The following is a 134,857-nucleotide window of genomic DNA, read 5'->3' as shown; positions in this document are numbered from 1 at the left end:
GTCCTGGAACAGAGAGCAAACAGCGTGCAGGCAGTAGATGGAGAAATTAAGAGCAAATAATTTTGATGTTTGCAACAGCTGCCCCTAAAGAATCTTCATCACGGAAAACTATCAGTAATTTCTTCAAAGACTGTTCACTGCTTTCATTCTGATAAAAACAATTTGTAAGTCTATGTGCAAGAGTGGCCAAATCTATACTACAGCTGATAGGGTGGGTTAAGGTATACAACTCCAGCTATATAAAATACGTAGCTGCAGTTGATGTACCTTAAGGCGAACCTGGCGCCTTCTTCACAGAGGGAGGCTGATGGGAGCAAACACTCCTGCCAGCTTCCCTTACTTTTTGCAACTATGAGGAGTACTGGTGCTGACTGGAGCCACCCTCAGCATTCGATTTAGCGGGTCTTAACTAGACCCACTAAATTGAACACCAGAAGATTGATCTCCAGCATGACAAGTGAAGACATGGCTAGTGCTATCACAGTCCTGGCTGAGACTTCCTAATGTCTCCTCCAAACTGTTAACTAGAGATAACCTACCTTTAGATCCCATGTGCATCCAATTCAGGTGGGTCTCATCAGAGCTCACTCACTGCTTCCAGTTGTGGTGCTCCCATGGCTTCCTCCCAGGCTCAGAAATCTTGTCTGGCACACTTCCTGGAAGAAGGGACTGGAAACTGAACCCTATGTTAGAACTAATGCTGGTAATGAGAGATTCATTTGAACTCAAGGCGAAAAGGCAATGCTTTGCAACCAGATTCTGCAGCCCTTATTCAATTTGCTGACTTCACTGGGACTAATAGTTGAATAAAGACTACATAATCAGTCACATGGTCCAACTTTTGTAGGTTGTAGATTCCTGGCACAAGAAATAGATTGTCAGAGCCACTTCTGTCGTCTGTTTTGCATGCAATTAAAGTGCAATTCTGATGTGTTTTCCCCTGCAAATTTATGCTTAAATACTCTTTAGAAAATATTAATGCTAGCATTAAAAAATCATAGGTACATATTAATTTAGCAATTTATCTTAGTATCTGACTAGTGAGCCTACTCTGATAGTCTAAAATAAACCAGAAGTTTGATCACTGGAAAAATCCTAGGATAATTCTGCATATTTTAAGAATGGTTAGTCAACCTCTGTTCTCTTGGTAACAAATGCTAGAGTCCTCAGAAAATCTCTAGCATCAAAGGGCCTCTGAAGATGTTTGGTACGTTTTTATGAAAAAGGAGTTTTATTTTAATCAGTCCTTTATTGGACCTCTGTCAGCAAACAATATTTAATTTACTGGGGTTTTTTTTGGTTTATTTTCTCACTGAAGTGATTCATGTTGTATAGAACTATATAATGAGCCCAATTCTGCAATTTTACTCCTACAGATTTCCCAAAGAGTATTATGCCCTAATATGAACTGCAACAGCTAGACCCCCCCCCCCCATAACATATACTATAAACGTTATTATACAGTCAGGACTATGAAGTTAAAATATAACTGACAGTGGGATATAGTATAGAATAGGGATGTGAAAGGTTAATCAGATAACTGGTAAGCATGACCCTTAATAGGCGATGCTTACTGGTTCCAGTTAACCAGTGAAGGCTGGAGCAACTCCCTGCCTGCTGTGGGCAGGGGGCTACTGCAACTCCCCGGGGTCCACCTGTGACTGACCGGGCCGTGTCTGGGCACCGCTGAGGGCGTCCGCTCAGGGCGAATTGCTCAACTTCGGGGCTCCTTACAGTCCCCAGACTGGTGACCTCTCCAAACAGGCCACAAACCAGTCCCACAGAAGCCTCACAAGCAAAACCCCTCCGACATCCCAGCGATGTCCGTGCCCCAGATGGCCCCAGGCCTCATACACAGGTGGGGGATCTTAGCACCCAATCCCACCTACCCCGAACAAGTTCTGTCTGGTTCCAAGAAACCAGCCACAGATCCCTGGTCAATTTGCCCTCTGGACCTTACCCACAAATCACGCTGAGCCAATCCTTTAGAATCTATCATCTAAAGGTTTATTACCACAAGAAAGAAAAGCATGAAAGTGAGGTTGCTAAAGTATCATACATTACATGCATCGAATCTCCCAGTTCTCGGTGCAGGCTCTAGCAGAGATGTTATAGCTGCTGGCTTAAAAGTCCTTGTTGCACTTCCTAGATCAGGAGGGGTCCACAGTTCTTTCCGGCTCTTCGATCCCTGCACTGCTGCCTCTGGGATGAAGTGCTGAGCTGAGTACCAAGATGGAGTCCGCCACATGGCCTCTTTATACATCCTTCCTGGTCTTCTTGGCTGCAGCAGGTCACCTGGCCAGTAGCCTATCCCTGTGTTCCTTGCTGGCAGCCCTTAGGTGTCACCCCTCATTCTTTAGGTGTGTCCTTGTCCCATTGAGTGCCATTGTCCCACAGGGCCTCGCTAATTAACATGTCTATAGGCTGGGCTCTGCCCAATGCTCAACCACATGCAGAGAAATATTCAGTATCCATACAGATTACAGATTCCTAACTACACACACAGACATCATACAATCACGTGACTAGTGTACATAGGATTAGTAGACAGTAAGCTTCTATTCAACACCCCACAAGGCCCCCTTTTATACCATTTTTGGGGCCAACACCCCCACCTATGGGTGCAGCAGTGATCTGGCTGCTTCCCTCAAATTCAGTAACGTGACACCACCACAGACAAAGGCTGCTCCAGGTGTCCAGAGCAGCCCCTTTTCACAGTAGGCCTGGCATGTCGCAGGCAGGGGCAGCTCTGGGATGGACCACCGCTTCTCGCAGATCTCCTTGGCTTGAAACAGCAAACCGCAGCCAATGGCTGAAATCCCGGTGAAATTCTTCAAGGGTCTCTTTCCCGTGGGTCCATATGATGAAGATGTCATCAATGTAGCATAAGTAGAGTTAGGGTGCTTGAGGGTGAGAGCTGAGGAAATTCTGTTCAAGGTCAGTCATAAAAATGTTGGCATATTGTGGGCCATGCAGGTGTCCATGACTGGGCCGCTGATTTGAAGATACAAATTGTCTCCAAATTGGAAGTAGTTGTGGGTGAGGACAAAGTCGCAGAGTTCTGTAATCAGGTGTGCAGTGATGTCATCAGGGATGGTGTTCCTGACAACCTGTAATCCATCTGGAATCCATGTGGAATGTTGGTGTAAAGAGCTTCTGTGTTCATAGTGGCCAGGATGGTGTTTTCAGGAAGATTCCTGATGTTCTGTAGTTTTTCCATGAAGTCGGTGGTATCTTGAAGATAGCAAGGTGTGCTGGAAGCATAGGGTTTGAGGAGAGAGTTAATATAGCCAGATAATCCTGTTGTAAGTGTGCCAGTGCTTGAGATGATGTGTCATCCAGGATTCCCAGGTTTGTGTATCTTGGGTAACAGATAGAAAACTCCTGGTTAGGGATTAGAAAGGGTGTTTGTAATCATCATGAACAGAACAGATTATGAACAGGAGGCAACCAGACAACTCACCAACACCAGATTCTACAAGTTTCTCTCCTCTGATCCCACTAGAATACAAAAAATAACACCAACATCAAAAACACAACACTGTTCATGAAGCTCCCTGATACTGCTCAGGACCAAATTTACACAAACACCCTCTCTAATCCCATCTACATGTTTTGTTAGTCTTTATGGTGCTGCTAGACTATTCATTGTTTTTTAAGTTTTTCTCTCTCAATCAGTTTTGCAGGAAAATTTATCCAGCCAAATAAAGATGTTTGAGTACTTGTGGTTCATTCAAGAACATAAAAAGGGTTACAAAAAAGAGGGAGAAAAATTATTCTCCTTAACCTCTAGGGATAGAAAGAGGCCTTGTCTACACTGGGAATTTAGGTCAAACGTAACCATTTTAGGTTGAATTCTAAACAAAATATCAGCTCCTCCTCCCCCCCAATGGGTACCTTGAGGGTGGGAGGTTCAGAGCTGGGGTAGTCCTGGATTGGAGGGCATGCCCCCAGCCAGTCCCTTTCACCTGCCTAATGATTCTGTCTCTTTTCTGTATGATTTTTTGAGAAGCAACCCTATTCCAGGCATATCACATTTTCCTGGCACAACCAAACCTTTACCTTGCTTTAAATTAAGGGGAAGCTGGTATTCTGAATTTGGTGGTTTTAGCTCCGACCATTTAGGAGGAGTTATTGAACAGAAAGACTCTCTCAAATAATGATAGATAACATATTAATATATTTTTTTAAATAGAGGAAAAAAAATCACTTCAGTCTAATTTGGCATCGTTAAAGTCTGGTACTCTAGGGATGCGTCAACACAGCACGGCTTAACTCGAAATAAGCTACGCAAATTGAGCTACATCAATTGGGTAGCTTATTTTGAAACAGCTTATTTTGAAATTGGGAGCATCTACACAGCACTTATTTTGAAACAGAATACTCTTCCTCTGACTTCCCTTCCTCCTTGTAAAATGAGGGTTATAGGAGTCAGAGTAAGAAGTCCTCCAGCTTAACAGTATTTCAACATTATTTCGAAATAACTGCCTGCTGTGTAGACGTGGATTAAGTTATTTTGAAATAACGCTGGTTATTCCAAAATAACGGTGCTGTGTAGACGTACCCTAGGTGACCACCTAGTTTGCCTATATGATTGGGCCTTCTTTACAGTGGTTTTCTAAGGATTCTTTTTTAGGCACCTAAATGTGAAGTACTGTGATGCTCAGTGCTGCAACACATACTGTATTTTCCAGCATATAAGGTGACTGGGCGTATAAGACGACCCCCTAATTTTTTAGTTAAAAGATAGGGTTTCGTCTTATACCCCAGCGCCTCTCTGCCTCCTTTGCTTCGGCTTTGCTCCCGGTGCCTCTGGTCTGCTGGACCAGGGACACCGGGAGCAAAGCCTCTGAGGACGTCCCGGCAGCGGGACAGCCCCGGCTTTGCAAAGCCTCGGGGGAAGCCAGCTGCAGGGCATCTCAGGCGCGCCTGAGCTGCCCCGCCGCCGGAGCCCCTCCGCGGCTTTGCAAAGCTTCGGGGGAAGCCGGCGGCGGGGCATCCCAGGCGCGCCTGAGCTGCCCCGCCGCCGGAGCCCCTCGGGGGTCGTCTTATATGCCGGTATGCGGCTTTGCAAAGCCGCGGAGGGACTCCAGCAGCGGGGCAGCTCAGGCGCGCCTGGGATGTCCCGCCGCCGGCTTCCCCCGAGGCTTTGCAAAGCCGCATACCGGCGTATAAGACGACCCCCGATTTTGGGGGGATGTTTTTTAACATCAAAAGTCGTCTTATACGCCGGAAAATACGGTAGCTTCCTTTGTGCATCCCACCCCAATTTTTTTTCTTGTATTGTAGTTAATATGGCTTATTTGGCTGATTGAATACTATTTTCTGCAATTATTATTGCAGGATTTTTTACTCACTGATGGTTTTTGTTATTTTCAGCCTGAAAGGCTTCTCACATAGAAAAAGCATCTCTTCATTGTAATGAAATGTACAGCTTTTTGTGTTTTGAAAGAAAAGATACAAAAAATGTGTGGCCAGGCATAAATCAAAAGTTATCCTTCTGTCTCCTGATTCAATAGAAAGTAAAGCTGGTGGCTTCAGGAAAAGCTGTTTCCTACAAAGCTACTATAAATAACACAATTTTAACAATGGAAAATTTTAATCCTAAAAATTCTGCTGTATTTTGTTGAAAGGGACATATCTTTAAACTGGCCTCTCATTTTGCAGCCATAATTAATGGCAAGTGTAAGTGCCAACATTTAGGTCTGTTTAACTACCTGGTCTGTAGAAATTTAGAGCTAACATCTAAAGGATCTGAGAGGCTTGGAGCACCAGCTGGTGGGAAGACAATGGAAATAAGGTTCCACAGGGAGCAATGTTGCCAAAGTGATGGAGATAAATAAATAAACAAACTCTCTGTACCAGTGCCTCTGTGATTTACAGATGCCAAGATACCCAGGGAAGTTCTCTGCCATTCAATATTTGGTGGATTATTTATGGGTATTCATGGGTGTGGAGGGTCTTGCTCTATTCCTGCTTCAGGGTGACTAGTTGCTGAAGGACAAATCCACACACCCCTGGATTGAATTAACTGCAGGGAATCATAGATACTGAAATTTGGAGTTTCCTAGTTTTCCTGATACTGATTATATACTCTTTTACTCAGGGGAAACTTCCACTGTATATCTTCTTACTATATATTTTAGAAATGTGTGTCTATCTGTCCATCTGCCAATGAATCTGTTTGTTCAAGAAATCTTCCTAAACAGTAAAAGCTAGGACTACCAACTTGGGTTTGCAGTTTCCTTTTATAACTTAAAGCAAGGTAAAGGTTTGATTTTGCCAGGACAATGGGTTCCATAAAATGGAAAGGGAGGGGTCTGGCAGGAAGGAAAGTTATACTGCAGAATGACCACAGCAAGGGGCCAGAGATAGCTGCAAACCCATTGGGCTAGTAGAGGACAGGGGTAGAGAAAGGGACAGCCATCCATTATATACTTCAGAGAGTTTGGGTATCTATTTTCTGAGTGACTGTCTGTCCAACACCCAGGGGACATACACCCCCTCCCTGGCTGAACCCCCTGGAGCTGCAGTTACCATGGAGAGGTGCTTCTCATCTGGCCCCAAGTTGCTGCAGTGCTCAAGGTCTGGGGTAGTCCTCTCTCTCCCAGGGCAGCCTGCATGCTAAAGCCCTCATCCTTGGCCCTACCCCAGAGCAATGATTTACATGAAGGAAAACAAAACTTATTTGAGTTGAGGATCTGAGAAACACTGGGTAAATCTTTTAGTATATCCATATAGACAGAATGACAGACATTCATTATGGTCTCAATTCAGCAAGGTACTTAATTAGGCCCCTGCAGAATTAAGCACAAGTAGTCGCAAAGAAGTCAGTGGAATTGTCAACATGTTTGAAAACAGGCATGTGCTTAATTGAATATTTTGCTACGTGGTGATTGACTTCAACAGTATTTTGCCTTAGAAAATAGCCCGGGAGTGAGTTTTATGAGGGCTTTCCCATATTTTATATACCTCATCTACTTTCATCCCACACAACCCTGCTCTGGTAATCTTTTGTATTACTCTATGTTATTTACAAAAGAAATGCTGATATTAGAGAACATTATTTACCTTAAAGAATTTTTTTATGTATTTTTTATTTTCCTTTCCTTTTCCTTCTGGTTTTTGGACATGGCAGTTAGGAAATAAAAAGGTATATGCAGAAGAGGGGAAAAAACCAGAAAAAAGAAGACTGGAGATAAGCTGAAAAGTAGTGAGAGGAAAGGAAATGAATGAAAAAGGAAAGGAAAAACAGCAGGGAAGAAAGAGAAACAGACTTGAAGTGAAAAATAGCACTCGGATAAGTGCTTCTTGTCCCTATATCAGTGATCACAGTTATTTCAGAAAGACAGCTTTGTTTATTAAAATAAGTGCAAAGAAATATGCCATATAGTTTGCAAAAAAAAAAAAAATCCATCAAAAAAATGGTAACAGTGAATGAAAAAGAAATGCATGAGTTATCTGCCTACATGGAATGTGGAATTTGTGGCAGCCCAAGGCCCAATAGTCTGGAATTTACTCTAGCAACCTACAAAAACTACCAGGACTAAATATGAATTACAGGCTCTTTCCCAGCAGAGCTAGGAAACCTTGCGGCAGGCCAAAACAGGGGGGGGGGAAAAAAAAAGGCACAGCCATCCTTGTAATATGTAAACTAAAAAATTCCTCTACCTGTGTTATTTATGCCTTTCCACAGACAAACAGAGTTAAATACAAAAATAGGCTTGCTTGCATATACCTTTCCACGCTTCAAAAAAGTATATGAACACAACTGGCTGTTTTCCTTGTAATTATGTATCTACCCCAGAAGCAGGGCCAGACTGAGGGGTGGGCAAGCCGGGCAGCTTCCCGGAGCGCCAACCGATGGGGGGCGCCTGATGGCAGCTGTAAAGGGGTGTGTGGCGTCCCTTATAGCTGCCATCAGGCGCCGCACGCCCAGCTCCCACAGCGCCGGCCCTGCGGCGCCAGCCAGCAGCACCCTTCCCCCCACGGCCATGGGGCCCTGCAGAGCCCGGCGCACGTGCCAGCAGCGGTGGCTGGGCCGGGCCGTGCATGCGCCGTGCGCCCCAGGGGCGGGCCCACACATGTGCCGATCGCCTTGGGGGCAGGTCCATGCACCCAGAAAGGGTGGGCCCGCGTATGCGCCGTGTGTCCGGGGTCGGCACCGCGCGCCCAGGCCTGGGGGCGGTGCCACGCACCCAAGCCTGGGGCACCAAAATGGCTCAGGCCAGCCTGCCCAGAAGATATTACAGTAAAACTCCAATAGTCTGGCATCCAATTGTACGGAACTCCCGATAGTCTGGCATCAAAATGGCAAGAGCCTAGTGAGTGAGCTTCAGCAAAAAATGAGTCACAAGGCAGCAACAGCAGCAGCTGAACCGAGCAAAACCGGATGGGACAGAGTCAGTCTGCCACTGGCATTGTGACATGCTGGACAGTGCTTGTGCTACAATAAAAAGGGTTAAATACACTTTATATAGAGTGTATGTGTGTGTGTGTATATATATATAAAAAACCATTGTATAGTACCTCCTGATAGTCCGTCATATCCAATAATCTGGCACTACCTAGGTCCCAAAGGTTCCAGATTATCGGAAGTCTACTGTACTAGGACTACAAACATCGCTGCTAGGAGGGACTATATTTCCCAGGAACCCTGTTGCCCTAAATCTCATGGGAAGACTGGAAGGGAAATACTATTTGTCAGGCCATGACTGCATTGCCACTTTACTGCACTGCAACTTTCTTGCTCAAGAGTGTGAAAAAACATTCCCCTGATTACAAGAAGTTACAACACTGTAGACTGCCATTGTAAACAATTTCCCAGCTCTGTTAGCTAGTGTTCTCATGTAGGTGGTTTACGCGAAGCGCTGGGAAAGCTCTCTCCCAGCACTGGTGCCATGGCCATACTTTCACTTCACAGGACTTTAGTGTTTTAGCCTCTTTTTTCTCTCACTGCATCAGAGGAAATATAAGTTACAGTCCTCCCTGCCCATGGAACTTCAGCCTAGGACCCTAAAATTTGAGTCAGCAGTAGGGATGTTAGATATCAGTTATTTTAGTAATTGTGTAGCTGCAACAACTTTCAGCGGTTACACGTTTACTAAAATGCTCCCCAGGGGTGGGAACAGCAGCAAGGGTACTCCCAGCTCCACTCCCAGGGAGCCTCCTGCCACCCTGCACTACCATCTTTGTATCAGGTTTAAATATCAGCTCCCCACACAGACCAGCTCCTGCCTGTGACCCTGCTTTGCAGCCTCTGATACAGAGGCAGCAGCACAGAGAGGGGGGGGACAAATGGCTCCATGGAACTTGTTTCTCATGGAGATCCGGGTTTTAAGCTGCCCCCCGTCCCCTCTGTGGGAGGCAGCAAGGGAATGGAGGCATATGGCTCTGTGGGAACCAATATGCGCAGGGAGCTGGCTTCCCACATGTACTGGCTCCCGCCTGCCCCCCTCACTCTTTGTGCTGCTGCTTCTCTATCCGAGGCAGCAGCACGGGGGTGGGGAGGCAGGTGGCTCCACAGGATTCAGTGCTCATGGGGAAGCAACTTTTAAGCTGGCTCCTCCTGAGCACCGGCTCCCACCTGCCCCTCCATGCTGCTGCCTCTGCTCTGCTGGAACAGTCACATGTGGCTTAAAAGCCAGCTCCCCACAGACACTGCCTCTTGCCCCCCTTCCCTACTTGCTGCCTCTGATACAGAGGTAGCAAGGGGGGTATATATAGTTATTTGGATTAACCAATTAGCCCAGGCTTATCAGTTAATCGTTTAAATGACCATATGCTAACATCCGTAGTCAGCAGTGTGGTTTCTTTACAAATACCAGGATGCTTCTGAGTCCTCTTTCTCCTCAGCAACCAAAACCTACAGGAAGTTAAAGGACTAATATACATTTAAATTCCTTTATAGGAAATAAATGAATCCCAGATAATATGGCCAAGTAGCAAGTGCTATGATGATAAGCCCCTAAAATACATTAAGTACTATATAATTGTTTTAGAAGAAACAATTTAGAAGAAACAATAAAGAATAGCTAGATACCATTTATGCTACAGCCAGTTCTGAAATAAAACAGACATCACTGATGCTGTGATAATAAACATGAAGTCCAGTCTTGCATCTTAAAACACAACACAGGATCAGACTGTTTTGATTGAATAGAAGCTTTTTGTTGTAAGGAAACATTTGCTATCAATATCCATAAATTACCCTAAACACAAAGAAAAAACTTTTCCATAAAATATTTATTCATATTCACAACTGACAGTTTAAAAACCTAACCTGTGCAAATACTTGGTTTTGCTGCATAATCTTGGCAACTAATGGTCTGGTAGCACTTTATAGACTAACAAAACATGTAAATAGTCTACATATTTTGTTAGTCCCAAAGTGCTACCAAACCATTTGTTGGGTTTTTTTCTGTAACAGACTAACTCGGCTACCCCCTGAATCTTGGCAATGGTTTGTTTCAAATATCTGTGCATGAAACCAATTATAGCTTTTGTTCTTGGTTTTGAAAATTTGGCTCTTAAACTCCACATGAAACAGACAGCATCTTTGTTATTAAGAGCTTGTTTGACTCATCTACACAAGAATAAAGTGCATCCTCTAAGCTATGAAGGTTGAGCAGACTAACAAGATTTAAACCTATGGTTCTAATGAATAGAAAACCATTCACTATTCAAATCATGATGCTTAGATTGCTCAACTTCTCTCTCCAGAAGGCAGATTTTCATACAATGGCTAAATTTACAGAATTTCTCTTGCAACATCAAATTCAGTCAAAGAGCACAACTGGGGAACCTGAAATGGACAGCAAAATTCTATTGAGTCCGAAGCAGCGGTTAGTTGGGGAATATTATTTAGGTCAATCTTTGTTGCAAGGGAGATAAAAACAAAGGGACAAATACAGAAGAGATCTAAATTACACATTGATTGGTAGGTGTAACTTACAAGCCAATTAAGCATTACCAGTGAGAAAAGGAGTCATCCCTAGCATAGCAATTAGCAGGAGGCTGTAGGGTAAATTTCTTAATCCTATTTTATTTTAATTTGCCTTTCCTGCTGTCATGGGTGTGTATATTATAGCCTCTCTCTGAATTTGCCTCAAAATATTTATAATATATAATCACAGCTGATAGCATACCTTATACCTAGCATTCATTCTAAATGTTTGTTGTTTATATCGAGCATTCATTCTAAATGTTTGTTAATTTATTCCAGTGGTTTTCAAACTACAGAGACAGTGTCCAGAGACAGTGTCTAAGTGATCTACAAAGGTTGCTGTTACCATACAACATTAATTTTCCAAGTGTGGTCCATACATCATCGGGGGTCTGCAACCTTTGTATAAGATTTCCATAGAGGTTCACACATCCATTTGAAGATTTTAAGGGGCAAAGGAAAACAAAAGGTGCTATATTCCAAGGGTACCACCTGTCTTGTAATTATCATAGAATCATAGAATAATAGGACTGGAAGGGACCTCGAGAGGTCATCGAGTCCAGCCCCCCGCCCTCAAGGCAGGATCAAGCTCCGTCTACACCATCCCTGACAGATGTCTATCTAACCTGTTCTTAAATATCTCCAGAGAGGGAGATTCCACCACCTCCCTTGGCAATTTATTCCAATATTTGACCACCCTGACAGTTAGGAATTTTTTCCTAATGTCCAATCTAAACCTCCCCTGCTGCACTTTAAGCCCATTACTCCTTGTCCTGTCCTCAGAAACCAAGAGGAACAAATTTTCGCCTTCCTCCTTGTGACACCCTTTTAGATATTTGAAAACCGCTATCATGTCCCCCCTTAATCTTCTTTTTTCCAAACTAAACAAGCCCAGTTCATGAAGCCTGGCTTCATAGGTCATGTTCTCTAGACCTTTAATCATTCTTGTCACTCTTCTCTGTACCCTTTCCAATTTCTCCACATCTTTCTTGAAATGTGGCGCCCAGAACTGGACACAGTACTCCAGCTGAGGCCTAACTAGTGCAGAGTAGAGTGGCAGAATGACTTCACGAGTTTTGCTTACAACACACCTGTTGATACAACCTAGAATCATATTTGCTTTTTTTGCAACAGCATCACACTGTTGACTCATATTCAACTTGTGGTCCACTATGACCCCTAGATCCCTTTCCGCCATGCTCCTTCCTAGACAGTCGCTTCCCATCTTGTATGTATGGAACTGATTGTTCCTTCCTAAGTGGAGCACTTTGCATTTCTCTTTATTAAACCTCATCCTGTTTACCTCTGACCATTTCTCTAACTTGCTAAGGTCATTTTGAATTATGTCCCTATCCTCCAAAGAAGTCGCAACCCCACCCAGTTTGGTATCATCTGCAAACTTAATAAGAGTACTCTCTATCCCAATATCTACATCATTGATGAAGATATTGAATAGTACAGGTCCCAAAACAGGCCCTTGAGGAACTCCACTTGTTATCCCTTTCCAGCAGGATTTAGAACCGTTTACAACAACTCTCTGACTATGGTTATCCAGCCAATTATGCACCCACCTTATCGTGGCCCTATCTAAGTTATATTTGCCTAGTTTATCAATAAGAATATCATGCGAGACCGTATCAAATGCCTTACTAAAGTCTAGGTATATGACATCCACTGCTTCTCCCTTATCCACAAGGCTCGTTATCTTATCAAAGAAAGCTATCTTAGGCTGATTATATATTACTGGCCTCTAATACAATTTTTCTCCCTCAGTGGAAATGTGTCTTTTTGGTAAAACTCTTGTGCGGCACAACTTGGAGAACACTATAACAACCTAGAGCTGGCAGCATCTTAGTTATTGGTAGGGCTATATAAGGATAGCACCATTGGAGGAAAAAGAAAAACAATCCCACACCAAAACTGACTACAGCCTACCCTGGCAACTCTTCCAACTGTTGCCCTTTTAAGGGTCATGTTCACCATTGGGAGGTGAAACCATTGTCCTCCCAGCCACACTGCCCATGCTGTGGTATAGCAGTACTAGCAAGGGCCCTGCTTTCTGAGGCCTTGTCTACAGTGGCATGTTTTGTCACCAAAACCTGCCCTTTAGTGTTTACAGTATAATGTGACTTTTGTTGAGGAAAAAAATACCCAGTTTTGGTGACAAAATAAGCCTTCCACCCTGGAAGGGACTTTTCCCTTCCCTTTATTGTCAACAAAGATCTAGCGTGAACTCTGCTGTTTGGTTGAGAGAACTGGGTTCCACTAGTATTCCACAATGCTGACCTAATAGCTCTGTGCAGTGTTTTGTGATCTCTTCTAAGGATGTAAGAGACTAGTTGACTATCCCAGTACCATCTCTGAGGAGGGCAGGAGAGGTCGAGGCACAGTGGGAAACAGCGTATGCGGGAACTGAAGTAGTCTGTTTGTTCTGCTTCTGCTGCAATTTTGCTTTTGGAATGTACAGATGCTTGCATGCAGGGAGTACGAGGCCAGCAGAGGAATCCCTGTTAGCCCCACCACCCTGCAGGGCTCTTGCTACAGTTCAAAGGCCAGATACCCTTATAGACTAATCAAATGGTTGATAAAAAGCCTATCAACTATTCAATTAGTTAATCTAAATTTAACATCCCTAATCTCTGCTGCCTGGCAAGCATGCCCTTTTCAAAATTTCAGGAAGTATCTGACAGCTGAGTGAGTTGCTCCATTTGGGGACCAAAGAACCAATCCTTGGAATGCTTCTGTTCTACCTGCTGCTGGAGGAGGAGGGCAGGTGAAACCACTGTGCTGCTTTGACATGCCTCACACACACACAAAGCAGCTCTGGCTTCCCACAACACTGCACTGTGGGATGCTTATGTCAACAGGCTGCTAGTAATGTGGCCCTGGACTGCCCACAACAGGAAGCAGAAAACCTGGGTTGAAGGCCTGGTTTTCACTTTCGGCGATTTTTGCACGGCCACACGTCTCTTGACAAACCTTCCCAGCGTGGAGACAGCCCGAGCTGTGCGCCTCGCGTTCCAGGCATTGCCACGGGCCGCCCACACACCAGGCTGGCCAAGGCCGACAGGGAACAGCCCAGGCAGCCACTGCTGTCAGGACACGGGAACAACGGCCGCCCCACATCCCTGCTGGGGGGGGAGGGGGGAGCTGTTGAGCCTCTCAACTCATCCCGCCAGACATCTCCCTCCGCCTCCCCGCAGCCGGGACTCCCTGCGCAGCACCTGGCCGGCAGCAATCCTCAGCCTCCTCCGCCAGCGACTGCTCCGAGTCCCAGAACCCGCTCGGCGCCTCTCGTCTCCGCCCCCGCCGCGCCCACCAGTTCCGCCCCAGCCAGCATCACGTGTCGTTGGCCTACGTGCGGCCCTACTGGGGATCCGCCGGTGAGTGACGTCAAACGAGCAAATCGCTGCGCCCGCGCCGGCCGCCTCAGCCTATGACGGGGCCCGGGGCGGGACTTCTGCCGCGCTCCGGCTGCGCGTCTGTCGGCTGACGGGACAAACCCATTTGTCATGGAGTCGCTGTAGATTGGTCCCTGCGCTCGGCCCGCAGGTAAGAGCTGCCTTTGCCGCGGTCGGTGATGTGGGGAAAGGGGCGGGCGGCGCTTGGGCCTCCCGGCCTGCGCAGCCGCCTCGCTGGCCCCTGCCTGGGCTTGTGGGCGCTGATGGACCCGTTGCGGGTCCGGGGCTGCGCGCTGGTGTTGCGCATCGAAGCCGAGCTCCGAGCGGTCTCCCCCCAGGCAGGGATGCTGGCAGCCCACCCGCTGGAGCGGTTGCTCACTTTTACTTCAGCTTCCCTTCCCTCCCCCAGCCTGGAGCGAGCGCAGGGGAAGCAGAAGAGAAGAACGAGCGAGAAGAATCAAATGATGCCAAAGCGCCCCTGATTACACCTACAGCCCGGGTGGGGGTCCGCGTCTGTGGGTCTTGCGTGTGGTTTTCTTCAGAGCTGCCTGGCTCGGGATGCCGCCCCTACTTATGATGTAGTGATCATCTGTGCTCTTCCTGGGGGCATTTCTCAGCTGTGAAAGGGGAAGCAGGTCCTGGCTGTATAGTCTCACTTAGTGCCACCAAAACTATTAATAAAGCGATCCAGACAAACTGGTTGGGATGTACAGACTCTTTTCTGTCTAGCCCAATCCATGCTTTGGTCAACAAAATTCTGACAGTGAGAACTGAGTGTTTACCATTCTTCACAGCTATTCCCTTGTTAGGCCCCTGGTGCTTTTTTAAGTTTTCACACCCTACAAAGTGGGGAGTCAGGCTTCATTCTGGGGCTGATCTGGCTATAATGCAGATTCAGATCTGATGCAGTGTGATAAAAATCGATGCACTGAAATGCTGGAGGGAGACTCTAAGAATATTATTAACATTAAGTAGCTAAGATCAGTTGTCCTCTATTCATGAAATTGTAAAACCAAGAAGCCACCGGGAGCTTTTTAAGAGCAATTAGAATATAAATGAAATAAGTGTTCTAGATACTTACTGTTTCTAAATATTTTCTTTACTAACCATGAATAGCAGCAGAATTTACCAAAATGCACACTGAATTACAAAGCTATAGACAATGGGACAAATTCCTGGTGTAAGGTTGCTTAAGTTGAATTATGTCAGTGATGAATTTGTTCAAATATTAGCCAGTTCACTTAATGATTTTTCATGATGTGTGTACATGTAAGTATTTTTATCCTTCCCTCTGTGGTAAACTGAGGTAATAGGAGAAGGACTTATTTTAACGGGGAGGTCTTAGTCTGTGGCCCATGCTTTTAATAGCTAGTCCCTTGGACCAACCGCTCCTCTTTACAGACCTTCTCCACTCCCATTAGCACATTTATAGGGGGGAGGGATAGCTCAGTGGTTTGAGCATTGGCCTGCTAAACCCAAGGTTGTGAGTTTAATCTTTGCGGAGGTGATTTGGGGCAAAAATTTGTCAGGGATGGTACTTGGTCCTGCTGTGAAGGTAGGGGACTGGACTCAATGACCTTTCAAGGTCCCTTCCAGTTCTAGGAGATAGGCAATCTCCATTTATTTATTTAAAATTTACAGAGTTCCCTTCCTGTTTATAGCTTCCCTGTTGCAACTACAGCAATTGCTTACATGAAAATTAATATTATGAAGATATTTGTTTCATAATTATCCATAACGTAACCTAGTAGGTTTGAATAAGAAAAGCAGATAGTTCTCTGCCACCCACAGTACGCACCATGGGGAGCACCAGTGGCTTCTGAATGCTGATTTATATGAATATTAGAAGACTTACTTGGCATTGCCTGGGCCCTTCAGAGTAGGGGATTGGCGGTGTGGGGGATGTGGAGGGCAGGGCAGGAGGCTGGGGGGTGTGCAAGAGTGAGGGTTTGGGGAAGAGAAGGGGCTCAGGGTGGGGGGGGTTCAATTTGGGGGACTGTCTTCCTTCCCCTCAGTACAGCAACCAAGGGCCAGGGAAGAGGGGTTTGGGGCAGGGGTGCTATTTACTCCTTGAACAGCAGTCCCTTCCCTTTCCGTGTTTTGGAAAATAGTCCCATTCCTGGCCCTTCCTGTTTTCCTGACACAAGTGCTGTCTTGCTTTAAGTTAGGGTAAGAGGAAGCTGAATACCGAATTTGGTGGCCCTAGCTCTTATTGTTTAGGAGGAGTTCTTGAACAAACAGATTCACAGACAGACTCATTCCCTAATAGAGAACAGCTCATCTACAATTATGCCTTCTGTAAATGCTGCAGTATTCTATGTTTGGTAAAGGGAGATTATGCAGAGGTTCCATTCACGATAAGGATAAACTGTTTGCTTGAGGCTACGTCTATACTACCGCAGAAAGTTGAACTAAGGTATGCAACTCCAGCTGTGTGAATAGCATCTTTTGAAGCTTCTGCAGGCAAATCTCCCAGTGATTTGGGATGCAGGACTGCAGATTCTGTAATGTAAAAACATACATTTGTGCAGTTCTACAGCTAGAAAGCTGGAATAAAGGAGGAACGCAGCCCCGTGGCTACAAGGCTTAGTGCACTCCTGTGGAACTGTGCTTCTGGCCCCTGGCCTTTGGGGGCACTCCACAATTAAGGATGTTAAGTAGTGAGTAAATGACTAATTGTGTAGTAAATACAAATTGTATTGAGTATATGATTAGTTGATAAAGGGCATGCAGGCAGCCCAGCTCCTATTACATTTAAACTGCAAAGCTGCAGCTGGGGTAAGTCTGGGATCTGACGTGAGCCAGGACTATAGCAGTCTGGACTGCTGTGCCTCTGCCTCTCCTGCCGCCCCCCAGCTTTTAAGCCAGCACCCCCCAGCACTGATATAGAGGGAGCAAGGGCAGGGGAGGGAATACAGGTAGTTGACCTAACTACCCAATAAGTCTAGGCTTATCAGGTAGTCAACTAATCGACTACTCTTTTACATCTCTATCCATAATACATCCCGAGTTCCTCTTCAGTCAATACTGGCCTCTCTGCTGCTGTAGAAGCAGAGCCCAACAGAGAGACTAACGTTGACCTCCCCTGGTCTGGCAAATTCCCCTGGTTCAGGATCAGCAAGAGTGCTGGTTGAGGAAGATCCAGCCTGAATAACATTTAGAGGATAGAACTGCAAGTCCAGAATCTTGTACTCTGTTCAGGTGACTACACAACAGCTTATGTGCCCAAAATTTGGTACCCAGTATTGAAAATTGCAGCCGCGATGACTTTACCAAAAGTCACATACAAGATTACTGTGGACTCAGTGCTAGATCCAGGAGCAACGTTACTTATTTAGACGAGCTGAGTACTCATATCCCACTGAAGTGCCTCTTTAACTGAATTTTTAACTGGTAACACTTTACTGTTTCACAGACATGAGTTTTAACACATTTTTGCTAAGCTTTTTTAGATCTTTTGAAAGTGATAAAGTGCAAAATATCACTAAGGGTGCATCTACACTGCATTTTAGGTTGAAATAAGATACACAATTTGAGCTACAGAAATTGCGTATCTTATTTCAATGTTATTTCAAAATAAAATAAATTGCTGTTCTGAAATGTCCCTTACTTCTTGTGGAATGAGGTTTACAGGGACATTGGAATAGTGAGCCCGTTATATTTGAAATAGTGCTGCAATGTAGACATAGCCTAAGAGAAAAATATGAGGCACTGTTAACTAAAAAACAAATAACGGTTTTCTCATTTTGACCAATTATTATTATAACACAAAATTACTGTAACTGAAAGAGTTTAAGGGAATATTACACCGTATTATAGCATTTTATCTATAGGTAGTTTTATTGCTTCCATATATAGTCAGTAAGTTTTTTCTCTGCTGTTTGTGCAAGAGCTATTGCTAGATAGAGTGTCAAAGGCAGATAAGGTACCTGCAACTCCCTTTATGTCAAAATGAAATGGATTAGGTTTCATGTTGGTTGTATCCCGTTAATTACCCCACAGCAGGCTGTAAAGTTCTATGAACCATAAACTGAACACTTGAAGATCCTTTTCTACTGTGTTTCTATAACACCTTCTATATCATAAACAGTAATATGTAAGTCTAACATACAACTAGAAAAAACAGTAACTACATGTTCAGTGTGACTTAGCTATGATGCTGTTGGAATATTAACTTTTGCAGCAGCAGCACATTTATATTGTGACGGATGAGCTTTCAGTGAAAAAGATCCAAAGATGGCTTTAAATTGTGAGCTGAGCTAGATCATTGGTACAAATTAGATTAGTGTAAGGGCTGCTATAGTTTATGGTGGCTTTCAACACCTTTGTTCTGTGGCTATTCCTGGAGTCCGATCATCTGGGGATGACATTCTGGTCACACCTCCTCCTGGCCATGTCCTTATTGGGAAAGGCTTGCTAGGGGAACAGTAGCATCCATCTTCATGTCAGCTTCATGCTGGAGGAATGTCAGAATTTGCCCAGTGTTGTTATGTGATCATATTTGCCATCCCAACCTTCAAAGGATTTTTGTTTTTCATGTTCAAGTATTATCTTGTGTTTGATCACATGGACTTCTCTAATGAAAAACAAGTAAACCCTTGTATTAAAATGTATTTTCACACTCATTCAGTAATTTAAACTGAGATAAAAGTTTCTCCACAAAGGATTAATTCTTTACTCTTGTTATAGACTTAGCCTCATATAAAACCAAGTCACTTCTCTTGATCTATTAACTGCTGACTTTTTTTTTAAAAAAAGTCTATGGTCCAGTTGAGTGTAAGTATACCATAAAGGGGAACCTTGTGTGGCCCATTCATGTTCTCTTTCACATGCTGAGTGCAGGAGCAAGCTAGTAAACTGATCAGTAAATCCAATGTTAGCGGTATGGCATAGTTTGTCTTTTGAAAGTTTTATGGAGTAAAAGAAGGAGAAAAACTTTAGTGACATCAAAGGGGAATAGTGAGGGTATAAATATTGTTATAATGTAAGTATACAAAAATAGTCCTCAGTTAATGATGTTGATAGGAAATTAAAACATTAGATGTTATTTTTGTGGAACATATAAATTGTTAATATGGGGCTATATTAAATCAGCCTTTATGAAACAGAGCTCCCTCTGATTTCAGAGAGAGTCATTCTGTTTAAAAAATATCATTAATACAATGAGTCATGGAAAGCAAAGCCAAATTTTAAAAAAGTTTTCTTTCAAGTTCATCATGAATAATTCAGAAGGGAAGGGGATTTTGGATTTATGTAAGAACAACAGACTGTGGACACTTCCCATTTTACTTAGGTCCTCCAGAAGACATCGTTCCATAATTACTGCCTCCATTTCCAACTCTACTTCCCTACCACCTCTGTTCCCATTTTTGTATTTTCCACAGTCTTTACTTTTCACGTAATTTCTTTTTAGTTTTTCATTTAACTCATTCAGTGGGGCTAACAAAGCATATATTCAGTGTTTAAATGAGTCACCAATAAGGAACAGAGTAGGGATGTAAACGAGTAGTCGACTACCCAATAGGCAAAAGTTTATTGGGTAGTAAACTGAAGTATCAACTCCTCTCTCTTTTCCTCCCTCACAGTTTCTGAGAAGCAGCAAGGTGGGGGGGGGGGGGGGAGGGAAGACAACTTAAATGCCTCTATCAGAGGCATCCGAGGATGATAGGGGAGGCTGCTCGGGTAGCAGCCCCTGTCCGCGGGGGTCCGAGCGGCTCCCCCATTGCAGACAGGGACTGCTGCTACCAAGCAGACCCTGTTTGTGGCAACTCGAGCTGGCCTTGCGCAGGGGCTGCTCTGGTAGCAGCTCCTGTTTGCAGCAAACAGAGGCTGCTGGACTCAGCGCAAGCTAGGACCGAGCAATCCCAGCTTGTGCTGGTCCGGGATGCTGCACCTCTGCATTTTAAATGAAGCAAGAGTCCAGCGGCTCAAACTGGCTCCTGGAGCTAGCCCCACTGCAGTTTTTCATAGCAGTTCTTGTCGACTACTCATGTAGTCAATACAAATTGTATTGACTACATGATTATTTAGATAACTGCAAGTTAACATCCTTAGAACAGACTCCATAAACCATAGCGTATTATTATGTTATGTATACCATAGCTCATGCCTTTTCAACAATGGTGGGCATACTGCAGCCCATTGGGGTTCTGTTTGTGGCCCATGACACATTTTATTTACTATTGCTGACATGCAGAACTCCCATATTCCACTGGTTTCTGTCCACGTAGGTTTTTTTCCTACCAGTATTGCTAAAGTGACACACAAAGGAAAGCATGTGAAGTGAGGTACATGCTGATTGCAGACAACGTTGATTGGGAGAGATGTGCCTTTCTTTGCATCCAGTCAAAGCAATGTGTGGTTCAGTTGGTATGTCCCACAAATTCTAAGTATGCAAGTACAGTTAGGAAAACTACCCTATCTTGCAGCCTACTCATGGCCCACTCGCTTGCCTAGAGAGGTGGTAGGGAAGAAGGCTGGCCACCACCGCTTTACAACCTAAATATTTTTTTTTAGTATGCAATTATTCATTAAGGGTATGTCTACCTTGCATTCCTCTATCGAGAGAGGAATGCAAATGCAGACAAACAAAATTGCAAATGAAGCGGGGATTTGAATTTCCCACACTTCATTTGCATAATTGTGTCTGGCTGCTTTTTCGAAATAACCCCGTCTACACAGCGGTTTTTTTTCGAAATCGGGTATTTTGAAAAAGCGGCCGGCTGCGATTAAGCAAATGAAGCACAGGAAATTCAAGTCCCCACTTCATTTGCAATTTCGTTCGGCTGCATTTACATTCCTCTCTCGAAAGAGGAATGCAGTGTAGACATACTTTTATACAATTAGGGTATCAACTCAGATTCGTACCACATTGTATTAGGCACTATACCAGCATTTAGTGTAAATTATGTTTGCCCTGAAGTGTTTACAGACTAAATAGTTATGTCAGACAGAGGTTGAGAGAAAGGAAAATAACACACAGAGGCTATGTCTACACTGCTGGGTTCTTGCACAAGAACGGCCATTCTTCCGCAAAGCATCCACACTGCCCGCCCGCTCTTGCGCAAGAAGTTTTTCAGTAAAGCGTGGGAAGAGAGGGCTTCTTGCACAAGAGCAATGCTCTTTTCTAACAAGTGTAAGCCCTCTTGCGCAAGAGCTCTTGCGCAAGAGGGGAGTGTGGACACGCAGCAAGGGTTTCATGTGCAAGAAAGCCCTATGGCTAAAATGCCCATCAGAGCTTTCTTGTGCAAGAGAGCATCCACAGTGCTATGGATGCTCTTGTGCAAAAGCACATATCAGTGTAGACATGTTCTTGCGCAAGCATTCTTGCACAAGAATCCACCAGTGTAGACATAGCCAGAGTGACCAGAGAGATGTTTGACAAATATAAAGCTTGTTCTACTTAAAAAAAAAAATCTTATCAGAACTGATTATACATACTATGCAAGTACATGAACTTTTCCATTCCAGTTATTTACGGTCATTAAAGATATATTACATGAGTTTAGGAAAGCCATAAATCTCATAACAGGCCTGAAACAGGTGGGTTAGTTATTCTTTTCACAGCCCCATTGGATTTACGGGAGGTGGGGAAAAGCATTTGCAAATGACATAATGACATTTAAGGCCAAATCCTACCCTTAATATATGATCAGTTCCATCAGTGTCAATGGAATGACTTGTTTGAAGGGTCAAATTCTACTTGCTTAAAATGTTATCAAGAATTATTTAGAGTCAACTGCAAGTAATATGGTAGACTGTGAAGCTGAAAGGCACTTTAGGAAAGTACAAGCTTTTGTATTGTTGATAAAGAAGTTGATAATATGCAAATACAGCAGCTCTATGGGGACTAAACCCCCATTTCATGTTAAATTCAGGTTGTGAGGTACTGGACCACGAAAGGGGCTTTTTGGCTGAGGACTGACTACAGCCGCTCCCTGAGTTAAGACCGTTCGCACTTATGACCAAAGCTCCCATGGAGCGGTCGTAAAGGCGGTCCCCGAGTTACGAACGCAACCTGCGCTTACGAACAGCACAGTCGTGTGTAACTCAGTGAGGTCCGAGTTATGAAAGGATCGAGTTATGGCCAAGTGTTTGTTCCGTAACTCGTTTGTAACTCTGAGGCTGTACAAACATTCAAGGACACAGCATTTGTGTTGTGTGATCAGCTTGATCATGAAATCACAAGAAGCTTAGTACTGTCAGAATTAAAGGACTGCAACTACTGTGCATAAATGATTTAGGACCTACTCCTGTTGCTCTTTAAATCAGGGTAGATTAATTTAAATTAAGGCAATTTAAATAATTTATTTAAATTACCAAGAAAAATTGGTTTAAATCAGGTTTCCTACTGACACTTCATATATTTCTTAAACAACGGTGCAAAACTGATCTTTAAAGCATGCTAATTTACAATTCAGTTGAGCATTTTACAACATCCAAGAGGGTATTCTTTTTGTGACTCTTTTTTTTAGATAACTTGATTTTTATTCATTTCGGAAACACAACATAACACTCATCTGTGTCAAGCTGCAGATGCAGCAGCAGTTCATTAGGAATGGTAAAAACTAAATCACACACAAAACACAAGAGCACTTATATTTTATTAAACTAAATCTTAAATGTTACGTAAATGCAGTAGTCTCCTGAGTTGCTGGCTGATGGATGTCCTTAATCTCTTTTTTTTTTTAAATTTTCAAATTGTATTAAATAATGGACAAGTACTTTAGAATACGAAATACACAGGTCCTTAAAACTTCTACAACTAGCTCTCATCTTCCCCACTCCCATTGTCCTTTTGAGTTAAACTGAAAGAGAAATACGAGTTTTCTTGCTTTTTTCCAACTCCCAGTCAATTCCTTAGATTTGTCTGAATAATACCAAACAATGAAAATATTCTCTCTGTGCCTGCAGAAGAAGCTACTGCTGTAAAAAGTTGGCTTCAACTGAAGGAACTCTGTTTCAAGGTGGCTGGCTGGCTAATGATTCCCACAAATTCAGGGGAGTGAATTTATTCAAAATATCGTCTGTACAAATGTATTGATTATATGGTTTTGTTCTAGTCCTGACATTTATTATGACTGGCATAATTGAGGAGTGATTTTGAGATGCCCATGCCATGGCAGCAGCATCATCTACTAGTTAGGCATCTACTCTTATATCAAGGTGTGACGGAGCTGCCGGGCTCTGCACTCCAGCGGCAAGCACTGCACCGGGGAAGGCAGGGGTGCCGCCGGCAGATCATAAAGCCGCTGCCGGGCTGAGGGTGCGCAGTGAAGAAGCCACCCTGCTCCTTAACCGCGTGGCTGGTACTGGACTGGGAGAGCACTGGGCGGCACTGCAGCAGCAGGGCGGATGTACAGACGCAGTCAGGCAGGGGGACAACAACCTGGCAGTACCCGCTCTGTGCTGCCAGCGTGTTGACGCATGGCACACGGGCGTGGGCGGAAGGCGACCAACGTGGTGCTGTGGCGCCATCTTTAAAAGCAGCCTGCCACAACCCAGAAGGGAGAGAGGAGGGCTGGAACGCAGTAGAGGAAGGAGCAGGGAGGTTCCGGAGAGGGAAGGCGAACGTGCTGTGACGGGCTAGGGTGCGGAGGCACAAACTGACAGGAGGTACTGGAGGGGAAGGACTAGGTGGGTAGGAAGTGGCCTGGGGCATTAAAAGACACTAAACCCATTTCTAAGCGACTGAGAGACTAAAAGTGCGGGGGATAGTGCAGTTGGTCAGGGGCACCAAGACTCGGGTGGTGATTGTGGGCAACCCGCCGCCTAGGGCACGGGGCACGTGCCCTTACACAAGGGTTAAAGAACATTCACGAGAAAATGAGATGGAGTCAGTGTTTGACCCATTTGCTGCTTTATTGTTTGTAATTTAACTGTCTGGTGAGGTATTTCTTTCATCAAAGTCCCTTGAAGTGCCCAGAGAGACATTTTCACAGCATTGGCAATGCAGAAGAAATTTTTCTGAAGTACAAGGTTCTGGTTAATAGGTTTCAGTATACTGATCATATCCTATACACTCCTCTTTAATTCAATGTTAGATACTTTGGATGAGATACTTCCACTTCCATCTATTTAACCATGATTTTCTTCACAAATTTTTATGAGAATAAGCCTATTCTTAATAAATTGTTCAAAAATCAACCACAGAATTCCATAGAACATTTTGAGGGAGAATTAGTTTGGATCCTCCTGCTCTCTTCAGTGAAGCTGAACCAAAATGGTTATTAGGAAGTATTTTGAGATTTTCACAACATTTTCTTTTATTCCTGGATAAGACATATTTTAAGTCTTTGGCTAAAATGTGCATTAAATGGGCATTGCAGCTCTATGTTATTAAAGTGCATACATCGTTTTCTTCTAAGTATCTTCTCATCTTTGCCATGTTTGCAGCATTGACTGAGACAAAACTTCATACATGACACTTCAATATTTGTTCACAGTTTTAGTTTTCAATTTCACATCTTTTAAATATTCTGTTGTGTAGACATTTCAGGTACGTCTACATAGCAGCATTATTTTGAAATAATGTCAAAATACTGTCAAGTTTTAGGACTTCTTATACCGACTCCTGGAACCCTAATTGTATGAGGAGTAAGGGAAGTCGGAGGAAGAGTGCTCTATTTTGAAATAAGTGCTATGTAGACACTCCCAATTTCAAAATAAGCTACCTAATTACGTAGCTCAGTTTGTGTAGCTTATTTCAACTTAAGCCCTGCTGTGTAGACACACCCTTCCTGATTTATCTATTTTACTGAAAGATATGCAATCCATATGCAAGTGCCTGGCATATCCCTGCAGCCCCTGAGAAAGTCAGAGCTGGGGGTCTCCACGTGCTGTCCTTGCCTGCAGACACCACTCCTGCATCTCCTGTTGTCTATTGTCGCACAGACACATATTACTGGCTCATTGTGTGCATTACTTCACCCATCAAGGCTTAAACTGGCAAATTGCCCCTCAGAACTTGAACAGTACGGAAGAAATACTCTCTTATACTCTGCATCTAGCAACCTTCCACAACTGTCTGCTCTCCCAGGTGGAGAGTAGCTTGGTCATAAGGTCTCAGCTATGTCAATAAATGTGTTTGTTTACAATGTGAAAAAGATAGCTTGTGGTATAAATGCACCATGAAACTTTTTTATGTATCATGGTGTCTTGTTGGTATTTGCTGGTCCTTATTACAACCTACTCTTGGTGGTGGTTTTACCGGATGAATGAAATCTTTTGTTCCTACTGACACTCTGTTGTCTGAAATATGTTTGGTTGCAGCACTTAGGGATGTTAAGAGGCGTGTAATTCATTAATCAACTACTTAATTTTGTCGACTACACAATGAATCGATAAGGGTTAGCGCTGCAAGCATTCAGTCCTGGCTTGTGCTGGGTCCAGCAACTACCCCCGCTCTGGCTCAGTATTTTAGGAGCCAGTGGGCAAGCAGCCCGCCTCAGTTCTGACTCGTGCCAGGTCCTGGGAGCTACCCCCCACTGTGGCTCTGCAAAGAAAGAGAGAGAAACTGAGGAACTTGCCTTCATATGCAAATTTGACACATTTAAGGAAGCATTGAACAAAGAAATGAACTGGATGGGCCGTTCTATTCAACACCCAAATGACATCAAAAACTAAGTTCGGGCACATACAACCCAACCTATTAGCCTCATTTAGCGTGGACACTTTAAATTGAAAAGGTTTTTTTTTCCCTTTTCCTACCCTTCTTTCTTTTTCTGCTATTTTTTGTACCTCTGGACCCCTTGCTCCATTCATTTGAAGAAAGGGAGTGTGCCCAAGAAAGCTCATGATGCTATCTACATTTTTGTCTCAGAGGGTACGGCTAGATTGCGGGGGGTGGGGGGGAGTTAACTTCACTGCATCCAGGGAACGCGTTTACTCTTCTGCTTTTTTTTTTTTCCTACAAGGAAGAAGGGGGCTTCCAAAAGAGATTTCCCCCCCCCGACATTTGGCCCCGTCTAGACTTGCCATATGTCGGAAAAGCTTCTTCCGACAAAAGAATCGGAAAAAGGTACCTTTTTCCAACAAAAACTTGTAGTCTAGCTGTATCCTAAGAAACTGCAGGACTATTCGTTGTTTTGTAAAATTCAAGAATAGTAATTATTCTGAATTCTTCTCACTATTATTTGGTTAATCATTTACATTCTGTTCAGCAAGGATGCATTTAAGGTTTAGCTTAATAAAATATAAGTGCTATTGTGCTTGTGTACGTGATTTTTTTCCATTCCTAATGTATTTCTGCTGCTTCTGCAGCTTGACACAGGTAATGAGTATTATGTACTATTAACTTGATTTTTATTAATTTAGGAATCTAAAATATTACACAAAATATACCCTCTTAGATGTTGTAAAGTGTTTTACTGAGTTGTAACATGTTTTAGTGATCAGATTTGCACCATTGCTTAAGAAACTAGGAAACTGGATTTAAATCAATTATTTTTTCTTGGTGATTTAGATCAATTATTTTAATTGCTTTGATGTAAATCAGTCCTCCTTGAGTTATACTGAAGTAAATGGGAATAGATTTATGGCAGCACCTTTAAGGTCTGTGGCCATGATGTTGCAAAATAAGGGGCATCTATTATCGCTCTCTATATAAAAAAGTTTTTTTTCCTGCCAGGCAACGATGACTAAAGTGGCCAGAGACAGGGGGGCTGGCAAGTGTACCGAGCACACAGCGCAGCCTGCTAGTGTAATATAAAATAAGGAAATGATACTTGTGATTGGCAATTCTAGATTTCTTACTACATACTTGGGTGAAATTTCTTCAATATATTCCCAGATAAGATCTCTCATAGCTTCTAGGTGCAAGACAGTTTTTATGACACAAAAGTGTAGGGAAATATAGGAAGCTGTATGTGTGCTGAATAATGTCTTCAGCAATTTTCTTTCCAGTTCACTCTAATGTTCCTTTCTATGCTGCCTCCATCCCTTTCCTGTATATTTCTTCTCCTGACAACGTCTTAACGAATTCCACTGGCATGCTTGGCCCAGGACTACCACTGCATAAGCACAGAACAAAAATAATCCTATCCAGCCTGTGCCTGTCTTTGCAAATGTTAATTTAGCCTGCTGAGAAACAGAATTAAAAGCCCAGAACTTTCAAGAAGCAAGAATCATAGAATCATAGGACTGGAAGGGACCTCGAGAGGTCATCGAGTCCAGCCCCCCGCCCTCAAGGCAGGACCAAGCTCCGTCTACACCATCCCTGACAGATGTCTATCTAACCTGTTCTTAAATATCTCCAGAGAGGGAGATTCCACCACCTCCCTTGGCAATTTATTCCAATATTTGACCACCCTGACAGTTAGGAATTTTTTCCTAATGTCCAATCTAAACCTCCCCTGCTGCACTTTAAGCCCATTACTCCTTGTCCTGTCCTCAGAAACCAAGAGGAACAAATTTTCGCCTTCCTCCTTGTGACACCCTTTTAGATATTTGAAAACCGCTATCATGTCCCCCCTTAATCTTCTTTTTTCCAAACTAAACAAGCCCAGTTCATGAAGCCTGGCTTCATAGGTCATGTTCTCTAGGCCTTTAATCATTCTTGTCGCTCTTCTCTGTACCCTTTCCAATTTCTGCACATCTTTCTTGAAATGTGGCGCCCAGAACTGGACACAGTACTCCAACTGAGGCCTAACTAGTGCAGAGTAGAGCGGCAGAATGACTTCACGAGTTTTGCTTACAACACACCTGTTGATACAACATAGAATCATATTTGCTTTTTTTGCAACCACATCACACTGTTGACTCATATTCAACTTGTGGTCCACTATGACCCCTAGATCCCTTTCCGCCATGCTCCTTACTAGACAGTCGCTTCCCATCTTGAATGTATGGAACTGATTGTTCCTTCCTAAGTGGAGCACTTTGCATTTCTCTTTATTAAACCTCATCCTGTTTACCTCTGACCATTTCTCTAACTTGCTAAGGTCATTTTGAATTATGTTCCTATCCTCCAAAGAAGTTGCAACCCCACCCAGTTTGGTGTCATCTGCAAACTTAATAAGAGTACTCTCTATCCCAATATCTACATCATTGATGAAGATATTGAATAGTACGGGTCCCAAAACAGACCCTTGAGGAACTCCACTTGTTATCCCTTTCCAGCAGGATTTAGAACCGTTAACAACAACTCTCTGACTACGGTTATCCAGCCAATTATGCACCCACCTTATCGTGGCCCTATCTAAGTTATATTTGCCTAGTTTATCAATAAGAATATCATGCGAGACCGTATCAAATGCCTTACTAAAGTCTAGGTATATGACATCCACCGCTTCTCCCTTATCCACAAGGCTCGTTATCCTATCAAAGAAAGCTATCAGATTAGTTTGGCATGACTTGTTCTTCACAAACCCATGCTGGCTATTCCCTATCACTTTATGCACATGATTTCCTTAATTACCTGCTCCATTATCTTCCCTGGGACAGACGTTAAACTGACCGGTCTGTAGTTTCCTGGGTTGTTCTTATTCCCCTTTTTATAGATAGGCACAATATTTGCCCTTTTCCAGTCTTCTGGAATCTCCCCTGTCTGCCATGATTTTTCAAAAATCATAGCTAAAGGCTCAGATACCTCCTCTATCAGCTCCTTGAGTATCCTGGGATGCATTTCATCAGGACCTGGTGACTTGCTGACATCTAACTTTCCTAAGTGATTTTTAACTTGTTCTTTGTGTATCCTATCTTCTAAACTTACCCTCTCTCTGTTTGTATTCACTACGTTAGGCACACCTCCAGACTTCTCGGTGAAGACCGAAACAAAGAAGTCATTGAGCATCTCCGCCATTTCCAAGTTTCCTGTTACTGCTTCTCCCTCCTCACTAAGCAGTGGGCCTACCCTGTCGTTGGTCTTCCTCTTGCTTCTAATGTATTTATAAAAGGTCTTCTTGTTTCCCTTTATGCCTGTAGCTAGTTTGATCTCATTTTGTGCCTTTGCCTTTCTAATCTTGCCCCTGCATTCCCGTGTTGCTTGCCTATATTCATCCTTTGTTGTTTGTCCTAGTTTCCATTTTTTATATGACTCCTTTTTTATTTTGAGATCATGCAAGATCTTCTTGTTAAGCCAAGCTGGTCTTTTGCCATATTTTCTATCTTTCCTACACAGCGGAATTGTTTGCTTTTGGGCCCTTAACAACGTCCCTTTGTAATACTTCCAACTTTCCTCAGTTGTTTTTCCCTTCAGTCTTGCTTCCCATGGGACCTTACCTACAAGTTCTCTGAGCGTATCAAAATCTGCCTTCCTGAAATCCATTACCTCAATTGTGCTGGTCTCCCTTCTACCTTTCCTTAAGATCATGAACTCTATTCTTTCATGATCACTGTCCCCTATACTGTCTTCCACTTTCAAGTTCTCAACTAGTTCCTCCCTATTTGTTAAAACCAAATCCAGAACAGCTTCTCCTCTGGTAGCTTTTTCAACCTTCTGAAACAGAAAGTTGTCTCCAATGTAGTCCAGAAACTTATTGGATAGCCTGTGCCCCGCTGTGTTAGTTTCCCAACATATGTCTGGATAGTTGAAGTCCCCCCATCACCACCAAATTTTGGGCTTTGGATAGTTTTGTTAATTGTTTAAGAGCTGGTAGTCAGGCTGGATAGTCTAGACCAATTAATTCATTTGTATGAGACTGTAAGTGTAGGTGTAGTATGTTTGTGATAGAGTAAAATCCCATTTAAAATGTTAACCAGTTAAACTATATGTTTAACTGGTTAACCGGTTCACTGCTTGTGAGGCTGCTGTGGCTGAGCTATGCGCCAGTTAACTGGTTACCCTGGTAAGCATGCTGGTAAGGCAGTGTTTACTAGCCTTTAATTTGTGATAAGATTTAATTGTAACTGTTGTTTTTAAATTAGCAATTTAGTATTTTATTAATTTAAAAATAAATAAATAAAAACATCATTTTTTTTATTTAAAAAAATCATTTATTCACCTTGATTTCAAATGGTTTACAGTTTTACCATCGAGGGCTCAAGTCATGCCAAACCTTACTTGTGAGAAAGAGTCCTGTTGACCTGAGTGTGACCACTTATGAAATAATTATTATTCGTGCAAATGAGGCTTCTGGATCCCTACCTTGTATTCTGAACATTTTTTAGAAGGAATTCCTAAAGACAATTGCCTAGCAAAACAAAACAGCCCCCCAAAAACAATGAATCAGCAATTTTAAAGGGCAATTCCTCTCTGCAAAGTTATTCAATAGAGCAAACTTGTTCCCTCTGATGACTCAAAGATAAAATTGTTGATTTTAATGGTTTAAGTATAGTTTAACTGGTTAGCATTGTAGAATCAAACAAGTACAGAAAAGGAAGCTGAGATCAATCCCTTTTTGCACATCAACAGAATTGTATAATAAGGGCCAGATTCACAGTTTACATAAACTGGCATAGCTCCATTTAAAAACGACAAATTATGCATTTTTATGCTAGCTGAGGATCTAACTCAGTGTTACAAGTTATAGTTCCAAACAGTTGGAGCTCCCCAGGTATAGCATAGCAATATGAACAATTATACTCTATTACTTTGTATTATAGTGACGCCCAGGGTCCCAATCATGGATCAAGGCACCATTGTACGAACATGTAACAAAGACAATCCCTGCTCCAAAGAACTTACAAAGTGTGAGGGCAAATACTTTCAAAAGTTACTAGAGGTTTTGAGTGCAAAACTTGACACCTTAAGGAGACAAGATTTTTATAGACACATGCTGAGCACATTCTGAAAATCAAGTTCTTATAAGGTGTCTCAAGCTAGGAACCCCCCAAAAATCACTAGTTGCTTTAGAAAATCCTCACCATGGACTTTAAAGTCATAACTTGTTGCCTAAGGCATGCTTTGTGCTAAAATGTTGATGCTGAGCAAAAGCATAACAGTGCCTTTTATCTCTAGCTCTTGGAAGTGCTTTACAAAGGCGGATAACATTATTCCTGTTTCACAGATGTCAGTCATATTTTTGGTCAGTCAGTGTTTAAGTTGGGAAGAGATGCAAGATTCCATGACTTTCAGTCATGTATGTTAGCTGCTGGACTGTGTGCCCTAGTGACTAGAGAACTGGACAGCAATTTAGGAGACATGAGTTCTAGTCCTGGCTTTGACAGATCTCAGGCAAGTCACTTTACCTTCTGGTGTTTCAGTTTCCATGTTTTTAAACTAGGAATAATATTGAAGCAGTTTGAAATCTACTGATGAAAAATGCTATATAGAAATGTAAGATTGGAAAAAACAGAAAAGGTCATCTAATCCACAGGTTCCCCAAGCTGGGCAGCGCGCCCCCATAGGGGTGTGTGAAGAAATTCCAAGGGGTGTGTGTGAGGCAACCCAGCCCCCTGCATCACTCCCCCTCTCCCAAGAAAGAGCCCAGTCTATCTGGCAAAAAAAAATCAGAAAATACCATGTGAAATGTCCGATATTTTCTGCTTTTCCTGGCTCAGGCATCCACCAGAACACGCGCAGCTTGGGCTGGCTGGGGCAGGGGGAGGATGGAGCGTCCCGGACAGACTACAAAATAGCCGCCTTAAAAGGGCAATGCCTGCTCTGCTCTTATAAGGGCAACCTTTTGGGGGGGGAGCCAACAAACTTTTCCCCTGGAGTACTGGTACCTTTTTTTAAACACTGGTCCCAGGAATTAAAGGGTCCTCAACTGTTTTTCGGCCCCCGTCAGTTCTTTTTTTTTTTTTTTTGTGCTCAGCAAGTTTTGCTGCTATTTTTTGGGGGGTTAGGGGCATGAGGGTTTCTCAAAAATCAAAAAGTGGGCGTGATGCCAAAAAGTTTGGGAACCACTGTGAATCCATCCCTTCAACTTGTCTGTGGAGCTTCTCTGCTCCTCCCCCAATCTGACACAAAATTAAGTGTACCTAAAACAGGGGTGGGCAGTAATTCTTGCAGGGGGGCACTTAATGAATTTTGTACATGGACATGGGCCAGTTCCACTCCCACAAGGGGAGGGCCAGAGAGAAAGAGGCGGGACTGGGGACTAGCCTCCCTCCAGAGTTGTGAGGGCCAGAGGCTTTGAATTAATAAACACAGCAAAGGGTTCACAGTTCCTGCCCCTGCTGGGGTAGCATCATGATTGGGAGCTATTTAAATGGAATCCTGCTGCCTGACCCACCACCTGGAAATTCGATGACTTGGACAGCAAGATATAAATAGAAAGCTGCCATATGCAGTCTGTGGACCAGATCAAAGTGTTAGGTGGGCTGGATCTGGCCCCCAGGCCAGGCCGCCTCTTGCCCTTGCCCAGGCCTGACTTAAAACACCCTCAACAGCTGTTTGCTAAATATGTTCTCCAAAAACAGAGATTCCACAACTGCCCTCATCCACAGGTAGCCTGTTTGAGCAGTTTAACTATCTTTATGGTTAGAAAGTTTTTCCAGATATCCAGTCTATATCTTCTTTGCTCAGTAATTGATGAGTTGGGTATTATCATCATAAAGGTACTAGAGATCAGAAGGAGAGTTTTGAGACAATTACAGTATGTGAAAAATTCTCAAAGCCTTATAGAAGCAATTTGTACTACCATGACAGGGATGTGAGGTATGTGAATTTATTGAAACCAATGGGGAAGTAGATCACATTCCTTTTTTGCTTAATGTAATTACTGGTTTTTTCTGTGTTGCCTAAATAAATCAACAGTCAGAAGTTGTCCACAGATAAAAGTGAAAACCAACAAAAATTGAGTAGCTGCAAAAAGTTAATTAAAAATGAATGTGTAGAATGAGTTATTTTTAAATACTTGAAATATTAGCTTAATACTGTGGCACTCAGCCCCATTCATTCAAAGAATGGCTGCTGACAGAGAAATTTGTGAAATATTGTTTGAAAGATAAGCAGTGGTTAATGCTATAATGATATGTGCTATAGAAAACTAAGGGGCTACACGCAAAAGTTGTACCACTTTAATTATATGAGTTTTGTTATAGCAATACAACACCCTTTCTGTTGACACATTTGCATCAGTACAAAGGTGCTTTGGATGAGTGTAGGCTTTTCTATGCAGGGAGGAGACTAAGCTTCACTGATGGCACTTTCATACCTAAGGACTTGTACCAGTTACTTTAGTTTGTTTTTTTTAAAGTCACACCTTCTAACTAAAATAGGTATACTGCTACCAAATCTGTGAGTAGACCAGGCCTGGCATGGATAGATGTGAATCATGAACTTATTTTACCTTCTCAATCAGTATATTTAAAGCCAGGAAATAGCTAGTGACCTTAGAAACCTAAAAGTCAACTCAGAGTAACAGTAGGCCACCTTTTGACAGCTATCTACAGACTTTTTAAAAGAATATTGATGGATGAATATGTGTGTCAGACATCTGTAATACTTTAAAACTGATTGGCTGGATTTTTGAGGAAAAGTTCTTTCTGAAATGGTTAAATCTTTTAAGTTGTTACAGTATCTCATTTCTATTCCAAGACAAATTACTATTTTTTCACTGTTTTCAAAATACAATAGTTCTGAAATTCTTTACATCGATTGTTTTATAAATTATATTTTAGCTGGAAAGTTAAAAGCAGAGCTGAATGTATTTCCTTTGGAATCACTTGACAGGAATGTTTGCCTTTTAAAAGGTCTTTAAATCACACACGTTTCACAGGAGACTTTGGATCACAAATAGGAAGTACTGGACCAGAGTTTTTCCTTTCATTGCCTGATTGTGAGACATGCTGCACATTTACTAATCCCACTGAGACTCCAAAATTAATAGGTGATTGATTCCTGTCAAGATCACACCATCAGTTTATGTTGGTGTAAATCCAAAATAACTCCATTGCCTTTAATGGAGTTTCTTTAGCTGAGAGCATAATTTGGCTCACTGTGTTTATTGTAGAGGTGGGAAGTTAAAAATGAAGAATGTTAAAGTATGCTAAGAATATGCATGTCTGCTACTTTATGCCAACAGTAAGTTGCTTGGATAGCTGTATATTGTGTGCATAAAGTATTTTCATTGCTTCTATTAGCTGAATATTTAACCATTCTGGTAATCTAGATAGACATCGAACCCCATAGAAATTACACTCTTTGTGCAACCTGTTCTTAATTGTGAACTAGTAATAACAGGTAAAACTTTCTTGTCCATTTAGAATAACATCTCTTAAAGTACTCTTTTGAAAGTCAACTTTTAAGCTAATCTAAATAGATGTTGGTTAATTTGTTCTGATAATTAGGAGACTAACAAATATTAGGAAAAATATTTGCTACATGTCCTGATTATTTATTTTGTTTTATTTCCAGATATTTAAAAATGCTGTTGTCAATAGGAATGTTAATGTTGTCTGCCACTCAAATATACACCATTCTGACAGTTCAGCTGTTTGCTTTTCTAAACCTTTTGCCTGTGGAAGCAGACATTTTAGCAGTAAGTATAATAAATTTTTTAACATGCAATTAAACAGCAATGTCTTTCAAGTTTTCCTATTTATATATCATATCATGTAATATATTTTAAAACACTACCGTGCAAAGTTAATATCACCTATACTATTAATTACATCAAGCATATTCAATCAGAGGGTAGGATTTTCAGGGAAGGTTAAAGTTAGGTACTGAGATCTCTTTGGAATTCAGAGTAAGGCACCTAACTCCCTTAGGATCCTGTGAAAGTTACAGCCAAAGTATGTAGGATCATTTAATGCCATAGATCTTTAAAAAGAAGTCTCCACTGATTTAATTTAATTGTAAAAATAAATAACTAGATAGCTGACCATAATACATTCTAGGGACTCTTTAAAATTCTTTTTGCTGCTGTTTATGTGGGAGGAGTCTGTCCAGAGTAATTTACAATATGATTAAAAGCAAGAGTCCCTTCTCAGGTTCTCACTCATTTACATTAAGTTCTGAACTTGTGGAGATGCAGCATAAAATATTAGAAAGGGATGAATACTGTTTGGATATAGCAAGTTATGTTCTACCCAATTGTGATTAACAGGGAAACTAGTTGGGAGTTCTTTAGAAATCTGTAGAATGAAGTGTTATATTTTGTGGCTAGAATTTTCAAGGGGTCTTAAGGGTATTAGGTGATCTATTCACACTGATTGGTGTTATCATGAACATGAATGGATGCAGATTAGGTTTTTATTGTTATATTACACTACAGAATAAGGCCCTGATCCTGCAAACTCACACTTATGATTAACTTTATGTACATAAGTAGACCCACTGACCTCGACTTAATATAGGTGAATAGTCACATTAAGCATGTGTTTAAGTGCTTAGAAGATTGGTGCCTGATTCAGGAGCAGAAAAGTAATCTGTTACCTTTCCATATTGTCAAGATATATATATATATACTCACACACACCCACATCCCCAGCTGAATTAAATGTTAAGTAGGTATCATCGAAGATGATCTCCTGGTTGGATATGATGTTAGAAAAGTGTTTAATTACTTATATCAATTTATACATAATTGTTTTGTGAGGAAAGTTATCCTTTTTCTCTTTAGGATAGGCGTTCAAGCCACTGAAAAAAAATATAATAGCTCTAGTCAGCTATTCTGTTTTCCTTGGGTATCACTATGGGTATTATTGTTAAGATACTTTCTCTCTCATCAGTTTATCTTAAATAGGATGTTTAAGTAATCAAAGAAAATGCATAAGGTTACAAGCTCCACACATTTGTAGTAGTGCAAGGTTGCCAAATACAGAATTGTGTTATTTGGTACTTAGGTTTTATTAGGTCCCTATTATAATTTTTCAGCATCTCTTTCTAGGTGTTTATTTTAGAAAAAGAAATGAATGTGCTGCTTTACTATGAAATAGCTAGGTATGAAACTTACTTTCTATTATAAATCTCAGTCTTCCTCTCCCCCTTTCCCAGAAGGAAGAGAATCTTTCTGCATGCCATTTTTTATGCTAGGAGAATTGTGTGTGTGAGTGTGTAAAGTTCAGTAAAACTCAGAAAAATATTTTTTCTAAAGTTATGGTGATTTGAAAAATTAGTTGAAATTTACTTTCAAAGTTTTGTGGGCTTTTTGGTGGGCAAAAGAAGGGGTAACACCAAAGGCCTCTTTGTGGAAAAATGTCTCACAATATTTTGGGGGGATGGCAATGGGGGAATTACAAAGTACTCTAAAATAAACAAAGAAACAAAACACTGATGATACCTCCTGCTAAATGAAGAAGCAGTGGGATTATCAAGAGGTTCATTAAAGCAAGGTTATACAAAGGAGATAGTGGAATGAAGGAGGAGCCTTCAGTGGTAAAGGAAATGCTTGCCTAGCCACTCTGAGATCTGGGAAAGTGAAGGTCTTACAGAAACCTTGAGAGATTTTGTTAATTAAGGATTGTTTGTTTTTTATCTCAGGGATGAAGAATGTTTAAGGTCCCCTGTACAGTGGGCTGGTGTGGAGGAATGCTTAGCACAAAGGAGTGTATGCTTTAAACTGGCAGGATATAGTATGGGTGTGTGGATAGGTTGCAATATGGCACATGCATACATATTTTGTTACCTCTGGTAACAGTCTGGTCTACGTTTATACAAAGCAGCTTCACGTGTTCATGTGTTTATATATGTGAAAGTGGAGGTGCTCTGCATACTTTGAACAGCTTGGGAGTGGGTAGGTGATGGGGGAGCATGCTGGAGGAAAAGTCCACAAGGGAGGGGCATGATGGTGGGGTAGTTGTTTGTAGGGGATGTGCGCTGGGGAGTAGGAGGTCACAATCTCCCTTCCAAATCCCACACCCCAGTCCCTTACCCCAAGATCCCTTCTGCACCCAACCTTCATCTCAAACCTCCACACCTCCTTCATCAACAAGAGGGCATCCCTCGACCACTTACCACATTCTTGGAGTGGCCCCCCCATCAAAAATTATTGCCCACTGCCTGCTCTAGGGTGCGTGCCTGTACCCACACGTACATGGAATAGTGATCCCGCCCACCTCCTCACGTAGCAGCACTCACCTTCCTTGTATGTGGAAGGTAAGCTGCTGGTGGTAGTGGGGTTGGTGGGAGAGTGGAAGGCCAAGGCCACCTAGTGGTTGTCCGGCTGCTCCTGGGGAGGGCTGCCTGACGGGTGGCTGCCAGATCTGAAGCCGGGCTGTGGTATGGCTGCTACAGTATCGGGGTATACTGTGTCCCCAGCCCCAGAAGCACCCACACCGTATCCTGGGCTCCAGCTCGGGCAGCTGCCCATAGGACCCACCTTGGGAGCAGCTGCGCAGCCATCACGTAGCCCTGGCCCCAGCTCCAGCCCTCAGGAGAGGCCTGATGGCTCTGGCTTTTTTGCTCCCACCTGCTGCAGAGAGCCACTTCCCACTGCCTCTCACCCCATGCCACAGAGCTTGCGAGAGCCCTTGGCAGGTGAGTGCTTGGGCTCTATGGTGGGATGGTCTCATATTTCACTTCAACTTCTATTACAGGCAGTCCCCGAGTTACGCGGATCCGACTTATGGCGGATCCGTACTTACGAACGGGGCTTTTCTCGCCCCGGAGGACGCGGGCGGCAGGACCGCCCAGATGCGCCGCGGTCCCGCCTCCCGTGTCCTCCAGGGCGAGAAAAGCGTCTCTGTGTCTCCCTGGTCTGCTGGGGGGGGGGGCTACTGGACCAACCCAGCAGCACCCCAGCTGCTCTGCCCCAGGCGTCCCCAAGTCAGCCGCTGCTGAAACTGACCAGCGGCTGACTAGAGGAAGCCGGAGGCAGAGTTGCTCTGCCCCGGGCTTCCTGGAATCAGCCGCTGGTCAGTTTCAGCAGCAGCTGTCTTGGGGACGCCTGGGACAGAGCAGCTGGGGTGCTGCTGGGTTGGTCCTCGCAGCGCCGAGGTGCGGCGCTGCGGGGACCTACCCAGCAGCGCCCCAGCTGCTCTGTTCCAGGCGTCCAGATTCAGCCGCTGTTGAAACTGATCAGCAGCTGATTCCAGGAAGCCCGGGGCAGAGCAACTCTGCCTCCGGCTTCCTGTAGTCAGCCGCTGGTCAGTTTCAGCAGCGGCTGAATCTGGATGCCAGTTCCAACTTACGTACAAATTCAACTTAAGAACAAACCTACAGTCCCTATCTTGTATGTAACCCGAGGACTGCCTGTATTCATTTATTATTTTTATAATTTGTATTGTTTTTATTAATGCATTAAAATGTTGTAGCAACCCAACGGAAACAAGTGGAGACAAGACTAGATCCACAAAAAGACTCATGTGCCACAGTCAACATTTAGGGCTCGTCTACATTGGCCCCTTTTCCGGAAGGGGCATGGTAATTTTTGAAATCGCAATAGGGAAATGCGCGGGGGATTTAAATATCCCCCGCGGCATTTAAATAAAAATGTCCGCCGCTTTTTTCCGGCTTTTAGAAAAGCCGGAAAAGAGCGTCTACACTGGCCCCGATCCTCCGGAAAAAGTGCCCTTTTCCGGAGGATCTTATTACTACTTCAAAGTAGGAATAAGATCCTCCGGAAAAGGGCGCTTTTTCCGGAGGATCGGGGCCAGTGTAGACACTCTTTTCCGGCTTTTCTAAAAGCCAGAAAAAAGCGGCGGACATTTTTATTTAAATGCCGCGGGGGATATTTAAATCCCCCGCGCATTTCCCTATTGCGATTTCAAAAATTACCATGCCCCTTCCGGAAAAGGGGCCAATGTAGACACGTAGCCTTAATGTTTAATTTATGCTAATATTACTCATCATGTCAATTATCAATAATTTTAAGTTGTATATTTTCCAGTCATGCAAATGGGCATTCTACAGCACTTTGTTGACCACTTATTCTGAATTTTGATGTAGTTTGGCTTTTTGGTCTGAAAATGTTGCCGAACCCTGGTTTAAATCCATTCTCACCCACCATCAGACATATTGACCTCTTTGGTAAAGCAATTTAAGATCTACTGATAAAGAGTGCTGTATAAGAACTAGTAATGATTAAAGACTGCAAAAGGGGAGCACCACTTTGATGAGCCATAAAAGATCCTTGCGAGTAAACTTGCACAGTTCTGCTCTAAAGAATGTGAGGTTGTTTCTTTGTTTTCAATTTTATACATGTTACAGATCTGATTTTTCTTTTATATTTATGTTTAGTATAATTTTGAAAATGGAACTCAGACATTTGATGATCTACCGGCAAGGTTTGGCTACAGATTGCCAACTGAAGGCTTGAAGGTAAGAAGTAGCATCTCTGAATAGTATAAGCTAAAACAAAATTGTTAAGAGTGCATTTTGTGTGCTATGTAAATATATTGGAAATAACTTTGTGAATGCTAGCTTAGAGACAGATTTATAATTTTCACATATACCTTTAATAATGGACTAAAAGAGAAGTATGACAGGGTGCCATCCTCAATACACCTTTTTGTGTCCATGCTTGATCAGGGCCTTCAGTTCCTCTCAGTGCTTGCAATCATTTATCCACAGGGTGGGGAACCTAAAGCCCGGGGGCCGGATGTGGTTCCCAGTTTGCCTGAATGCAGCCCCTGAGGTTCAGAACGCTCCCCAGCATAGGGGATCCCATGCTGGTGCCCTCTCCGCCATTCCCCGCGGAGCACACAATCTAGTAGGCTGAGCTCTCTCCCCCTCCTCCCCCCCCCGAGGTTCTGGTGTGTGAGGGGAATGTGAGGAGTGTCTTTTTCCTTCTCTGTCAGGGGCCAGGTCAGTTTTTTTTCTTTTATAGGAAAAAAATTGGTGGTCACCTGTGCTATAGTTCATATTATAAGAAAACAGAACAAAACAAAAAACCCAGAACAAAACAAAAAACCCACAACAACATATGGGCCCCATCTTGCAAGGTGTTGTGCCTAAAGCCAGTTAGATGCTGAGCTGGCCTTTAGACAATGAGGTTGTCAGAAAGACAGGGCTGGCCTTACCATGAGGTAAACTGACTGTGTGTGTGGGGGGGAGGGGCACCACTACGCCCAGAATGTAAAAAATGGTATCTGCTGCTGGTGCATATGTATTCTCTCTGCTCTAGATGCACAGAGATGGTGAAGTGCTGTGCTGTAGGAAGGAGGGCACAAGAGACATAACAGGCAGGCAGGAGAAAAGGTGGCATTGGGGCGTCATTTGAGCTCCCCACCTCAGGTGCCAAAATGTTGTGGGCCGGCCCTGCAGAAAGAACCATCCTGAATAGCTACATTGTACTAAGCAACATTGTTTTTTTGTGAAAAAGTCCTTGATACTTTTAAGTGAAAAGTTTCTTGTATTTAACATTTATTACACTGGTCCCTATCTGAAGTACATATTAAAGGTTGTCTGCAACAGATATGGACTGATTAAAGTGGACATTTTAACAGATCCTGGAGCTATGCAGACATGAATCTCGCATCTTTGTATTTCTATACTACACTATACTGTTGCTAAACGTTTATTATAACTGAATTTAGCCAGGCAGGGAAAAGGTTATTACTACATTGCTCTTCATTAAGTTATTTTTATAGGTTATGGAGGCTGAAATTATGGAGCTGAGCTCACAGACTCTTGACAGTCCACTTCCATAAAGAGACAAAGTATCTGCCAAAAACAGTTCTTTCTAGATGAGTTCAGGCAGGCTTTTCTAAACCTTGATAATGAATTTAGCAGGTGAGTTATTGTAGGAATGTACCTGCAAACTAGAATTGAAGAAAAATACTTTTGACAAGACACCTTACTGTCTACAAAAAGGTAATCCGGAAGTAGCCACACCCAATGATGGAAGATTTAGTACAGATTTAGGGGGACTGGCCATAAAATTCTGAATTAGCATGTCTTCAGAGTGCATGCATTCCATAATCTGAATATAAGCAGAGCATATTACTAAATACACACAAGCTCCAGGAAGAGTCTTTTTAGTGTCTTCACTTCCAACTGGTGTATCCTGACCCAGGAGAAAGGGGATCTCACTTGAACAGTTTCAAGTGTGGTTCTTCTGAATGAAGCCACTCAGGCTATGTCTACACTGAAGGCTTCTTGCACAGTGTAGAAGAGATCTTCTGCAAAAACATCTTGCACAAGAGTGCATCCAAACTGCAAAAGCACATTGCTTTTTTGATGCGTTTTTGCAGAAGAGAGCGTCTAGACTGCATGGACGCTCTCTCGAAAAACCCCTCTGTTCTTTCATTTTACTTGCACAAAAAACACACTTGAGGTGTGGATGCTCCATGAGTTTTTGCACAATAACAACTGTGTTTGTGCAAAACCTCTGTAGTGTAGATCTAGCCTCAGTGTTACAGATTGTAGGGCAGAGTGCACTGGGTTCCTAGGCAAATGTGCAACCAGAGTGGAGCCAAGAGGACAAATGAAGAAGAGAGGAGAGGAGAAGAGGGTGAAGGGAACCTCAGCATAGTATCTGGATACAGTGAAAGTCTTTATGCTCAGAACTAGGGATATAAAATCCTGTGTAATTAGTTAACCAGCTAAATGAGTGGGGGGCTGCTCCAGCCTGGCCCTGTCCACAGCTGCTCTTAACCTGCATTCTCCAGAGTTCCTGGAAGCATTGTGCCAGTATGATGGCCGCCACTTTGGCTGACTCCAGGCATTGAACTAGGGCTCTCTAGAGCCAAAACCATGAGCTGAGCAGCTGGCTTGGCATACTAGTAGTTTTAACAGATTTGCCTCCTCTATAGATTGAATACAGAAGGAAATACTGACACCAGCTCAAGACAGAGCATGTTTTGATGTGCCTTCTGAGTGAATTTAGCATTCCATTGACTCCCCCAACACAAAGCTGCACCTTTAAAGGCACAATTGAAACCTGAGATACTGATAAAAATGGGGATCAAATCACCTATCATATAGGATCAAATCATTTGTATTAAGTAATCTTTATTGCTATTTTATGGGGCTTTTATATGGTGGCGTTTACTTTTGATGATTCATCCCAGAATGTATAGTTTTTAGGCCACACCAGTATAGATAATGGATACAGTAAACACAAACGTTTTAATCTTTTGGCTTTAACCTACAATAACTTAAATTGGTATGGAGTAAATCTGGGGTAACTATCAAAGCTCCACAGCAAAATCCAAAATAGTAGAGATATAAATACAAATATAAACAAACATCTCAGGTGAAACTCCAATGACTTTCGTGTATTTGCCCCTTTAAGAACAAGAACCCCTATCTGAGAAAAAGCTACATCAACAGCCCCTATATTACTGTAATTTAGCTGTCCAAAAGCCATCCTAAAGGCACAGCTTTTTACCTGTACCTGAGGCCATGCTAAGCTAAGCTGTACTTGCTGCTTTTTCTGTGTGCTAGTCACAGCTTGTATGGCTCAGAATAGATACTAGCAGAACAGAAGAGAGGCTTAATGGGAAGTCACAATCATTGCACTGTAAATTTTGGTGTCTTTTTTGCAGAAGAATTCTTTGTGAGCTGCAATCATGAAATGTGACTGATCTTTAAAATTTCCTGAAATTCCTATATTTTGGGGTCTGTGCATTGCAACAGTCTTCCTGTTAACTTTTTCCATTTATCTTTTAAATAAATTAGCATTAATGAAAGAAACATCCATATAACTCATAACTGTTTCTTCAACAAGGTATGTTAGGGCTGTACATATATTATCTTTTTAACGTAAAAGGGCTCTAACATTTCTTTGTGGTAAGTTTCATTATGATGATGATAGAAAGGATTTGTTTTTGCCACAGTCTGTAACAGAATAGAATGCAATGAAGATTTAGAGAAATTGTGCTGAGTAAAATCTTGCATTTCTGTGTGAATAACCTAACAATCAAGTACAATATGCAGACTGTGCTTGGATATATAGCAGCTGATGTATTGCTAGTTTTTTCTTCAAGTAGTGTTCCCGTGGGTGCTCCACTACAAGTGTCTGGCTCGTCCCGGCACCACAATCCGGAGAGTTTTAGCCAGCAGTAGCCCTTGGTGGACTGTGCATGCGCAGAAGCCGTCTCTCGGCGTTCGTGCTCTTTCTGCGCATTGCAGTCTAATGCCAGTTCCTCCTAACTGTCCACGGCTGCAGACGGAATTGGAACGTGCTCCTCATCAACCTGAGGAGAATTTAGATCAAAGTTACTTGTTCCTTCCCAGTTAGCCCCCCCACCCCTTATAGTATAGTTAGTTATCACAGTACTTTAGTTAGTTAGTTCACACACACACAAAAAAGTTATTCTTGTTCGATCCCTCCGGCCCTTTGTTCGGCCTGCTGGGATCTTTTCCCCCCCATCTCCTGCTAAGGCACTTACTCCAACATGCCTGCAGGGTTTAAAAGAGGTGCCTCCTGTGGGGGCGCGATGCCAGTCTCGGACGGACACTCCTGCTGCATTCGCTGCTTTGGAGAGGGGCATATCCCACAGAAATGCAGTCATTGCTCTAAATTGACCCCCAGGGCCAGACGCAACAGGGAGATGCGTCTGAAGATGCTCCTTTTTAACACAGCACTTCAGCCTGCGGCCCAGTGTCCAGTGGCTCCACAGTCGTGGAAGGCCCGCGAAGGCAGAACCTCCGCTCCGTCTAGGAGTGCGAGTGCCGGGGAGCAGTGACCACAGAGGCATGTTGAAAATGAAGATTTGCCTCCAGCATAGGAAAGATTTGCCTCCAGCAAATGAAGATTTGCCTCCAGCCTAGGAAAATGAAGCGTCGATTTAAATAATCGCCGCTTCATTTAAATTTAAATGGCTGCTGCTTTGAGCCGATTAGCTGTTTGTCGGCTCAGCGCAGTAGTCTGGACGCTCCATGGTCGACAAAGGCATTTGTCGACTTCCCAGGAGGTCGACAAATGCCTTTGATGTTGACTGCGGAGCCTCCAGACTACTGCACTGAGTCAACAAACAGCTGATTGGCTCAGCGCGGCGTAACCTCAGAGGAGTCTAAGGAACACTCATGAATGATGCCAAGAACCTGTAAAAATATAATCTGACCATTGTAGCTTCAGTTTTCTGATCCACAACTGCCCGCACATGAGAAGAGTAAATTTTTTTATTCTTTTCCTGTTTCTCCCCTTCCCACGCTCTTAGACTTTTGTTTACACAAGAAGATTATACTGTCTTAAACTTAAATTAATTTTCAAACTGACTTAATTAAACCAGTGTTTACCTCACTGCATACATTCTTATTTCATAGTGACTTGCATTACACTAATGCCAGGAGGCCTCTATGGCATTGTGAGCCCACTGTTTTGGATGTTGTACAAACACAAAATCAGTGAGTCTCTGTCCTGAAGAGATGGCAGCCTTAAAGACAAAAATGTAACAAGCTGGTGTAAACAAACACATGGAGAGACTGAGGTGCTGTATACCTTATTACTTACCATCCCTAGGAAAGAATATTGTTTCTTTCAGGGCCTAACTTAAGCATATGTACTAGGGGGCTGTACCCCCTGCTCGCTACGCTCACCAACCCCCTTTTCTGGGGGTAGGCAGCTCCGGCATCCCACTGGCTACCAGGGAGGGCCACGGTGAAGCATAGTACTCCTGGCCTGCCCGGGCTGTCTCTTCCCCGGCTGCCGGGGAGTTGGGTTGGCCTGACGCTCTCCCTCCCCACATACTGTGGCCAGGGAGGAGAGATTGCCTGAGCTCTTCTCCACCCCCACCTCCTTTCCCCCAAGGCTGCTCCTGTTCTTGTTCCCTGCAACTCCTGCCCTCCCCCTCCCCCCAGCAGTGGCTCCTTCCCCCTCCTGGCTGCCAGGGAGAGGGGCCTGGAGCAGATTGTACCTGGTTCTTACTCCTGGCCGGGGGGGAGGGGAGGGACAACCGCTTCTGGGCCTTACAGGCCCTGCAGTCTTCCACATGTCCGCCAGGGAAGAGGGAGGCTGTTGTGTGGCAGCAGAAAACTGGAGAAAGGGGAGGTGGGCAGCACAGCTTCACAAGTGATTAATCAGCCCCGCCCAGTCAGCTCTGTGCATTGAGCCCTGAGCCTCTGACTGGTTGGGGCTGGTTAATCACATGTGAAGCTTAGAGGGACCACTGGAGGGGGGAGAAAGGAGACAAGGTATAAAAAACTAACTTGTGAAGAAAGGTTAGAAAACTTATCTGACTAGAGGGTTTGAACAACTATTATTCTGAAAGGAACTGGTAGGAGTAGACAGGTATTCACATGGGTAAACTTCTAAAAAAATAGGAGTACATAGGGAATTTAATCAGACTTAACTGATGCAAAAAATATAGGGGCTGAATCCTAGACCTTCTTTGCACCCTTGTTAGGAGTATTCATTTCCTGGGTTCTAGCATATAGTAAGCATATAGGGCTAACTGATCCTGAGAACCTGGTGATACTTCAGAGATCCTGCAGGTTAACTCCTCACCTCTTTGGGGAGCACCATGAAAGTCCTGGCCTGATTGCCAAGTGTGAGAGAAAGAGAATCATTTTGGGGCAAAAATCTTTCCCAAGCTGACAGTGCCAAAACTGTTACCTTCACACTGTTAGTATCCTTTCACCTTTCCCCTTGAAAATGAATTGTGCAGTATAGTATAATTTCAGGTATGGTACTCCATACTTTTGTAAGCACCTGGGTTGTTCTTTCTGCTCTAATATAGACATGAGCTATTTTCCATGGGGGCATGAACAGAATTAATCCCTGGAAGTAAATAAATACAGTAAATACAAGGCATGTGAAATGAAAATCTCCTTTGCTCTGTTATATTCCAACACTTGTCGAGGTTTTAGATTTCCTAAGCCCTTAAAATCCATTTTTGACCCTCTTCTTGGAGTAGAGCCCTCAAGGCATCCACAGCCCAATAACAGCTATGTAAATTGTACAGTGTTGTTGAGCCCAGGACTAGGGTGCTGGTGAATGACTTCATGAGAGATTCTCCATGCACTGAAGGAGTAGCATCTCCCTGGTTGAATGACAACATAAGGTCCCAGTGATTTAGACACAAAATTGACCAAGAGCTCCAAAAGGTTGGGGAGGATGGGTGTCTGTCCTTTCCCCATAAAGGAGTAATAGAGAATAGCCCAATGGGACTTTCCCAATTGACTCCATCCACAAAAGATAAAATTATTTCCCATCCTTGGTCTCCTCTCTTCTACGTGAAGCAGCTCTTCTGGGGATGCTGCAGCATCAAGGAGATGGAGTAGGATCTTCAGAGAACCAGATGGGGCCTTTCATATCTCTCCAGGTACTATCTGTGTTCCATTCTATAGCCCCTTCTTATTGGCTTGACTATCATCAGGGAAGGTCAATCCAGTGCAAAGTAACCTGCATATTCTCCTCCATGAGAGAGAAAGTGAGGTTTTGTCCCTATGAAAGCGAGAACTGAAATGCCATGATCTATCTTCACTAAACTTCCAAGACAAAAATAAATTACACGTATGTGTTAGCTCATAATTGATAGGTGAAATGCAGCATATTGTTTTTGTTTGTTTTTTAGTTTTCACTGTGTCCAGTAAAGATTGTTAGGGTTTTGTTTTGGGTTTGTCCTTACAGTGCAATATAAAGCACTCAAAGTCCACCAGAGGGCACAAAAAGAACTTGTATATAACAACATCGATGTTTGTATAACCAAATTTTTGAATGAAACAGTAGGGTTGTGTAGAGTGTATGTAACAGTGTAAACAGCAAATAACTTTTTCTAATAAGGCTTAAATACCACAAATTCCAAGCACAGCAAAGTAATTGGTATAGGCTTTAGTTTTCATTAGAAACTAGGATTAGAGAATCAAAAGCTACAGTTTACAGGCTATGTATTTTACAAGTTTAAATCTGAAACAAAGGTCAAAGATGAGTTGTAGAAATGCAGTGGCTGAAAGATTCTCTCTCCTGGTGATGCTTCAAGCCTAATTTAGAGGTATCATGCAAGGTGATGCAAGTTCAAGTCAGATTTATTATTCTCACTTAGGGTATGTCTACACAGCAACGTTATTTCAAAATAACTAGTGTTATTTCAAAATAACTTAATCCGTGTCTACATAGCAGGCAGTTATTTCAAAATAATGTCGAAATACTATCAAGCTGGAGGACTTTTTACTCTGACTGCTGTAACCCTTATTGTATGAGGAGTAAGGGAAATCTGAAGAAGAATGCTCTATTTCAAAATGTGCTGTATAGACGCTTCCAATTTCGAAATAAGCTATGCAATTGACGTAACTCAATTTGCATCACATATCTCGAGTTAAGCTCTGCTGTGTAGACACACCCCTACTGACGTGCAGAGGAGATTAACTGACCTCCATGCGTGTGGAGGACCTGTAAGATATTAAAACAGAGGGTGTCCTACTTCAATTTGCACTTTCCAATCTCCTGTTATTTTCCTTTGTTACATTCCTTTTTTCTACTACATTTACATGGTACTTACAACAACTAAGGGTTTTTTTACATTAATCATTGTAATTGCAACTCATGTACGCATACCCATCTAGTCTAGATAGCATGGCTAAAAAATATCAAAGAAGACACAGCAGCATGGACTCCAATATGGGCTAGGTGCACAAATACATGCTCAGGATATTGGGCAGGGATTGAGCAATAATTTTTGGTGGGGGAGGGAGGGGCTGCTCCAAGATTTTGGTACATGCTCAAGGGCTGCACTTTTCTGTCGAGAGCATGTGGAGTCTAAGATGGAGGCAGGGTACAGAATGGCACAGGGGGTAAGGGACTGGGGTGCAGGAGACGGTGTGGGGTCTGAGAGGGTATTAGGGGGAAGGAAGGGTTATGACCTGGGGCAGGGGAATGGGGTGTAGGGTTTGGGAGGGTGCTTGGGTGCAGGAGAGGATTCTGGCCTGGGGGAGGGCTATAGGATTGGGTACAGAGTCTGGGAGGGAGTTGTGACCTGGGGGAAGGGAGTGCAGAGGGTTTGGATGTTGACCTGGGGGAGGGAGTTGGGGTGTGGGAGGGACAGTGGTGCCAGAGGCAGGCTCTGGCTGGAAGGCACTTACCTAAGCATTTCTTGGCCTGCAACACCCCCAAGGCAAGCTGAGCTCCCTGCCTGCTGCAGCCCCAGATCCCTTGAAAATACAGGCTGTTTCTTCCACATGGCTCTCAACTCAGGGTGAAGGAAGAGGCTTGTGCTGACCCCGGCTTCCAGGCCAATCTCTCTGGTCTGATTGACTGGCTGTTTCCAGCCAATAGGAGCTAAGAGATTGTCTGAGGTCAATTTTTATTGGCCGGTTGTTTCTGGCCAAAAGGAGCTGAGGATAGGGCTGGGGGCAGGGATATCATATGAAGTTTCCCCCCTTTCCTGCAAAGCAGAGAAACATAGGGACTGCACTTTAAACTGTGCAGCTGTGTGCCTGAGGATCCTGGCAGGGTGATCCGTGGGCTGGATCTGGTGGCTTGGCGGGCCAGATCTGGCCACTAGGCCATATTTTGCCCAGCCCTAGTATTGAGTGTTCTTGTACAGACCACGCTGAAATCCAATACAGCAGCATCTTTGTTGCTATTATTTGCAGCGCTGTCTAGATTAAAGCTAGTGTGGGTATGCCTATGTGAGTTAGTCTGACCCTATGATAATAGTGTAGTCCTAGCCACACACTCTTCAGTAAGTAATAGAGATGTAGCCGTGTTAGTCTGGTCTTGCTGAAACAAAAGCCAGGACTGCTGCATAGTCCATAAAGAAAATTAAATTAAGATACAGTTCCAGACATAAAGATGATGTCAGCGTCACTGACTTTGATCACTGCCATTTAAAAAGCCAGAAATATTGAGGCATGTCTAAATATTGTATATTGAAAAATATCTGTTAGGGCCCAGGTATCTTCTCTGCTTGATAAATTCAGAGGGTCAAAAGTGAATGAAAATGGTGTATGTGTCACACAAATGAGGAGCAGTAGCTCTAAGGTATATTGCCACTTTCACTGGTTCTCAGGAAGACCATCTTCAGAGACTTCATGGGGGTCAAATCTCCATGTTAAAAGTAAAATGTAAGAGATAGGGTTGAGGTTGCTTTGTGTCGGGGGCTCACCCCTGTCTTGGGGTTGCCACCCCCATCCGGGGCCTAGTTCAGCCCGTCTGGGCCTAGCCCTCAAAGTACAATGCCCCCCTCTTAGGGGAAATACGGCCTCCCGGCCTAGTCCACGGTTTGCGGGCCCAGAGGTCTAGTCCACAGTTCAGTGTCTGTTACTCCGGTCCCCACTTGCCAGGGTCTCGGGCAGCAGGAGTAGGGGGGCCCGGGCCCTCCCTCTCCACCGGGCCCCGACCCAGGGCCCTAGTAGTGGCAGGCGGTTCCCACCACTGGCTCGGCAGGGGCTCCTCCCCGCAACGCCCCGAGCCCTCGGGCTTCTACAGCTCCCTGCCCTGGGTCGCTTCCTACCCCCTGCTCGCAGCCTGCCGCAGTCCCACCTGTTGACGTCGGTCGACTGACTGTAGTGGTCCTCCCCCTGGCAGCCGCAGAGTTGGCGGAGTCCGGTCCGGGGCTCGGGTCACGGGGGGTCGGTCAGCGGCTCCGGCATTGGGGCCGAGCCCGGCGGAGGCCCGGCAGCAGCACCCTCAGCTCCCTTGGCGACTCCCTCTCTGGCCAGGGGTTGCTAGCTCCAGCTCGGGTCACAGTCTGCCCCTTCTGAGCAGGCCAGCAGCCTTTTGTACCTTGGCTCCCTTTGGAGCATGCCTGGTAGGGCTGCGTGGGTGGGGCCTTCTCCGCCCCCGGCCCCAGGTGGTTTCTCTGGGCTTGAGTGCGGGGCGGGGCCGCCCCGTCACACTTTCCAAAACATCTTCCACCTTAAAGCTTTGACTGATTTACAGTGTGAGGTAAGGGTACATCTACACAACAGTGCAATTTCGGGATACCAGAGGAATCCGAAATAGCTACCCCAGGTCTTTTGAACTCATCCACTATTGCGAAATATAGCAGACATGCTATTTTGGCATCCCTCTAAACCTTATTACACGAGGGATAAGGGATGTTTCAAAATAGTATTTTATTTTGAAATTGGCGCTGTGTAGGTGCACCAAATTTTGAAATAGCCTATTTCGAAAAAGAATTGAAATAAGATTCGCAATTTGCCTAGTACAATTTGCGTATCTTACTTTGAGCTAAGAGTGCAGTGTAGACACACCCATAATGAGTGATCTGTTTCTATTTTCAGTTCCATGCTACTTGCATAGCATATCTTTCAGAATTCTTATATTGCTTCCCTATCTGTGTTGTGTAATCTTCTCATGAATGATGGTGTCTGGGATAGCAGCCAACCTGAAACCATGGCAGGGCAAAAAGGGATTTGGGTATGTCTACACAGTAGGACTAAAGTCAAATTATGACATGCAACTTCAGCTATGTCAATTGTGTAGCTTAAGTTGAAATAGCTTAACTCGGCTTTTAACGCTGTCTACACAGCAGCAAGTCAAAGCAAGAACACTCTTTCTCAGACTTCCCTTACTCTTCATGAAATGAGGGTTACCATGAGTCGGAGTAAGAAGTCCTTCAGCTCGACATTATTTTGAAATAAAGGCTTGTATTGTAGATGCACACTGTTATTTTGGAATAATGTCAGTTATTCCGATATAACACTGTTATGTCATAGAATCATAGAATAATAGGACTGGAAGGGACCTCGAGAGGTCATCGAGTCCAGCCCCCTGCCCTCAAGGCAGGACCAAGCTCCGTCTACACCATCCCTGACAGATGTCTATCTAACCTGTTCTTAAATATCTCCAGAGAGGGAGATTCCACCACCTCCCTTGGCAATTTATTCCAATATTTGACCACCCTGACAGTTAGGAATTTTTTCCTAATGTCCAATCTAAACCTCCCCTGCTGCACTTTAAGCCCATTACTCCTTGTCCTGTCCTCAGAAACCAAGAGGAACAAATTTTCGCCTTCCTCCTTGTGACACCCTTTTAGATATTTGAAAACCGCTATCATGTCCCCCCTTAATCTTCTTTTTTCCAAACTAAACAAGCCCAGTTCATGAAGCCTGGCTTCATAGGTCATGTTCTCTAAACCTTTAATCATTCTTGTCGCTCTTCTCTGTACCCTTTCCAATTTCTCCACATCTTTCTTGAAATGTGGCGCCCAGAACTGGACACAGTACTCCAGCTGAGGCCTAACTAGTGCAGAATAGAGCGGCAGAATGACTTCACGAGTTTTGCTTACAACACACCTGTTGATACAACCTAGAATCATATTTGCTTTTTTTGCAACAGCATCACACTGTTGACTCATATTCAACTTGTGGTCCACTATGACCCCTAGATCCCTTTCCGCCATGCTCCTTCCTAGACAGTCGCTTCCCATCTTGTATGTATGGAACTGATTGTTCCTTCCTAAGTGGAGCACTCTGCATTTCTCCTTATTAAACCTCATCCTGTTTACCTCTGACCATTTCTCTAACTTGCTAAGGTCATTTTGAATTATGTCCCTATCCTCCAAAGAAGTTGCAACCCCACCCAGTTTGGTATCATCTGCAAACTTAATAAGAGTACTCTCTATCCCAATATCTACATCATTGATGAAGATATTGAATAGTACGGGTCCCAAAACAGACCCTTGAGGAACTCCACTTGTTATCCCTTTCCAGCAGGATTTAGAACCGTTAACAACAACTCTCTGACTACGGTTATCCAGCCAATTATGCACCCACCTTATCGTGGCCCTATCTAAGTTATATTTGCCTAGTTTATCAATAAGAATATCATGCGAGACCGTATCAAATGCCTTACTAAAGTCTAGGTATATGACATCCACCGCTTCTCCCTTATCCACAAGGCTCGTTATCTTTTCAAAGAAAGCTATCAGATTAGTTTGGCATGACTTGTTCTTCACAAACCCATGCTGGCTATTCCCTATCACTTTATTACTTTCCAAGTGTTTGCATACGATTTCCTTAATTACCTGCTCCATTATCTTCCCTGGGACAGACGTTAAACTGACCGGTCTATAATTTCCTGGGTTGTTCTTATTCCCCTTTTTATAGATGGGCACAATATTTGCCCTTTTCCAGTCTTCTGGAATCTCCCCTGTCTGCCATGATTTTTCAAAGATCATAGCTAAAGGCTCAGATACCTCCTCTATCAGCTCCTTGAGTATCCTGGGATGCATTTCATCAGGACCTGGTGACTTGCTGACATCTAACTTTCCTAAGTGATTTTTAACTTGTTCTTTGTGTATCCTATCTTCTAAACTTACCCTCTCTCTGCTTGTATTCACTACGTTAGGCACACCTCCAGACTTCTCGGTGAAGACCGAAACAAAGAAGTCATTGAGCATCTCCGCCATTTCCAAGTTCCCTGTTACTGCTTCTCCCTCCTCGCTAAGCAGTGGGCCTACCCTGTCCTTGGTCTTCCTCTTGCTTTTAATGTATTTATAAAAGGTCTTCTTGTTTCCCTTTATGCCTGTAGCTAGTTTGATCTCATTTTGTGCCTTTGCCTTTCTAATCTTGCCCCTGCATTCCCGTGTTGCTTGCCTATATTCCTCCTTTGTTAGTTGTCCTAGTTTCCATTTTTTATATGACTCCTTTTTTATTTTGAGATCATGCAAGATCTCCTTGTTAAGCCAAGCTGGTCTTTTGCCATATTTTCTATCTTTCCTACACAGCGGAATTGTTTGCTTTTGGGCCCTTAACAACGTCCCTTTGAAATACTTCCAACTCTCCTCAGTTGTTTTTCCCTTCAGTCTTGCTTCCCATGGGACCTTACCTACAAGTTCTCTGAGCTTATCAAAATCTGCCTTCCTGAAATCCATAACCTCAATTGTGGTGGTCTCCCTTCTACCTTTCCTTAAGATCATGAACTCTATTATTTCGTGATCACTGTCCCCTATACTGTCTTCCACTTTCAAGTTCTCAACTAGTTCCTCCCTATTTGTTAAAACCAAATCCAGAACAGCTTCTCCTCTGGTAGCTTTTTCAACCTTCTGAAACAGAAAGTTGTCTCCAATGTAGTCCAGAAACTTATTGGATAGCCTGTGCCTCGCTGTGTTAGTTTCCCAACATATGTCTGGATAGTTGAAGTCCCCCCATCACCACCAAATCTTGGGCTTTGGATAGTTTTGTTAATTGTTTAAAAAAGGCCTCATCCACCTCTTCCACCTGTACCCTTAGAGCAGACCTGGGCAAAATATGACCCGCGGGCTGCATCTGGCCCACCAAGTAACCAGATCCAGCCCACACAGGCAGCAGGGTGCCCCAGGCTTGCCACACAGCTCCGTGCACTGTGCAAAATGCAGCTGGCAGCACTCTGTTTCTGTTTTAAAAATGGTACTAAGGGGGGAAGTTTTAGGAGCTGCCTCCAGCACTTTCCCATTGGCCAGTTTCTGGCCAATGGGAGCTGCTTGTTGGAATAACAGGCAGCTAAGAAGAATCACACCCCCTCTCCTGGGCTCAGTTATTCATGATGCACATTGCCCAGCATGCAGGCAGGCTGGGAAACATTTTAAGCTCTGCAGGCAGGTAAGCAGGCTATTTTGGCAGCTGGCAAGTAAGTCTCTTGGCCACAGCCTGCTTCTGGCACCCCAACCCTTTCCTGCCCCAACTCTCTGCCCCCCCTCAACATACCCAAACCCTCTGTCCCCCTCTTACACCCATACCCCCTCCCACATCTGGCACCCCAATCTCCTGCCCCAGATCACAATCCGCTCCTATCCTAGGTCACATCCCAAACGCCTGCACTCCAGTCCAGCAGCAGATATAGGGCAGGGCGAGCGGGACAGCTGCCCTGGCCCCCGCGCCCTGGGCCCCACAAAACTCTCATCCACCCCTGCTCCAGTCACAAGTGCCTGCTTCATCCCAACTCCCTCCCAGACTCCAGTCTCCCTGCTGCACCCCAGTCCCTTACCCCAAGCTCCCTTCTGCACCCAATCTCCATCCCAGACCCTGCATCGCCATTAATATCATGGAAGAGTGTGGCCCTCAACCACTTTCCAAAATCTTGGCATGGCTCCCTCCAAAAATTATTTCTCACTCATGCCTTAGAGAGTAGTGCTGAGGCATTCAGCCACTATAAACACATCTGTGCCCTTAAAGATGCAAGATTTTTCAGTGGATTTTAGAGCACCTGCAGATTAAGAGGGTTATACCTAATCCTTGTCCTCAGGTGTGTGCAAACCCAGCCTCATGGTGGGACAGTCCAAAGAACTCCCTAAGAGTCAACATTCCTGAAGTTTCCTGGTTCTTCACTTCTGATAGGTGTGCATAAATCTCTGCAAACCTTGTAAAATCAGCTATTACACATTTAAATGCAAATCCTGTAAGTGCTTTCATAGATTGAGATTTTCTTTGACTTCCCCTTTGGTAATGCTTGTTGGCTTAGTGTGCCTGTGGTTTTGTTAATCACAGTGAACAGGCCTTAAAAATATTCCTATACCAATCTCTCTCTCTCTCCGCGCGTGTGTGTGTACACACATACACACTGCAAATTCTTGAAGTGACATTAGTAACTAGTTACAAGCCAATAGGAAGATTAAGGGCAACTCATATATATATATTCAGTTTGACATTGTGTTTTCTCTAAGATCCTAAGCAGCACTTTGGTATTAGAGATCCTGTTTAAATGAGTAAAATATAATACAGGCTGTACCTCCCGAAACCTGGACCATAGATGTTGCTTGACCAACTAGAGACCCTGGGGCTAGGAGCTCAGTGGCAAGCTTAGTTAGGGCTGGGAACCTGCAGCACCCCGGCCGGTGGTTAGCAGCCTGTGGCAGCCGCAGTCGACATCCAGCAACCCCAGCCACGGCTGGCAGCCCACAAGCCCATTGTCCAGTAGCGTGTAGGGTTGCCGGGTGTCTGGTTTTCACCCGGACAGTTCAGTATTTTGGTCTTCCATCCGGTAAAAAAAAACCAGAGAATACTGGACATGTAAAATATCCAGTATTTTCTGTTTTTCTCAGACAGCTAGACAGCAGCATCTGCGAGGGTTGAGGGAGCAAGGAGCACGGTAATTAAAAGGCACAATAGCCTTTTTTCTCAAAATGATAGCCTGCAGCATCTGTGATGGCGGAGGGACCAAGGAGCGTGGTAATTTAAGGTGTAGCGACTTCTTTTTTTCTTTTTTTTTTTTTGGCTCAACCAATTTTTCCCTGCCTGTTCAGGATTTTTTGTGAAGGTATCTGGCAACCCTAGCAGTGTGCAGAGCCGGGAACTCATGGCAGCCTACAGGGCTGCCACCTGGGAACCTGCAGCAGTCTCAGCCAAGACTGGCAGTAGGGGGGTCAGGGCCTGGCCGGGACCAGCCACCCTGATGGAACAAAGTCACAGGGGCTGGCAGGGCTGGAAATGGAGCTGCTGGTGGGGAGGGTTGGCAGGCTGGGGGTCAGTGGCAGGGGACCTCCTCTGGGACAGCAGATTCCCTCATTTGGTATCCGTCAGGCCCTGAGAGTGCCAGACCAGGGAGGTCCAACTTATACAATGTAAAATTCACAGTGATACAAGATTGAACTCTAGGAATTTGCTTCGTTTTCTTTCTAGAATATGACTTTTCCCCCCAGGACTTGTGTTGTCAGAGAGCTTCAACTGATGCTGTGATTTTGTTTCAGGGCTTCCTAATAAATTCAAAACCAGAGAATGCATGTGAGCCCATAGCACCTCCACCACTGAAAGACAACGTCTCCAATGCTTTCATTGTGTTAATCAGAAGACTTGACTGCAACTTTGATGTTAAGGTAAGCCTCTTTCATTGTACAGGTTTGTAAATGTAAAGCTGCTGTTATTTCTGAATTATGGCTATGGTTAATGTCAAAAAGGACTCCGACACATGAAATGAGAGTCATGTAACCTAGAGCAGGGGTGGGCAATAATTTTAGACGGGGGGGCACTTCACTAATTTTTGAAGTGGCCCCAGGCTGCCCCAGAAGGGGGGCGCCTTGAGCGGAAGGGGCAGAAACAGGACACGTCTGTGCTTTCACTGTAAGCACCGCATGCCCCTTGCAGAGCAGGAGGAGACTTCATGCACTCCCTCACTGACAGGCCAATCAGGGCCTGGGGTCAGGAGGAGCATGCAAAGTCTCTCGCTCCCTGCCCCCGTCCTGATTGGCCTGAGGGCAGGGAAGTGGCAGGGCATCTGTGGGCAGGATCCCCCCACTCGCCCTGATCTAGAGGCAGCGACAGTAATCATAGATGTTGGAGACTAGTTTGTGGTTTTTCACTTTGTGCCATTTGTTCAGGAAATAATGTCTGTAGCTGGTAAGTATTGAGGAAACTAAAGTGAAAGGCTCTCCATATGAGAATGGAAAATTAGAGACTAGAGTAATTTGTTTTTGGGGAATATCTAGCTTTGATATTTATTACTTTGTAAGAGTGAAAATGGATCTGTTGTATGGGGGCAACAAGACCATGCTGGCCTGTTGGGACTTCTGTGCTCGATCAAAAATGGTTCCTGGTAATTTGCCACTGATTTTCATAGGATAAAACAGGGTTCGGGCATTTTTACCACCATGTCATTTGTTCAGAGCATGGTTATAGGATAGTGGTTAAAATTCCTGAACTCTGTCTGCATTGTAGCTTCCACTGTTGCTAATGCTGGCAGTGGAGATTGAGCCTATATGTACTAGTATAAAGGCAGGCTTTCTCCCCTGCTACCTACCACTGCTGCCCCTGCCTGTGAAAGCTCTGCAGGCTCTGCAGCCCTAGCAGCCCCGATATCTCTGGCAGCTCCTCCAGCTGTGAGCTCTGTAGCCCATCCCCCTTCCTGGCCCCACCGGCTGCAGGCTCAGCAGCAGCCCCTCCTGCCCTGTGGACTCTGGCAGCCTTGCCAGCTTCCCAACCCCACAAGCTGTGTGTTCTGCAGCACCTCGCACACATCTTTCCTGGCCCTGCTGGCTATGGGTTCGGCGGTGCCCCCTACTCCCACCCTGAGGACTCGGGCAGCCCTGCCACCTTCCCAGCCTGGCTGGCTGCAGGCTCTGCTGGCCCCACCAACCAGCTTTGCTCCCAGCTGCCAGCAGCCTCTCTGCTGGGGCACTCTAGACCAGCAACATTCATGGTCCTGCTGGACCACAGTTGTTGCCAGACCAGAGAGAGTCAACCTGTTCTAGCTGCTTGTGTGTTCTACTCCTTTTTAGAGAGCAGTAAGGACTTTCAGAACATATTTTCCCTCATGTCCACTTTGAGTGATACTGCCCTGAGCTGAAGAGAAGATTCTAGTGCTGAATGTATCACCTGTACCCACCATGCCATTTGCCATTGCACCACTCCTTGGAGTTAGAGCAGGATTTAGCCCTAAATACCGTCATTCTTACATATTGTAAGAATTGGTGAAAAATTAAGCAACTGGTTCAAGTTAAAGTTTGGTGTAAACAAAGTGGCATCATCATATTCTTAAACTGGACTTTAAGAATGGCAAATAAGTTGGAGAGTATGATGATAGATGATCTGGAGATAAGATCCTTAGCTTGAGCAGATAACAGTGTATAAATGGCAAACATGTTTGAAATTAACGATACTCTTTGCTACCACGGTATATTGGTGTAGTCAACTTGGACTTGAAATAAATGTCAAGAAAATGAAGTGATTTTGGGAAGAGACAATATATGAAATGCAGCAGTGAAGTGTCAGAACAAGTGAAATCTTATGTGCACTTAGAAGTTTGATTAGTGCCAATGGTTCCAGCGAGGATAAAGTTAAAAGGAGATGTGCTAATAAATGTAGTACTTTTAGTACCAAAGTAAAAAATGATCAAACAAGCATACTAACAGTGTTACTTTGTTGTCTGTTTCATTTAATGAAATTGCTTTCAGACATCAGAAGGCTACAGCCATTGCCTCCCAGGCAATGAAGTTAGACTTAAAAAAGAGTAAACTCCAGAACTACTAAGCAAAAAGAAAAACAATTGCCAAACTAACATGCTACCTGCTGAAATTCACTATTCAGTGATTTTTGGTTTATATTGCATCCCTTCTCCCATCTTTTATCTGTACATTGTAAATTTCTTGTGACAAGAATCTTGTTGACTTACTCATCTGCAAAGTACTTCGAACATTGTTGGTGCTAAATAGATACAATTTTATGATTGTCACTTATAATCTTTAATTTTAAGATTATCCAAATTCAGTTTAAACAATATATTCCAGTTTGTCAAAATTGGGATTTTTAAATGAGTTTTTTTAGGGGAATTTGGTCTAATCTACCTTTCATGTTTTGATAGGAGTCCTTGCTTTAAGTGGATTCATAATTCACATTCAGTGATAGCGACTGAAAAATGAAATATACCTTCAAAAAGTCTTTCAGTGGTAAATACAGGATTTTTCAGTTCCTGCATCATGTCTCACCTTAGAATTTCACAGTTGAGTGCAATATTGGACGACAGCTGCTATTATTTCATGTCTTGGGTGTGTCTACACAGCACCCTAAATTCGAAATAAGATACGCAATTTGCGCTACACAATCTTATGTCGAATCTATTTTGAAATAGCTTATTTTGAAATTTGGTGCATCTACGCAGTGCCAAATTTCAAAATAACGCACTATTTCAAGCTATCCCTTATCCCTCGTGCAACGAGGTTTAACAGGATGGTGACATAGAGTGCCCGTTATTTTGCAAAATATTTCGAAATAATGACCTGGGGTAATAGTCATGCAGTGTAGACATACCCTTAGTGTTTGTGTTGAAGAGGGAAGCAAGTTATAGCAACAGCACTGACAAGATATTTTTCTATATGGAATCTAAAATGATGGTGTCACATGGCTGGAGAGAAGACCCAGTTCAGGGCAGGATGAGGGTGTCAGTCTCACACCTGTCACTCTTGTATTCTCCATTTTTGTTCCCCAGTCCATGTCTTTAACTCCACCCACCAAAATCTGTATGCCCTCACCCCCTAGTCCCCAGGGCAGAGTGACCCAATTGTCAGAGCCTCTAACTTGCCCCTATTTTCAGGACAGCACAGTTCAATAGTCCAGACTCTTAACTTGCTCCTCCTTGTGGGGTAATGCAACCCAATCATCAGAGTCTCTCGAGGGACGATAGATAGGGGAAAGGTTTACATCCCCCAACAAGGGGGTCCAGGCCCTTGCATTCCACTGGAATCTAGCCCAGGGCCCTGTTAGTGGCTTTCTCTAACCACCGAATCAATGGGGAAAAGCTCCATCTGAAACACACTGACTCCCTAGCGTTGGCTAACTCACAGCCCTAGCTGTCCCTGGGCTGCTTCCTGCTTCAGTTGTCGCAGCTTCATCATGAATCTCCCTCTCCTCTGCTTTGTCAGGGTTCATGCGGCTCCTGCATGCCTCAGGAGCCTGTGAGGACTCTGGGAGCATCTGGCCTCCAGCCTGCATGGTAGCACCTTGGTGTTTGGGTAGTCGTTGTTTGCCTGGAGTTGGCAATATACATCCTCTCCCTCCAATCATCAGCCCCAACTGAGCAGAACTGCTCTCTTTTATAGCTGTGCAGCTCAAGCATGCCCAGTGGGTAAAGGGAGTGTGGCTTTCTCAGCCCTCAGGGCTGGGTTAACCCCCTCCTGTTCAGTGCAGGGAGAGTACGCCCCATCACACATTGTCTGTGAATCTCCCCTATGATTTCAGTGCCTATAGCAGCAAGAACTACAAAACTTCAATTGCTAGTTTCCTTTACAACAGGTGGGGAACCTTTTTTGGGTTGGGGGCTGCTGACCCATAAAAAAAAATAGTCAGGGGCTGCACACAAGTGAGAAGCAAAAAAACCAAACAAACCTTCACTGATGTGGCCCCTGACTGAGAAGGAGAAAGACACTCCCCTCACATACCACAGCCTAGGGGGTTCAGGCTAACGGTTTCTGAGTGCTCCAGCCCCACGGGGTGTGTTTGGGGCTGGTTCACCAGCACAGACTCTCCAATGCTGGGGGAGGGAGCCTGAGCCCCAGGGGATGCAAGCCAGGGGCCACATCCAGCCCCAGGCCTTAGGTTCCCCACCCCTGCTTTACAATAAATAATTGCTGTTGTGACAAACAGTACAGTAAGGTTATTCTCTTGTAATGAAGGCCCATATGCAGCCGCCAGTTTCAGTTACTTATTGGAAATTGAGAACAATACCATTTACTGAAGAGGAATTATTCTGAATTTACGTGGGGGTAAAAGAGCAGAATTTAGCCAGGTAGCTTTAGAAACACAGAATTAGTCTAGATTTGCCAGACATCTGGTTTTCAACCAGAATATCCAGTCAGAAAGGGACTCTGGCTGTTCCACTTGGCACTGCTGACTGGGCCATTAAAAGTCTGATTAGCAGTGCAGCGGAAGCCCAGGGCTAAGGCAGACTTGCTACCCGCCTGGCTGCAGGGGAGCTCCATGTTCTGCATCTTCTCCAAGTGCTGGCTCTACAGCTCCCATTGGCCAGGAACCATGAACAATGGGAGCTGCAGTTGTGGGGGCAATACATGAAGTGTTCTTGCGCCTAGAAGTTGCATGGGCCTAGTGTCTGCTTTCTGGGAGTCACAGTAAGTACTGCCAGTACCCTCCACCCCCTCTCACACACCAGTCCTCTGTCTCAATCTGGATTCCCCTCCTGCATCCCAAACCCTCATTGCCAGCTCCACCCCAGAGCCTACACCTCCACGAGAACCCTCTCACAGCCCCCTCCCTGCACGCATTCCAACCTGCTATCCCAGCCAACCGAAAGTGAGAGAGGTAAGAAGAGATTAAGCAACGAAGAAGAGGGGATGGAGCCAGTGGGGGAGAACCTTGGAAAAGAGGCAAGGCAGGAATATTTACTTTTGTGCAGATAGAAAGTTAGAAACCTTAAACTAGCCTTGTGCATTTTGCATACTAACCAGCAATGAAATGAACAATCAGCAGTCTTTATACATGCCCAACTGCTGTGGCAATGTCATCTGAAGTTGTGTGTAGGATATTCAAACATTACAGGAGATGTTTGCAATTCACTGTTCATGATTTTGCTTATTCACAGGTCTCGCCTGTTTCTCACATTGCACACCATCCTCCAGCTCCTTGGAGGTGGGAGTAGATCAGGGTGCGTGCGCGCACACACACGGGAAACTGCTATTAATTGGGAATTAATTACTATCACTTGGGATCACTGAATGTAAGGGAGGCATTCTCTGCTGTCTGGCTGGAAGAAACACACAGCTGTGGCTATTGTGTCAGTCTCTTTGTACAATATCGTTTAACACACAATTTTGTAGATTTGAATTTTCAGGGTAATTATGGCCAAAGAATATTTTTAGAATATGATTTATTCTGCTTGTGTAGTGTTTTTATTCTAAAGACAAATTAAGTGCTGAAAATAATATAATATTCAAAGCCCTTAATTATGGCTTGTGTTTTCTTGGGAAGAGATGCTTGTGCTCTGTTTTCAAGGGTGATGGGATTATTAAAGAAATGTTTTACATGTCACCTGCATGACAAAAAATATTTTTTCTAGGATCTTGGTAATAAAAAAGTTCAGACTCTATGATTCTGATCATTCTTTTAATATTTTATATCTATAAAAAAGAAACACAGACCTGATCAATAACTGTACACATTCCACACTTTGTATTTTGGCTTTACTCTTTCTCAAGAGGATGCTGTTTTATACATAAAGCATTATTATTGAAAAGGTTTCTGCATTTTTCTGAAAATTGAACTTGTCCCCTTAAACTGCCCTAGTACCAGAGCTTGAGCACCGTGAACAACAGTAGGTCAGTGGGAGTTAGTTAGAAGAACGGAGACCCTTCAAGCTATTCTGTACTCTACTTTAAAAGGTTCAGGCTCTGAATGTTTTGACATATTGCTCAGAACTGGAGAGGAGGCCAAATAAAGAGCAGCTTTCTTATCTAGTAGCTTTTCCTGCCATGTATGGTATGGAATCCTGGGGCAGAACTACCATGTCAGATAGAAAGCCGTTTCAATTGCTTTTGAGACTCAATTTATATAAATAAAAATATGCAACTGAGGCACTGAACTGGTTCACTGATTTATAGTGTATTCACATGTGGGCAGTTGTAGATCACTTCAATATTTTTAGTGTGTTTCCAATTAAAAGGACCAGAAAAGGAAAGTGACAGGTTGAATGTTAGGTTACGTTTCAGAATAGATTTTCCTTCTGTGTTTCGCATTCCTGTCTGTTAGTGAGCTATGTCAACAGTTAACCATATCATAGCAGAAATAGTTTTTGAGTCAGATTCTCAGTGTAAATTAGCATAGTTTCATTGCCTTCAGTGGAGCTACACCACTTTACCCCAGCTGGAGGATCTGTCCCATATTGTTTCTGCCTATATCTTCTGTACATATGCCATGACAAAGATATCTACTAGGAATAAATTTGGTTAGTAAAAAAAAATTGGATTTTCCATCTTTGCCAATAATATTTTAGTATTAAGTAAGTTTATAGTGTGGATCTGTTTTATGAAAAAAAGTGGAGGCTGCATTGAAATGTCAAATTTGCATGCCCACTTGACCTTTTTGAAAGAATAAACTTATTTTGTATTTGCAAACATTTGTTGTTAAACAGTATCCTGTTTTCTGACAATAAGAACATAAGAATGGCCATACTGAGTCCTTCTAGCCCAGTATCCTGCCTGCCAGCAATAGCCAATACCAGATTCCCCAGAGGGAGGGATCACAACAGGTAATCCTCATGTTAATCCCTCCCCTGTCACCCACCTCCAGAGAAACCGAGGCTAAGGATACCATTCCTACCCATTCTGGCTAGTAGCCATTGATGGACCTAACCTCCATGAATCTATCTAGCTCTTTTTTGAACCCTGTTAATGTTTTATCCTTCACCACATCTTCTATCAAGGAGTTCCACAGATTGACTGAACGCTGAGTGAAGAAACATTTCCTTTTGTTTGTTTTAAACCTGCTGCCTATTAATTTCATTCATGTCCCCTAGGGTATGTCTACACTACCCTCCTATTTCGAAATAGGAGGGTAATGTAGGCATACCGCAATTGCAAATGAAGCCCGGAATTTGAGTTTCCCGGGCTTCATTTGCATAAGCGGGGTGCCGCCATTTTTAAATCCCCGCTTGTTCGAACCCCGTGCCGCGCGGCTACACGCGGCACGAACTAGGTAGTTCGAACTAGGAAGTTACTTTCCAAAGTAATCACAACTCTATAGTTCCTGTCGCCTGGCCCCTCTTAAAGCTGCAGGTACCCTGGACAAGCCTTGTGGCAGAAAACCAGCCTGGGAGTAGCACCCTGACGGCTTGGCTCTCCCTGCCACAGGCCTGCTCTCTGATGGCACAGCCACAAGCCTCCCAAAACGCCTCGGCCCTTGCAGGAAACAGCCCCAGGGGTCCCAGGAGGACCAAGAAGTGGGCAATCTCCTGGTCCAGAGCAGAGAGCCTGTCCCTCAAGCTGTGGGGCAAGAAGAAGATACTGCAGGATCTCCGCTTCAAGCAGCACAATGTGGACATCTTAGAGCGCATGGCCAAGTCCATGGCGGAGCACATACACCCACCCCAGACCTTAGAACAAGGCCGGAGTAAGGTCAGAGAGCTCTGTCAGGGATACGTCAGGGCCAGACAGTGCAGCTCATGCTCAGGGGCAGGATCCCACACGTACCCCTTCTACCAGGGACATTTCCCCACATCATGGACTCAGGCCTTGAGACCCCTGTCATTGCTTGGCTGGAGTTATGGAGGAGGAGGACGACGACCAGGGACAGCAGGAGGGGGAGATGGACACTGTCACCCTGTCTCTGGAGCTGGTGCCTATCAGCCAGGATGTCTCCCAGACCTAGTCTGATGCGGGGGAGGGATATTCAGGTGAGTGTTCTCAGTTTGTCACTCACATAGGGTGTGGGAGGTGTGCACGCGGGGGACGAGCGTCGCTCGGGCTGGACATCGTGCTACAGTCCATGCACATGAAATCATGTGCAGCATTAGTGTGCGCCACAGTGACTCAGCAGGCAGCCCCTGAGCATGGGTGGGATCCTGCTGCCAGACTCGGGAGGCTACACATGTTTGGCCCCAGGCGGAAGCAGGCTAGCCACAAGGGCGCAGGCACAACCCCAGACACACTGAGTGCCGCACACAGCACGTGGTCATGCCTGCATGTGCGAGGCAGCACCCGCTCCCGCGAACAGCGCTGCGAGCCGCAGGTGTGTGTGCGCGTACCCCAGTGAGGGCCAGGCTGCTCCCGGCTCCTCTCCCGCCCATGAAGGTATCCCACTATGGTCAGACACTTCCTTTGCCTGCTTGTCCATGGGCTGAGGAAGGGGGCGTGGGAAGCGGGTAGCATTGTCCCCTTGGCAGCTCTGGGCCCCTGTGAAGAAGGGCCTGCTGTGCAGGCCACACATGGCCTTGCTCCTGGGATATCCCCCTCCTCTGGGCTGAGGACTGTTGGTCGCTGCTCACAGAGGAGGGCCCAGCCTCAGGGACAATGTCTGCATGGATCGCTGACCGCCTTTCCCTCTGTGTGTTCTCCACAGCCGGACTAGTTGGGACTGAAGGGCGAGCCACGCCACTCGAGCCACCCGCCAGAGCCCGGGGTATCTGCATGCATGCCAGGGTCCAGGAAGACCTCATGTGGCAGCATCCTGCACGACATGCAGCAGACCCTCGCGCAGAAGATCCGCGAGGACACAGAGTGGCGGAACCACACATGGGACTAGCTCATGCAGCAGTGTGATACCATGTGCGCCTTCATGCGCAACATGATGACACACCCGCCTGCTGTCACTGCTTCTGCCACCCTCCTGCCCCCTTGCTATGCCCATTCCCCCTTCTTCTGCCCCCCAACCAATGCCTCTGCTCCCTCCTCAAGCGATGCCTCTGCTTCTTCCCCAACTGATGCCCATTCCCCCTCCCCCAATCCTCCTGTCATCCCTGACCCTACTCCAGCCCCCCCTCCTGTCCATCTCTCTTTGTTGCCAGACCCGCCAGACCCACCCAACCCCAAGTCCAACAAGGTCCTCACACCTGAGTTGATGCATCCAGTTGCCCCCACGCCAGTTCAAGTCCCCCTTCTCCCTCCAGGTTATGAGCCCCCCTCCCCAGCTTTTTTAAATGAAAGATCAATACATAGTTCATTTTGTTTGGTTTCCAACAGGTGTTTTTACTGAGAGGTCAGGGAAGGGATGAAGGGAGGGGTTGTGGTGGGGAAGGGATAGGGCAGTAAGCCGGAGGCCCCTATTGAGGAGGCCCTGGGGAAAGTTACTGGGGTCCTTGAGAGAATCTCTCCCTCAGGGCCTCCTGCATGCTCACCCTGACCTGATGGTCCTGGTGTACGACAGCTGTTTGCAGCTGCTCGAAGGGTCACCCCTCGTGGCCAGCATCTGCCCCCCACCCTGGGAGGAAGGCCTCCCCCTTCCTCTTCACAATGTTGTGGAGGACACAACATGCCGCTACCACCTCGGGGATGTTGTGCTCCCCCACGTTGAGGCAGGTCAGCAGACACCTGAAACACACATTGAGGCAGCCGAAGGGGCACTCGACCTGGATCCTGGCCAGGTTCAGGCGGGCATTAAATTGGTCCCTGCTGTGGTCCAGGTGTCCTGTATAAGGCTTCATGAGCCATGGAATCGGGATAGACCACGTCGCCCATGATGCACAATGGCACCTGCACGTCCCTAATGGCGAATTCACAGCGGGGGAAGAACATGCCTGCCTCCAGCCTCCCGTACAGCCTAGAGTTATGAAAGACACGGGCATCTGTGCCCTACCCCAGCCACACAACAAAAATGTCTGTGAACTGACCACGGGGGTTGACCAGAGCCTGCAGCACCATCAAGAAGTAGCCCTTCCTATTAATAGCCTGGGCTGCTTAATGCTCAGGTGCGCGGATCGGTATTTGTGTCCCATCTACGGCTCCAGCACCGTTTGGGAACCCTAGAGTAGCAAATCTGGCCATGATCGGGTCCAGGTCTCCCAGGTGGATGACCCTCCACAGCAGGATCAATTTGATGGCCCTCACAACCTGCAAAAGGCGACAAACACACAAAACAGAGAATGAGAGAGGGAGTGCCTGAGCCCTTGAGAGGTGCCCACCCCCTTCCCAAACACCCCAGGAGCCACCCCCCCCATGAGGCCATCTCCGCCCCCACCCCTAGCAGCTGGCCTGTGTGAGGGTGGGATGACACAACCCCCCAGGGGCGGGGCTTCCCCCATCCCCACTCACCCCCACCCTTCTTTCCTGAGGGTCCCCCTTTTCCAGCACTTCCCCCTCCTCCCCCTACAGGGACTGTACCCCCAGAGTGCCTTACCTCCTTGAGGAGGGCCCCGATGGTGGACTTCCCCACGCCAAACTGGTTGCCCACCGACCCATAGCTGTCTGAGGGTATGTCTACACTACCCTCCTAGTTCGAACTAGGAGGGTAATGTAGGCATACCGCACTTGCAAATGAAGCCCGGGATTTGAATTTCCTGGGCTTCATTTGCATAAGCGGGGCTCCGCCATTTTTAAAACCCCGCTCGTTCGAACCCTGTGCCGCGCGGCTACACGGGGCACGAACTAGGTAGTTTGAACTAGGCTTCCTAGTTCAAACTACCGTTACTCCTCATTCCACGAGGAGTAACGGTAGTTTGAACTAGGAAGCCTAGTTCGAACTACCTAGTTCGTGCCCCGTGTAGCCGCGCGGCACAGGGTTCGAACGAGTGGGGTTTTAAAAATGGCGGAGCCCCGCTTATGCAAATGAAGCCTGGGAAATTCAAATCCCGGGCTTCATTTGCAAGTGCGGTATGCCTACATTACCCCGCTAGTTCGAACTAGCGGGGTAGTGTAGACATACCCTGAGGTGGTAAGTTTCCAGATGGTGATTGTAACCGGCTTCTCCAGGGTGATGGCAGGCTGGGTGTCGCGTCTCTGTAGGCTGGGGGCGAGCCAGGCACGTAGCTTCTGCATGAGGAAGTTTTGGAACCATGGCTGGTCGTCCCACTAGTTCAAACTGATGTTGAACCTCCAAAAACGTCTTTTGTTGTGGGGTGTTGTTGCCAGAGTGTGGCTCCCGCACCCAGGAAGAGGGTCCCAAGAATGAGCTTGGGTTCGAGCTCATGCAGGACCAGGAAGGCAGCCAGCAAAAAGTGCTGCAGAAACTGCAGCATGGCCATGTGGGGCCATCACATGCCCAAGAGCAGCTCCGGCTCCATGGCACAAAGGATAAAGCTGCTGAGGTGTCCAAAAAAGTGGGCAGCCACAGCAGGTACTGCGGCAGCTTTGCTGTCTCTTGAAGAGGTAGCAAGCACGCAGCAGAAGCAGAGAAACAGCTTTCCAGGGGGTCCCTTTAAACGCGTGTCTCTGTAAGGCTCAGGCACCAGCACTCAGAAACAACTGGTGACCTAAAGCCCTGCCTGAAGTGGTTCCGGGTACCTTTTATGTGAGAGAGTGTCCAGTCAGTCTGGACGCTCTCTTTCAAAAAAGCAGATCGCTTTTTTGATGCGTTTTTGTGCATGGATGCTTTCTTTTGGAAGAAGTTTTTTCGGAAGATCTCTTCCGAAAAAACTTATTTCGAAAGAAGCTTGCAGTCTAGATGTAGCCCCAGTAGAGGATACATTGTGCCACTGCTATTTTTACCAAGGCCTGGGTACCTTTTACATATGATTACCCTTAAAAGAGAAGTGAATCATCTGATAACATCAGAAGTAATGATTCTGACTGGTGTATATCACCCCTCACCCCACACACACACACACACACGGGTAATTCCTGGTCTACAATGGGACTAAAAATCCACAGCATAAATCATATGGAAAAAAAGTGTAACTATTTCTATGCTTCTTGCCTTTTAGAACTTCTTATTGAAATCAGGGTGTAGGAAGATCTAGGTTAAGAACTGATAGAGTGAGGAATATAAAATGCAAATGAGTATTGAAGATACAGATAAGTTTGTGTAAAAAAGTGATTAACATATAGACTAACATAGCCTCCACTTATGTCTAGTCCATTTTTCTCTCTGTGTTGTTTTAGCTGCGATGATCCTATATTTAGGAGATGGATGAAGTAATAGCTTTTATTGGACCCACTTCTGTTAGTGAAAGGCAAGCTTTTATACTTATATAATGCTGTGTCAGCTCAGAAGCTTGTATCTCATCATCAGAAGTTGGTCCAGTAAAAGCTATTATTTCACCCATCTTGTCTTTTTTCTGGTCAGCCATTTTTCTCTTTTATTATACTCTGTGCATACCTCATTATATTAAGCCCTCAAGAGGAATCAGCTTTCTAGGATTGATAGTGTACTCAACATCCTCTGTGAAAAAAGAGGCAGGTTGGAAGCATTTAATCCCCAATGTTATAGTGCTTTCTCTTTCTGTTTTACTTCCTGTTTTCCTCCTTTATCCTCCTGTTTGCTGCATCTCTTTCCCCTCTCATACAACCAGTCTTCTCAGTCTGCCACTTCCACTGATGCACTGTCATGCCATATTAAAGGAGGTAGATGCAGTGCTACCCACTGTGAAGGTTGAAGTACTGCAGCACTTCCTTTTCCTGATTGTTTGGTGCTTCATCACAGCATACCAGCCCATTATATATATATTTCAGAAGTCAGCAGCCTTGTGCTCTCCCGACACAATCTACACTTTTGATTTTTTAGAATTGTGCATTAGCAAGTCTGTGAAACATTTCGTAATTGTCAAATGCCCAATATATTATACTTCTTTCTCCTTGCCTTAATAAGGGTAGTTTATTTCGTAAATTATGTTTTCTCTAAGTAAAGAATTCCATCTCAGTTTTTAGGTGCCTAGAAATATTCCTTTTGTTCTTGTATTTAACACGGATTCAAATAGCCCTTGAACATCCATCTTCTGTCCTTTTAAGAGTTTAATACTTCAGTAAAACCCCCTCTCTTCTTTTCCAAAGAATGCCAGTTTACTGCAACAGTACACTCTGATCTTGATGCAGGTTGACATTTCAAATTCCCTTATGGACTTCTCCCTAGTGTCCTCCACACTGTTTTACCGTACTCATAAGTATATAATTCTCCATTGTTTTAAGTCCCTAATACTTTTCACTGTCTGTCCCTTATAACCAGAGCCTTCCTGTTTGGAGCCTAATTCACTGGAATAATTGAGGGTATTTTTTGATTACAGGATCAGACTGGAGAGGGGATATTTCACAAAAAAATGCATTAGTGTGCCTGTTTGGGTGATGAGCTTCTTTTGCAGTGTATCTGTATTTAGTTATATCTGCTGTTTAAGGTATAATACTTCCTTCAACTGTGGTAAAGGACACAATAGGCAGTCACCTCTCCCACCAGAACATCACTATTTCTAAGGGCCATAGTTTGGGCTCAGGTTTGCTGACAATGATTTTAGTAATAGCAAGCTTCCAGTTGCTTTCCTTCATTTGACAAAAAAATCAATACACTGATATTTAGTTTTCAGGCTACAACTTTATGCATTTACAAGCAGATTTTTTTCATGTCCCCTAGCATTGAATAGGTAATGGAATCAAAGGTTATGATAGTAACAATGGACATTCTAGCTTTTCAGTTTAACTTTCTACAATATAACTTTCTACAGAAAGCTTAACTTGCTACAGTATAGGTAACTAATGAATAAAGGAAAGTCATGAAACAGTCTCAGGATTTTTCTGTGAAGGTCCTTTGTTGCTAAACTACGGTAAAGCAATGGTGAAAGAGGAGAGAGCCCTACTGAGAACTACCATCTGACCGTAAGTCTGCTGGGATTTCTGCAGAACTATGACAGCTGATCGGATGCAGTCTAAAGAACTCCAGGCAAGGCTGTTTGAGTACAAGGAGCTCCTGACCTGAAGTTGCTGGAATTCAGTTTAACTTGTGGGAGTCAATAGTAGGAAGTGGAATCTTAGGCTGATCTCTATCAGGATGGCGATCAGAGGAAATCTAGTCTAAATATGGTTGGTTTATATGTTGAAATATTTGTGTATGTATTTGTCCCTGCTGCAGCAATAAAATCCCCTTGTTTGTGAACAATCCATTTTTAAAATTTCATTTTACACGAGCAAAATTCTTTGAAATGTTGGCCTGATACTTATTCTAACAGGTCAACATGCTACTTAGTTTAGTGTCCTGTTTGAGAAAAGTTTTGTCAAGAGGTGGTGCTGCATGTTGAAATCCAACATATGTTACATTACTTGTTTCTCAAGCTTGTGATGAGGATCATCATTGACAACTGTTAAACGTATTGCTGACAGCCTGCAAGGAGCTGAGCTTATAGTCAGAAGAACCTTTTATACAGCCAGACAAGCTTTATTTTCTTTGAAGGTGGAAAGTGAGTGTGTGTTGTATGCAAGTTGTATTGGGGTTAGAATGGAGAAGAATATTAGCTTTATTACAGTGTTGCAGGAGGAAAAATATCTGCATTTTGGGTGACTAATGATTACAGTGTAACTAGTCACCAAATCAGGCATCCATCTCTCCAAACCCCTAGTTTTAAGGCAGGTTTACATAGTAGTATATTAAAATACAGCCCAACTCTCCATCTCCATTTACAAGTGTAAAATATAAATATAGTGGTTTAAAAAATGAAGTGTTTGATTTTCAGCTTGGCCACAACTGCTCATCCAGTTGTGCACTGGTATTTTATGGACACAATTAAAGAGGTGCACACTATTTGCCCCCACTGATTGCAGATTCCAAACAGAGGCCAGCATTTGAAAGTATGATTCTTTATGCATAGTTTGGGTTATTTAATCATAAGCAACTACACTGAACAAAAACAGTTGTCAGTTTTCATATTAAAAGCTTTGCCTTCTTATGCACAAAAGCATGTGGAGCAGTGATTTTCAAATTTCTTTTCTCATGACACAGTTGAAGAACATTATTGATGCCAAGACCCAACATAATTTGACTAGAGTGTGGACTCAGGTGGTGGGGGGCTGAGTATGAGGCCTTCAACTTTGGGAGTGAGTCAGGGCTGTGGCTCCCAGTTAGTGATGCAGCGGGGGTGCTAAGGCATGCTGTACCCCAGGAGCAGCCAGCAGCAGGTTCCCAGCCAATGGGAGCGCAGAGCTAATGCTCAGGGAAGGGGCAGTGCACAGAGTCCTGTGCATTCTTCTCCCCCCCCCCCCTTTCCCCCCCCCCCCCCCCCCCCCCCCCCCAGCAGTTGTTGCCAGCCACTTCTGGGACACAGCACAGTATGCAGTATCAGGACAGCCTTAGCACCCCCTCTGATTACCTGATCACCCTGCAGCAATGAAATCCAGTGCCTGACATTCCACAACCCAATACAGGTTGGACCTCCCTGGTCAAGCACCCTTGGGACCTTACTGGTCCCAGATGAGAGATTTTGCCGGACATGGGGAGGATATTTCAAGCTCCCCTGCTGCTGGCCCCATCCCCCTGCTCTGCCCCCACCATGGGCTTCCTGGCTCCCTCTGCAGGCCAGCTGAGTTGCACGCTGGCTCCTGCTTCCCCTCCCTGCCACTGCAGCCCAGCTGAGCCAAGTGTCGGGCTTCCTGGCTCCTAGCCTCCCACTACCTAGCTGGGCCTAAGAGCTCCCCCTCCTCCCCTCAGTGCACTGGGATTCTGGCATCCTCCCCTCCCTCTCCAGAACTCTCTGATCCAGGAACATCCATGACCATAGCCTGTAGTTTGAAATCCACTGACGTAGAGTATCTTCCTGTTTCCCTATGCCAATGTGCAACAAATACATGCACAAAAGGGTTAGAGCTAGATCATGACAAAAATATATTGACATAGTTCAGATTTTAAAGTATTTCCCCCTTAATTATTGGAAATAAAGTTCTGTAGACATGTCTCTGTCCCTCTTCTACTGAGTAGCATGTGTATAAAGAATCATATACACTGTAGACCAACGGTCTCCAACCTTTTTAACCACAAGATCACTTTTTCAATTTAAGTGCAATGTAAGATCTACCTCAAACCCAAATACCCTTGCCCTGCTTCCTTCTCGCCCCTTCTCTGAGGCTTCGCCCCTGCTCCACCCCTTCTCTGAAGCCTCACCCTGCTCACTCCATCCTACTTTATTCCCATCCTCACTTATTTTCCCAGGTTGGGGTAGAGGGTTGGGGTGTAGTCTCTAGTCTTGGGCCAAGAGGTTCAGAGTGTGGGAGGGTCTCCGGGCTTAGCCAAGAACAGGGGATTGGGGTCCAGGAGGGGGTTAAGGGTGCAAGCTCTGGGAAGGAGTTTTGGTGCAGAGCGACTCATGTCTGGGGCAGGAGGTTGGCTATAGGAGGAGATTCAGGAAGCAGGCTCTGGCTGGGCATGGTTTAACTGAGATGGCTTCTGGGTGGTAGGGTTGCCAGGTTTCCGGTATTCTACCGGACAGTCCAGTTTTAGCGCCCTCTGTCCGGTAAAAAAAATTCAGAAAATACCAGACGTGCAATGTCCGGTATTTTCTGTTTTTCTGGCTGGGCGCTGGATGGAAGCCGGGCAGGGGCAGGGGGAGTGGCTGGGAGGCGGGGCCATGATTGGTGCTGGGAGCCTGTGGTAGTGTGCAAAAGCTTGGCGGGGGTGGGGGTTGTGGCTGGGAATCCCCCTTCCCCCGCCAGGCATTTGCACTCTACCACAGGCTCCCAGCGATCGCGGCCCTGCCTCCCAGCTGGGAGCCTGTGGTTGCATGCAGGAGCCCGGCGGGGGGAGTGGCTGGGAGTCCCAGCCACTCCCCCTGCCCCCACCAGGATTCTGCACGCAACCAGAGGGAGTCCCAGGCTGGGAGGCAGGGCGCAGTCAGCGCTGGGAGCCCTCCACTGATTGTGTCTGAGGAGGAGTAACGCCTTGGGGAGGAGGAGAAGCCCTGTCCCTGCTCCTGAGCGCTGTTCAAGCGCGTTGTGGCGCCGTAGTCCAGGAGAGAAGCCCGCAGGTGCTTTGTAGTTGTGTTTAGGCACTTTCCATGGGCTCTCAGCCAGAACTGACTGGGGTGGAATTTCTGCTTCTTCCCACTGGGAAGAAAAAGCCTCTTTCGAAAAAGAGCATCTAGACTACAATCAGTACTTTTGAAAAAGCAAGCTGCATTTTTGAAAGTGAGCATCCAGGCAGTCTGCATGCTCTTTCAAAAAAGCACAGTTTGCATTACATAGTGCCTTTTTTCGAAAGAACTCTTTCGAAAAAAGGCATTCTTCTCGTAAAATGAGGTTTTCTGCGGTCAAAAAAACTGCCTCATTCTTTCGATTTACTTTAGAAAGAATGCGGCAGCAGTCTAGACGTAGGAGAAGTTTTTTCGAGAAAAGGCCACTTTTTTCGAAAAAACCCTGTAGTCTAGACACACCCATGCAGCCTTGGTGAAACATGAGAAACTCATAGGATATCTTGAGCCCCTTCCCTTACAAAGTAGTGTGTAGAAGCTTTGTCTATTGTAACTCCTGTTGGGTAATCCACGGAATTACATTCTATGACCTAAACAGGTGTGACTGCATAGTGCTGAAGTGTTAGATCAGTGGTCCCCAACATTTGTGTGCGCCCGCCAAGTGCTCAGGGCTGGCCTGGCCCCGGGCACATGGCGCATGGTGAGCGCCGGCCCCGGGAGCACCGCGGATTGGCCACCCGCGCTCTGGGCGCACGGTGCATGGGGGGAGCGTCGGCCTCGGGCGCGCGGCTATGGGGGTAGGGGCGGCTGTGGGGGGCGTGGGGGGGGGCCTCTGACGCCCAGCAACCTTAAATTGTTGGGACCACTGTGTTAGATGTTGCTAATAAAATACACAGTGCTGAGTAGATTGCACCTGGAGCATGATGGGGGAAGATGGAGAACTAGAATATCTGAATACGGAAGGGAGAAACCTGCCAACTTGCAAACAGACATAATAACTATGCAGAAAAACAGAGAGAAAAAAAAGCGCAAGGAAAATTTAAAATGTTCCATATACCATCTAACTGGAAAATACACATGCTTCAGAGAAAGTCTCTCTCCTGTTACAGTAGTTGTATTCTCATTTAAAAAACAAACTCCAACAACAGATAAGCTTATGTTGACACAGATCCCAAGGATACACATTTCTCTCACTTCTGATCCAGTAAATGTCAAATTTAACTTTCCTGTTTGGCCACATGGTAAGGCTGAACCTGGGTCAACATTGGTGTTTAAATACACACAAATGAAAATGAAACTATTTGTGTAGCTGGAAGTCTTTGAATGTCGGTATTTATATAAATGCAAAGGCCTGTTGTTCAAGTGACAAAGGATAGGCGTCTGCCTAGGGTTCCTTGGGATACAGTATAATTAAACATATTAACTTTCTTTATATAATAAATAAATTGCTTTTATCCTTCTGACTCTTAATAATCTTATGTAAAGAAACAGCTTATTTTTAGAATGCTTGCAAACTGTTCTACTATCGTATTTGTATGAATATGCTTTAATGAAACTGAAGGTGTCATAGGCTGATTTGACCACCCCGTTTTGCTACTAAACTGCTATGAAGGGATCCAGCCATTGAATCCTGGGTGTTGTAAGACTCCAATCTTAGAGTCTCTCTCCTGGTACATTCTTAGTATACAGATCTTCTATTTGGCAGCTGCTCTTAAGAGCTGCAGCCACTCAGGCTACGTCTACACTTCAGGATTTTGCTGGCAGAGAGTATGCTAATGAAGCACTCATTAGCATTTGTCATGCTGTCATTTGCATCTCTGCTGATGCTTTTTGTGCAAAAACCCCTTTTGTGCAAGATCCCTTATGCCTCAAAAAAGGAGATATACGAGATCTTGCGCAAAAGGGGGTTTTTTTGTGCAAAACGGACCTGTCTACACTGCTTGTGTTTGCGCAGAAACCTCCTGCTCAAAAAGCATCAGCAGAGATATGCAAATGACAGTGTGACAAATGCTAATGAGCTCTTCATTAGCATACTCTCTGCCGGCAAAAGCCTTGCAGTGTAGACGTAGCCTCAGTCCCCTGGAACACTAAACAGAAGAAACATGGCTGATACCTCAGATTGTCCCATAGTTTAAGGGAGCACATGAGTAGGTGTAGACACTTAAACACAGACTTTGCAAGTGATTCTAAACGAGCACTGTACTCTATTTCATAGCATGAGAAATAGAGATAGGTACAAAAATACACCCCGCATGTATTTCCTTGCCTTGCTTTCCTCACCACTCCAGTTTCTTAGGGCTCTGGCTCAGAATTGCCAGGGACTATTCAGGGTCGTCCTTCTTGTATTTCAGAACCCTTCTCCTAGGTCACCTCCTGACTTGGCCTTCCCATCCCCTTCTTCTCTTCTGTCCAAAATTCCTGCATGTCTCAGTGTGAGCCTTCCTACAGTGATTCCTTTTATAACCTCCTGCTTAATTACCTCTGTCCTTTTGTGGAGAGTATGAAATGAAATCTCACAAGCACTATGGACCATTATCTTCCACTCCAAGGGCAAGATGGATGTAAACATAGAGCAGCATGTACATTTTTTAAAAAAAGCCCCCCAAAACAAAGCCTATCAGTCATATAGTTTAATATAGTACTGGAGGTTTTTCAGATACTACAGTGAGGAAAGTGCTGGGGTGGAGGCTGCTGCCAGCTCCCAGCCCCCTTCATTTACTGCCACGGGGAGCTGCGGGAAGCTATGGCAGCTTTACGCAATGGAAAAATATCATTCACCAAGTTGATCTAGTCATGTCTAGCGAGGCTGACTTTCAGGCCAGATTATGCTATCAGTGCAACTGCTTTGCATTACACCTAAGAAACTAGTTCATATTCATAATTCTGTATTACTATAACATTAGTGATATCGTTAACTCACAAGTTAGAGATCCAAGCATGATATAAAGACACAAAGATTATGACTTACATATAATGTTACAGAAAATTAGTGCTTAATCAAAATAAGTAATCCTCTTGATGTTCAGATACGAGAAAGGTAAAAGATTTTAGGACGAGTTGTATAAATGTGAAACCTGCCTGCACAGAAGTGATTTTTGTCCTTTTTTAGAAAAAAAAGTATAGTGGCATCCTATTTTAGGATTATATGGTTGTTTCATTCAGAAATAAGGCATTATTTTTCAAAGTGGAGTCGTTTGCATTCATAGGCTTCGTCTACACTGGACCAGGAAGGCTGGCTTAAAGTACGCAATTCCAGCTATGTAAAATACATAGCTGGAGTTGGCTTACCTTAAGTCAAGCCTTGGCAGCATCCACACTGTGGGAGATCGACGAGAGCAAACGCTTCCATCGGCTTCCCTTATTCCTCGCAAAAGGAGGAGTAATGAACTCTGGCAGGAGCTGCCCTCAGCATTCGATTTAGGGGGTCTATACTAGACCCACTTAATCAAATACCAGAAGATTGATCTTCAAGCATCAATCTTCTGGAAAGTATAGATGTGCTCATAGAATGTTGTGAGAATCTTGTTTTATTATAGGCTACTGATTTTAATATAACAAGTACTATGTATGACTTACAGGTTTTAAATGCACAGAGAGCTGGATACAAGGCAGCTATAGTTCACAATGTTGATTCTGATGACCTAATTAGCATGGGATCCAACGACAGTAAGTACAGGTATCACTTCTCTCCTGTTTGAAAGTTATTCCATTCATATTTACTGAAAAGTAAGATGAAGCACTGTTGAGATAATTCAGTGTAAGTTAGCAGAACATCTGTATTTTTGTTTCTTCTTTCACTTTAAAATAGAACTAAGAGTTCCCCATCTGAGGTCAGTAGGGATGTTAAATTTAGATTAATTGACTAATTGACTAGTCAATGGGATTCCCATCAACTATTCGATTAGTCTATAAGGGCGCCTCTGCCTTTGAATTGTAGCAAGAGCTGAGACTCTTGTATATTTCAAAAGGAAGCCCAGCAGGGAGCATGGGGCCAGCAGGGCAGCCCACTGGGGCTCTTGTACATTTCAAAAGCAGAACTGCAGCAGAAGCAGCGCAAGCAGAGACTTCTTCAGTCCCCATACACTCTGTTTCCTGCTGTGCCTCTACCTTCCCTGCCCCCTGTGAAGACAGTGCTGGAGGGAACCAGCTTTTAAGCTGGCTCCCCCCAGAACCGGCTCCTGCTCCCTCCCTCTTGCTGCCTCTCTCTGATAGAGGCAGCAAGGTGAGGAAGCGAGTAGTCACATCCCTAGTCGCTTACATCCCTAGTCAAGAGAAAGATTGCAAGTTCTTGTGATAGCTGTCTGTGTTGGGGTTGCTTTCCTTCAGTCTGATTTCTCGTGAGACATGAGTAATGAGACTGGATTGGCTCATTCCCTCCTTTCTACTTTTGGACTTTTTCCAGCTTAAAATCATCTTTACTGCTTTCATCTATATGAAAAAACATGGAACATATAGGACCAGATTCTCAGCTGGTATAAGTCAGCATAGATCCTTGAAGGCCCTGAAGCTATGCCAATTTATACCAACTGGGGTGAAGCCATAGTTCAACCAAAACATTACTAATTAATTTACCAAAGAACTTCTTGTCATTCTTAATTTTTTTTTTTAAGAATTATCGGTTAAGGATTGCACAGACAGTAACTCTTAGATATGTTTTACCACTAGTAGTGGTATCATTTTGTAGATGGACATGTTGGCTAACAGAGTGTGTTAACATATTGTACACTAAGTGCATTTTATAAGAAGTCTCCACATGGATTGTCTCATTTTGTCTTCACAGCTCTTTATAAGGCAGTCTTAACTAATGGTGTGCCCACAAAGAGTTCTGTATGTCAGTGCTATTCTTTTGTTCTTTTTATGAACAGTTGAAGTTTTAAAGAAAATTGATATTCCATCTGTCTTTATTGGTGAGACATCAGCTAACTCTCTGAAAGATGAATTCACCTATGAAAAGGGGTAAGTAATTATTTACCTTTTTATTTTTGTGGAATGATATGCTGTAACATTCCTTGGACCAAGTTATCAGCTCTGTTTAATCTTTATTAAGATCAAGAAATTTTCTGGGATGAACTCCTGGTTCAAGTTGTCATGGGATAAGAGAGAAGGTCCTTTCATGGATTGATAACTGGTTAAAAGACAGGAAACAAAGGGTAGGAATAAATGGTAAGATTTCCAAGTGTAGAGAGGTAACAAGTGGGGTCCCCCAAAGGTCTGTCCTGAAACCCATCTTATTCAAATTATTTATAAATGATCTAGAGAAGGGGGTAAACAGGTGGCAAAATTTGCAGATAATACCAAACTGCTCAAAGTAGTTAAGACCAAAGCAGACTGTGAAGCGCTTCAAAAAGATCTCACTAAACTAAGTGATTGGGCAACAAACTGGCAAATGAAATTTAATGTTGATAAATATAAAGTAATGCACATTGGAAAAAATAATCCCAACTATATATACACAATGGCTACGTCTACACTGGCCCCTTTTCCGAAAGGGGCATGCTAATTTTACACTTCGTAATAGGGAAATCCGCGGGGGATTTAAATCCCCCGCGGCATTTAAATAAAGATGTCCGCCGCTTTTTTCCGGCTTGTAGAAAAGCCGGAAAAGAGCATCTACACTGGCCCGATCCTCCGGAAAAAACCCCTACTTTGAAGTAGGAATAAGAGATCCTCCGGAAAAGGGCTTTTTTCCGGAGGATCGGGCCAGTGTAGACGCTCTTTTCCGGCTTTTCTACAAGCCGGAAAAAAGCGGCGGACATCTTTATTTAAATTCCGCGGGGGATATTTAAATCCCCCGCGGATTTCCCTATTACGAAGTGTAAAATTAGCATGCCCCTTTCGGAAAAGGGGCCAGTGTAGACGTAGCCAATATGATGGGGACTAATTTGGCTACAATTACTCAAGAGAAAGATCTTGGAGTCATTGTGAACAGTTCTTTGAAAACATCCACTCTTGAGTGCAGTGGCAGTCAGAAAAGCAAATAGAATTTTAGGAGTCATTAAAAAAAGGGATAGAGAATAATACAGAAAATATCTTATTGCTTCTATATAAAACCATGGTATGCCCACATCTTGAATACTGCGTACAGATGTGGTTGCCTCATCTTAAAAAAGATATATTGGCATTGGAAAATGTTCCGAAAAGGGTAACAAAAATTATTAGGAGTTTGGAATGGGTCCCATATGAAGAGAGATTAAAAAGACTTGGACTTTTCAGTTTAGAAAAGAGGAGACTAAGGAGGGGATATGACAGAGGTCTATAAAATCATGGAAATCGTGAATAAGGAAAAGTTATTTACAGTAAACTTCCGCTAATCCGGCACCTTTAGGACCCACGGGGTGCCGGATTATCAAATATGCCGGACTATCAGAAGGGGGGGCTATGAGGGGTCTGGAGTGGGGTGGGAGGGGATGCCACCCCAGACCCCTCATAGCCCCCCCTTACGATAGTCCGGCTCTGCCCCAGGCGTCCCTGATTCAGCCGCTGCTGGTCAGTTTCAGCAGCAGCTGAATCGGGGATGCCTGCAATAGAGCAGCTGGGGTGCTGCCGGGTTGGTCCCGCAGAGCCAAGGGGCGGCGCTACGGCACCAACCCAGCAGCACTCCAGCTGCTCTTGGGGACGCCTGGGACAGAGCAGCTGGGGTACTGCCCGGTTGGTCCCCTAGCGCTGCCCCTCCGGGCTGCGGGACCAACCCGGCAGGACCCCAGCTGCTCTGCCCCAGGCTTCCAGGAATTAGCCGCTGCTGATCTGTTTCAGCAGTGGCTGAATCGGGGACACCTGGGGCAGAGCAGCTGGGGTCCTGCCGGGTTGGTCCCGCAGCGCCGTCCTTTGGCGCTGCGGGACCAACCCTGCAGCACTCCAGCTGCTCTGCCCCAGGCGTCCCCAAGAGCAGCTGGGGTGCTGCCGGGTTGGTCCCGCAGCTCCGAGGGGCAGCGCTAAGAGACCAACTAGGCAGCACCCCAGCTGCTCTGCTCCCGGCTTCCCCGATTCAGCTGCTGGTCAGTTTCAGCAGCAGCTGAATGCAGGAAGCCTGTCCGGCTGCCCCAGCACTTCCGGGTTCCTGATGGTGCCAGACCATCAGGAGTCCCGGAGCATTGGATGCCGGATTAATGGAGTTTTACTGTACTTATTCCCACAATAAAAAAAACTAGGGGTCACCAAATGAAATTAATAGGCAGCAGGTTTAAAACAAACAAAAGGAAGTTTTTCTTCACTCGGTGCACTGTCAACCTGTGGAACTCCTTGCCAGAGGATGTGGTGAAGGCTACATCTTTAACAGGGTTCAAAAAAGAGCTAGATAGATTCATAGAGGTTAGGTCCATCAATGGCTATTAGCCAGGATAGGTAGGAATGGTATCCTTAGCCTCGGTTTCTCTGGAGGTGGGTGATAGGAGAGGGGGTAACATGAGGATTACCTGTTGTGATCCCTCCCTCTGGGGCATCTGGTATTGGCCACTGTTGGCAGACAGGATACTGGGATACATGGACCTTTGGTCTGACCCAGTACGGTCGTTCTTATGGTCAAACTGAAGTCAGAGGAAGGCTTGCGATTAACTTCACTTTGGCCCGGATTTCACTCTCTATACTTTAAACATAGAGATCAAGTATCTTGCAGTCTGTGTGATTTGTGGTATTTTTTTAAAATGTGCACTTCGGCAGAGTGGTCAGTCTAAGAATCTAAAGTTATTAAAAAAAAAAAAAAACCCACCAGTCAGACCTTTCAGTATCTCTGAACTATGTGGCCCTAAAGTAATTATGGATGGTTTCAGCAAAGATATAGTTGCTCCTAATATTTTGATTTTTTTAAGTTCTCTTGAGGAATGTTTACTGAATATTATTTATTAAGCCTGTCAGCCTGACTAGTACTTCAGCAAGCTTCTTTGGATTCATATATTTGTGGCCACTTTCACATTTTTAAAGGATAGTGCACATTAGAAGTTGCCTTAAAGGGAAGCATCATCTAAATTTCGCATTCAGCATGTTCACGTAAAATTAAACTCGTGTGTTTATCAAATGTTAATTTATTTGCTGTAATTAAAATGCTGATGTAATCACTGATAAAGTTACACATTTGATAAAAATGCTCACTTATTCAAACTGATGGTATGCTGGCACTCCCCCCACCTTTTTCATCCTTTTTGGTCTGCCAACTGAAAGACTTCCAATTTATGGTCCATTATTAACAAGGGATGTAAGTAACTACTCGAGTCACTATTTAACTAGTTGTTCTCCCCCCTGCTGCCTCTGTATCAGACACAGAAACGGGGTTGGGGGGGGGAGCAGTAGCTGATGGGGGGGGGGATCCAGCTGAAAAGCCAGTTCCCCCCAGCACCATTTTCGTGAGGGGACAGGGGAGGCAGAGATGCAGCAGAGGACCCAATGCAAGCCAGAACAGCAGTTCTGGCTTGCACTGGGTCCCAGACGTTGCACCTCTGCTTTTTAAATTTAGTAAGAGCTGCCAGGCTCTTACTACATTTTAAAGGCAAAGCTACAGCAGTCTGGGACCAGGCATGAGCCGGGACTAAGCTGTCCTGGCTTGCGCCTGGACCCAGAACACTGCAGCTCTGCCTTGTAAATTTAGTAAGAACCTGGTGGTTCTTAATACATTTAAAAAGCAAAGCTGCAGCAAACCCCCTCATCGGCTACTCAATTAGCTTACTAACTGCTATTTAGCATCCCTGTTATTAATAGATGTTTTTAAAAATTTGGGCAAGGTCCATTTGTACTGATAAGTTTGTTTACTGTGTCTGTCTCCCAAACAGAATACCTGTTTCATTGTCCACTGAAATCATTGGAAAGACTTTCATTGACTTCTGTGAGCTTTAAATGACAATAATATATTAGAAAACCCCCTGCCACAAATGCACCTTTAGAACATACAAAACCAAACAGATGCCGACCCCAAACATTTTTCAATAATCTTAGTATATGTCATTAAAATTTACCACTCAAAACCCCAAATCCCACTTTTTACCTTGATTGAAATTTTTAAAAAATTACATGCTCATCAAGTAATATTATTTGCTCTAGGTAAGAACATTTTTTTCAAGGCTTTCCTAAGAGAAATGGGCCTGAGCGAATTTTAGTCATTCAGTTGGATAGTTGCTACAAAAACACAAGTCTAAACAAAATTCTTTCTTCTGGTTTCACAGCAGCAGTACATCCTGCTGACATGAGACTGAGCCTCAGGACTCAGCTTCATAGATTGCAGGTGACATACCAATTTTTAGGGTAGAATGCTAACTACTTTAGTCTAGCTAAGCCCCTCTAGCCATTGTAGCTAGAGGAAATAAGGAATGAGCTCAGAGGAAACTCTTTTCTCCAGAATACAGGGAAAGAAAGATGAGAAGTAAGGGTGGTAGCATCAGGGCAAGTGGAATGGCAATGTAAGTTATTTGTTTTGCTAGTTCTTAGAGACAGCAACTCTCAAAATGAAGCAGTATGAAAATAATTCCATATATGAACTGTACAGATTATGAGGATTATTCTACAATTTGAGTGCTGTTACAGTCTGATTACTTGGAACTCATGAACCATGGAATAGATGAAATAATGATGAAATATAGGTTCTCTTTGATCATTCTTATGTAGCTTTGCATTTAAACTATAGACAGATTTTGGAATGAATGCAGCTGTAATGAACACATATTGAGCTAGGTTTGTCAAAACAATTACTATGATTTGCAAAACTTTCCACGAGCCCAGGCAAGTTTTCACTAGCTTGGAAAGCAACATAGTCCAGTGGCTAGTAAATAAGAGTGAGTTACAAGATATTTATTTCTTTATTATATAACTTAAGTGAGTCATTTAAATATGGTTTAACTGGAAAGTTGGCATTCTGTATTTGGTATCCCTCAGTTATTACTATATCATGCATGCTCTGTTCGCAGATGAAAAGATTTTTCTTACTTGCAGACTCTGCATGGGATATGACAGTTAAGCAGAGATTTTGCTTGCTCACCAGTATTTGAGACTTTGTGAGCCAAATGCTGCTATGAGTTTTAACTGTGCAGTTTCATTGTCTTCAGTAAGGTCATATAATTGTAAATGCTACCAAAATATTCCCCAGAATAGTAAACAATTACATTGATGATTGTAAAGGATCCAACAAAAGGGAAACCAAAACACAAACAAAAATAAATCTCTCCCATGCCCACCTTCCTTCAAGAAGTTCACAGAAAAGGAGTAGCCTTAAAGTTCAAAAGTCCTTACCTTACATTCAGTTCCCAAACTGGGAATCAGCAAAGCTTCTATAGTTCCCATCAATCTTGTCCCAACCAACTCAGACCAACTGTAGTTTATATAGTATCTAGTCCTTTCTTTCCTACTTGGTTTCCTGTTCCTGTTAAAATATCTCAGCCCCAAAGTCGGGTTGAAATCTTCCTTAATTACATTTGTTTTGGTTGCAGATTCTAGCCCGTCCCTTAAAAAGGCAGTACACTCCTTTACAATGATAGACTAAAAAGAATAAAACCTAGCTCATGCTCTCTTAGCTGTGATAGCTTGGCTGAGCGAGTGTGTAAACTTGTTTTTGTCTGTAAAAGAACATATCAGCTGATACACTCAATGAACAGTTTTGTTGGGTAAGAGGTGACATTTTTAAATACAGGCAGTCCCCGGGTTACGTACAAGATAGGGACTGTAGGTTTGTTCTTAAGTTGAATCTGTATGTAAGTCGGAACTGGCGTCCAGATTCAGCCGCTGCTGAAACTGACCAGCGGCTGACTGCAGGAAGCCCGAGGCAGAGTTGCTCTGCCCCAGGTTTCCTGGAATCAGCCTCTGATCAGTTTCAACAGGCTGAATCTGGACGCCAGTTCCGACTTACATACAGATTCAACTTAAGAACCCCAGGCGTCCCCAAGTCAGCTGCTGCTGAAACTGATCAGCGGCTGATTCCAGGAAGCCCGGGGCAGAGCAACTCTGCCTTGGGCTTCCTGTAGTCAGCGCTGGTCAGTTTCAGCAGTGGCTGACTTGGGGACGCCTGGGGCAGAGCAGCTGGGGTGCTGCTTGGTTGCTCCAGTAGCGCGGCTCCTCGGCGCTACTGGACCAATCCACCAGCACCCCAGCTGCTCTGCCCCAGGCGTCCTGATTCAGCCGCTGCTGAAACTGACCAGCAGCGGCTGAATCAGGACGCCTGGGGCAGAGCAGCTGGGGTGTTGCCGGGTTGGTCCAGTAGCGCCCAGAGCGGCGCTGCGGGACCAACCGGCAGCGCCCTAGCTGCTCTAACACAGGCGTCCGGAGAAAAGCCTGGACTGCTGGGGGGGGGGGGCGTACCAGCCTCCCCCCCCCCCAGCAGACCAGGGAGACGCGGGCGGGGGACCGAGACGCACCGCGGTCCCGCCGCCCAGGTCCTCCGCGGCTTTGCTCCCCGTCTTTCGCGTCTGGGCTGCCCGCGTGCTCCGCGGCTTTGCTCCCCGTCTCCCTGGTCTGCTGGAGACCAGCAGACCAGGGAGACGGGGAGCAAAGCCTCTGAGGACGCCGGCAGCGGGACAGCCGCAGCGCATCTGGGCTGTCCGCTGCCCGCGTGCTCCCCAGCTTTGCTTCCTGTCTCCCTGGTCTGGGGAGACGTGGAGCAAAGCCGCGGAGCACGCGGGCAGCGGACAGCCCAGACGCGCCGCGGCTGTCCCGCTGCCGGCGTCCTCAGAGGCTTTGCTCCCCGTCTCCCTGGTCTGCTGGTCTCCATCAGACCAGGGAGACGGGCAGCAAACCCCGTTCGTAACTGCGGATCCAACATAAGTCGGATCCGTGTAACTCGGGGACTGCCTGTGGTCATGTTTCAGATCCAAATGCGCTGTTACCCCCTCTCCGTGCCTCATTTTTCCTATCTAGAGAATAGGGATTATAGTAATTCCCTTTATGAAATACTTTGAGCTCTACAGATTTCAAGCATTGTCTGAGTGTTATTGTCTATATCATGGTAGTGCCTAGCTTCAGTCAAGGTCAGAATCCTGCCCAGGAGTACACTTGCAATGCACATTTAGAGACAGCCCCTGCTCTGCAGTGTTTACAATAAGCCGCCTGTAATGTTTGGCAATTTACTTCAATTCTGTGTGCCCCTTATCTGCCTGACCCTTCCCATGTATGCCTTACCTATTTAGATTACAAAACTCTTCAGGGCAGGAATTATCGTATGTGTTTATATTACCCTTGTTACAATAGTATCTGAGCGTCTCACAACCCTTAATATGTTTATCGTCACAGTACCCTTCTGAAATAAAATAGTGCCATTTTGCAGATAGGAAATGAAGCTCAGGCAGATTAAGTGATTCATCTAAGGTCATACATCGAGTCTGTGGCAGAACTGGGAACTGAATCAGGGCTTTTAGGCTGAGGCTAATACCCAAACCACAGGCCCTTTCTCCCTCTTCCTGTCTGAGCTGCCTCTTATTATGTGTCTATATAGGACCTGAAACAATAGGCCCTTATATTGGTTGCAATTACTAGGCACTATAGTAATAGCTACATGGAACTGAGATGCAACAGATGAATAACAAATAGAAGGGAGAGAGAATAAAGGATAAGAAATACAAAAAAAAGGATCATGCACTTACAGAGGATACAAATGTTGCCACTAATGGTTGCTACAATTAGTGCATTTAATAATATGGGGAAGCAGCTGCTTGGAATTTGGTGACTTTTGCCAAATTTCTCATTGAAGCTTTGAGCCTGAAACACTAAAGAAATGCCACTTTTCTTACAACCCCTTCAACATGAAAATGCTGAATTTCACATGCCAGGAATTTTACCAGAGTCATATCATGTGAAGAAATCAACTACTAGAAAGTAGTGTGTTTGAACATTGAGGATTTGATAAGATTTAGTCACTAAAGAACCCAAGGAAAATTCATAGAGGTTTAAGCTTTCTAATAATAGATCTTGAACAGTGCTGGCAAGCTTTATTGCTAATGCAAGCTGCATATTCTATTTTCTAAATGCTAATTTCTAAGCAGGTGTATTCTCTAGGCAGAGCTGGGTAGGATCTACAGTAGGCAATAATTTTAGAAGGGGGGCCACTTCACACATTTTTGAAGAGGCAGGGCCTTGGGTGGAAAGGGCAAGGCCAGGACACTTCTTTGCTCTCCGGCTTACAGACCCTGATTGGCCTGGGGGTGGGGTGAGCATGCGAAGTCTTTGCCCCCTGCCCCCAGTAGCTAGAGAGAACTGTTCTGAACAGCTGTTGATTCACTCTAAGTTCTATGCGCCCCTTGCAGGGTGGGAAAAGACTTCACACACTCCCCCTGCCTCCAAGCCAATGTGGGCTTGGGGGTATGAGAGTATGTGAAGTCTCTTCGCTCCCTGCCCCCGCCTTTCAAGGGGCATGCAGCGCCTAGAGTGAAACACCAGCTGTTCAAAACAGCTGGTGGTTCACTCTAGGCACCGTGTGCCCCTGTCAGGGAGAGGAGACTTCGTGTGCTACCCCGTCCCCAGGTCTCAATTGGCCTGGGGGCAGGGGAGCAGCAGGGTGGCTGCGGACCTGCTTCTCTAGCCCAACCCTTGTTTACAGATTTATTTATTGACCAGTCTTCTCTCCTTTCCTATTCACTATGGCAGTTTTTGCCATTGAACTGGAAAGGAAAGTCTTTTTCATATTGATAGCATGCTAGTGACACTCAGAGCTCTCTAGGTCAAGTGTGGCCAGGTCCACTGATGGTGGAAAAGGGGGCAGTTGCCCTAAGGCCCACCAATTCAAAGGGCTCCCTGCCACCAGTGCTGCACAACCATGCGGAGCACTCAGAGTGATTCTAAGGGCAGGGTAGGCACCACATTTTGTGCAGTGCGGAAGGCTGGCTGCCCCACCCCTTTCACCTGAGGCCCCACCCTTTTTGGGAGCATGGAGCAGGCCCCTCACCTTACTGTCAGCTCCCCTGAGTATTGCAGTTCCACACCAGCCCCAATCTTCACCAGTCTGGACAGGTGACCTTTTAAAATGCAGTGCTGTGCTAATGGAAAGCCATGTGAAAGTAACTAATTTAATATAAAGGAGATGTATGTGAATCACGTTAATGTTTTCCGTACTATGTTTCTCGTTCTGTGTTGTATAGCTATTTTGTATTAGCCCCCTGCCCCTGAGGGGCTATATTGTAAATGTATCGGTTCCAAAATTATTTTTGCCTGATACATCTCGAAGTTACAGACAGGTAAGGTTCAGAGCTCAGCGTAAGTAGCAAAGTATGTCTGGTGTTTTAATGACCGTAGGAGATATTTCTGCATGCCCATGTGAATAAGCTACTTAATCATGTGCACAAGACTTCTGCAGATCTTTGGCCAAGAATGACTTAGAAATTCTTAACAGAGATGTTATTACTGAAGGAAAAGTAGGGTAAGGAGTTTAATTATTAAGTTACCTGCCAAAGCTGAGAGAAATACTTGACATCATAAAACTGCTTGTGGAGTCTAAAAATAGCTTTTCTTCTAAGCACTATGCCATGTTTATTTTATATCATTTTGTAAAGATGAAAGGACAAAGCTACTGAGCACAAGCAGAATATAATTAAATAGTTTACAGTACATCAATTAAATATTTCTCCAGTTTTCTTCACACATTAGATGCAATATGTGAATCAGCCTTAAACTATAGGGCTAACAAGTTATAAGACGTTCAAGCTGATTTTTTTTACAAGTAGGTTTCTCAAGTTAGGCTGTTACATCCATATTTAGACATTCAGGCGAACCACAATTTATGTATCTTTTTCTGCTTTTGTTACTGAAAGAGGCTTTTTTGAAATGTGGCCCATCTATATGGGGCCAAATTTCAGAAAAAAGTCCTCTTTCGGAACATCTCTTATTCCTTTCACCAAGAGGAATACAGGATGCCAAAAGAACACGTCTGCTTTTTCGGAAACTGTTCCGAAAAAGCAGATGCGTTCCTTGGATGCGGCAGAGCTTTTCCGGAAAAAGCTCTGCAGTCTAGACATAGCCTCAGTAATAAGTGGGTGCTTTTCAAAATTTGACTTCTGGGGAAACTGCTGAGTGCTCTAATGCTCAGGACTTTTTTTCAGAAATCTTGACCACATTGTTTTCAGATGATTTATAATAAAACTGCTGAAAAACTAAACTGTACTTTTACATAGCATAACTATGGATTCACATAAATAATAAAAATGGAAATGGAATAGTCTTTTGTTTTCAGGACAGGCTGAGAGGTTTTAAAAGATCATCAATTTAAATCCATATCATGCCTTGATTATGCTGTGATGTATCTTTTAAGATGTGGTTCCGCTCTGAAAAGGGAACATAAAATGGAATTGTGGGTTTCCATGACTGGTGTGTCTGAATGATTTCCTTACTCAGAAATGGCCAACACAAAGTGAGTTTGGTGGTCTCAGTCCATTTCCCAGTAGACAGGTATCCACAATATAAACCCATCATACCTGGTACCCTTCCTGACAATCTTTTTTTCTCCCACAGACTTGTTGTATCTTGTCATTATTCTAGACCAGTGTTTCTCAACCAGGGATACGAGTACCCTTAGAGTACTTGAGAGAAGTCTGGGAGGTACATCAGCACAATTGAAACTTGGAGAAAACTGAATTTTTGTTTTAAGTTTTACAGCACTTTATTATTTTTGTACTTTTTACATCCAAAAATTTCATTGCCCGCCCGGCTACGATTAAGTTGTTTAAACAAATGAGTTGCAATGGTAGAAAAAAATTGTGTGTGTCTGAAAACTTGTAGGTATTGGGGATATTTACAATTATTTTTGTAAAGGGGGTACTTTATAAAAAAAAGGTTGAGAAACACTATTCTAGACTATGAGCTTATATTTGTGTTTGTTATGCCATCTGGTGCAACAGGACTGTCATCTCACTTGGGGCCTTTAGGTGGTGTTCTAACACAAATGAGAAATAATAAAAAACAACAACAGTTGTACAAGTAAACCAATGAAGTCCACATTGTGACACACACTAATTTTTTTTCACTTACTAATTTGCAAAATGCATAAATTTGTAATAAGTCTCCCACATGGGTGAGGTAATATCTTTTATTGGACCAACATCTGTTGAGAGAGATACGCTTTTGCTTATACATGGAGCGCTTCTTCAGTTCTGGGAAGTTCAGAGCACGTCTTCATGTACAGCACTGTGATGCTGCAGCAAGACCGGAAAAGACAGTCTTTGCCAATGGGATAAGATCTCTGTTGACACAAGTGCCAATGTGGATAGCACTCAAGGGTATAACTATTACACATACACACACAAAGTGACATAAGTTACACTGATAAACATTCGTGTGCACAGTGCTATGCCAGTGGGAGAGTTTCACCTGCCGACATAGCATCTGCCATTCACTGACAGATTTTTTATGCTAATGGGAGAGCTCTCTTCCAATGCCAGAGTATGTCTTCACCAGATACAATGCAGCAGTGCAGCTCTGTTGGTACAGCTATATGCCACTGCTGTGCTGTATGTATAAACATACCCATAGAGCCAGGGTGGGGAACCTAAGGCCCCAGGGCTAGATGCGGCCCCCAGTTTGCCTGGATCTGTCCCCAAAGGCTCAGGGAGGGCTCCCCTCCCCCTAGCATTGGGGAGTTCGTACTAGTGCTTCAGCCCTCCCGCCATCCCACTGTGGGGCTGGAGCACACAAAATCTACTAGCCTGGGCCCCCCGAGGCTCGGGTGTGGGAAGGAATTGTGGGATGTCTTTCTCCTTCTCACTCGGATGCCACATCAGTGAGGATTTGGTTTTTCTTTTTTGCTTTTCACTTGTGTGTGGACCCCATCTGATTTTTCGTGGGCCAGCAGGCCCTGACCCAAAAAAGGTTCCCCACTCCTGCCATAGAGTGTCACAGCTGCAAGATGGAGCAGACTGTTAAGACAAAAAGTTAACATATATTCAAGGGGCCATTCAAGATGAAGTAGCCTATTAACATCCTACACTCATGAGGAGGAAAGGAAGGGCGGGGAAGTAGCTGAGGTGGTTATTAGTGGGTTATAGATTGTTCTAAAAAGCCATAAATCCCGTGTGTCTGTTCAGCTTATGCTTTCCAGTGTCTAGCAAAGTTATGAATTCAAGCTCCAAAGTGCATCTTTTGAAAGTGTTGTTCAGGTTCTCGTTGAGGTTGAGCACTGATAGGTCAGATATCATGCAAATTAGCAAGGTTCTACTTTATTAACCAATGAGAAGACAATGCCTTTTAAAACTGATTCATTCTAAAATGGATATACAAAGCCTATTTTCAGCTGATTGTCTTCATGGTGAATTGCAATGAATGTTAGGGGTAAAACCCTGGTTCCATTTAAATCAATGGAAAAATTCAATTTGACTTCATTGGAGCTAGGATTTCACCCTGATAAGTTTGCTGATTCTAATTCTTGGAGTTTTACCTATTTATTTATTTAATTAATATTACATTGACTATGTGTGGACCTATTAAAAAAGTGGCTGGATAGTTTCATATTATAGATACCTCTTGTTTGCTTGAAGATGCTTATTTTTATTTTAATGATTTTGCCCTTTTGAATGTCTGTGGTAAGCTTCATTGTTTGTTAAAGTTTAATTTGTTTTAAAATTGTTTTTCTTTTCTGTACAGTGGCCGTATTGTGTTAATTCCAGAGTTCAGTCTTCCTTTGGAGTACTACCTAATTCCATTCCTTATTATAGTGGGAATCTGCCTTATACTCATTGTCATATTTATGGTAAGTGTTGCTCTTTAAATAATCTTTTTCCTTAAACAAAACAAGAAATTAACAGGACTGTGTCCAGTTGAAATTAGTATGACCCTCTATGCTTAGCTAAAGAAACAAAGTTTCAAATACAGATTGAACAGATTGAAGTACTCGAAAGAACATTGGGACTGATCCATTAGATCATTGGATTGCTGTGACAGATTCTGGGAGAATTCAGAGAACAGGAGCCATGGTCCTGCCATGAGTCACAGAGATGGGTATTACCATGTTTGGGTAGATCCCTCCCTCCCAGTGACCAGCTTGTGCTACTTCTAGATCTTGCTCCTCATCCTGGTATTGGTTCCAAGGCCAGTCTTCCATTGCAGAACTGCTGAGTGCCTCTAGTCATCGAGGTCCCCACAGAAGTGCACATCCCATCCAGACCATTCCTACTCCAGAATCTATTGCAGATATTGCCAGATGCAAAGTCACTGTCTTTGGTGGTTGGATACTTATACTGCTCTGGATATTGGACCAGAGTGCAGCAGAGCTCAGTATCAGCAGTGCAGCCTTCCAGACCTTTGGTGCTGTCCACAGCACCAACATCTGCCCAGTGGCCAGCTCTGGGCGGGGGGGGGGGGGGTCCCTCAGGCCTCCCAACCTGTCTGCTTGGTGACAGAGGGTTTGGACAGGCTGGTAGCCTCGATGACCCAACTCTTTCTAGTGCTTGAGACCTCAGGGAAAAAGGATTCTCCAAATCCATGTGGACAAAGGGGGTCAACCTGCTGGCCCACCAGTGGGCACCATGGAATCCATCATATTGACCTCTTCCTTGTCATCACCAAACTAAGCTATTACCAGGACCCCACACTGTGTCTCTCAAGATAACACTAGAGTGCACCAGGAATTGTTGAAGAGGGTTGTATTCAACCTCAACCTGCAGGCAGAGGAATTGGAGGTGCAGGTTAACTCCCTTTTAGACTTCCTCTCCACCATAGACCCTGTTAGGGTGGCTCTTCTCCTTCACAAAGAGGTGTCAAAAATTATTAGCACCTTGTGGCAAATCCCCTCCTCTTCACCGCCACTATCTCGAAGTGGGCATTAAGTACTTTGTGCCAATTAAATGACACAAATACCTCTACCTCCATCCTGCCTCAGATTCCCTGCTGGTCAAGGTAGATAACCACAGGGAATGTCAGGGACAACCTGGAGATATCACCAGAAATAAAAAATCCCAAGAGGTTGGACTTGTTCAGATGGAAAAATTATTCTTCATCTAGCCTACAGTAGAGGGTGGCCAAGCTCTTCTGGGCCTTTATGATTTTAATATATGACAGACTGCAGCTAGGTCCAAGAATGGTCTCCCAAAAGGTTCCCGTAAAGAATTCCAGGTGATAGCTGACAAAGGCTCGGCTGCTGTCAGAGCAGCTCTCCAAACAGCATCTGACATGGCAGACTCCCATTGCTCACACCATGACATCTGCCATCTCCATGTAGTGAGCTGTTCAGAAACATATTCATGAGCTGGAGGGATAAACCATCTGACAGTGATGATTTAGTCATATACAGGGAGGAGGGTAAACTCTATCAGAAGAAGGGAAATTGTCTCAAGCTTCTTGTTAGTTTGGCTGAGAGTACCCGAGGGTGTGACTGCACTGAAGACACAGACTTGGAGTTGTGGGACCTAAGCTAACATACTGAAATAGCAGAATGGACATTGCAGCTTAAGCTGCTCTCAAGGTCCTGCGACTTCCAGACTTGAGACCTGAGCTCCAGTCCAAGCCCTAACATCCACCCTCCTATTTTTAGTGCTCTAGCATGACCCTCACCAACACGTCTGTCTAGGCTAGGACAATCAGTTGCTCCCACCTACAGTTTAGAAATACCTTGAGAGTCCCCTCAAGGACATCACTGCTCCTCCCAAAGAACTGGGATGGAGTTTACTTACACATTTGAACTATTCAGTCCAATTATCAGTAAAAAGCTTCATCCTAGTCTGCACTACAGAGTTACGTAAACGCAAGGCAGCTTATGTCAATCTATGTAAGTGTCTACATTAAAATTTTGCTCCTAATACTGTAAGTCACTGGTACACCAGCTTAATAACTCCACTTTCATGTGAGGCATATGGTTGATGTAGTCAGGCTGATGCAGTGGCAGCATAGATACTACATTGGTTACATCGATTGTTGTTGCCTTTCAGAAGCTGTGCCATGATGCCTCACACTGGCAGTTCAATTGGCACAAGTTCTCCCATTAGGATTGGTCACTTCCTATGCAAGGAGGAAAGTATAGGCACGTGATTTAATTACTGCAGTGGTTCTGTGCTGCTATCAGGCTGATAATTTTGTAATATAGACATATTTTTCAACTAGGTGAGTTAAACTCAAAGTCTCACTCCCTAACTGTTCTGATAAGAGTCTCTGGTCATTCATAATTCTTTCCCATGAGAAGCAGCTTCCACATTAGATGGGCTATGGTGCTTTTTTTACAACTGTTTTCAGTGATAACTCATTACACTGACCATTATTTTAGTTATTTTGAACTAGAAGATTTTCCCAGTGTTGCTCAGGTTCTTAACTCAATGCATTTTTATTTTTTTGGAAAATAAAATGAAAATGTGCATGCTTCATTTAAATCATTGCTTTGAGGTAGGGCTGGGATTGAGGGATTCAATATGCAGGCTGCCCCAGGGGTCAGAGGGCTCCCCCAGCCTTTTCTCACCACCGTAGCTTGGGGTCAGGTGAGAAGCACCTTTCCATAGCTGCTGCAGTGTGCACAATCGGTGGAGGGGTGCAAGTCCCCAGGCTGGGATGGGTCCAGGTTTGTCTGCCCCCTGTCCTCCCCAGACAGAGTGAGGAATGCAGTAAACTATGTGCTTTCCCCTTTCTCCCTGACAAAGGGGAACAGCCAGCAATGTTCCCTAAAAGGCACTTGGGGTGTGGGAGGCTCAGGGCAGGGACAGTCCTGGACTGGGGTTCAGAGAACTCTCCCCCACCCAGCCCCTTTTACTTTCCTGGTGATTCTGTTTCTTTTCTGTATGTTTTCTGAGAAACAATCCCATTCCAGGCACATCCTGTTTTCCTGGCACAACCAAACCCTTACCTTGGTTTAAGTGATCATAAGAAGAAATTGCATATCAAATTCGGTGGTTGTAGCTCTTACTGTTTAGAAGGAGTTCTTAAACCAACAGACAGACACACAAATTCTCTCAAATAAATAGTAGATTATAATCCACATTTTAAAAAGTGCCTATCCTTAGATGTAAGCACTTTTGGGGCCATTAAAACTTCAGTCACATGAAAGATAAACTCTGCTGCTTTTTCTCTTTCCAAATCTAGACAATAAGAAAATAACCAACCAGAGATGACCTCAAACCTAAACAATACCTTGTGTTAACCACAAACACCAGCCCTGAGCATGGTCTTGCCCCAGTAGCCTGGGTAAATAATGGAGTGTGAACTGAAGGTCAGCAGATTCAGGCTACTTCAAACCAAAGGTTGAATAAATTCCATAGGTGAGACCTCTTATGGAGAATGCTCTATACACAGCCTTTTCCCTTAAATTGTCAGTGCTCCATCCAAAGCACCTCTTTTGGTCTGCTCAGTGTGAAAGTTGCAGTCAAAAAAGCACCGAAGATGTTAGATATATAAGGAATGAGATGGAGAACAATACATAAACTATTGCAGTACTGTTATGTAAATCAGCAGTAATAGATTTACAGCTCATTGAGCATAAAGTGTGCCTTACTGCTCACCCCATCTCAGAAAAGACAGAGTAGAGGGCATGAATAAACCCTGATATGAGAAAAGATTGCAAGTTAAATAGTGCTAATCTTTTTGAGGGGGATTAATTAATAGATATGAGAAAAGAATAAATAACGAGTAGTCTGTAACAGATAGATTATGAGCTTGGTTTCAGTAGAGTGAACATTTCTCCGCAGATCTCCATCATGAATGCCTCATCAGTAGAGATACTTTCTTTTTTCAAAGGTGCTTTTTCATGCCCTTTTTTAGACTTGCCACCAATTCAGCTGCTCATAGGACAGCTCTAAAACTTCCATGTGAACTTCAAAGGAGCCTTTTTCAGGGCAAGAAATTAACTTCTTTAAAAGCTGATTTATGAAGATCAGCAAGAGGCAAGACTGATACAACAGAAACTTGGCTGACCTTATCAAAAGGCCACACCTCCTTAGAAATGCAGTTGTTACCCTGACAGGGGAAGAGACAGGTTTCTGCATCACAAATAACATTAACCACATTACAGGAAATATATGTGGATTTTTTTAAGATGGTAGCAGAATTTCCAAACAAAGATCATACATAAAAATTGAACATTTTGTCTGTTGGCTGTCCTTTAAGTGCAGCATTTATTGGTATCAGAGTAGCAAAGGCCAATACTCTGAATTAGCATAGTTTTGTAATGAGTGAGAGAGCAGTATTGTGGTGGTGCCCAACTGATACTTGCTGAAATGAAAGCCCTATTCTACATGCATGATTTTGGGACCAAACAAGTTTCTGTGCAAGCCTGAAGGGCCAGGCAGGATTAATTTTCAGAAGCAAATCATCTAGTTGGTGAGGTACAGCTAAATCATTGTGACCACATCCTCTGATTCTCTTGCTCATGTATTGGGAAAATGCAGAGGACAAGAGTAGGTCTGTAAACTCCTCCTTCATGTTAAAAGTCTAGTAAATGTAACCTTTCAAATATGAACCAAGTATAAACTACTTTCTTTGCCTATAGGTAACTTGAGACAATTGCTCTGAGAGCTCTGGACTCCTCTAGTACTATTATTCTCCTTGCAATTTTTAGTATGGAATTATATAAAGAAAGAGATATAAATATTCCCAGGTGAACTATGGGATGCTGACAGGTTGTATGCTGAAGAATTGTAAGTCCTAAATTAGTTTAGTTATATCTAAACTGTAACTTACTATTTTTAGATTTTTTTTTTTTTTTTTTTTTTTTTTTTTTTTTACAAAGGACACTTAAGACAAGAGGCTACCATAACAGACAGTGCAAACTGCAAGAATCACTATATATACATACAGCCATATAAGGACAATTTCGTACAATTTTGTTTGATTTTAAATTTAATTAAAGCATACTTCTACTGGGCAACTGTTTTTTTATCTATTGTATGGTCACTTAAGACAGATTTCTCTGTGTAATATTTTGAATGAATGGCAGGAATACCAGAACCAGCCTGCTGGATAAATGCTTATAAGCAGAATTTTAAAATGTAAAATAATTACTTTGTGCTTAGCCCACTTTATTTTGCTTAATGCTTTTTAGATTGGCTGTAACTGGTAAGGTTTAATAGTTACCAATACTTCAGCTTTATTCCACTTAAAGAAGAAAAAAGATCTAAGGTGAAAGGTAATCCTTTCATGATATAAATTTATTACAGCAGTTTAGGCCATCTACAGTTGAATTGACATTTTCCCTTACAATTTCACTTCTTTCACTTCCCTCAACTCTGTTTTCCTTGAGCAAGGGAAAACAGCCCCCCATCATCAAATCAGCTGACCCAAAGGGGCACTGTCACAATACGCTGCTCCCATGTGATCAGATGTCTAAATCAGTTGTCTAAACCAACATAATCTAAAAATACCAGGATAGATATTATGATAGAACCATCACAGATTAAATGCATTCATCTCCATAGCGGGGATAGCTGTTCAATAAACCTACCTTCTCAATTGCAAGTAAAATACCATGTGGCATTTTTTACATTTCAGTACAGAGCGTGGCTATAAACGTGTCCTGAATGCTTACATAAGTAGATGTATTTCTACCTGCGGACCTGTGTACAGTTTCTTTTTTTCTCTGTTGTCAGGGCAGTTACTCAGGGTACGTCTGCACTTGCACCCTACTTCAAACTAGGGATGCAAATGTAGGCGACCAAAATTGCTAATGAAGCGGGGATTTAACTATCCCGCGCTTCATTAGCATGATCTTACCGGCGCATTACTCCGCTCAACAGCTGTTTCAGAAGTGAAAGTGCACGCCAGGACACGTTAGTTCGAACAAAAACTCCTCATTTTTTGAGGAGTAACGTTAGTTTGAACCATGGGGTTTGGTTCGAACTAATGTGTCCCAGCGCGCACTTTCACTTTCGAAACAGTTGTTGAGCGGAGTAACATGCCAGAGAGATCATGCTAATGAAGCATGGGATATTTAAATCCCCACTTCATTAGCAATTTCAGTCGCCTACATTTGCATCCCTAGTTCGATCTAGGGTGCAAGTGTAGACGTACTCTCTGATATTTAGTCAGACTTGCGCTTCAGTCACTGTACTGACCCCTACACAGAATCCAGACATGTTCTCCCAAAAGATTTGTTGGATATGGTTCACCAACTTCTTTGGTGAAGCTCGGGTTTTAAATAGGAAATAAAGAGTATCTCAGGTCCATGTCTAACATCTGAATCCCACAGGTTAATTGCAGTTCTCACCTGGAAAACAAAGTGCTTGGAAGTTCAAATAACAGAGAAATCTAAATATGCTATGAATGCAAAGCAAAAAGTAGCATAGAGGGAGGATAAACATGTTTGTTTTCTTCAGGGAAGAATTAAATTCATATAAAAATTTCAACTAAACTGTCGTCAAATAGCATGTTTATAACACACATTGTGTATTTTGTCTGTATCAATCATATCTACATTTCTACTTACATTCTGTTGAACAAAAGGAGATACAGGGAGTAGTTTTATTGGAATAGCTGTGGTCAAAAAGTGAAAACAACTCATGTTATTATCAGAAGGCAAGGAAAATTAACATTATTTACAATACTAATATTCAATAGTGTTTATTGTATCATGAAAACAAATAGTCCTGTTGCAATTCTGGGTATATCTACACTACACCATTATTTTGAGATAACTAGCGTTATTTTGAAATAACAATATGAGCGTCTACAGAGCCATTCCGTCATTTCAAAATAATTTTGAAATAACTGACGGCTTGTTCCAAAATCTGCAAACCTTATTCTACGAAGAATAATGCCTATTCCGAAATAGCTAGTTCAAAATAAGGTAGGTGTAGACACTTCACAGCTGCTATTTCAAAATAGCCCCTTACCAGGGCCATTCCTTCCCAGTGCCTCCTGGGGCTCTAAATTGAGATCGCACCTCTACATTAGGGAAGTCTGCCTCCGACTAATTTTGAGGTTTCTCTGCAGTGTAGACGTATCCTTAGAGACTAACTAAAAAAATTAGAGAGAGAGAGAGAGAGAGAGAGAGAGAGAGAAAATGAAAACGAATCATGAGCTTTCATGGCCAAAAAAGCTCATGATACGAGGCTGACTCTGGGATCAGCTGTGCGGCATTGCCCCTTTGAAATGCCACCTTGGCATTTCAAAGTGGCAGCACTGCATGGAGCCTGGGTCAGCTGAGGACTCCCCAGCTGATCCCAGTCTCTCTATGGCATTTCCGCTGAACCTGGGATCAGCCAGGGAGTCCCCAGCTGACCTCGGATTCTGGGGAAATGTCGTGTGGAGGCCAAGATTAGCTGAGGAATCCCCTCCTGACCCCGGGCTCCGCATGGCATTTCAAAGCGGCAGTGCCGCATGGGGCCCAGGGTGCATGAGAGCACTTCCACGTTGAAATGCACAAGAGCACCCGCTGCAGACTCTTGTACATTTCAAAGCTGGCACACCATGTGCAGCCCGGACTCTGCAGGACTTCCCGTTGGCCCCAGGCTGCACGCGGAATTCCTCATTCCTCTTTTGAAATGTACAAGAGCCCCTACTGGCTCAACTACTCGACAAGTAACTTAACCGCTAGTTAACATCCTTAGTCCCCATTGTGGCTCTTGTACATTTCAAAGCAGAAGTGCTGCAGAGAGCCCAGCTCAGAGAGTCTGGCTCTGGGCTCCATGTGACGTTTCAATCTTTGAAATGCACAAGAGCCTCTACTGGGGCTCTTCCGCCTTTGAAATGTAGCAACAGCCAGGTGGGATCTTGCCACATTTCAAAGCAGAAGCGCCCTTATCGAATAATCAATGGAAATTCCATCAACTATTTGATTAGTTGATTAATCTTTTAACATTCTCTCTCTCTCTCTCTCTCTCTCTCTCTCTCTCTCTCTCTCTCTCTCTGTGTATATATATATATATACACACACACAGGGCTTGACAAACTGCAGCGAAATCCATTCACAAGCCCTGCACCGCGCATGCGCCAGACCTGCACATGCACACACCACCAGTGAACGGGGCAACCGGCTGAAATCTACTCGCCATGGGCAAGTAGATACACGGATTTGTTAAGCCCTGTCCCCACTGTGGCTCTTGTACATTTCAAAGCGGAAGTGCTGCAGGGAGCCCAGGGCCAGCAGGGAGACTCAGAGATTCTGGCCATGGGCTCCATGTTATGTTTCAGTCTTTGAAATGTATAGTATATATATATATATATATATGAAGTAGATACACGGATTTGTCAAGCCCTGTATATATATATGTGTTAGTTTCTAAGGTGCTACAGGACTACTCGTTGTGTTTTAAAGTTACAGACCAACACGGTGACCCCTCTAAGACTATTGTACCATAAGTTGCCTCTATAACTGTTACAGTTATCAAAATAGCGAGCTCTGCCATTTTCCAAGTTGGATTGTTCAATGTGTCTTTTAGCATCATTGTAATTAAGGCTATCTCATCATTTGTTTCTAAATTTGTCCATAAAAATCATTTCATCATACAAAGTCAGAACATAGTAACAGACTAGAAATATACTGTAAGAAAAATAAGAAGGATTTATTCGGTGTGATCAAAGGGAACAAGACAGGAGACAACAGTCTGAAGTTAGAAAAAGGAAAACTGAAGCTAGGTGCTATGAATTAATTCCTACTAAGCAGGGAATAATTTGCTTGTGGAGTTACACTAACATAGAACTACTATGAAAACAAAGTCAATACTAATAAGCCATATGCTGCCGTAACCACTCCACCTTTGACCACATTGACTTGAGCCAGGATGTTGCTTCAGTGGAGTTGAACGAGATGCAACAAAGAGTTTGCCGTTATTTCCTATTAAGTTATTTTATTGTATAAATGCTATATACATTCAGTTTTTGTTATCACCTAGAAATTTTGCTTCACTGCTGTTTGTGTATATATATGTCTTTGCCCTGGAGTCCAGATGGGACAGAAATGACTGTATATTACCCCGGTCCTGGGGACAGAACATCTTTAGCTAACTTGGAATGGTTGCTCACAGAACAAAACTGTCTATTTCATTGTTGTTTTGCTGTCTTGATATAGTGGTTCCATCATCTTATTTATGTCTACTTCTTTCCAGATCACAAAATTTGTGCAAGATAGACACAGAGCAAGAAGGAATCGGCTTCGAAAAGATCAACTTAAGAAACTTCCTGTACATAAATTCAAGAAAGGCAAGTGGATCTTTATTGTCTAAATAATTCAACCCCGTTGGTCTTAAAATAAATACTAATATCCAAATGGATTTTTTGTATAGCTTTGAAAACTTTTCTGAGACAACTTTAACTGGATAGTACAGTTTGAAATGAAAGCACATTCTAACAAAATTGGCATCAGGACTGATCCTGGTCCAAATGAACAACCTACACCCGAATTTTCCGCTCTTCCTACACTTCATTCTTCCCCACCTTTGAATACTGCCGGCAGAGCTCCTTCACATCCCATTGGTCCCATCCTGTTTACTCTCACTGCATTAACAGCGACTACAAGAAAGTATGAGGTCTTAATCTGTCATGTGTCTGGAGATGTATTTGTAGGATGTAAATTGCCCGCCATTTTGGAGGCTCTGCATAAACTGACCTATATTGTGGGTATAATCTGACTACTTTTCTGCAAGGTGTGTGGCTTTCCTTCCATTCACCCCAATGCCCATAGGAAGCCAGATGATGTGAGGAGTTAAAAGTTTAAGTCCAATATATTACGTTATGCAGAGTTAATCGCTAAAGAGGTAGTCAGAATGATGAAACACACACTGAGAAATTAAAAGGACAATAATTTATAGGATTCATTGTAAAAGAACATGCCTTTGACAAGATCCCTCACCAAAGACTCTTAAACAATGTAGGCAGTTATGAGGTAAGAGGAAAGTTCTCTCATAGATCAGTAACTGGTTAAAAGGAATCAAAGGTTAGGAAGAAATAGTCAGTTTTTACAATGGACAGGGGTGAATAGCTGGGTACTGTTCAGAATATTCATAAGAGATATGGAAAAGGGGATGAACAGGATGTTATGTGCCAAACATTTTCACATAATACAAAATTACTCAAGACAGACAGTTAAGATCAAAGGTGATTCTGAAGAGTTACAAAGGGCCCTCACAAAACTGGGAGACAAGGCTAGGCAACAAAATGTCAGATGAAATTCAGCACTGGTAAATGCAAAGTAATGCACATTGAAAACCATAATCCCAACTATACTTACAAAATGATGGGGTCTAAATCATCTGTTACCACTCAAGAAAGAGATTTCTGAATTATTATGGATAGCTCTCTGAAAACCTCTGCTCAGGATGTGGCAACAGTCAAAAACCTATCACAATGTTAGGAACCATTAGGAAAAGGCTAGATAATATCAGAAAACTCCTATATAAATCCATGATACAGCTATTCCTTGAATGCTATATACAGTTCTGGTAGCCCCAGCTCAAAAAAAATATATATATATATATATATATACACACACACAGGAAACCTCCGACTTCCAACCACCCGAGTTACGACCCCCCCATACTTACAACCATTTTTGTAAGTGTGGAACGGGCCGAAAACCTCCGACTTATGTCCTCGACCCACATTTACGATGGTGCACGGCGCCTATCATAAATGAGGGTTCAAGTTATGACGCCCCCGACTTGCAACGCTTCCCCCAAAACCAATCGCATAACAAGTCAGGGGCAGCCTGTATTAGAACTGGAAAAAAATGACAGAAAAGTGCATCTAAAATTATTAGGCTTATGGAACATCTTCCATATGAGGAGAAATTAAAAATATTGTGATCGCTCAGATTTCATAAAAGTCTAAAGGGAGATATGATAGCGGTCTATAAAATCATGAATAGTACAGTGTAAGTGAATAAGGAAGTGTTACTTACCCTTTTATATAACACATAAACAAGGGTTACCCAATTAAATTCATAGGCAGCCAGTTTAAAACAAGCATAAGTATACAGAGTGTCGAAGTCATTGTCAAAATATATAACAGGGTTCAAAAAAAAATTAGGTAAATTCATGGAGGAATGTTCCATCAATGGCTATTAGCCAAGATGGTCAGAGATACAACCCAATGTTCTGGGTATTCCTAAATCTCTGACTGCTAGAAGGTAGGACTGGATAATGGGATGCATCACTGAATAAATTGCCCTGTTCTGTTTACTCCTTCTGAAGCATCTGGCATCAGTCTCTGTTGGAAGACAGGATACGGGGCTAGATGGATGCAGTCTGATGCAGTATGGCCATTCTTATTTTCTTATGGGCTGCCTCAAAAAGTCTGCATGTTTAATCTGCTTTCCAAAAAAAAGGCATATCTGCCATACACTTCTTTACTTTTGTTTTTTTACACACGCTGAAATTTTGTCATGTAATAGTTCATTTGTGCAAGCCATTAGGTACAAACATAAAAACTTGCTACTTCAGCGTTCGTGTTAATGTGCAAGTATTCGCATGTACAAAAGCATCACTTGAGGGACTGGGTTCGATTCAGGGACAGAGCCATATGCAGTTCTCAGCTGCCCTTGATAATGTTCCTGCATTATTAATAATATTGTAGGTGCTACCTGAAAAGCAGATGTTTGGTTTAAGAGTTTGTATAGTGTCATATGCAAAGTTGGTCTCTCTCATAAAAGAATTAATGAGCTTTTTACTTCACAGGGTTGACTAAACCTTGCTGTAATATTCTATTTCTCTTGGGTTAGAATTGGCTTTAAAAGAGCAATCTAGAGCCAAGAAGGCTAATATTACTATCACTCCTTAATTCATTTAATTAAGGATTCCTAATTAAAACAGGAAATATTAAGCATGTTAGGGAGTTTTGCATTGTTCCATTGAAAACACAATCTAGTGTTTCTTCTAGCAAGTCAATTTACGGGGTTTTCTGTTAATTATTTATTGTGTATGTTTAGTGAGAAAGAGTAATGTCTCAGTACCATGCCAAATGTACACATCGCTCCTGTAGCCAGAGTATCTATTTGTAACCACCTACTTTTTGTTTGCTTTGTTCTCCCTCCCCTTTCCTCTTATTTAATTGTTTTAATTTCAATTGTAAGATTTTAAAGAAAGGACTGCTTTTCAAAAAGGCATTCTTGGGAGCGTAGTGTAATTGGAGATGTGTGAGGATGACCTATATGCAAACTTTCATTGATTTTATTTGTTCAGCTGGATGTTGGCTCCTTCTAGTGACATCATAATGAGACATTGTTCTTTTTCAGAGACACATGGTCATTTTTTTTTGAACTTACAAATGATAACTATGGGTACATCTACACTGCAGAGGAGGATTGAAGCTGCTGCTGTCGATTTTCCAGGGTTCGAATTAGCAGTCTAGTTAAGACCCCTAATTCGAACTGAGAAGAGCACTCCGATTGATTCCGGTAACCCTGGTTTCATAAGAATTAAGGGAAATCGAAGGAAGAATGTTCTTCCTTCAACTTCCTGCAGTGTAGATAGCACCAGAAGCCAAGTTAAGCTACTTCGACTTTAGCTACGCAATTAATGTAACCGAAGCTGTGTATCTTAATTCCACTTTGTCCCGTAGTGTACACATACCTTTTCTGATTTACACACATAAATGCAGTTTTCCTGTGAAGATTTGAAATTTGAAGAGTGTACAAATTTGGAGTGCTCCAATTTTGAGATTGAATTATGCTGCTTTCTGAAAAAAAACTTCAGAAGAGAAAGGGAAAAGTCCAAACATAGCAGGAAACCTTTAATTATTTGGGGGGAGATAAGGGAGATAGGAACTGTAATATTCAAAATCCAATAACACTGGGATTCCAGAGCAATATAGAAAAAAACACACAAGCAAAAAACAAAAAAACCAATAACAACTTTCTTCTGCTTGCTGCTCAGGCCTCACTCAGGCTATGTCTACACTGCAGCCTTTTGCCAGCAGAGAGTATGCTAATGAAGCGCTAATGCCTTAAAAAAGGAAGTATAAGGATCTTGCACAAAAAGGTTTTTTTGCACAAAACAGAGCCGTCTACATTGCTTGCTTTTGTGCAAATGAAGCCAGGATTTGAATTTCCCGCACTTCATTTGCATAATCGCATCATGAACCTCTTTCAAAAAAGCGCTATTTTGAAAGTAAAACCGCAGTCTAGATACAGTTCTTTCGAAAATGGAAGCCTTTTTCGAAAGATCCTGTAACCCTCACAATGAGGGTTACAGGATCTTTCGAAAATGCCTTCCCTTTTTGAACCTTCCCTTTTCAGGATGAAGTTTACAGGATCTTTTGAAAAAGCGTTCCCTTTTTGAAAGAACCACATCTAGACTGTGGTTTTACTTCTGAAATAGCACTTTTTTGAAAGAGCACCATGACGCGATTATGCAAATGAAGCACAGAAAATTCAAATCCCGGATTCATTTGCAATTTTGAAGTGCCTAATTTACATCCCTCTGTCAAAAGAGGGATGTAGTCTAGACACACTCTTAAATCTCACCAGCTAATATGAGCATTAAATGAAAAACCTTTTGGATAGCAAAACAAAAAAAGATTTTTTTAAAATATCCTAGAATTATAATGGATTAAAGACCCAGTTCTTTCAACCCATAAATCCTGAGCTAACGTTAGTTAACAGGGCAGCTTTTTTTTGGGGGGGGGGGCAGTGGAGGAGTTATAAACACTCATACCAATGGATCAATTTGGAGGAACAAAATCCAGTTTCTATTAGAATAGCCGTGAAACAGATCCACATATCTCTGATTGAGTTTGTAGCGCTATTTCTTATTTTTAAATATCTCTTTTATTTCCAGCATGAGAAACAGATTATATTCCCCCTTGAAGGGGAAAATATAGCCCAGAGGCAACTATTGATCTAAATGGAGTTTCACCATAGTTTAATTTGTGACTTAATCCCATCACTCCAAACTCCTTTTCCTCTGTAATCACTTAGACTGAGATTGAGAATTTTTTAAGCAAGTGGATCTCAGTGCGGTCCTGGGCATCCCGAGATAAATCTCCAATTAGTAAAATTGTTCAGAGCTACCATCTCTTGATATTGAAGGTCCCAACAGAATTGACTAAAAGCAGTTCTCCTTTACTTTCTCTTCTCCAACAAACAAAAGTTAGTCAATTAAGTAATCATGTAGTAGCAATGATCACAAACAGCAGCACCAGAGAATTTAACATGCCTGTATTTTTTCTTTATAGTAGCTAATCTTCCTGAGACCTTTTATATAACTAATTTTGGCCCTATTGACATTGCTGAAAATCAGTCTCACTAACCCTGTATCTTCTTTCTAAATTTAATTCATGTTGATGTGGACACATCATGAAACATCAGTGGGGTTACATCAGGGATTCATTTGGTCCACTTTCTTTTGAGTTTCTGCTTGACCAAATTAGAGGGCCATAATTTGTCATTGGATTACATCATTTGGATCTAAGTTATTAGGACTATAGAAAATGAAGTTAGTACTCTAGGTTTTTCTCAGTTATACTGGTGCAATCTTATTGGGTAAAATTTTGCTTAGTTATACCAATGCAGTTGTTGTCGATCCAAATCTATTTTCAGTTAAACGGATCTAAAGATGGATCTCAATAGGGTTGTTCAGCTTTACATGAATGCTTTTCTTCAGTGGAACTAGCACACAGAAATCTGACCCATACATTTTAATTCTTATGAATATCAAATTTTCAGCTTGGAATTATTGTTATACTTCCTTGATGTGGGTGTACCTTGTAGTCTTCTTCCTTCCATGTAATCCTGACTATTGGTGATAAATGAGACATGTATTCAAGGGGAAATGGAGGCTGTAGTCTCAACCCTGAGTATTGAGTAGTGTATAACCATGTTAACCCAGAAGCTCTTGGAAGAAATAGTATCTCAGAAAAAGCAAAATACTTCTCCAGGCTCTCTTCTTGCACCAAGGAGGGGGGAGCATAGAATATATCCTGTCCTGCTAACAGGTGTGTGGATCATGGGTCTGGCCTTTTCTCATTTGTACGCAGGAGGTGGTATTGCACATGCAGCCCCTACTTTCCTTCGTGTGCTCAGAGCCACAGTCCAGGAAGGTCCTAAACTGCTGAACAGAGGGCTGGGGTCTTACTTCTCCTTATGGCCCTATGCAACCACACAGGACCAGGGCACAATCTAGCCCCAACTGTGCAGTGCAGACATTCTTTTCTTTTGACTCTCAGCAAAGAGGCAATACTTAAGTTATTGAAAGGAAATTTTAAAGCTGTTTTTTTTTTTCCATGTCTACTATTCTTGACAATTTGTGAACATCAGCATTCATTTTTATGTTTGTTATAGATTTCACTGTTGTCTGATTACTTTAAAGCCTATTGCATTGTATCTGAACTCTAAACCATCTGTACTTAACACTTTCTCTGAAATTATTGATTAAATATACAAACAGCTGGTAAAAAGTTATAAATATTTGATCAAATTGCCTTTGTTGAAGTGATACAGTGGGCAGGTGGCAATTCACATCAATAATGTATTAAAATGGAATTTGGTCTTAGAACTGTTAATTCTGGTATTACATATGGGTAAAATTACCAGCAATTCAAGATAAGATTGATAGTTAAATGAGCCTCTGTTACACTGATGGTATATACAACAAAATAAAATTATGTTTAATAAATAAGAATGCAAAAGGTAGTTAAATTCTAGTATTTAGCACTTGTAAAACTCTGTCTTCTAATATTTCCTCCCTTCTCTGTCCTTCCACATGTATGTTCCTTTGTTAACCCTGTTCCATATTTCTCTCTCTCAACTATACATAATCTAATGCCTCTATCCTTTTACTCTTTTTATACAGGTTGGACCTCCCTGGTCCAGCACCCTCGGGACCTGACTAGCCCCAAAGGAGGGATTTTGCTGGACTAGGGGAGGTCATTTCTGGCCCCTCTGTCACCAGCCTCCCAGCCCAGCTCCAATCCTGGCCTGGACTCCCAGCCTGCTCCTCACATGCCACCAGTCCTGCTGCCCTGCCAGGCGTCCCATAGTCCTGCTGCTGGGGCTCTCCCCTCTGCTGCGGCAAAGCACTGCCCTGCCCCTTGTGCTCCCAGCCCCACCATCCCTGCGGTGCCAGCACTGGCTCCACAAGCCCATAATCCTGCTGCCGGGACTCTTCCTCTCCCTCCCCCCCCAGCTCTCTGGGGTATTAGAATTTAGGCCAGAAGCTCCTGCCTTCTGCTGCTGCTACAGCATGAAGAGCAGCTGGAGCCCCTAACCCTTTAAATCACTGCCAGAGCCCGGGGCGGTGAAGACCAAGCAGCACAGAAGGCCTGCTGGAGGGGAGGCTAGCCCTGAGCCCCATCCCTTCCACCTGACACCCCATAAGCCAGTTTATGAGACTAGATAGGTGGGAACCAGTAAGGTAGCTGATGCAGATAATGTACGGTGTATATGTAACCCATACACCTTCTGGATATAGTGTACTGTCCTATCTAGTGACACTGAGACCACTTACAGAGAGAATGAGTCTGCTGTACAGCTTTAGTCTAAGCTCCAGAGGTTCCAGGTTTGATTCTGCCTGCCATTGTTACATATGCAAGAAAAAGCAATGCTGTGTCTCTTTAATTTGGATTTCTTTAAGATACTTTTGTGCAACATTCCAGTAATCTGCTGAGTTGATACTAAAATTTCAGGAACGTCTCTGGTAAATTGACTTGTTACAGATTTTTGGGGGAGTTCTTTTGATTTTATAAGTAATCAATAATAATTTATTTCAGAAGACAAACAGAACCCCCTTAAAATTAGAAAAATATAGGTCATAGTAAGATTTCAGCCTTATTATTCTACAAAGTTCCTTTAAATAAAGTGATCGCTGTGAACACATTGATGTCTAGATTGCAAGACCCAATTCATCCTTAATGTTATATTCAGAAAGGTTTCACCAAGAACAAATGTAACCCAATATTTGTTGTACATCTACTTGGCAATACAGGAATCAAATTAGGATGATTGATGCTGTGTTTGAAGATACAATTTTCCAAGGCAATGATACAAAATCAGCACCAATAACCACCTGTTTCCCTGTTAATGCTAAAGGCACAGTCTTTTAGGGTTTGCCTCACTTGTTTGGAAGCAGCACTGAAGAACACTGCAGACTGTAATTTTGGTGTTAGGAATGCTTGTTTTCCTTTCAACTGTAACACAGTCTGGCTGCCCTATCGTTGTGTAAATCTTAGATTATTATGGTTAATCTGTGAAATAGAACAGTAATTATAACATTCCCTAACTAAATTCTCTCAAAATTTATGCCACCAGGTTCTTGAACACACTGGATAATATAGGGTTTGATTGTCCTTGTACTTACACCAGTGTTAATATGAGTAATTCTACTCAGTGAACATCCTCACATCGGTTTAAAACTTGTTTGAAAGGAAAATCAGGCCTAGTATCTTTTAATAACATGAGGTGCACTTCTGTGATATATAGGACAGAAGGCAAAGATTAAATAACAACATATGTTTTTGCAGAGGGAGAGTATTTTTATTTAAGCATCTAAACACAGATTTAAAGACTAACTGGTGCTTAGATTTGAAAATTTGGACTTAATCTTCACATTAAAAATGCGGTATATACTAAGAACAGCCATACTTGGGTCAGACCAAAGGTCCATCCAGCCCAGTACCCTGTCTGCCGACAGTGGCCAATGCCAGATGTCCCAGAGGGAGTGAATCGAACAGGTAATGATCAAGTGATCTCTCTCCTGCCATCCATCTCCACCCTCTGACAAACAGAGGCTGGAAACACCATTCCTTACCCATACTGGCTAATAGCCATTTATGGACCTAACCTCCATGAATTTATCTAGTTCTCTTTTAAACCCTATTATAGTCCTAGCCTTCACAACCTCCTCAGGCAAGGAGTTCCACAGATTGATTATGCGCTGTGTGAAGAAGAACTAGACTGTAAAAACATGGGTAAGTTTAGGCTAAGGTTGAGATCCTCAAAAGTAATCAGGTGCCTAGCCTAATGAGAATCAGACATCTAAATACCTTTGAGTCTCTGGACCTAAGTAATTATTTTCAGCTCAGGGTAGATGATGGAAGTGGACACCATATGTTCATATGCCGAAATCTAAGACCAAAACAAAACATCGTGTATGTTATAGTTTTGCAAAAAGAAATGCTCAATTCCATTCTGCCTTATGACAATTATTATCTTTTGAAGGACTGCAAAGGAGGAAGAGATTATTGGCATATATCATTTGCATGATTACATAGTAATAAGTACAGGTCTGCTATTTACTAGGAGTTTATAAATCAATTTATTCCTCAAATGGGATTACCATTGATCTAATTATTGTCCTTTATTAGCCCATCTGCCTGGCTACACAGTACTGTGCAAGTCTCATTCAGGAAAAAAGTAAAACACCTTAAAATCTACCGGGGCCTTGGCAATTTTATGTATGCATCTTGCATTCTTAATAAGTATCAGAAATTTTGCAGTTCTACAGCTAGATGAATGAGGTAGCTGTTTAAAAATGTATCTATGTGTCTCTATAAATTGGAAGAGTATTGTGTACTTACAAGAGGTTTCACATATTACATTTAGGTAAAATATTTTATTCATAACAATTTCTAAAATCCTTTAATGTCTTTTGCTGTTTCTAGTGGGTACATGAGGAAATCTCTACAAAAACATTTGGAATGATACGAGTTGCCAGGGATGTACTTAGGATTTATTGGGCCATATACTGCATAGAATCCTAGAATTGGAAGGGACCTTGAGAGGTCATCAGGTTCAATCCCCTGCACTAATGACAGGACCAAGCACCATCTAAATCATCCCTGACAGATGTTTGTCTATCCTATGCTTAAATATCTCCAATTATGGAAATTACACAACCTCCCTAGGCAATTTATTCTAATGGTTAACCACTCTGACAAAATTTTTCCTAATGTCTAACCTAAACCTCCCTTGTTGAAACTGCTTCTTGTCCTATTATCAGAGGTTAAGGATAATAATTTTCTTCCCTCCTTCTTGTAACATCCTTTTAGGTACCTGCAAGCTGTTATCATGTACCCTCTCAGTTCTCTTTTCCAAATTAAACGAACCCAGTTCTTTCAATCTTCCCTCATAGGTCATGTTTTCTAGACCTTTAATAATTTCTGTTGTTCAACTCTGGATGTTCTCAGTTTCTCCACATCTTTTCTGAAGTGTGATGCCCAGAACTGGACACAATACTTCAGTTGAAGCCTAATCAGAGTAGGACAGAAGAATTATTTTTTATGCCTTGCTTTCAAAACTCCTGTTAATGCATCCCAGAATCGTGTTTCTTTTTTTTGCAACATTGTCACACTGTTGACTCATATTTAGCTTGTTGTCCATTATGGCCCTTAGATCCTTTTCTGCACTACTCCTTCCTAGACAGTCAGTTCCCATTTTGTATGTGTTGAACTGATTATGGAGTACTTTTCATTTGTCCTTATTGAATTTCATTCTCTGTACCTCAGACCATTTCTCCAGTTTATCCAGATCATTTTGAATTTTAACCCTATTCTCCAAAACACTTGCAACCTCTCCCAGCTTGGTTTCATCCACAAACTTTAATAAGAATACTCTTTATGCCCTTGTATAAGTTGTTGATGAAGATATTGAACAGAACAAGTCCCAAAACTGATCCGTGCAGAACCCCACTTGTTATGCCCTACTAGCATGACTTGTTAACAATTGATAACTACTCTCTGAGAACAGTTATCAAACCAGCTATGCACCCACTTTACAGTAGCCCATTCTACTTTGTATTTCCTAAAGTCTAGGTATACTACATCTACCACTTCCCCGTTATCTACAGATAATCAGGTTATTATATATCTAGTCTGAATCATCTAAACAAAGCTTGTTATTCTATCAAAGAAAACTATCATGTTAGTTTGACATGATTTATTCTTTACAAATCCATGTGGACTGTTACTTATCCCCCTATTATCATCCAGATGTTTGTAGATGGATTCCTTAATTATTTGGAATTATCTTTTATATTTCCTGGCACAGAAGTTAAGCTGACTGGTCTGTAGTTTCCTGGACTATCCTCACTTCCCTTTTTATAGATAGGCACAAAATTTACCCTGTTCCAGTCTTCTGGAATCTCTTCAGTCTTGCATGACTTTTCAAAGATGATAGCCAATGGCTCAGATATCTCCTCAATCAGCTCCTTGAATATTTTAGGATGCATTTCATCAGACATCTAATTTTTCTAATTTGCAAAGTTTAAGTGTTTGCAAAGCACTTGGAGCACCTTTTATGGATGCTGCTGAAATGTGATATATTATATAGTTCCCTGCATGCATCTTACCTTGAAAGATCTAGGGTAGAGAATGCTCTGTATTATATGTTTGTTAAGAACAGTGTACATTTCCGGTCCCATTTATTTTAATAATAATCTGAATGACAAGTCTCTCTCTGAGATAATTATGTTTTCTTACTGCAAGGTTAGTAGTATTTTAATATTGGAAATATGGGAAATGTGTAAATGCTTCTTGATAATCAGATAAAGCAATAGACTGATTAATTAAAGTAGACCTATTGTTAATGAGGTAGTTGAGTTCTTAGTTCATATTAGTTAACATCCTAAAAAGAGGGTATGCAGTAATCCTAAATAGGGCAGAAAAGAGGAATAATTAAATTATCCTTTTTTAGTCATTTGAAGTATAAACCAAGCTTGAGTTAGAAGTTGAAACCATGTTCATCTCTCTTTAAATATGTGGATGGCATCAGATTGCTTTCCCAATCTTCTTTCATGAATCAACTAGGAAATATTTAAACAGGAGTTATCATGCTCTGTATGTTACAAGACTGTACAGAGCAATTTAGAAAAGGTGTTATACTATCTATTTAGTTATTTTTCAATATTTTTAACTTTTTTTAAAAGTGTTTCATTTTTCTTTTTAGAAAAATGAACAGAAGGTGCATTATTCCCAACAATGTACATTAAGTAAAACAGAAACCATAACAATCTACAATTTAAAACACACAATCTTAAAAAGCCATCTGACCAGAGTGTTGTCATATATAGTTTAGTTATTTTAAATAATCAGTTTATTACATATCTAGTCTGAATCATCTAAATAGAAAAGGACATTGCTAACCAAGATACCTCGTTTGTTTTCCCTTTGCACCTCTGTCCCCTCTCACTGCCTCCCCTTTCCCCCAAAAAACTATGTTCCTTAGAATTTTAAACTGACAGTTTTAGTGCCTCTGTATTTGACAGATTGCCTTGTCTATTTCTTTTACATTTTAATGCTTTCCTTGCAAAGCTTAGCTACTGTCATGTTCTCATAGCTTAAGTTTTCCCACCATTACATACACAGTCATACATGTGCAAAACGTACACACAGCACAGATCTTATCCATATTTAGGAGTGCTTGGATTACCAGTTTCATTGTGAAAATTCGATCCAAATATCTTCTGAATCAACTAGTATTCTTTTTTCTGGAGCATGGCATTGTGGTCAGGGACACCTTGGCAAGTAATTTCTTGTGCATAGTTCTCAGAACCTCTCTCTACAATTACTGTATTTGAGCCATTATACATTATTCATTTTGATTTCAAATACACAGGTTCCATATCCCCTGTAAGTGCAGGCTGCTTTGTACCATTCCATTACTAGATGGTTAAGATGAGTTTATGGGTACTCTGCATTATTAGAGTAGTACAAAGCAACCCCAACTTACTTTAGATCAGTGATTCTCAACAAGGAGAATGTGTACTTCTGGAATACACAAAGGTCTCCTCAGCAGTACATCAGTTCATCTAAATATTTGCCTACTTTTACAACAGACAATATAAAAAGCAATAGTGAAATCAATACAAACTATAATTTCATACAGTGACTTTTTTATATTGCTTTATATACTGTACACTGAAATGTAAATACAATATATTCCAACTGATTTATAATGTTATGGTAAAAATGACAAGTTAGCAATTTTTCAGTAATAGTATGGTGAGAAACGCGTCTAATGTCTGATTTTGTAAGTAAGCAGTTTTTAAGTAACTTGCGGGTACACAAGAAAAAGAAAATCAGACTCCTGAAAAGGAGATGTAATTTGGAAAGGTTGAGAGACGTTGCTTTAGATGATATCTTATCACCTACAGCTTCCTCTGGTATATGTCAGACTTCCTCGTGTCTTTTTTATACCGAGACTCAATTTTTCTTTCTTGATACTGTCGAAGCAAAAACACGCTCCTCTCTGTTTAGGCAGCTAACAACTGATTTGCTTTATTGATCAGTAAAGCAAAGTGAGCCAAACGTGGTCCCAGCAAAGCCGGGCCCAGTAAAAGCTGCTAATACAATCACAGAAATCCTCAATTAAATTTGGAAAAACAAAGCCTTATCAACAAGATGGCGGACAGGTATGAGGGAGTACATCTCCTGTCCCAACCAGCCCAATTAACACATACCAATAGCGCATCCTGTAGGCCTCTTCTCACGGGGTGACAGAAAGTTCACTCTGGTCTACGTGCTTGAGAGAAAAGCTGAAATGGTTTCTGATATACAAGATGGCTTCTAGCTAAACATAAAATAGCTTCTACAATACAACTTCCTTTAAAAACCTGATTAGATTCCCTATATGATATCTCACAGCCAGGTAATTGAGAAGGCCTAAACTGAAAAGCTTTGTTGAGTTGTGTGCTTCATTCTCCACCTGCTGTTTATTATCAGTTACATTTACACTTTTACTACCACAGGTGCAGAATAATTCCCATATGCATTCTTATTTTGTGTGAAAGTCAGTTATCACTTTCAAGTCTGTTAGGCTGGTCCATCTGGAGAACCTTTTTTGAAAAGCATCTATCTTCTCAGCTTTTACTTGGCTTGATAGTATCTCTGTTGTTGCAATGAAAGGAGCAGAAAAAGGGGAAGGAAAACAACTCTGTCACAGAAAGCAGAGTCGTTTATGAACAGCTGTGGAAAAGGCAAAAATATTCTTATTTTTTCCGGGAAGTCTTTTAAATATAGAGCAGAGAGAGATAAGGGAAGGCACTGAGGAAACACGTCAGCAAGAATGCACAAAGAGATGGGAAAAAATAAAATTCTTTTTAGAGAGAGAATTATCTTACGGTTAAGGGAAAGGACTAAAAATCAGGGGTTTAAGGTGTCAAAACTAGTAATATCATCATAGATGTAGTATTCTCTGTATATGGACACAAAACATTATTTTCTTAAAACACCTTGAAGTGATATGCATGAGTCCATTGAATCAAGCTAGATTTTTGGTAGCTACTCAAAACCTGTTTGTATTCCCACTTCATGTAATACCTATCTGAAACTATGCTCCTGGTGTAGCTGGTTGGACAAACTCTTCTGAACATTAATTCTGGCCCACTTTCTCCCCAGTCTCCTTGTTGTGTTTTACCTGAATATTTAGCTCATCACAGTTTTAGTGTTTGTGTATTTCTTTAGTAATTGTGATTTATAATCAGATAAGGTCTAACAATCTAACCTCTGATTTAACTACCATTCATTATAGAAGTTGAATAAGTTTCTAAAAGAATGCAGGAACTTTAAAGCAAAGATAGAATCAAGTCTAAATATAAGTGGATTGCACATACAAGTGAAATAATAGGGTTAATCCGACTTACAAATCTCATCAACCTCCTTATGTTAAATTTGCTGCATTGCTCGTAGAGTCTTTTGGAGAAAGAGTCTTTCATCAGTGGAGTTGGTGGCATCTTTCACAGTGTCTAAAATATTGCTTTTCTATGCTCACTTGAATATTGTTCTTTTATGGTCACTTGAATGTATCTTGCCTAGTGTAACTCATGTACTTGTTAAAAACCTCCTAATATAAAATGGTGTGTCTTTCGGCCTCAAGTCACACCAAAACACTTTTTTTTTAACTCATAGACACAGCAAACAGATTGACTATTTAAAATTCAGATAAGTACATGCATAACTCTTGGAAAGTTCACTACCTTGGATTGTAATGGTTAACATAGTTTAAGTCTTCGCTAGTTATATAAATATGCACTCTTGCTACTGTTCTTTATGAATGAGTGTTAGTTTTAAACATCAGTATACTGCAATTATAAAGCATGCAGTAGTTTTGTTTCAGTGAAAAGTCAATAGAAGTTTAATACAAAAAAATCAGGTCAAATGGAAAAGTAAATATATAAATAAATACAATAAATTTTTTCCATTATATTGTAATAGAAATAAGATCACATCAGTTTCCACAATAGTTTTAGATAAACGCAGGTAAAAAGTACAGAAGTGCAGTACTGATTCTCAGAGGTAATATGCATTCTCTGTCTCCTATATTCTCCCATTTTGTCATTTGCCATTTTGTGGTGGTTTCATAACTATTATCATATCATCTGTACCAGTTTCACTACCAACACTTTCAGCAAAAATGCCCCAGGACAAAACGATGCAGAAACACAGCTATGAATCCAAGAGATATTCACGCAACATGTATTATTATTCTGAATATCCAGCTGCCTTTGAGAAATTATGTGGCACAAAGTCGAGGCCAAATACCTTCAGCCATCTTGAGAAACAGCTATTTAGTACAGTTGAATTGAATATGAAATGTTTTCCTGGTCTTGAAGGGCCAGCATACCTCAGTATAGGATAACAAACACAACTGAGGCAAGAGTATGCTACCTTTTCAAGGATGATTCTAAACATGCACATAGAACGCCAGATTGAGAGACTAAAAATATTGTAAAAAGTAATGCTTTTTGAAGTTTAGTCTGTGTGTGGGAGGGGAAGTATAAAATGATAGTAAAACTACAAATATGTAGATTGTACTCTTAAACTTATTCAGAGGTTATACTGACATTTATTTAGTTACATAAAGGACATAGTAGGTATTTATAAAAAGAAACAAAATAATTTGTTAATCTAAGTATTCATTGAGGAAAGAGAACACTTGTGTTAAAGGTCTGCAGCTTTGGCAGTACAGCTTGTCTGCATCATCCTCCCGTTTGAGACAAGACCAGCCATACACACAAGACACCCTCTTATTCTCTGAACCAAAGTAGAAACCATCGTACAATATGTCAAATTCTTAATAAAAACATATGATAAAAATATGTATGTTTAAAATTGTTTGTTACTCGGCATTATGTCAGTAGTGTAAATCTTGTTTGTGAGGTTTATATTAATTATTCAGTAGTAGCAATGAGGAGTCTTGTGGCACCTTAAAGACTAACAGATGTATTTGGACATAAGCTTTTGTGGGTAGAAACCACTTCATCAGACTCTATGCATCTGACAAAGTGTTTTTTATCCACAAAAGCTTATGCCCAAATAAATCTGTTAGGGTACATCTACACTAGTCTACACTCCTCGTGGAATGATGTTTAACAGTTAATTTGAATTAACGGGTTTATCTTGGAATCCTGCTTCTCTGCCGCGTGTAGACGTGGGCAGTTACTTTGGACTAGTCAGTTTCCAAAATGGCGACCGGCCGGGAATATGCTAATCAAGAGTGGGATGTTTAAATCCCGCACTTCATTAGCAATTTCGGTCGCCCTCATTAGCCTCCCTAGTTCGAACTAGGGGGCTAGTATAGACGTACCCTTAGTCTTAAAGGTGCCACAGGATTCCTTGTTGTTTTTACAGGATTATTCTGTAGTGTTTCTGTGCATTTTCTCTAGTAACTAGATAAGTAATTGCTCCCTATTCATTATTTTGATTTCCTTCAAGTCCTCCTGCCTCTTTAAAAAAGTAAAATTCTAGTTTGTCTTGGTTAAATTTAAATGGGGCATATTAAGGTGAATATTCTTCTGCTTGTTTTTATGTACTGTATATTTAGTTGACATATGCCACTAACAGTTCATGCATACATATTATAATATAGATTTCTATTTCAATTGAATATTTTAATTAGAATATGATAGAAAACGGACTTCATGCAAACTTAAGCAAATATGGCAACCTTTTCCTTGAAGGGAGACCAGATGAACATACAGTTCAAATAAAAAGAAATATAATGAAAGGGGCAATACAGCCTCAAAGAAAATGCTGTGGATGGGAAAAGATAACAGGGCCCTCTGGATATTAAAAGAAAGTATCCAGAAGAAACTATCTGTATGTATTTGAAGACTACTAGTTTTGTTATATATCCTTTAATGTACTGATTCATAATTTTCTGCTGCAGGAGATGAATATGATGTATGTGCCATTTGTCTGGATGAATACGAGGATGGAGACAAGCTCAGAATCCTTCCTTGCTCTCATGGTAAGCAACAGTATATTGGTTTTTAATTTTAATTAAAACAGTTATTAAAGAAAATATTTGTGTCTGAAAACAGCAATACATTTACTGACCGATTTATAAAAGGTAGCCTCTTTAGTTTGGCTCAGAGTCTACTTAAAAAATGAGATAAAATCAGACAATTTTGGCTTCTTAAAGCATCAGGAGGATAAAATGACAACACAACTACTCACCCAACCAATGAGTCTACCTTCCTCCAGGAAAATTCCCAAGAGAAAATATGACACTGACACTGGTACCATGAAAATCAGACTGTGTGTGTCAGCACAGCAGAGAAGCGCACTCCAGAGTTAGATTTTACATAGATTATGTTCCCGATGATCCGTTTTGCCTAACAAGAAGCCACCCATGTTGTGCACCAGCTGCATGTCTTGAGTAGTCTTCCTTACATTTTCCCCCTGTGCACGAAGTGGATCCAGAACCAATAGAAAGGATTGCAAAGTCTAACGACATACAGGTGAAAATAGGTACTCTTGGCTGTGACAAGTTAGGTCACAAAAGTCCCCTTGTGTTTTCCTCCCAGTGTGCTGATCATCCCACCGACTCTGATCTTCCTACCCTCTTGAGATTCCCACCACCGTGTCCTGCTGGGTCAGACCCGTTAGTCTCCTCCAGCCAAACCACAGACTTGGTGTTATTGTCAGTATTTTCCCTGTAAGCTGAGCACTTGGGTGGCCACCCAGGAGAGATTAAAATGCCGCCCAGCTGATTAGCAGAGTGCCCACAGCATATGTTTCTACATCCACACGTGCCTCGGTGCACATAACAAAATTTATTCTGCAAATAGATTGAAAAATTAGAGAAGACGTTGGTTACCACCCCTCCCCCTACAGAGCAATACAGATGCTGAACCACTCCAGCTCCAGGAGGGCTGAGCTATAAGGGATCAGTACTCAGGAAACCAACTCCCAAATGGGACCTAACCCCCCAAATAAATCCATCTTACTCGGTGTAAAAGTTTTACATAGAGAAAGCTTATAAGTTTTCCACTCTTTATCAATGAAAAAGAGAGATGCACAGTGGTTGCTCCCCCCTGCCCTTCCAAGTAAAAATTCTTTATAGTGGACTTGATAATAAACAAAAGTGTTTTTATTAAGTATAAAAAATAGTTTTAAAATAGTTTTTAAGACCTGTTACATGCAAATTCTTATCCTAAACAGTTGTTGTAAACATCTCTTTCATATGCAAATTTGATACATTTACCCAGGGACTGAACAAAGACATTAACTGGATGGGCTGTTATATTCAACACCCAAATGACATCAAAAGCTAAGTATTGGACACTTAGGCCGTGTCCAGACTCAGGGGTTTTTTCGGGAAAAGTAGCCTTTTCCCGAAAAAACTTCCCCTGCGTCCAGACTCAAGCCGCGTTCTTTCGAAATTGTTTCGAAAGAACGCGGCTTTTCTTTCGATGGCGGTAAACCTCGTTTCACGAGGAAGAACGCCTTCCTTCGAAAGTTCCTCTTTCGAAGGAAGGCTTTCTTCAATGTAAAGAGGCCGTCTTCGAAAGAGAGCATCCAGACTCGCTGGGTGCTCTCTTTCGAAAAAGCGGATTTTTCTTTCGAAAGATCCGCCTGCAGTCTAGACGCGATCTTTCGAAACATGCTCTTTCGAAAGATGCTTTCGAAAGAGCATCTTTCGAAAGAAGCCTGCAGTCTAGACATAGCCTCACAGCCCATCTATTAGCCTCATTTAGCACGGACACTATAAATTGACAGTTGGGGGGGAGGGTTCTCCTCTCTCCTCTTTTTCTTAAATTTTGCGGTTTCTGTGCCCCTTTGTGCTCCACTCATCTGAAGAAGTGGGTTGTGCCCTTGAAAACTCAAGATGCTATCTATATTCCTTGGTTAGTCTCTGAAGTGCTACAGGACTTGTTTTTTTAAATCTCTTTCACAGGCTAAGCAGCCTCCTAGCTTACATTTTTCAAGCAGGCATCTTAGGTGGTAAAAGCAGGGGAGGGAGGTGTCCTGGCGTCTGGCAACTCCCCTATTGTGTGGTTCCTCATTCCCTTTATATCCTTTGTGTCCCATGTGGGAATTAGTGCTCGGTTCAAACTTTTCTCACCTTGAATGAGAAAGTACAGGATCCAAAATGAGTTTCAGCATCAGTTGGTCTAGACACACGTCTTTGTGGGACCAACCACAAACAAGACTATCAAACAAGACTTTCCAGACAAGACTATTCACAGGTCGTTAGTTTGAGTACTGAGACATTAAATTTCTGGAGCAACAGTAATGGCCCTTATTAGCAAATTTAGAATTATAATAGATCCACACTTCATCTTTCTAACTTCATAGTCGAGAACGATGCATGCACAAAAATAGGATATACAGATTCAGTGGATTACAGACTTTAAATTACATCATATGATGCATTTGCATAAAGCGTCTTTCAGTTATGCATTTCATAAGCCAATTTTCATAAAGCGGGAGTGGCGTGATATTAGCTATCCACTAACTAGAAATCCAGGAGCAGTCAGGGATTCAAGACTTCACACAAACTGTTAATCTCTTGGGCACAGGTTGGACATGTATCCTAACAAAATGGTCAGGAATCATCCCTACCATGCCATTATGATCCTTCCTTCATTCCATTAGTCCTATTGTCTCCATTTTGCCCGGACTGCTCTCATGGAGCTCACTCTCATCAAAGTCACACTCTCACCAGGCACTACAAAAGATTACTGTCAGGTCAGATGAAAATGAGACATCTGATGACAGTGCACCCCAAACCATCTCATTACCTCACATAATGGCCTCACATACATACCGAACAGAGTGGGGGACTAAATAGCACTCTGTAGGATTCCAGGCAAAAGAAACTCGAGGGCAGACAGACAAGTCACTGGGACTTCTCAGAAGGGAAGAAAAGAAACATGGACTCTACCTTAGCTAAGAGCAACACTGTTAGCCAGATCTTACAATCATAGGCTATTGACAGATCTAAAGGAATTCTCATGAACACTTCTCCCAGGAAAACACTTCAGCCCTTCTAGGGTTGCCAGAGTTGGTAGTCCAAAGCAGAATCTGAGGACTACTCTCGCCTAGATCATCTCCATCCTGCTGCTGCTGTCACCGCCACCATCTTCCCTTTTCTTCTCTCTAGGGCAGAGGTTCTCAAACTTTGTGATACTGTGACCCCCCTCTAAGTTGCTCACGACCCCCCTGGGGGGTCGGGACCCAACAGTTTGAGAAATGCGGCTCTAGGGAGTAACTGCAGAGCCCCTCCCTGCCTTTTTATAAGCTCAGCGTACTTCAACCTGTTGGCCTTTATCATCAATTAACCTTTATAAATCCCTGGCTCTCATCTAGATGCAGCCTATGAAGTTAATTGGCCCATTTTTCCCAGTCAGGTATTTCGTGGGCTTGACATCCAATCACACGGTCTTTAAAAATCAGCTTTATTTAACCTAAAACTGTAACACAAAATTAAAACAACAGTAATTTCAGACAGCTGTGTTTACTTAGCAAATGACATACTTATTTTGTTTCCTGACAGCATATCATTGCAAGTGTGTGGACCCATGGCTGACTAAAACCAAAAAAACATGCCCTGTGTGTAAGCAGAAAGTGGTCCCTTCTCAAGGGGATTCAGACTCTGAAACAGAGAGCAGCCAAGAAGAGAATGAAGTCTCTGAAAACACCCCCTTGCTTAGACCATTAGCTTCAGTTAGCACTCAGTCATTTGGGGCTTTGTCAGAATCTCATTCCCATCAAAACATGACTGAGTCTTCAGAATATGAGGAAGACGACAATGAAGATATTGATAGTAGTGATACAGAGGATGGAATGAATGAAGAGAATGTAGTGGTTCAACTGCAGCCCAATGATGAAAGGGAGTACACAGTGGCAAATACTGTTTGAGTTTCAAGACTGCTAGTGATCAATCTCATAAGAACAAATCTGTTCATAAACCTATACTTTACATGCACATAGGGAATACATTATATTTGGTTCCCTCTTTGGTTACTTCAATAGATGCAGTTCTTCATGTAGTGCTCCATGGTTTAATCATATTAGAGACAGATTTCTTGGTTCAGTTATTCATTCACATATTTATCTTTTCAAAATGAATAGTTTAACTGATCTTCACAGTAATAATGAATAATGCTGGGAGTCTCCATCTGTAGAGATGTCACATTAAACCAGAGACTTTACTTTAAATGTCAATAACTTGTTGAAATGGGATATAGCCAAGAAAGTATTTTTTTCCTGATTACAGCTTATAGGTAAGACTGGCTTATATTGATAGCAATATTTATTAAAAGTATGGTAAGTGCTACCCTGCCAAGTCCATCAAAAGTGTATATGGTTTCTTTGTCTCCATGGTTTTTCCAAACTTGCCACTACTACTGAAAGAAAAAGGTAGACAGTTTAGTATTCTTTTAGCAAGCAGACCACAAAGCAGGAAAATGGATGCTTTAATCTTGACAGCAGTGATTCTGCTATTTTTCTAAGTAATCCTATTGAACTTGCAAGATCTGTTTAAGGTTGTGAAGGAAATTTCAGAATCAGTTAGATTTAAAATAGCTCACACAAAAAGATTCCTAATTAATTAATTATTAATCGGCCCCATTTGCAGACAGCAGCTAAACTAATTTCCTATGAAAGTAATGCCAGGGCTCGGAGTGACCAAAATAGCAAAGCAAGCAAAGTTGTATATAGAAATACTGAATTGTACTAACTGTTCTGTTGATCCTCACATTATATACCTCTAAATAAGGAGCATTTTATGCTGCATTAGTCTGCTAAACTATGTACATAGATAAATTGGGTTTTTTTTTCAAGTATTTGATTTGAAAATGAGTGGGTATAAATATTTAACAGAACTCTATACTTAACAGTGTATCATGAAAAACTAAATTATAAATAACGCCATTACAACTATGTATAATCAAAATGCAAAGATTTTTTATATGGCCTTGTATAACGGAGATTTGAAAGAATGTTAATAAAACATGTTTTCCACTTTAAGTCTTTAAGTATTAGTGGGAATTTATTAAACTATCACATTACATACATAATGTGTTTTTATTTATATATATGTATGAAATGTAAATGTTAAGGTTCCCATAACATTAACTCACCTGCATTGCAGCATTGCACCAAAGGTATATCACAGGATACAATAAACAGTATAGTGATCAACAATATGTACACTGAAAGTGTGAGTTTACATAGAGAACTCTTAAATTTAATATCACTGGTTTAAATTTGTTATTTTAAAGCTTCAATAATGAAGATTTTTTGCATGTAATTTTCTGTGGGAAAATGATGGAGAAAAGAGGGCCTGTGCCATTAATCACTCCTAGTCCCCTGGCTAGCCCCTTAAAGCCAGCAGTCTGTGTATTTGTGAATTGGTAACCAAATACTCAATGCTTGGGTTGAAGAGATTCCTGGTGAGGCTCACTATTTTCACTGTTCTAATGCACAATGTAGTCACTCCTTCCATCACTCCTTGCTTGCCTACTACCTGGGAAAAGAAGACATTTCTGCTGGTCAGAGTCATTAGTAGTTAGGGAAAGGTTATTGAATATTTCTGGAGGAAGTCAGATTTAACAGTTGTGGGGGCCTAGGTGGAAGTCTTAGATGAATGCTGTCTCTTAGTCCCTCACATCACCAAGCATCTCTGGGGAGGGCAAGCAGAAAGTAAGCTTTATCCAGTATATCCTCATCATGCATTCACCTAGATGCAATTGTTATTTTCACTTTACTAAAGTGTAACCCTTCGTCAGATAGTGCCAGCAGCAGCCAGGACCGGGTTCAATATCTACGGGTTCTTTTTCATCCATCTCACACACAACTGGCTCGAGCCCCCACCCAGTAACCTGGGAAATTCACACACCCCTGGGTGCCTCCGAGAGGCAATGCTTCCCCACTTGCAAGCACAGAGTCTGAGCGGAGAAAAGAAAATTTTAAGGAAAGGAGAGAAGTAACATGGCATTAACTTGGGAAAATACCACAACTAGAGTTCATAACCCCCCACAAATAACTGTCCCAGCTCAAATGGATTGAGCAATGTCCTTTGCCTCTCAGACTCACTAGTCTCATGGTCATGAACCTGTCGATTGCGATCGACTGTTCGATCACAAGGTATTCGCCCCCCCCCCAACTTCCTCCCAGCCCCAAAAAGCCCTGCTACCTACCTCCAGTGACAATGGAGGTCGCGCTGGCTTCCTGCGTGGTGGATGGAAGTCTGGCAGCTGCATGCCACTTCCAGGGGTTTCGGAAGTGCGCTGGCTGCTCCCCTCCCCCAGGTCTGTGGTGTGCTGGGAACTTGTGGGGGGGGGGGGAGAGTCCCTAGAGGAGGGATGCAATCTAGACATAGCCCTGCTGGCTAGCCGTACCCTCACTGGGTTGAGACAGGATATGTGGGCTATGAGGTGGGAATGAGGGATTTGGATGTGGAAAGGGGTGAGTGGTGTAAGCTCTCGGAAGACATTTGGTTGCAGGAGGAGGTGGAGAAGGGGACACTGGCTCGGGGAGGAGGCTCCAGGCTGGGGAGTGTTGGGGTCAGATGGAGGCTTGGGGTACTAAGTAAGCCACAGGCTTGTGGATGTGAGGGTGCAGGAATTTGGGTTGGGGTATGTCAGGGGCTCAGGGCAGGGGGTTCCAATGTATGATATGCTCAGATCTAGGGTTGGGGGGGGAGGGGAAGTGCAGGAGTGTTATGATGCTGCAGCCAGATGGAGACTTGGTCCCAATTGGGGGCTTGTTGGCCAGGCTTCATTTTTAAATAAAATACTGTCAACCACTAAAAGTTTCAGCATTGTCTTTATTTATGAGAAGGGTGGGGAACCTGTTTTGAATCAGGGTCACTGACCCACAGAAAATAAGGGATAAGGGATCTTTCGGAAAAGGCTTTATTTTCCGCAAGATCCACGTCTAGACTGGCACTTTTTCCGGCAAAGCTCCGTGCCGAAAAAAAGCAGCAGCTATTTTTATGCTCATGAAGCGGGGGAGATTTAAATCCCCACTTCATTAGCAATTGCGATACGTCTAATTTGCATCCCTTTTACGAAAAAGGGATGCAATCTAGACGTAGCCCAGGAGTTTTTCCATGATTCCAGAGATATCCCGGAAAAACTTTTCTGCATCCAGAGATGTATTTGTTCTTCCGCTTTTTTTTAGTGGAAGAGCAAACATGCTCTTTCAGTAACCCCTATATTCCTCGTTCCATGAGGAATAAGGGGGCTTCCAAAAGAAGGGTTTTTTCTGACATTTGGTCCAGTGTAGACAGGCCAAACGTTGGAAAAAACCTCTTCCTACAGAAGAATAAAAAAAGCAGCAGTGTAGAGTGTATAAGGGCTGGGAATAGCAAGTGATGGAGAGAAGGAGAATAGAGAGAGCGGGGCTTCAAGGAAGGGGTGGGGTCTTGGAGGCAGGATGGGGCGGTAGATCTTGGCTTGTCCTGACATTTAAAAAGGGATCTCAGGTGTAAAAAGGTTGGAGACCACTGCACTAGTCAAACAATGTAAGGGTCCCATTCACATGCTCAAACATTCTCCGAACCTCACTCAGAGTTGCTGCCCTTGATCAGGGCAGATCAGAGCTCAGGGGTGATTTTCAGAGCTCACCTCCCACCCTTGGCAGGGTGGGGATAGGAGGCAGCTCACCCACTCCGTTGGCCACTCGCTGCTGCTCCTCCATGTCTCTCCCAGCAGCCACCTTGCAGGCCGCCTGCTCCTGCCAGCTGCCCTGCTGGCCACCTACCACTACTCTTACTGGCCACCTGCCAGCCGCCCTGCTGACTGCCTGCTTCCGCCAGCTGCCCGCTTGCTCCTGCCAGCTGCTGCTTCCACCATGGGTCTGGCTCTGGGCCAAACCTAGTGATTTCAGCTCTTTGTCAGTTTTGCAATGATTTCAGCTCTTGGCCCACCACCTAGGCTGGCCAAAAGATTCCATCTCCCACCGGAATAATATTTCAAAATAACAAAGAGATTCCTTATGGAGTCTATTTTAGCCTTAGAACAAACAGAGAGAGAGAGAGAAAGAAAGAGATAGAGAGAGAGAGATTGAACCAGTCTATATGTAATATAATTTAAGATGATCTGTGTCCTTTTTTCCATGTGGAAAATTTGAAAGAGCTGAACAAACTCTTTTGGAAAAACTACCACACTGTCTCCTAAATTCAGCGGCAGTTCAATGGCTCCTCAAAGCAATTAATTACAGTTATGAAAGTGCCTGTTTGGTCCCAGCCCTGTTCCTGTCTTGCCTCTCTCCAACTCCTAAATTTTGACTCTGACATTTAGTTGCTGACTCCTGGCTCTGGCAGCCAATTCCTGCTGTAACTTACCAGAGTCCTGGCTGTCCACCAGCTAGACCAGGGTTGCAGAACCTTCAAATGTGGGTAAAGGGATTTTTTGGGGGTATGGAGAACAATTAAATGTGATGTAGACACACATAAGGATGCAGTTTAACTCCAGTGTAGGCATAACCATTCACAGATAGAGCCTCCAAAAGCAAAAGCAATCCAAACCTATTGCAAAGGAAAAGTTTAGAGTTGTCTTCAAAGTTTTGATACATGATGTATGTGAAATTGAACAATTCTACCACTTTGTTTATGCTGCCATATACAGCTGGCTCCCATTTTTGATGAGCATTTGTTTAAATTATGCCTTGTCAAATCCAAAGCCCTCTCCAGCTGCCCTCAAAAAATGTTAATAAGATATAGCTGTCTTTTGCCTGTGTGTTTAAAAAAGCTTATCAGCCTTTGTGAAGTCAGAAGGCATTCTTAGACGTTAATACGTTACGGTAAATGTAAAATTCATGCATTTGAAAGCATTGCAGCTGTTACAGCACAAGATAGTGTAGCATAGTCTGCTACTAGCTCAAGCTTAATGTACCCCAACAGCTCTTTACAAAAGGCAGTCCCCAGGCTAGGAAGGGGTTTGTTTGGGTGGCTCCTGGAATGGGAGAAAGCAAAAGGACAGCATGGGATGGGTCCCATGAGATTTCCAGCCCACCTCTCCCCTTGATTTACAGGATTGGTTTGAGATTTTGTGGGCTTTGGCATGTAATCTGGAGCCATATGCTCAGAGCTACTTCCTATTTGCTGGTTTCCAGCAGTCAAACCATCCTTGTGCCCTGTATGGGGCTGCAAATGAGCCAGCAGCTGTGTGAGGTGGCAGAACCAAGCCATGTTGGCTTTAGCTTAGAGCGATTCACTTGTGTTGTTACCCACATATAGCTGCTCAGGGCCCAAGTCCTGGGCCCATGGTAAGAGCTGTCTCCTCTCCCCCTTGGGCACTGTGAGGCTACGGCTACATTGGCACGATCTTGCGCAAATGTTCTCTAACGCAAGAGTTCTTGCATTAAAGTAGTTGCGCAAGAGACTCTATTGGCCGGGATTCATTGTAAGAACGATGCTATTTTGCGCAAGAGAGTGTCTACATTGGCGGGACGCTCTTGTGCAAAAGCAGGAGCCCGGAACCATTTTGGAGAGGGCAAAAGGGCACCAGCCCTTCCTGGGGGCAGCAGGCTGGAGCTCCTTTGAGACACGTGCTTGAAGGGATCTCCCCAGACAGCTGTTTCGCTCCTGCTGCGAGCTTTAGGACCTCTTGCCGGGATTGACAGCCGTAGCAGTTCTACTTGTGGTTGCCCTCTGCCTTGGCCACCATAGCCTTGTGCCTTAGTGCCATTAGCTGATTTTTCGACCTCAGCTCTCTTCTTGTGCCATGGAGCCAGGGGTGGCCTTGTGCCTGCTCTGGCCTCTTCCGGCCATTTTGGAGTGCCTGCAGCTGGTGCTCCATGCTGCTGCACTCATCGTCCAGGACCTCAAGGCGCAGGTCTCTCTGGACTCCCTCACCAGGGAGGCCATGGCATCCCTGTGGCATCCCCACTGCACCGTGGAGAGGCCCTTGTGGAGACTGGACACCAGTACGGACTGGTGGGACTGGCTGGTCCTGGGGCCATGGGGCGACCAGCAATGGCTCCGGAACTTTCGCATGTGAAAGCGGATGTTCCTGAAGCTGTGTGCCTGGCTCGCCCCTGCGCTCCAGAGAAGCACCACCCGGCTGCGGGCACCCATCCCCGTGGACAAGAGGGTCACCATCGCACTGTGGAAGCTGGCCACCCCGGACTGCTACCGATCGGTGGCACACCACTTCGGGGTGGGCAGATCGACCGTCGGTGCTGTCGTCATGCAGGTAAGTCCCAGGGAAAGGGGGTGGGGGGAGGGTGCTGCACTTCATGCCCAGGGGCAGGCAAGACTCCATAGTAGGGTCGCCTCTGTCTCCCTTGACATCGCCCTCCCATCTCCAACCCTTCCCTCCTCCCCTCACCTCCCAATAAACAACCAACCCACACAGGTTTTTTTGGTCAACGTCTTGGAACTTTTTATTTACAATGGGGGGATGTGGGTTGGGAGGGGGGAGGAGGCTCTGAACTGGGAGGAGGGAGCTACTTCTGGGAAGGGTGGCCCCTGCGACTGCCTCTGTGGGGGCAGACCACTATATGTGGTTCAGGCTGCATCGGGGCAGGCAGCACGGGGAGGTGGGCAGGATGGGGTGCAGGAGGAGGAAGAATTGAGGGAGCAGGAGGGGCAGGAGGAGGGGGCACGGGCATTGGTATGGGAGCGATGGCGGGTGCATGGGGCAAGGCCATGCCATAATGCACCACGTGCCCAATGTGTGCGGTGAGGCGGTGATGACATCGCCAATGCACTCACACTGGGCCTGGAAGCGGCCCCAGGCCTGCTGGCGCCACTTCAGGTCTGCATCCACCCGGCGTCTGATGGTCGCCTCAATCCATTTGACAGCCTGGACATGCCGCCAAAGGAGTTGGTCCCGCTGCTGGACCCGCCGGCTTGGTGCCTGGGCGGTTGGGGGTGCTGCCGCTGCCGCAGGGCTGAAGGGTCCCTTTGCTTGGTCCCACTGCAGGGAACAGAGGAAAGGATGGGTCAGTCAGGCAGCCCAGCCACCATCCCCGCACCCCATACCCTCTGCCCCTGAGCCCAGGTGACACCACAGGACTGTGGCTTGGGCCCACTCGGTTCCCCACCCCATGTTGTATGTTTGCATACAGGCCTGCCCCCGGAATAGGGTCCTCCTCCATGTATTGTAACCACCGATCTGTGTCCTGGCCCATTGGGGGGGGGAGGAGGAGGAGGACCTGTGTTGTGTCAACCTGTGGAACTCCCTGCAGGTGGAGGCTGTGAGGCTTTGGGCTAATCAATGGTGTTTGACAGGGAGCAAGATGAATCCCCACACAGTGCCTGGGAGCACATATGGCAGACGGGGTCGGGGCTCTCAGATCCCCATCACGTGGATGTCTCCTGGACGGAACCAGGAGTGACTGGAGAGTGTACCATCCTTGCAGCGAAACTCACGTGGCCCTAGGGCTGGCCCTAGCACTTCCCCCCTCCCCGTCCCTCTAGCTCTCACACATGTAGCCCTGGGACATGTGTGGCCGCAGTGGAGAGTTCCCTCGGGGGGCCAGCCAAGGCACCGGGAGCAGGCGAGGGGCTCAGTGGGGGCCACGCTCACAGGGCTGTGTCGCTGCGGTTTTCCCAGGAGCAGCTGGCTGTGTCGCACAGCCAGGCATGGAACAGTGTGCTGTTCTGTGTGCTGCACCCTTCAGGAGGTGCGGGCTCTGGCCTGAGCCCCTGGGGCCCTGGCTGGTTCCAGCCGGCATCCACCCTTCCCCCCTGGTCTGGATGTGTGTGAGCAGCATGGTCCCAGGCATGCCCTGGAGCTGCCTGCTGTGGCCACATCCCACTCGGTCACCAGGCTGCACATGGTTGCACGTGCTGCATACTGGTAATGCTACACAGCATGCAGCTCATGCTGCCCGAGTGACGCTCCCTCCCCCTCCCCCTCGGGTGCCTGGCTCCCTCCCGCCCTTGTGAGTGCAAAGTGCAACTCTCACCAGTGGATCCTTCCCTGGCCTCCGATGACGCACGGGAGACGTCCAGGCTGCCTGAGAGGACCTCGAGCTGGAGGGTCACAGTGCTCCCCTGGTCTGCCTCCTCCTCCAACCCACTGGACAGCTTTTCCTCATCCCCTGCCTTGCTGGTCCTGGTGACGGGGGGAGGGGAGGGGTCTGCTAGTGTCCACCGGCACCAATGGTCCCTGGGGCGCTGCCTCTCCCAGGATGGCATAGAGCCGCTGGTAATGGGGGCAGGTGTCGGCTCCTGCCCCCTGGCCCTCGCAGGCCCAAACATAGCCCAGGTGCAGCTCCTTGACCTTAGCCCGGACCTGCTTGAGGGTCCGGGCAGGATGAGCCTGGTCAGAGAGTGCCTGGGCCATGCGGCGGAAGATGTCCGCATTCCACCGATGGGCACAGATGTTGTGAAAGGCCTCTTCCTCTCCCCAGAGGTCCAGGAGGGCCTCGATCTCCCCTGGGGACCAGGAAGGGGCATGCCGCTTTGTGCCCCTTGGGGCCTCCTGTGCTGGGGGTGCGGGTTGTTGTTCCCCCCCGGAACGGCCCTCCTGGGTGGTCCGGTGGCTGTTGGAGGAAGCAGAGCCGTGCGGCAGAGCTGGGTGGCAGAGGTGCTTCTGCCTTGTGGCCTCTGCAGGCTGCGTCTGCCTTTAAGGAGGCTCGGGTTACCAGGAAGTCCAGAGCTGCCTGCGTGTATGGAGCGTCCAAGCGGCTACTAGGGCTTTTTTCCGATTGGACGGCTCTTGCGCAAAATCTCTTAGCTGCCTGTCTACACTGGCCTCTTGCACAAAAACAGTTGCGCAAGAGGGCTTCTTCCTGAGTGAGAGCGTCAGAGTTCTTGTGCAAGAAGCCCTGATTTCATACATTAGAACGTCAGTGTACTTGCGCAAGAACTCCCGGCCAGTGTACACAGGCAGCAAGTTTTTGCGCAAAAGCAGTCACTTTTGCGCAAGATCGCGCCAATGTAGACGTAGCCTGAGGCTAAGGCAGTGGGGGTCCGCATACTTAGGGAGGACAAAGCTGAGCCCTGTGGCCAAGGTAGGGAATTCTGACTGCCATGGGCTGTGGGACATGCCCCTGAGGGACTGTAATTGATAGAGGCAGCAGCTGTTGGATGTGCACTTGGCTGGCTTCACTTCAGCCAGATGTTGCTTCAAGAGTGAGCCTAGTTTGCCCTTCTGGTTGCAGGGTGGAATTCACCTGGTCATTCTCCCTTTCTGTTCTAATCTAGTTAGTTCTTACCCTAGGCCCATCATGGCTCCAGCTATTCAGTGGTGGACGGATTGAACTTCCTGCTCTGGCACTAACATGCCCTGGCTTGGTCCTTGCTCCTGGTACAAACCACATTCTGTGTGAGCATTCTGCATGCTTGATATCGCCCCTAATCACTTGTGGGGCACTAGCCAGGCTTACAGTATAAATCTAACAGAAATTAGCTGTCAGGAACCTCCAATCACTGGCAATAGCTAGTATGTTTGTTGGTGCTGCTGCTGACTTTGTCCCTCTGAGCTGTGACTAGCCAGACTGATACAATCAGACACTTTGGGACAATCCTGACTCCTCACTTTCCACTCCAAATACAGACTGACTTGCAGTCCTTTCTTACAGCAATTTATTGGGCTAAAGCCCTGCATTAGACTGATGTACTTAGAGGTTTAAATGTTGTCCTTAAGGCCAGAGATAGGCTCTTGAACTGTATAGTGTGTTCATAACTGTCCACTGAGTTCTCGTGACCTGGTCGTTAGTTCCCATAACTCTCACAGCCCCTCCAACAGTTACATGGTCAAGGTTATAAAAGCTCCTTCGCCGCTCCATCCCCAGCCTGTTTCTTCTTTATCTCTGTGCCTCCCTCCAAAGAACAGGAGTCTTTGTCCATAACAATGCAGCCTTTTAATTTCTAATGTATAAGCTACAGGAAAATCAACTGCCATTGGAAGGCAAGTGACAACTCCCACCATACTTTTCTGAGCTCCCACCCCTCCTAAGGGAAGCCAAGAGGATCGTGTAGGAGTAGCTCATCTGATGAAAGATCCAGAAAAGCCCTGTGAGCCATGCATTGAGCAAACACTGGACAAGATGTGGGAAAGGTTATGTGAGGCAGTGCCAAACTGATCTGGTTGTTAGCTGAATTTAGTGGGTGAAATATCTCAGCTAAGGCATTCCCAGACTTTTCTCACCAGTGTACCCCTGCATATAGAACTAAAGCAACCTTGCTTGTCAAGCCATCTTTTTACTAGACTCTTATCATGTTGGGGTGATAAATAAGGTAATGCCAATGTATTTCCATCCCTCTGTGCTCACGAGACTGGACCATATTGTCCCCAAAGCAGGGACTTCAGTATTGCAGGGTGGCAGTCTGGTCTGTTACATGGGAGACTTTGGCAGCTCCGCTGACCTCCGTGGTCTAACAAGTTTTAAGAAAAGGCGGTAGTGGAGATGGAAGCAGAATCCTCCCTCCTTAGCTGATGCCTGGAGTATGACGCTGCTTTACAGTGTGTCCATCTTTGTTTACTCAAGCACATCCATCAATGACAGTGCAGAATTCTTCCAGTCAGATGGGCATTTCATGGACCAGGCATGTGCTGGAGGGCCTGAACACACTCATTCCGATTCCTGAATGGGGAAAAATGGCTCAACGCTAGAATTTCTTCCATGTCTCTTCTGTGTGGCCTGGGGAATGCAAATCCGGTGCTGAGACGAGCAGAGCCACCCATGGGGTCAAGTCCTTTGGGCCCTTGCTTGTGCTCTGAGCAGAGGCTGTTCTGTCTCTGTCCTCCTTGACAGAAAATGGAATGCACTTAAATCCACTCTGGCTAGCTAGAATGATTGAAGGGCAGCCAGGGCTTAATTCTTTCTCACATCTCACCCATGCCCTGTAGAAGAATCAGATTACCCTTCCTAGCATAGGGCAGAGCAGCCCTTCACAAGAAAAGGAAGCGATGACTTACCTGCATGACATCCTTCATGTGATGAGGCCCTCTCTTCTGTCTAGAGAGAATTAATACTCCCAAACAGAAATCTGCATACAGTATTCATTTCACAGCCAAGAATGTGCCTGTCTTTAACAGCAGCATAGCTAATGTTCTCTGGATTGCAGGGCAGCAGATTCATGGCATTAGCATCAGAAGCCAAGGAAGTGTCAACAAGATGTCAACAGTCCTCTGGAAGCTTGGTTGCTAGAAGCAATAGCAGTGGCTAAGGGAGCACTTACACTACACTTTTTTAGTTTACGCAATGGTGTTGGGGGGAGGGAGGGTGAGAAGAAATCTATCTATACTAGAACTCCAAATTTGGTGTTTTGTGGTCTTGCTATATCTAACTAGTTATCCAGGGTGGCCTTTTACTGTAGGTTTGTGGGTCAACCTGGACTCCCTGTTGGGGATTCACAGTCTGCGAGGATGGGGGAGGGTTGGGCCTATGCTGCTGGAATGCAGAGCAGTATCAGGAAACTAGTGACTTGCAGGTTCTGAGGCACATAACTGAGGTGGGCAAGAGGCAGTCAGTGAGCTCATCGGGCTCAAGCCACCGGATCTGGCCCATGGCTGCCTCCCCAGAATCCTTAGGCCAGGGGTAGGCAATAATTTTTGATGGGGGGCCATGCCAAGAATTTGGGAAGTGGTTCAGGGCCACACTTTTCTGGGATGGAGGTTAGTGGCAGAAGGGAGCTTGGGGTAAGGTATTGGGGTGCAGGAGGGAGTGTGGAGTCTGGGGACTTTGAGTGAAGGAGGCAGTTGTGACCTGGGGCGCTGGACTAGGGCGCACAGGGATGGGCTGTGACCTAATGCAGGGAATTGGGGTAAAGGAGTAGGTACAAGGGTTTGGGTTGTGAGCTTGGACAGAAAGGGATTGTGCTCTGGGACAGGGAATTGGGGGGACAGAGGGTTGGGGAAAGGAGGGGCTGCAATGCCAGAATCAGGCTCTGGCCAGGAGACTTATCAGCCTGCAGCCCAATAGTTTCTCAGGCAGGCAGGCAAGGAGCCTGCCCCACCCTCACATAAGCTGCAGGCACATGCTTTGTGAATAACTACAAGAGAGGAAAAGTCATGGTGCTTCATGGCTGCCTGTTATTCAAACCAGAAACCAGCCAACAAGATTGTACCGGGGTGGGAGCAGCACTTGAAGCCTTTCCCCTCCCTTCTGGGCTCAAGAGTTTTTAAAGAAAAACCTCCCCGCAGCTACATTTCTGAGTGGTGTGCAGGTGGGGTGAGGCAAGTGGGGAGCCTGCCTGGAGCTCCCCACAGTATCCGCAGGCTGGATCTGGTAGTTTGGTGGGCCAGATTGAGTCCACAAGCCGTATTTTGACCAGGCCTGCCTGAGGCAGAGAGCAGCTCATATTGTGCTCTGGAGGCTGGGAAGGGAGGATTTACCCCATGTCCCAGCAAAATCTCTCAGTTCCCATTGGCCAATTTCCGTCCAATAAGAGCTGAGAAATTTTGCTTGGGGCTGGGGCAGCATGTGAAGCCTCCCTCCCTCTTTCCCATGCCTAGAGTAGAGCCACACAATGCAGCCAGCCCATGAGCCTGGGACTGGAGCCAGGTAGGCACTTTCCAGCCATAGTCTGCCTCTGGCACCCTACTACTCCCTCTTCCCCCTCTATCTGCTCCAGGCTACCACCCAAATCCTCCATACCCCTTTCCCCAGGTGACAGCTCCCTCCCAGACCCTGGACCCCCTCCAGCATCCCACCCCCAGGCCAAAATCCTCTCCTGCACCCATACCCCCCTCCCTGACCCTGCACCCAATTCAACTGCCCCAGGTCACCACCCAAATCTTCTGCACCTCCTTTTCCCCCTTCTCCCAGGTCACAAGACACTGTAGATCCTGCACCTTCTCTTAGAGCCCCTCCCCCAGGCCAGCATCCTCTCCTGTACCCATACACCTACCTGGACCCCATACCAGGTTACAAGCCCCCTCCTACACCCAAACTTCCTCTCAGATCCCATACCCCCTTGTGCACCCCAGTGCACTACCCCAAGCTCTCTTCTGCACCCAACCTCCATCCCAGACCTTGCACCCCCTCCACAGCAGCACAACCCTTGATAATTTGCCAAAATCTTGGAGTAGACCCCCCCATTAAAACTTATTGCCCATCCCTGCTTTAGGGAAGGAGTCTGTACTCTTAAAAGCAGTCTCTGTGTTGGTTTTCCTCAGGAGTCATCTGGTTCAGTGAGTTGTTTCCTTCAACAAATAGAGTTTCTTCGGGCAGGCTCTTGACCTACAGGACATGAAGTAGGATGGTGACTCTCTAGGGCTCAGATTCACAACTCTAAAACCAAGCACATGTTTCAGGTATATGTGGGCCAGAGGTCACTTGGGAAAGTTTCCATTCCTGCTAGAAGAACCATTCCTTCCTAACCAAATTCCTCTTGTGGGAGTATTTAGGAAGGGGCTGTCATTCTTCGGCTTGACTTCAGAAAAGTATCGGTCCCACTTTTTCTGAGTAATGGCCACAAATATGGGCTAACTAGATGGGTCGGGATCAGTGTTTTTCAAAGTGGTCCATGGATCCACTCTGAGAATGCTGCTAAAGGGCCACTCCAGTTTATTGACTTACGGCTCCACAGCCACGAAGCCTCACACCTGCCATTGGCTCCAGTTCACCATTTGCAGCCAATGGGAGTCATGGGAAGGGCGATGACCTAGGCCACTGGTTCCTGTGGCTCCCCTCGGCTGCAAACAGCAAACCAGAGATAATAGGAGCCACAAGGCTCTGTGGCTGCAAAGCTGGTAAGTAAACAAACTGGAGCGGCCCATTAGCAGCTCTCTCAGGCTATGTCCACAAGGCCATGTACTTTTGCACAACAGCATCCATGGCAGTGTGGATGCTCTCTTGCACAAGAAAGCTCTGATGGCCATTTTAGCCATAGGGCTTTCTTGTACATGAAGCCCCTGCCGCACATCCACACTGCCCTCTTGCACAAGAGCTCTTGCGCAAGAGGGCTTACACTTGTTAGGAAAGAGCGTAGCTCTTGAGCAAGAAGCCCTGTCTTCCGATGCCGTACTATAAATCTTCTTGCGCAAGAGTGGGCAGGCATTGTGGATGCTCTGCGGGTTCTTGCACAAGTACCCGCCAGTGTACACATAGCTTCAGTGTGGGGCTGCAGACCACTTTGAGAAACACTGGTCTGAATGCATCAGTGGTCTAAATTCTAGAATGCAGGTGATCCAGAGCATAGAAGTTCTACGTTTAACTACCACAGGTTTTAATCAAATCTTATTCCTATCCCTTGTCTATCAGACAGACTGTATCAAAGCATGCCTACAGCTGGGAATATAGATTTGTGGGCAGAGCATTGTGCACTAGCTTTATAG

General features: G+C 43.9%; 1 protein-coding gene across 2 annotated transcripts; it reads left to right on the top strand.

The window, feature by feature from the left end:
* Positions 1–14,342: 14,342 nt before the first annotated feature.
* Positions 14,343–121,640, top strand: RNF13 (ring finger protein 13). 2 transcript variants are annotated; one of them, XM_025181159.3, is made up of 11 exons: positions 14,361–14,497; positions 31,293–31,459; positions 34,589–34,712; positions 39,356–39,436; positions 55,612–55,737; positions 76,244–76,331; positions 77,531–77,621; positions 90,195–90,300; positions 99,566–99,659; positions 116,551–116,631; positions 120,166–121,640. In XM_025181159.3, exons 3-11 carry the CDS (start codon positions 34,599–34,601, stop codon positions 120,528–120,530), a joined length of 1,146 nt encoding a protein of 381 aa, XP_025036944.1. In that variant the 5' UTR covers positions 14,361–14,497; positions 31,293–31,459; positions 34,589–34,598; the 3' UTR covers positions 120,531–121,640. The 2 variants fall into 2 exon arrangements, with proteins under 2 accessions (XP_006115996.1, XP_025036944.1); XM_006115934.5 differs by lacking the exon at positions 31,293–31,459 and having other exon boundaries at positions 14,343–14,497.
* Positions 121,641–134,857: the final 13,217 nt, after the last annotated feature.

This window comes from Pelodiscus sinensis, chromosome 10 (genome assembly GCF_052426305.1).
Source record: "Pelodiscus sinensis isolate ZL-2025 chromosome 10, ASM5242630v1, whole genome shotgun sequence".
NCBI lineage: Eukaryota > Metazoa > Chordata > Testudines > Trionychidae > Pelodiscus > Pelodiscus sinensis.
This window is presented reverse-complemented; position numbering and strand designations above follow the sequence as displayed.

What these genes read in the sequence shown, in the direction of transcription:
- RNF13 (XM_006115934.5), top strand. Translation starts at nt 34,599, where the DNA reads ATGCTGTTGTCAATAGGAATGTTAATGTTGTCTGCCACTCAAATATAC. An exon ending in TAGCATGGGATCCAACGACA is followed by an intron (nt 76,332 to 77,530) that starts GTAAGTACAGGT and finishes TTTTATGAACAG; the next exon opens with TTGAAGTTTTAAAGAAAATT. An exon ending in GAATTCACCTATGAAAAGGG is followed by an intron (nt 77,622 to 90,194) that starts GTAAGTAATTAT and finishes TTTTCTGTACAG; the next exon opens with TGGCCGTATTGTGTTAATTC.